Source organism: Arachis ipaensis, chromosome B3 (assembly GCF_059453495.1).
Source record: "Arachis ipaensis isolate K30076 ecotype BB chromosome B3, ASM5945349v1, whole genome shotgun sequence".
Lineage (NCBI taxonomy): Eukaryota > Viridiplantae > Streptophyta > Magnoliopsida > Fabales > Fabaceae > Arachis > Arachis ipaensis.
The window spans coordinates 123,913,769-124,053,075 of NC_142438.1; the positions used below are offsets into that span (position 1 = coordinate 123,913,769).

The 139,307-nt window shown below is 35.8% G+C and overlaps 7 protein-coding genes, 1 non-coding gene and 1 pseudogene across 17 annotated transcripts; 6 read left to right on the forward strand and 3 right to left on the reverse strand.

The window, feature by feature from the left end:
• Positions 1-9,449: 9,449 nt before the first annotated feature.
• Positions 9,450-13,914, reverse strand: LOC107634612 (fatty acid amide hydrolase-like). Of its 2 annotated transcripts, XM_021119276.2 has the most exons (21): positions 13,736-13,914; positions 13,469-13,578; positions 13,297-13,357; positions 12,919-13,115; positions 12,693-12,822; positions 12,538-12,615; positions 12,304-12,451; positions 12,077-12,189; positions 11,890-11,965; positions 11,732-11,803; positions 11,606-11,657; positions 11,418-11,483; positions 11,241-11,321; positions 11,020-11,120; positions 10,834-10,926; positions 10,422-10,490; positions 10,258-10,322; positions 10,109-10,170; positions 9,915-10,010; positions 9,739-9,820; positions 9,450-9,635 (listed from the first exon to the last, which is right to left on the reverse strand). In XM_021119276.2, exons 1-20 carry the CDS (start codon positions 13,833-13,835, stop codon positions 9,752-9,754), a joined length of 1,839 nt encoding a protein of 612 aa, XP_020974935.1. In that variant the 5' UTR covers positions 13,836-13,914; the 3' UTR covers positions 9,450-9,635; positions 9,739-9,751. The 2 variants fall into 2 exon arrangements, with proteins under 2 accessions (XP_020974935.1, XP_016193519.1); XM_016338033.3 differs by lacking the exon at positions 9,450-9,635 and having other exon boundaries at positions 9,690-9,820.
• TRNAQ-UUG (transfer RNA glutamine (anticodon UUG)) lies at positions 9,548-9,619 on the forward strand. Its single transcript has one exon. It is a non-coding gene; the product is annotated as a tRNA-Gln (tRNA).
• Positions 13,915-21,018: 7,104 nt separating the features above from the next.
• NDC1 (NAD(P)H dehydrogenase C1) lies at positions 21,019-24,561 on the reverse strand. Of its 3 annotated transcripts, none has more exons than XM_016334210.3 (11): positions 24,126-24,561; positions 23,948-24,043; positions 23,774-23,840; positions 23,486-23,669; positions 23,037-23,130; positions 22,704-22,916; positions 21,870-22,271; positions 21,668-21,744; positions 21,469-21,572; positions 21,264-21,385; positions 21,019-21,171 (listed from the first exon to the last, which is right to left on the reverse strand). In XM_016334210.3, exons 1-11 carry the CDS (start codon positions 24,372-24,374, stop codon positions 21,115-21,117), a joined length of 1,665 nt encoding a protein of 554 aa, XP_016189696.1. In that variant the 5' UTR covers positions 24,375-24,561; the 3' UTR covers positions 21,019-21,114. The 3 variants fall into 3 exon arrangements, with proteins under 3 accessions (XP_016189696.1, XP_088365867.1, XP_016189697.1); XM_088509741.1 differs by having other exon boundaries at positions 21,254-21,385; XM_016334211.3 differs by having other exon boundaries at positions 21,019-21,385.
• Positions 24,562-45,831: 21,270 nt separating this feature from the next.
• LOC110266341 (uncharacterized) lies at positions 45,832-83,574 on the forward strand (annotated as a pseudogene).
• A 2,299-nt stretch (positions 83,575-85,873) lies between these two features.
• LOC148572341 (protein DOG1-like 4) lies at positions 85,874-87,292 on the forward strand. Its single transcript, XM_088509431.1, has one exon. The coding sequence runs from the start codon at positions 86,144-86,146 to the stop codon at positions 87,029-87,031; it is 888 nt and encodes a 295-aa protein (XP_088365557.1). The 5' UTR covers positions 85,874-86,143; the 3' UTR covers positions 87,032-87,292.
• A 7,944-nt stretch (positions 87,293-95,236) lies between these two features.
• On the forward strand, positions 95,237-98,638 carry LOC107630923 (RING/FYVE/PHD zinc finger superfamily protein). Of its 2 annotated transcripts, none has more exons than XM_016334218.3 (4): positions 95,237-95,568; positions 95,781-96,868; positions 98,106-98,180; positions 98,281-98,638. In XM_016334218.3, exons 2-4 carry the CDS (start codon positions 95,963-95,965, stop codon positions 98,395-98,397), a joined length of 1,098 nt encoding a protein of 365 aa, XP_016189704.1. In that variant the 5' UTR covers positions 95,237-95,568; positions 95,781-95,962; the 3' UTR covers positions 98,398-98,638. The 2 variants fall into 2 exon arrangements, with proteins under 2 accessions (XP_016189704.1, XP_016189701.1); XM_016334215.3 differs by having other exon boundaries at positions 95,287-95,573.
• Positions 98,639-99,271: 633 nt separating this feature from the next.
• Positions 99,272-102,484, forward strand: LOC107630921 (aldehyde dehydrogenase family 3 member H1). Of its 6 annotated transcripts, none has more exons than XM_016334213.3 (11): positions 99,272-99,487; positions 99,602-99,703; positions 99,815-100,058; positions 100,274-100,342; positions 100,426-100,522; positions 100,817-101,139; positions 101,257-101,361; positions 101,440-101,612; positions 101,711-101,801; positions 101,903-102,052; positions 102,147-102,484. In XM_016334213.3, the coding sequence occupies exons 1-11, from the start codon at positions 99,450-99,452 to the stop codon at positions 102,378-102,380; spliced, it is 1,626 nt and encodes a 541-aa protein (XP_016189699.1). In that variant the 5' UTR covers positions 99,272-99,449; the 3' UTR covers positions 102,381-102,484. The 6 variants fall into 6 exon arrangements, with proteins under 6 accessions (XP_016189699.1, XP_088364638.1, XP_020974938.1 ...); XM_021119279.2 differs by having other exon boundaries at positions 99,313-99,487; positions 99,566-99,703; XM_088508513.1 differs by having other exon boundaries at positions 99,313-99,487; positions 99,599-99,703.
• Positions 102,485-102,531: 47 nt separating this feature from the next.
• On the forward strand, positions 102,532-106,464 carry LOC107630922 (aspartic proteinase Asp1). The gene is made up of 9 exons (XM_016334214.3): positions 102,532-102,640; positions 103,472-104,325; positions 104,644-104,761; positions 104,851-105,074; positions 105,147-105,368; positions 105,447-105,585; positions 105,673-105,873; positions 105,958-106,030; positions 106,118-106,464. The coding sequence occupies exons 2-9, from the start codon at positions 104,117-104,119 to the stop codon at positions 106,234-106,236; spliced, it is 1,305 nt and encodes a 434-aa protein (XP_016189700.1). The 5' UTR covers positions 102,532-102,640; positions 103,472-104,116; the 3' UTR covers positions 106,237-106,464.
• A 27,347-nt stretch (positions 106,465-133,811) lies between these two features.
• Positions 133,812-135,218, reverse strand: ATAF2 (NAC (No Apical Meristem) domain transcriptional regulator superfamily protein). The gene is made up of 3 exons (XM_016334221.2): positions 134,876-135,218; positions 134,510-134,787; positions 133,812-134,425 (listed from the first exon to the last, which is right to left on the reverse strand). The coding sequence occupies exons 1-3, from the start codon at positions 135,033-135,035 to the stop codon at positions 134,081-134,083; spliced, it is 783 nt and encodes a 260-aa protein (XP_016189707.1). The 5' UTR covers positions 135,036-135,218; the 3' UTR covers positions 133,812-134,080.
• Positions 135,219-139,307: the final 4,089 nt, after the last annotated feature.

Sequence of the window (139,307 nt, forward strand, 5' to 3'; positions counted from 1 at the left end):
GTTTTTAGTGGCAATTGATGCTCTACTAGTTCACGATTCAAGCCTAGAATCTCTACATAATTCCCATGCAAAACAGTCACAATATTCCTTCAACATCTATACCACTTCTTTTTTGAAATCATTAGGCAGCATCTTACTCACATATGTTAGTCTGGGATGATCACCGTTACCAATATCTACCTCTTCCAAAGGATCATGCACATCAATCTTTCTCACATTATTAGTATTTTTTTCAAAACCTAAAGGACCATTATCATATATACAATCATAAGATACACTATCAATGCACCCTTCTTTATCATGACATATAAGCTGACAGTCGAGCCAGTTGACTCGTCAAACTCATTATCTAAGTCTCTCCTGAGGCCGCATCCGCCCTCGCCTTAGGGACCAAAATAAAACCATTCATATCTATTTTGCACATCTCAATATTTTCAGGATCAAATACCTGGGTGTCAACAGTCAGCAACTTGACTCCAGGATTATACATCCTGAACTCTACATGCATCTCATCATAATAATAGGTACTGTTGTCAGCAAGAACTTTCACCACTCTCCCATCTTCATTCCAGAAAATCAACTTTTGATGTAGAACAGATAAAATAGCACCCATCCCATGAATCCAGTTACGTCCCAAAAGCAAATTAAAATCAGCCTTAGAAGGAACAACAACAAACAGAGTTAGTCTATTGACAGAACTAAGCTCAATTGATAGCAGAATCACACCTCTAACAAAAGAAGCCCTTCCATTAAAATCTATCACTCCAATGCCACTTTTGATCAAATATTTTTTATCTTCCCAAGCTTTTTCATCATTCTCTCAAGCATGAGATTGACAATAACTTTTCCGTGAACCAAAATCTAATTGACTATCCTTCCATCAACATGAGCCTTGATATGTAGTGGACGTAAATGCTCCTTGTCATTTTCAATAGGCTTCTCAAACAATCTCCCACAACACATATTATCATCTAACAATAAGCATTCATTTCGAGAAAAGACATCATAACAATCATCTTCTAATGATTCTACTTTCTGAACTTGACTATACTCTTTAGGCAGCAGTGACACTACAACTATAAATTGGTTGACTCCAAATATCGCATCCAAGCTATCATCAAAATCAGTGTCAAAATTGTCAGAAATTAAACCTTCATCTTTTTTTCCTTGTGCTCAACTGCTCTTTTTTTTTCATCCAAACCTTTTTTTACATTTTTATTTCCTTTAGGATGAGTAGAAAAATTACCTGTTTCTGTAGATTTGGCCATAGTTAACAAAGAAAGAAAATCTTCACCATACTCCTTGTATGGCTCTAAGAGAACATACTCAGGTATGTTTTCTTTTTACTTCAAAGTCATAGAATACTTTGGAATATCCTGACAATTCTTCCAATGAGAATAACTGAGAACCTTCTTCATGTTAGGATTATAATAAGAAAAAATTGGCTTTGAAAAAACAGGTATATTTTTTAGAACATATACACTACCTCCATCTTGTGCATGATTCAATTCCATAATTGAAACTCTTAATATCTAGACTTAAAAGGTCTAGGCCTCGCCCATTTATTTTTTTTCTCTTGAAAAAATAGTAGGTTGATTCTGCATATTGAGATAATAGTATGCCCAAGATCCAATCATGATAGATTGGATTTTGGGCATACTATTATCTCAATAATCTCCCACTTGCACTAGAGCCAATCAATCATGTGTATACTTTTCAATGCACATTTGTGTTTATCAAAACTCTTTTGACCTTAAACACCTTAACTCTTGAGCATATGTGCTTAACCTTTTGCAAAATACGCCCAGTGCACAATAAATATCACGTTTTCTCAAAACATAAAATCTTCCACTATAATAGTGTATAATTTTATTTTAAGGATAATCCTTATTGAATATGATTAAAAATCTAAGTAACCATTAGATCTATCTTTATCAAATTGTATCATTATACAAATAGGTTACTTTTCAAAAATTAGTTTGACGATCAAACATTTTATACTTTTAGGAGGAAGTATATCCTCTATTGAGTGGTATACAATTCTAATAAAAGTAATTGTACTCCCACTCTTTCTTTAAGATTGAATCCCTTTTCTAAAAAGAAGTTTAACCTTTTATCACAGACACTTTGTCATAAGAAGAGTGATAAAAATAATCTTATTATTTCTTTAGGGTAATCAATAAATCTCATTTATTGGACCTAATATCAATTTTATTGTTGTACAATCTCTTAACACATATAAGACATCTCCAAACTCCAATATTCTTGAGTTTCATCTTATGCCTTTTCCATATCTCATATAGGTAAAAAATTGATTTAGTGAGAAATTTGTTAATTTAGCCACATTTCTAAAATGTAGTCTAAATATTTAACAAATAGTGATATTCAACTAAATCAAATTTCATATTTCTTAAACATGATGGAGTACATAGAGTACTAGTATTTATGCACGGAGAGAATCTCATTCTCTATTTAATAGAATATCAATTAGATATTAGAGATTTTACTTTACAACTCTTATAATAAAAATACTCAATATTTTTATTATTGGTCAAACCAACCCTTAAGAGCAATTTTGATTCGCATCCTCAATACTCATGTTGAATTTTTCTAAAAAGATCACAAACCTTAATCATATTAAGGAAAATTTTGTTTGTAACAAAATAAATCTCCAAAAATGCTTGTAAGAACAATTCTCGCTAAAACCATTTGCCTAATGGCATTCCAACTTCTAAAGTTGTTTAATTCAAAATATATCGCCCAATACTCCCACTAGTTTAAATAAAATCTTTGATAGTCATACTATCTTACTTTGGGCACCATACATCTTCTCAAGATGTTTAGTAATAGATAGTGGGGAGATGTCTTTGAAATTAGAACTTATGGTTGTCAAAACAACCAGGTAAAAATAATATTACAAATACTTCAAAAGTTCTGACCATTCCAAAACCAATTTTATTGGAGGATATTATTTTAATAGAATTATCATCTCCATGATAACCCTTTCATATATGAGAACAATTCTTAGATGTTAGCCATTATATTACTTTCAAGTATGCCACACAAAAGGTAGACATATTTAAAAATTTAAAATATGAAAGTAAATTAAGAAATCTATATTTCTATTAAAATTATTTAGAATCATGAATGAGTACCTTGGTTGTCAAGTTGTTACTCATACCTATTCTAAATAAACATGATTAAATTATATCACATATAATTATAATCCCAAATAATTATCTGGTTGTTAGACAATTATTTAACTGAATTATATTTTATACCCCCTAGGTTGTCTAGGTTCAAGTATAAAATTAATTCTCCTTATGCATCATCATATACATCAATAAATTATATCCGTGATTACAAGTCTCCTGGTTATCAGGTCGTTCCTTGTAAACAAGAGATAAATTTATTTTTGACAATATCCTAACTTTTAGGACTTATCTCTATTGTTAGAGAATTTCTACCAGTATTCTTGGATTAAATTTTTATACTCCCAAGTTATCTAGAAAAAATATAAAATTTAATCATTAATACATTAAATGTATACACTGATTATTATCTTGAAATAAAACTCCTGGTTGTCAGGCCGCTCTTTATAATCAAGAACATTAGAAAACTAATTTCTAAAATTATAGTGTTCAAAACACATCAATCAAATCAAAATTTGATTTTTCATGTACTAACATTTAGCTTTAAAAAAATTATCAAATCAAATTTGACCTTTATATATATACTTATATATATAAGAAACAAACAAAAGATATTTTGCATCTTATTCCTTTTATTGTGATCAAAATCACAATAAAATTTAATAAATAAATTGAACCAAATAAAATATTTGATTATAAATATAACTATTATATTTAAAGAATGATAAATTAATCACAATTAAATAATTAAAATAAATTAACTATTAATTTATTAGAAAACCATCTCAATGGAAATAAATACATCACATGCTTAAAAATAATTTGAATTAATCCTATTAAGGAGTATGACCACAATCCAATCAATCATGTATCAAATAATTTGTTATTGGTATTATATTAAAATGTTAATATAATAAGGTCCTTGATTAAATTTAGAGATTTATCATTGTGATAGTGATCATAATATTGAGAGATAAATCTTTTATAATTTAATCTAAATTGTTCTTGGTCATAGGATTATTAAAAAAAAGGACATTAATAATCCGGAAAGATCAATATATATATAATGGTCTTCATTGGATGAATATTAATAGTTCTCATTTATTAAATTATATATATAGATGGTGCATATAGAGATATGACCATTGAACTGACTCATTCTGAAAATTCCTAATGGTTATAATTACCATATATTTGTCAATAGGATATTCTCAAGATGAACATAGTAATAGAGTTTCCTTTGACCTGCGACTGTCATAGTAATTAACAATGTATTTATTATACTTTGATTCCGGACACCTAATACCCTAGGGTGCTAGTTGAATGGATATTGGGTATAATTTAAATACTTGTAGAATTAATGATTAGTCAATAAGGAATCCGTCAACTCTCGGTAAAGAGTTTGAGCTCTATGATTATAATGACTGAGATGAATAAAACCTTGGCCAAGGAGATTGAATGAATGAAGAAATGAGTTTCTTAGGTCATTCACAGTTCATTATAATAATGGTAACAAGTTAGAGTTTGACAATTAAACCATACTCTAAGGGTTAACCAAGAGCTGGAAAGATGGAAGGAATTATACTTTGTTCTTCTGAGGTTCTTAGTAAAAATATATTACTTCATACTATCGGGTCGTTGAGGAGTGTTGTTAGACGCCAATCTTGATTAGTAAATTTAGTATGACTAATTTACTACCCGCTTAGTATTGAACCTATGGGGTCACACACTAACGAGTGTTCTAACCTTTGCTGTAGAATTATTTAATTATTATTTTGATTTGATCAAATAAATAATTATATTAATTCAAATGAAATATTATTATATTCTTTGCTAACACCAAGAATATAATAATAGTATGATAATTGAGAATATTATATGAGATTTGAGAATAATTAGTTATTCTATTTCTAAACTTGAATTCTAAATTTGGATGAGATCCTAACTGATTTTGTTTCAAATTGAGTTATGATATGATTCATAAATTTAAAAGATTCAAGTTTAAAATAACAAGATATGATTTAAATTTGAATTGAGAATCAAATTTAAAATCAGTAACAAATCTCATACTATATATATGTATGCCAAGAGTAGAGAAATGATGAGAAACAGAAGAGAATAACAAGAGTTTTATTCCTTTGCCTCTACACACATAAATGTATGTGAGCGTAATTCTTGGAGAAGAATTTTATGGCGTGCAAAGAGTTGCAAGAGGTTTCTCAATTTAGATCAGATGTCCATTGGTCAAGGAGCTGACAGCAAATGTTAGTCTCGGTGTGGATACGCATAGTGCCTTCGTACCATCGAAGGAGAAAGTGATTTTTTACTAGCGTACATAGGTATGTAGATCTGATCTATATATTATTATTGGAATAAAGTTTAAGCACAAAATAGGTCTTTAGGATTACTTTCTTGTCTTCCGCTGCGTGTTATGAACACATAGTAATCCTTCACTGCACATTCTTAAGATTCTAGACCCATTTGTTATTTGAAATTTTGGCGATAGAAACTCTTGTCTTTTGAGAAAAGCCATTAAATTTTCTGTCAATCATTACCACAGTCTTCATCTTCTGGTTGACAGGTCGTATCACAGCATTGTTGACATACTTATTCAAAGAACCCTGATGGTCTAACTTTTGTTTCCCTTTAGCAATTTTTCACTTCAGTTAATTAGTTTTATTCTCCTTTTCAGCAATTTTCTTTTTTAAATCGGCATTTTCCTTTTCTTTAACTTTGTATTTTTTAAACTCTTTTGTAGCTTCCTTATCAAAAACAGAATTGTACTTTGTGTAATAGTGATGGTGCTATCAGATTCTTTAATTCTCGGCGAAAATTCTAACAGATCTTCACCAGGACAAGGATAAACCGGCTTCTTGTCTCACTCAAAAGCCCTCAAGTCTTTATTTTCACCTTGAACACTAGCCATTGTGGTGTCAATTTCTACCATGTTGACCGACAAGTTAAATGACAAAACATAATTTGAATCAATAGCAAATAGTTTAGTGTCCACCTTCATAGTAGTTTTATCTTCAAACTTCAATCTTCCCTTCTCAATTGGTTTTTGTATCAAATCCCTGAAAAGGACGCAATTATTAATGGTGTGCGAAAATACTTTATGAAACTTATAAAAGTTCTTATTTTTTATTTTTTTAGCCGAAGGCATCTTTTTTCCTTCTGGTAAAATAAACTGCTTATCCTTTAATAAAATCTTAAATATTTGGTCTACCTTGGAAATATCAAAAGATAAGTCTTATTTTCAGTTTTGGAATAAGAAATTTTTTTTTCTTTTCTTTTAACAGACTTCAAAGATTTAAAGACATAATGAGGACTCTCACGTAATTCAGCAATATAAATCTCTTTTTCATCTGAATCACTACTATCGGAAAAATAATCAACATATGCAATCCTTTTAGAATATTTTTTGAAATTCTCTTTTTCTTTTTTAATTTGTTGTGTTACCTCTCAGCCAGTTAAGAAAGATCTAAAGTATGTTGATTAACAAATTTTTTTTCTAACTCCAAATTCTAGCCTATTAGCAGCTATTTTGACAACATCGGTTTCTGAAATCAGAGTAAAACACTTATTTTTTATGTTTTTAAACTGTGCCAAATAAGTGTCCATGGATTCTCCCTCTGCACGTTTGATAGAGAATAAATCCGTAAGACTAACTTTCAATTCACTTCAAAAAAATTGATCACAAAAATCTTCTTCGAACTGCGCCCAAGAATGAATAGAATTTGGTCTCAAGTTGGAGAACCAGTTGAATGCATTTTTGTTAAAAAAGAAGAAAAATATCTCATATTGAGATATTCATTAGAAGTTGCTTCCCCAAGTTCAATAGTATATTGAGCAATATGCTCTATTGTAGACCTATTTTCTTCTCTAGAAACTTAGGATTTTGGAATTTTTCAACCTCTTGGAAGCTCTGTATGTTGGACACATTTAAGAAAAGCTAACACGAAATATAACATATTTAAACAGCTAACATTAAATTCTAAACGTTTTAAAATTTGTTCGACGTTCTTAGTTAGATTATAATGCCCCCTAAGTTGTTTTGCTTAAGTCTTTCCAATATATCATCAACATTTTGACCATGTCTAGACATATAAACATCATAATTAGGAATTATTCCACCATTTTAGTTGACATTATCAAATCTTAAACCATGGTTGTCATTTTCTTCTAAATTTACCACAGTAGCAGTCCTATTAACTTGCATATTTAATTGTTTAGTATTTGTGTTTTCCAAAAAAGGATTTAAAACTGTCACCGTTTGATGAGTTAACATGTTTACTAAATCATGGTGGTTTTCATCCATCTATTGCCTAATGTTTGCTAAAGATCCAATAGTTTGACCAGGTTGATTAACAGACAATGCTCTTGATATGTAAGGAAACACAGGTCTGAAATTTTCTATCCTAGTGGTAGTAGGTGTAGCAGAATTAGATGCATTTTTATTTTCTACATTAGCAGCATGTGGCAAGTTTTGTTGTAATATATGCGAATCTGACACTCCAGAAATAGGTACATTTGACATGACATACGAATTTTGGTAAAGATGATTTTAAAATGTTGAGTAGAGAGGCACATGCAATTCTTGTGTCACCATGGGGGACATACCCAGATGACAAGCCATAAGGCAGCCACCCCACAGTATTTATGTGAGTTGCACTTAACCCTGGATGGACATGGCCAACGCTATCATGCCTCATTAACGAAAAGGTAGGCTCTGTATTTGAAATCACAGAAATATTTTCAAACTTATTTTCTCTAGTCTCATCACTGAAAGTAAAAGAAGAAGCTGTAGATGTATTTGTCATGTCAACTAACGCTGATTTTTTAGTATCTGAAAATACGATTTTACCACTATGTAACCACATGCAAGTTCGAGAACTCCTGATTTTTTCTTTTTGACAAACTACAATCTATTGACAATGTCCCACTGGGCATACCAATTTGTTTAATTCGAATTTGTTATATGTTTAAAGAAAATATGGGTATCTCAATGTTGCAATTGTAACGTTAATAGAAATTAAAAGGAATGAAATAAGTAAATAAACAAAAAAAATATAAGGTGTCAGAGGCAAAATAAATTGCAACAATTAAAACATACAGGAAACTAAAAAAAAGATAAACTTAAAAGAGAAGAACACGTAAAAATAGAGATATTTTTTAATAAAAAATAGAAAAAATAAATTACAGGTGTTTAAATTTAGAGAAATTACTTAAAATTCTAAGTGTTTGGTGATGTCAAGGGTTGAGAACGTTTTGAATTTCTAAATATTTTTCAAACAAGAACTGAACTTCTTTATAATGTTAGCCTAATACTTATTTATAAATTTTCTATGTCAACTGACAATTACACTTTATATACCATTTTCAACCAATTAAATCGTCTATGTAACTATTCTCGCATTCTTTGTCTAGTGTTAATTAAAAACCTTAAAAGTAACTAAAAATAACTAAACTGTCAAATAATAAATATCGTATTATAAATATACGGAGATATCAATATATAATTATTTTTTTATATAATAATATTTTTATCTAACAAAAGAAAATTAATTAATAAATAAATAAATAGTAAAGTTGAATATCATTATAACAACTATTCTCTTATAATAATATCTTGAAAACATAAGAGATATTAGTAAATGACACGTAATAATACGAAAGAATGATGTTATTTGAAAATCAAAATATCTTGTGTTCTTTATTATTACAGGACGAATTTTATGATGCTTATGAATTATTGTTTAAATATTGTCTAATTTATTTTTATAATAAATTTTGATTTTTAAAAATAATTTATTTTTATATTTTTTAAATTAAATATTAATTTTTAATTTTTTTTTTAATAAATAGACATTATATTTTAGACACTATAGCATTTACCTTTTTACAAAATACTAGTTGTAGCAGGGTTAGCCGATTAGGCAAACGCCTATCATTTGATCTATACACGCTGGAATAAGATAGAAACTATAATCGCAATCAAATTAATCATTATTGTTACTCTCTTGCCAAGCATTTTACAGTATATTTGTAACGTAAACAGTTGTAGGAAGTTACTCTAGCGGACGAAAATCGCTCACCATAGTATCTAATAATTTTTCTGAAATATTCGTTCATACCTTTTGGCTTTTGATGTTTAATTATTGAGATTCCATTGAGGATGTAGACAAATTATACGTTTGGTTACTATTTTAAGTTTCGTGTACATCTCACCTTTCAAATCCCAATATACATTTTGAATGGCTACAGCAGGTAAAACGAAACAGTTCAAACTTCCAAATGTAGTAAGCAAATCGAGTTTGATTGAGAAGTGTATGCTATTTATAGTAAGAATGGAACACAACTTATTAAAGTACAATTACGTGATAAACAACAACAAAGGTTCTATGGTGTAGTGGTTAGCACTCTGGACTTTGAATCCAGCGACCTGGGTTCAACTCCCGGTAGGACCTGTTTTAACTTTTCCCCCTTTTTCAAGAATAGAAATAAAATTTAAGATTAAAAAAGGATCACCATAGAGCAGACAGGACAACTAATCAAGTTTTGATTTTGTTAATAAATCATAGAAAACCTCTGGTCTGGATTTAACTTTCATTTTCTCTTAGCAAGTCATAGAAAACTGCTGGCTTTCTGTATTCCGGCATGCAGATGGCCTAGGATCACAACATGCATACAGCACCATATATATATGTATGTTAGTTCTTGATCTCAGAAAATAATGATTAGAAAGCAAGGAACTAACTTTACCTGCATTGCAAATGCCAAGTGAATGAGTGTTGCTTCAGCCCAAGGCTTTCCTATAAATTGAAGACCAATAGGCAAACCCAATTCACTGTATCCAACCTGTGAAATGAAGTTTTTTCTATTACATATAATGATATAAAATGATTTGGACTTGGAGTAGCACTATGTAAAAGGAGAAAGTAATCAATCATTCATACTGGAATAGTCACCGCAGGAAGTCCCAAAAAGTTTCCTGATATGGAATACCGAACAAGTGCAGCTGAAACAAACGGAGCAAATTAATAATATTTACAAATTATATAGTAGTTATTAGCAAATTAAAGCTTAATGTCACGTGTTAATGTACCTGCATTTGGGTAGTCAAAGTCACCAGTCTTTATAGCATCCTCTTGAATTGGGTTTGCAGTGACACTGTATGCATAATAATGCATGCATATCGTTTTAGTTATTGAAAGAAAGCGATTGTGTTTCAATTTTGAAGAAATTAAAGTGCGTGGTTGAGTAACTAACCCTGTTGTTGGTGACACAATGACATCTGCCTCGGCCAATATTTTCTTGTGAAACTGTAACTGCCGATTCCTGTCCATGATTTAGAAATTGTGTGTTTGGTTTTAGTTTGTAATAACCACTTAGTATTACGGGATGATTTAAATTTATTGTTCTTATATATATGACTTATTTATTGTGTTTTTTATTTTTAAAATATATGTCAAATATGTAATGTTGTTGTTATTATTATTATTTTGGTGTTACAACTTATTACATCTTAATAGAAAGTTCATAATTGAATGAACAATTAAATAATTTATTACAGTAGAGATATTACTCATAGAATAAAAAAAAAATATTGACACAAGAAAATAGTACTAATTGTTGAAGCTTGACCAATCTAAAATAGTAGAAAGCACAGACCAAGACTCACCTAATTTTTTGAGCTTTGATATACTCCATGCTGCTGAAAGCACTATAGAAATTAAGTGCTACCCTTGTATCCCATCCTAATTCTGCAAAATTCCTTTAGTAATAATTTTGTGATATCAATAAATTTTCTCTCTGAATCTAGAGGGGACAACAAGGAGAATTCAGGGGATTAAGATTTCATACATACTTTTCTCGAAAGGAATCAAGCGAAGTGGAGCACTCTGATCCGATTGTTAGATAATGTGCTCGGAACATTACTTCTATGTCTGGTATAGTAACATCTACAGTCTAGTATGTTTAAGATAAATATCACTTTGTTTTGTTGTTTCTCATTGAAGGGCTCAGTAATTTTAAAAAAAAAGGGGGTTAAAAGCTATTTTTTCAAAACAAAAAATTTGCATGCAGCACCTCCCAACCATAAAGATCCTGAAGTTTGTTCAAAGCATGAGAGCAGCATCTTCTGATATCATCACTGCAATCATTGAACCACTAATTGAAGGAATTAGTGGTTAAAAAACCAAGCTGATGTTAGAGGAATCCATAGTTTCATTTGTCTAGTTGAATAATCAATCAATATATGCTTACCGTTCCATATTTTGCCAACTTGATGTCAGATATAGACTTTGTCATTGGCAGCAGTGGGAGATTGATCTTGGTGAAAGGTTTGCACAGTAATGTTATATTCATAAAGTTAAAAGAGATTAGGAAGAGGCTAAATTAAATATATACCACATAATCAAACTAAGATGTAAGTTTAAGAAAATAGTTGTTACAGGTATTTTGGATGGCTGATTGGAGGGAATTTCACCAGAGATAGCTGCATAACTGTAAAAGTGAAGCATTAGAAACTGCAAAAGTGATCTTAAAACTTGTTTAAGAAAGAATAACAAACTACTAACGTGATCAATGCATCCTCAACTGTGCCTGCTAGTATTCCCACCATCCCAACTGTCCAGTTTAGAGGAAGAACTCTGAATGCAGTATATCATCATTCTACTAATTCTTTACAATTCTTGCACTATTGCTTAGACATAATCAAACAAAAAACAATACCCACCCGGAATGAGGTACACGACCAAAAGTTGGTTTCAGACCAACAACACCACAAAGAGCTGCAGGAATTCTCACAGATCCTGAAAACAAATGCAAACAATATGGACAGACTTTCTATTTACGGTTATAAGCAATTACCATGCAGAATTTGTTAATCTTTGATGTACAGTCAGTGCAGATATGCAACATACCTGCCCCATCCACACCAAGGGCAACAGGGCATAGCCCTGCAGACACCACAGCAGCAGATCCACTCGAAGAACCTCCAGCGATCTTATTCGAATCGTATGGGTTCCTAGTAGCCCTAATGGAAACAGATAGCATATGCTTTTGTCACCACTCTAATGCAAAGTTCAAAAGACACAAAAGATATGATTATGTAACATAATAATGTTAAAGTAAAACATTGTCCTGTTACCCATAATGCGGATTGATTCCATTAGTTCCAGCCCCTAGTTCTTGCATATTAGTCTTCCCAGAAAGTATGGCGCCACATAACCTTAGCCGCCCGACACAGCAAGCATCATCTGCACAAGGCCTTTCTTTGTGCAACCACTTTGTACCTCCTAAGGAAACCAATTTTCAATGATTCAGGGAATTTCATCCAATATCTATCAGTAGCTAACATTTGTAATGTTGAATACACCATCACCTGTGGTTGGATAGGGCAAGCAATCTATTTCATCCTTGATAGCGACTAGGACTCCATCTAAGACAGAGATAGGTTCCCCTGCAAAAGAAACATACATCTAATGAGTATCAGAGCTCAATTATGCCATTGATCAGATTCTGAATTGTTATAAATACCTCTCTGATATCTAAGAGTTGATTCATCTGCTTGCCTCAGTATATCTTCAGTGTTGTAGTTAATAAAGAATCCCATTTGGAGTTGAGCTTTTGAAGATTCAGCAACAGCAGCTATAAAGCGTTCTGCGACCTTTGCAATGGCAAAGTAAACCATAGATATCTTAAGATCAAAATCAGAAATTTTGAACTTCAGAAAGAATATCTAATATTTCAAATAAAATAATACCATGCGTGGTGTTATATCTCCTGAGCTATAGGCTCTAGAATAATCCATTATTGTCCACCGACAGAATGAAGAATTTTTTCCATTAAGTGCATCATCATCTTCTGATGAAGATGTAGGCAAGCAATCTATTGAAAGCTGAACTTGCTCTTGTGGAGTTAAAGCATGATCTATGCATTTGACTTCTTGTTCTCTGTGGTCTGCAAAAATAAACTGAAATTAACAATATTGTTCTATGGGACTAATTTAATTATGAAAACTTCAACAGAACTCAACAATCCAAATGACATCCATGTCCACCACCACAAAATCGATCATGTAGCAAATCACTTATTATTGTACAAGTGATGGATAGAAAGAAACTTGTGAAAGATATCAAACCTTCAAAGTGATGTAAGGGAACATAGAGGGGTGAATCTTCCAAATCTGCATTTGTAATAAGCTGCAGAAACGGATGATGTTGCTAAGAATTAAATTCATCCTTAATTAATTGGAACAAATTTAAACAAGACGGAACCCAAGCTAATTAAGTGAACGTGGTCTAAACACAAACCTTGTGAAAAAGATTATTCCTCTTGAGTAGATACAATATGGAGGTTCTAAATACTCGAGTTTCCAACAAGAGAGTGAAAATCTTGACTACAATGCCAGTCATGCGTGGTGCTGTAACAGTAATTGAAATTTTGATGATTGTGATTCTGAATTATTAAACGCATTTGCATCACATATTAATTACTGTTAAGAAAGTGAAAAAGGGGTGATGGCACGATAGTAACAAAAAGGAAGAAGAAAGCATAGGAGAAAATGGGCTATGGTGAACCTTTAACATTGTCATGGAAATAGAATTCAGTGCTATGAGGGCCTAAGTTAACATCCTTCACAGGCTTGTAAACCACACGCTTATCTTGGAACAAACCCATATCATCACCTAATTAGTAAAGAAATGGAGATTGTTGGTGTTTGGACACTGGACAGTAACATACAAGAATGGTGACGTGAGAGATGAAAGGAGAGCATCAAGGTGTTATCATATATATATATATATATATATATCAAAAATGATATTAATACACTAAAATTAGTTATCAATATATTTATATATAAATACATGTAGTTTAATTTATTTTTAATATATATTTTATATTAATAACTAATTTTAATATATAAATAATATAATTATTTAAAAAATATTGTTAAAATTAAAATAATATTTTTTGTTGTTAAACAATATTTTTTAAAAACTATTACTTACTCACTTAAAAAAATATTATCAAAATATAAAATAAATATAATTTTAATTTTAAAGAGAGAGAATATTAGAAGTCATTAATTAGGAGCGTCGAACTTGTACGGACGGCCAAAACGGTCAACCTTATAATCCTCGTGCTTTTTTTCCGAAAAGGGGAGAAGTCTCCCGTCTCTCATGAGTCATTACATCCATCTGCATGCTTTATGCTTGCCTGCTTGGCCACTCCATCCGTACGATAGAGATAGATGCAGTTTGAACGTGCGTTCTTCTTTGCCCTTTTCTTTTCTTTTAAAACTATAAATAAATTTAAACAATAAATACTAAACATGTTATTTACATTAAACACACAAAACACAACGAAAATGATAATACTGATTTAATTATCGAAAAACTCTAATGAAATTTAATGAGTTTATATTATACATTTCTTATTATTTTATGCTTCAAGATATTTTATTGTAATTTATTAACTAAATTTTATTCTTTTTTGTTAATTTAGCATAAAATATATAAATTATTTTAGAACGATTATTTTTCTTGTGGTATGACTTGTCTATAGGAATGACAACATGTACTTTATCCGAGGGTACTCAACCTAATCCCACTCGATCGGGTAGGGTTGTCAATCCGATCTGCAATGGGTAGGATAAGGTGCAGTTAGGGTTTTTATGCGGGTTGAATAGGGTGCGGGTTGAATCTCAACCCTACCCGATTAACCTGCACCCTATATATGTATATGTTATATATTTATATAAAGGAGACCACTTTAATAAAGACACTAAAAATGTCTTTTTTTAAAAATGTTTATAAAAGTCAATTCTATTTTAAATTATCATAAAGTTATATAATAATTTTGTATCTCTTTTGTAACGTGCGGGTAAGATTGAATACTTACGGACTAAAAATGAGTAGGATTAGGATTGGGTTATTCTCAACACACGAATAGAGTAGGATTCAATTTATATAAAAATCTCAACTGCCGAATAAAATTAAAGTTGGCTCCAAACTCTACCCAATCTTACCCATTACCACCTCTACTTGTCTAGTCATAATTGAATTTGCTCTCTTTTGCGAGATGAGGTATACGTTGGCGGATAAAAAATATAATGTGTAAATATTTGCAATACACTCAAGTCAATAAAAATAAATATATTAAAATAGTAAAATAATTCAGAACTTAGACTTTGAGATGTAAAAAATATTTATATATAATTTAAGAAGTCTTAAGAATCAACAGTTTTTAATAATTTTGGCCAACAATTAGTTAACATAAATATTAAATTATTTTTAATAAATAAATTTTATTGATTTATATGTATAAATTAATTTATAATAAATATAAGTATAAATGGTATTAATTATGTATGCAAATTTTAGTAAATATATGTACAAATACACAAAATTTTTTAACTTTAATATTAAAATTTTTTAATTTTGACATCGAAATTTTTTAATTTTAGTACCATAAATTTCTTAATTTTAATATTAAAATTTCTTAACTTTGATATCAAAATTTTTTAACTGAAATTTTTCAAAATTCTGGATTTAATATATAGATCGACAATTGATAAAAATATTAACCTTTAATAAAAATATTTATCACAAATCATACAAATTAAATAAGAAGCATCCACCACAAACATCATAGTTATCATAGTAATTTATTCTGGCTTTTTAATCGATCAGGTTTCTAAATTTTATTTACACAAATATTCACATATTATCTAATAATTATACTTACAAGTGTCTACTAAGAAATCAACTTCAAACAGAGTCAAATAATCAAATAAAAATGTGAACCATAAATAATTTTTTCAAACTGCTAACAATTACATGATTTATTAGTTATAACACTGAAAGTTTGTAATAAGATAACCAAGGAATAGAAAAATTTATATACATGAATTATATAAGCTAGTAGCAATAATATTCAAAAGATAAAAAATGCATAAACTATATAATTGTAATAGCTCAATGCAAATCTGTAGACAATAGTAGCATCACGAATCGGCACAAATCAAATGTGCAAAGCAGCAAGGTCAGAAGTGCAAAAGCAACATGGTCTAAAATACACAAGCAGACACAGTCACGACATGAACTAGCAACAACACTGGGACTGGGTCATCATTGGTCAAGATTCACGAGCCCCTGACAAATGCAGAAGCAGAGAACCAGAAGTTCAGAACTACTAAACAGAGAGAAAGAATAACACCAATAACCAGGAAGCACCGGATCACGACGGAAGAGAAGAGGAGAGAGGAGATTGAATTCATATATTTAAGCCCATAAATTATACTATAATTTAAGCCACAACGTACTTAAGTAGTCATGACCTTTGTAGAATCAAGTCTTTGAGCCAACTAATTGAGTAATTTGAAAGCTATTTTAGAGACTAATATAGTCATTTAACAACTCACTATAAGACAAAAGTAAAACTTGAAATCTATTCGTATATAGAATTTAGAAACTCCAATTAAGGACAAATGCATACCTGAAACGTTTTCATTATTATGATTCCGATATCATAAAACTCTCCTTGTCACCTCCAATATACCAAGTCACTTCTTCCTTACAAAATGTTGAAACAGGGACCGAACTTTGTTGCCAGTTGTAGGGTGGTAAGCGAGAAAGTTTGTCCCGTCTCGCCAAAAGTTTGTCTTTTGGCTGTGTTTGTTTACAGAGATAGAACACTGAGACATGGACATTGAGACATAAAATCATGATAGAGAAGACATGGACAGAGACAGTGTGTCCAGAGATACTAAATTAGTGTATTTTGTGTCTATCCTGACAGAAAGGACACGGGAACACTAACAAGGACACAATTTATTTTTTATTTTTTTCGTTATTTTTATTAATTTTTTATAATTATATTTTTTTATTATTATATTTTTTATCTCAAATTTTTTTAATAAAAAAATGAGAATAAATTAGATTTTCATAATTTGTTCTAGTTTATCACCAAACAGAATACAAGAATACAAAATTTTGTGACTTTGTTCGTCAGTATCTTGTCATGTCCTGTTCTCAGTGTCTTGTCTTGTCTTAGTGAAGCGGTTCTAAAATTCCACTCTATCGACGAGTTGGCGGGTTAAAATTTTTTTTTACTATTAACTATTAAATAATATATATAATTTCACAACTATTTTAATAAATTTATAATTTCTAAAGGTATAAAAAAATTATAATTTTTACATTCACAACTATTAAAGTTTTTGTAATTATAAATATTGTCTTCAAAGCAAAATAAACATAATCCAAAACACTCAATTCTCATATTCATTCTCTTGTAAATCAATAACATCATTGGAAACAACTCCTAAAGAATAAAGTATTGCAAAAAAAATTGGGGAGAAGTTGGGTTTTGACCAAAAAAATTACAAAAAATACCCCCTAACAAAAAAAATACTAAACCCGCCTGGAAAGCCCGCCATGCCCCGCCAAAATTCGCTAAAGCCCGCGGTTTAAGCGGTGCGGATTATGTGGGTTTTTGCTATGTAGCGATTCCAAATTTTCAACCCGACCCACCTTTTCTAGGAGGTTACGCAGGTCGACCCAACGGGTTTAGGCCTGTTTGCCACTCCTTATAAATGCTCTAACACTAAAAAAAAACAGAAAAAATACTAGAAGATCATTAGAATTTATTATTTTTATTTATCAATTAATTATCAATATTTAAAAATATGAAATAAAGTATATTGTTAGATTATTAAATTTAAAAAATCAGACTAAAAAAATTAAATTAATAATTAAAAATAATAAATTTTGATAATTTTTAATATTTTTTAAAAAAATGAATAAATTATCAACCTTTTTATTAGAATTGATTACGCTGAATTTTTTTTATTTTCAATCTGATAAATTAAAGTTTAATTTATTATAAATTAAAATTTAATTTAAAAGTTTGTTACTGCTAAATTTCTACTTATATAAAATAAAATTTAAATTTTTTAATATTTATTTAAATAAATAAATGAATTAACGGTTAAACCTACCAAGTTAGTTCATTTGTTGGATTCTATTTATACAGGACTGTCGGTATCTCTAAGGTCTACTGCATGAGGCTTCTAATAATCTAGTGGATACGGATAACATATGGACCAGTAACAATAAGTTCTTCAGCCACTTATAATGGCCGCCATAAATAGTGTACAGCCGAGAAGCTTCTAGTTAACTGTATGCTTCGTAGGACCAATCCTAATCGGGCTTTCTAGAAAGAATTAGGAAATATTTGTTGTCAGATATTTATTAGGGTTAACGAAGTAGTTCAATGCTTCTTTCATATTTATTTATTAAATGAATAATAACATATTTATGTCTTTTTATTAATAGATTTAATTAAATTGATATAATATAATAAAAATTAATTATAATTAATATTATTTTAAATTTTATTATTTAATTTAATTAGATTTAGTTTATAAAAAAATTTAGATATATAATATTTATTATTTTTTATTATTTATTATTAATTTTACAACTAAAATATATCATATATCACCTCCTCATTATAATTAAAATCAATTTTTTTTTTAATTTAAAAATTTTCTCCTTTTTTCTTTCTTTTTATTTATCTTATTTCATTCTATTTCTCTTATATATTATTATCAATGACCAATTACAAATTTAACAATTAAAATATACACCATGATATTCTCTAATTACATTTAAATAAAATTAAAATTAAAATATTAAAATTGAAATATAACTATATTATATATTATATATTACTAATTAATTTAATAACCAAAATATCTCACATGCTTTTTTATTAAAATTGAGAAAAAATAATTTTCTTCAAAATTAATAAACTCTCTTCCTACATTCTCTTATCTATTTCTCTTTTTTCTCTACCATTTTCACTCTATATATAATTTATATTTTATATTAATAATTTAATAAATCAAAATATGTCACCAGATATTTTTTCATTACAATTAAAATAAATTTTTTCTTTTAAAATTAACAAACTTCCTCTGTCATTCTTCTTTTTTATCTTTCTCTCTCTTTTCTTTCATTTTCTATTTTTCTCTACCTTTTTATTTTACAAAAAATAAAATTAACAAAATAATATAATTTAAATAAAAAATATTATTATTATATACATATTTTTTAGTTTTTTTATTTAATTTTAAATTTTTACTGCTTGTCTTTTCAATTTATATTTTTACTTTTTTTTTAAATATTTATTATATATAATTTGGAGATAATATTAATGTTGTGATTAAAATTTAGAATCAAGATTAAGTTATTTAAAAAAAAATTGGGTTAATCTTATAACTTTTAATATAAAATTTTGTATACTAATATCTAATTATATTTTTATATACCTAGAGAAAAAAATTATTTTTAAATAACAAGTATAAAAATTAATTATTTTATTTTGTATAACAGACTTAATACCTAATTAAATGTAAAAGTATACACGTTAAATTCTTTTAAATTTTAGATAAAGAATGTTAAAATTAATTATTAGTAAAAAAATTAAACTCTTTCACATGAAAATAATAACTAAAAATCGTATTATTTGACTTTTTTATCTACGGAGATCCAATCTTCTTAATTGATGGGCACTTTTGTTTCCTACTATATTTTTATAAAAATAGTTTAATTCTATAAATATTTGTGCCAAAATCTATAATATCAAAATAAAATAAACTTAATTTTAAAAGATATATATTTTCGTAGTATTATTACAGATAAAAAATACTAATTACTCTTACTAAATTTGAGCGACATGTTGTCATCCAATCATGCTTACAAGGATCGCAATTCGTAAACAAGTTCCTAAACTTGGCTAAAATAATTTATTTTCTAAACACTTTAGGAATTTGTGTAGATTCTTAAAACAAAAAATTAATTAATAGATAAAAGAAGGGGCACTCACCATAAAAGAATTATCTTTCAAATTTTGAAATACTAAAAATATTTATATTTTACTTTATTTAATATTCAAAAAGATATCTGAACATATTTTTATTTTTTAAGATGATATATTGTAATTCATATTTGAATAATAGATATTTTAGAGTAATTTTTTATAGGCTAAACTATTATTTTAGCCCTCAATGTTTAGTCCAAATTTTAATTTGGTCTCTAACACTTTAGACATTTTATTTTAGTCCCAAAAATTTTCAAATATCTTCTTTCAATCTTAAAAAATTTTTAAACGGGTACAATGTTGTTTTACCATTAAATTTGACACAAACAATTCACATATTGAAAAAACTAATAGCATTTGATTTGAGTAAGTAAAATCAATGAACCAATGATTATTAATATAAAAGTTTTTCTTTAATTTTGAATCATTGATGATTGATTGTTAGAATTTAGAGTTTTATACGATAAGAAAATTGAGAAAAAAAATATTACAAGAAAATTTTAATTATATTTTTTTAACACATGAAAAAAGATATGATTTAGTTAATAACATTATTAATGGCCATGTCACTCAACCGTAAGACCATATTAAACTTGTTTAAAACTTTTTGAGACTGAAATAAAACATTTAAAACGTTAAAAGACCAAATTAAAATTCGGTCCAAACGTTGAAAACAAAAATAATACCTTACCCAATTTTTATAAGAGTTTAATAGGATGAGTTTCAATTATTTAAATTGATAAATTTAGAAGAGTTTAATTGTTATAAAAAATAATAATAATGACATCTTATCAGATTAGGGTAGATCAACTTAATTGGATATCAGTATTTTTTTAAAAAAATGTATACTTAATACTTCAAAAATTTAAATCATATAGGAACCCTGTTCCACTTTTTACATAGCAAAACTTGATAACTAGTTAACTACAGATCAGGAATATCATCCAAGGACACAAGTCCTTCCAATTCTTAGTTTCCATAATCGGTGTGGTTTATCTTTGTATTGGTGAATAAAATTAATACCCATCTTACTTACAGACAGAAGTGTAAAGTGTTAAAGTGTTACAATTTAAAGAGGACGACGACAACAACAACAACAAAGACTTATCCCAGTAGGTAGCATCAGCTGTTACAATTTAAAGAAATATACACAAAAGCTCAGTCATGCTATAAAGTATAAACACCAATTGAATGAGTAAGCTACGAGCTCGATAAAACCTTTGTTAAGGTACTTTGTAGCAATGATACTGAATCAATAGCTGATTTTGTAAGCCAGCTTATGCCCACTTTTAGCCTATGTTGATCTGTTGGTAGCCTCATTAAATATGCTATCTTCCTCGCTGCAAAAACATACAAACACTTAATTTTTATATCTCCGCATGGTAATAAGCATAATGAAGAATGGCAGTGGCGTCAAACTTACCAGTATGGCCAACAGGTCCTTCTAAGGTTAGCCCCTCAACAAAACTTGGAGAGATGGCAGCATCATTTCTTCCCAGCGTCATCATCTCACCTAAATTCTGAAACCTAGCCCACCAAATTAGCAAGAAATGGTGTTAGAAATGTGCAAAGTACTTAATACTTTGCAAACATCAGAAGCAAATTTCTGAATGCAATAAAACCTAAATGGCAGAAGCGGGCGGCCGTTGATTGCAGCCCACAGATTCCAACCAGTAAAGTCCGCTTGCTGAAATGCAACCTGCAAGGTAGAGGGGGGAAAATAATTAAACACGATGATATATGATATGTCCTCAAAACTTAGATATCTGTCTATTATCATTGTGCTTTACTGCCAATACATAGGATATGCAGCAACCGTAATACCTGTGCAGTGGCTGGAAGGATCCTTCCCTTTGAATCCCTTAATGCAGAAGAGTCCCCAAGAGCAAATATCCGTGGATGACCCTTTACACGAAGAGTTTCATCTGTTTCCGCTTGACCCCGGGCATTAAGTGGAAGTACATATGGTGCATCTGAAGGCTCAAGCTGATCAAGAGGAGGCTTAGATCCAACAGTCCAAAGGACCAGATCGGCTTCAATGATTTTACTTTCCATTCCTCTTTCAGCAGGCTGCAGCTCCAATATATATCTCTCAAAACCATTTGCTGCTTCAATGCTACTTTCATCTAGCCCTGTTGGCGGATCTTTAGACCCCAATTCACTCACCCTCCGAATACAGCGGACAAAATAACCCAACAAAAGTTCAACGCTCCGGGAGGAAAGAACCTAGCATCCATAGCATAAAGCATCATTTCAAAAACTATAAGCAATGCTTGCAATAACATTGGTCATGGAACTAGAAGAGTAAAAGAGAATGGTTGTTAACAGACGTAGCTTCCATAGTTGAAGAAATAGGTTAATTGCATGCTGCAATTAAACTCACTAGACAATTAACATTGTATTTAACTTACAAAGTTATAAATAAGATTATAAATGATTTAATATGACCCATTTAACCCATTCAACCAATAAAAGAACCATTGAAATAGGGCTGTAGATATCATATTCTCACTGCCTAACAACAGAAGGTAATACAACGTCAACATCTTAGTATCTTACTGGACCAGCACCAAATTGCATGGCATTCTGAGTCATAAAAAATAGATATTCATATTCCAACTTCCGATAAAAATGCAAATTTTCAGCTTAACAACTTACTTTCAGTGCAGCTTCCCGATTGCCAGGTGGGGCATTTGGACAGATAATTGTGTCGACATTAATTGCGCTCACAATTCCTTTATTCTGTAACCGTTCTGCTATTGTCGCAGCTAATTCAACTCCAGAATAACCACAACCAACAACAGCCACACTAATTTGAAAGTCCTTACCGAAGGTCTTTCTCTCTAATGTTGTCAATTTATTGTTAACTTTCTGCACAAGAACACCAGCATGTAATAGTAAAATCAATATTGTGAAAAAAAATTGCAACAAATAGATGGAGTCTATTAGTGATGGGATCTTAAATAATTGATCCACCATGTATGTACTCACACGAGCATCCTCCAGTGTTGAGAATGGAAAGGCATATTCTGCTGCTCCTGGTACAACATCCAGTTTAGTTTCAGCTCCCAATGAGAGAACCAGCCTGGCTGTCCAGTGAGAAGAAATGGAAAAGTTCAAATCAACAAAAAGAATTTAGTTCATAGCAAGTGCAAGCAATACCTAAATCGGTGCATTTTCTTTTTACGGATGATATAGATACACAAGAAAACATTTCAGGACCTTGATTATGAAACCTACTCAGCAAAGGGGCAACAAAAGCATGTCCGCTTGGAGAGAATGGATGAAATATAAAAATAGAAGGCTGCCAATAATTTACTCATTGAGGAAACTAGGATATTGCGCATAACAAAGAGCCAGGAATACATATCAGCATAAGCATTGACCATACAGAATAGTTGCCAGGATGTATTGAAGTTCTTAAACAGTTTAGATCGTACCAATCATACTCAATAAGAAGCCCACTTTCAAGATGAACAGTTCCTCCACAACTAGATGCTTTGGATTCATTCGTTCTCCAATTGTCGGAGGGATGCAAACATTTCACTCTGTCTTTTAAGAACACTACACTGGTGTTTACCAGCAAATCTGTGAAGCGAGGAGCTATTTCCCATTCGTCCACTTCTGTATTTCATAATGCAATAATGTAATTCTGCCAAATCATCTTAGAAATAATAAAAGAAAAAGAAAAAAGGAGTACAATTTGGCTCAGACAGAATACAGCATACCTCCGGATAGAAGCTCATACAACAATGGTTTAAAAACAAAACGTTCAGACTGGTCGACAAGAACTATCTGTTTCACATCCAATAAAGACAACGTTTGAATCAAAACTTGTACAAGCAAACAATATGTAGGGTGGAATCAGTGTACAGTTGCGTAAGAATTTGTTAGTTGTTAACCTGAGGTGTTTTATCGTCAGGCCATTCAAGCGATTCAAGCCTGAGAGCAGTATACAAACCACCAAATCCACCGCCTAATATGCAAACCCTAGGTCTCTGCATGCAAGCAAGCAATTTGAACATGTAATAGTAATGATGATAGCTGCATGTATATCAGAATGAAAGGAGGAAAACTGACCTTGGAATCGGACCACACGAAATTGGCGGGGGATTGTTCGGATTCGGAAACGGTGTCGGCAACGCCACCAGCGTTGGCAGCAGAAGAGGAGCATCGTAAGCGGAAAGGGTTGGGGGGAGAATTGGCGAATATCTTGGAAGTGGTTGTTGCCCTGAATCTTGGGAATCGATTGGTCCATTGGCGTGTGGCAGCGCGGTTAAGAGCGACGAGTGTGGAGGTAGCAGATGCAGTTAAAGCAATGCGTGACATTATCTCTTGTTTTCTCAAGTTAGTAGCAAGCGATTATGATTTTGGAGAAGAAGAGCGAAGCTTATGCGTAATGCGTATATGGTTGTTCTGCTTCCACGCTCGTTAGCTGTTACTACTTACTATAGCCTCTGATAGTACCACCAACCACTACTCCCCACTTCCCCCTACTTCTTCCTAATCTGTTTTTGGTCTATTTTGGTGGTCGTCGTAAAAATGGGCTAAAGCCCAAAAGTAAAGCCAATGCCCTTATTAAGTGTCCCTTTTAATGGGCTCCTGCCCCGTTAGTATACCAAAAACAAATATCCTTTTTAATTCATCTTTTTATAAATTTAAAATAAATAATAATAAATTTGAGATTAATAAATATATTAAGGATTGAGATTCAGTTATTTTTATGTGAAGTTAATAGTTGAAAACTATTATATAATTTGATAAATTTAACAAAATTATAATTTAACTATTCTCGATTATCAATTTCACAAGACAATTGTACATAAAATTTCACCATATATTATACTAAAATTAAGGATTCAACTCTTATAGTTAATAAAATAAATTTTTATAGATTATATATGATAAAGAACATTTAAAAAAATTATAATCAACTCTCTCTTCTCTCTTGTATATATATATTATATATAGTATAATTAAAAAAATCATAAAAAACATAAATACACGAAAATAAACGATCTTTCTATTATTTTTGTATATTTTTGATAAAAAAATTTTTTATATTTTTTTATTTTTAAATTAATTTCTTTTATTATTAAAAGTAAAAAAATATACAACAACGATACGATATTTTTTAAAATAAATAAAATAAAGGATAATTTATATAAATAAAATAAATAAGGCTCAAAATTACACAGGTATCTTAAATATAATTTGAATATATACTTTATTTTAAACATATTTATATAAATCGAATAAAATTAAATTAATTTACATTAAATACATATAAATCGAATCAAACAGCAACAACAAAACCTTGTCCCATTAAGTGGGGTCGGCTACATGAATCAAACGATGTCATTGTGCTCTGTCATGTATCATGTCTACAGAGAGACCATTTACATGTAGATCTCATTTGACCACCTCATGGATGGTCTTCTTAAGTCTTTATCTACCTTTCACCCTTTGTCCATCTTCCATCTCATCCACCCTCCTGACTGAATGTTCTATCGGTTTTCTTCTCACATGTCCAAACCACCTGAGACACGATTCAACCATCTTTTTCACAATGGGTGCTACTCCAACTCTCTCCCTTATTTATTCATTCCTTATTTTATCCACTCATCCATCTCAACATCTTCATATATAAATCAAATCAACTTAATTTAATTTATTACTGATAACATATATATAAATTAAATTAATCTAATTCGATTTACTAAGAAAATATAAAATGGTACATGGAATGAACTGATTTCCTATTCAATTTGGAACTTTAAGGACGACCTATTCTAAGTCAGCTGGCATCTATTTTTAAACCTGGTTCATCCTAAAAAGACCAAAATGACATTGACCAAGAAGCAGCTATCTATGTTAGTATACCAATATGATAAAAATAGTTTGAAGTCACAGAAAAAAATAAAAAATAAAAGATTTAATTACTTTATTAGTTTTTATAATTTTATGAAATTTTTAATTAGGTTCTTATACTTTTTTTTTAATTGAGTTTTTGTATCGATTTTTTTTAATTGAGTCCTACACTTTTTTTTTTCTTTTATTTGGATTTCTGCACCAATTTTTTTTTAGTTAAGTCCTTATAAAATTAAGCCAATTACTACTAAGAGGGACCTAATTAAAAAAAATTTAGTGCAGAGACCTAATGATACGAATTTGTATCAAGCACTAGAGAGAATTAGAGATAATCAGAGAGAATAGAAGAGAAATCCCTAGAATTAGGGCCAAAGAGAGAAAGTAGAGTTTCCAATTACACCATGTCTCCCTCCATTATTACATCATATTCCTATTTATAGTATAATTCTCTAATTGGACTAGCCCAATACTAATTGTATCATTACCCTACCCTTCAAAATAACCTTGTCCTCAAGGTTGCGGAAAAAAAATTATAAATCCTAGTAAAAATTATAAAAACTAATTACAAGTAATACAAAAATATTTCTAATCCTGAAATAAAATTGTCTATGCTACTGCTAACAAAAAAAAAAAAAAATTTAACCACCAGGATCCCATTGAAAAAAATTTTGTTCAGTCCACAACCAACAAAATAGAACTGCTGTAGAAATCTGAAAATAGACCAAAAAAATTGAAATCCTTAGAATTGGGCTTGAAGTCATTATACCATCCATCACATGCTGATTTTGGGCTTCAGAAATTAAAATTTGGCCTGGCCCACAATAGAAGCCCAACTCATTGATAGGCTTCAGCATCTCTTCCTCATTCTCATGGAAGAAGAGAAGCGCGTTGTTGTTTCTTTGTCTCGGAGGTGCACCCGCCGCCGCCCCCGCGTCCCACCCGCCGCCACCGACCGTCGCGAGCTCGCGTGGAGAAGCCGGCACTGCCTTCCAGCTCCCGTTTCTTTGCTGTCCGCTGTTCTCTGTTTGCATGGAGGAACCGGCACTGCCTTCCATGTCCCTTCGCCACTGCCCGCCATCGCAATTGCTTCCTCCCCCGCGATCCCAAGGGAAGACAGCCACCAGGAGTGTTGGTGGATTAGCCCCGATTGGAGAGACTCGACGGAACCCCGGAACTTTGCGATCTCTGCCACTCCGTCCCGACTCTCTGGAACCAGTCGCCGACGCCGCGTCGTGAGAGACCGTCGACAAATTCGGCGCAGCCTGCGCTCCTCGCGTCTCCGTTGTAGAGGTGCCGCAACGGTTGTTCAGATTGGTAACGTCATCGTCATCCATCGTCGCTGCTCCGTCAATCCCTGCTTTCGCGAGTGTCCGCTCTCCTTTTGCGATGGCACCGTCCTCGGCGCCGCTGCCTCGGAGTAGAACTGCAGCCTCGCCGGTGCTGGTGGTTGGTGCCAGGCCAACCGCTGCATCTGGAAATGCGTAAAGTGGCTTTGGCTGTGGTCGATTCACCCCCTCTGCCTCTGTGTGCTCTAGAATTAGAGGTATTGGAATTGAATTTGGAAATCTTGCTTGATCTGAAATTGCTGTTGATTCCTGTTGTTGTTCTGGTTGGAAATCAAATTTGAAATCTGATTGTTCTTCATTGGCCAAATCGCTTGCTTCTGCTTCCTTTTCTGCATCGATGATATTTGAATTTAGGAAAGAATTTCGCTGCTGTTGCTGAAATTGTGTTATTGCTTTGTAATTACAAATTGACAATGAGGACTGCTGAATTATTGCTTGATCTGGATTTTCTGTTGATTTTGCTTGTTGTTGCTGTGGTTGGACTAGGAAACAGAAATCTGATTCTTCTGCTTCTTCTTCCACTTTTGTGTGAACTGGAGTCATGGTGAATTCTGGAAAATTGGTTGCTGCATTCTCCAATGCTGCCTTCTCATAATCTGATGCTAAATTCTGAAATTGCAGAGCCGTAAGTGTAGAATTGTTTGCTTCTAGAGCTGTTGAATCATTGTTGAGTGGTGGAAAAGCTGAGGTTGATTTGGCTTGAATCTGGCATATTGGAGACTGTTGGAATCGTTGATGATTTCGCAAGGTTGCACAAATTTTGGTGCAAGTTGCCTGAATATGTGCAAGTATCTTGGATCCATTTTCATAATTTGAATTCAAGCGATCTAAGTTAGTTTGAATCTGCTCCCAAATTGCATCCTCCGAGGAATTTGGCATGGTGTTCAATGAAAGCACCATTTGATACGAATTTGTATCAAGCACTAGAGAGAATTAGAGATAATCAGAGAGAATAGAAGAGAAATCCCTAGAATTAGGGCCAAAGAGAGAAAGTAGAGTTTCCAATTACACCATGCCTCCCTCCATTATTACATCATATTCCTATTTATAGTATAATTCTCTAATTGGGCTAGCCCAATACTAATTGTATCACCTAATTAAAAGAAAAAAAATATAGGGATCTAATTGAAAATTTCGCGAAACTATAGGGACTAACAGAATAATTAAACCAAAATAAAATAAAATAATTTTTTTTTATACATAAAAAAATTGAATTAAATAAAAAATTCTTAATAATCATTTTAAAACTTTTTTGTGTAAGAAAAAAATTTAATTTTTCAACACCAAAAAATTTAAAAGTTATTATTAAGAATTTTTTTGGCATATAATTATCAAGTAAAATAACTAAATTTGCATAAAATTTATGAAATTGGCATAAAAATATCTAATAATTTTATTTTATTTGCTAACTTTTTTGTGTGCATATTATATTATTGAGCCCACTTATTTGAAAACCGATGAAAAATAATAAATAATAAAAAATAAATCAACCTCAATTTGTTGATTATGGGTGCTTATGTACATGATAATAAAAAGAACCATTAACAAACAAACTATAAGGTGTATATATATATATAAATAAATCAACCTCAATTTGTTGATTATGGGTGCTTATGTACATGATAATAAAAAGAACCATTAACAAACAAACTATAAGGTATATATATATATATATATGGTGAATTATATCTATTTTTTTTAAATTAATATGTAATTTATTTTTTTATAATGTGTTATTTTTTAATTGAATGATATTTTAATTTAATTATTAATTATAATAGTAATTTAGGTTACTTTAATTTAATTAAAATTAATATTTTAACTATAATAAAATTATTTTGTAATTGAATTGTTATTTAAAATAGGTGATTGTATAATTTTAAAAATACTAAAAGAAAATTTCTCTTCCTAATCATTCTTCCCCTAACAAAAAAAAATCTTTTCTCAAATCTTGAAGAATCTCTTGCCAACTCAATTCATTGTGTTGGTCGCAGATGGTACCATTGAGAGAAATATGGCTACTGGCATTGTGATTCAATAATATCAGATTGTTCCATCCAATGTTTGACCCTCTCAAGTACCAAATGAAGATTTATTTGGGTCTCTTTTTAACAAAATCTCCTTCTTTTCTTTCAAGAACTTGTTATTATACCAAAATAATCAATCCAATTAACACTACAAGAGAAATGCTGAGTATCGTCGGAAAAAAGAGCAAAATCTGACAGTAATTAAGTTATCGTCAGATTTACTATCGGAATGAATCAGACAGTATAAACCTCACTGGAAATATAATACTGTTGGATTTCTTGTGTCCAACGATAATTTCTATCGAATTTAGTGACAGAATATAGTTAGTACGAAACCGACGAAAAATTTTTCGATGATAACATGACGCCATGTCGTACGTCTCCCAGCCAACTTACCATTGGATTAAACCGAAGGTAATTTTGACAGAAAAGCATTTAACAATTTTTTTAAAAATAAATTGGTTGGCCTGTTACCGTCGGAATATTCCGACAGTAATTCTGACGGTAGTCTTTTTTATTTTTTTAAATAATTTTTTCCTTCCATCAATAATGTACACCTAATAATTAATAATTTAAATAGTGCTTTAAATTTGATGTCAAATATCAAAAATATAAATTAAAAATACATAATGACTTGGAATTGAAATATCTAAAACAATGCTAATTATATTACAGTCTTCACAAATTTTCTTAATGAAATGCATATCACAGAACCATATTTACATTAATTATATTCAGATTCATCATCTTCTTCCTCTAGTTTACTATCCTCCTCTTCTGAAGTAGTTTCATGATTATCATCGAACTCGTCTTCCTATTCTTCGTTGCCATCGACCCTGTCTTCTTCTTGAAGATCGTTGTCCTTTGGTGGAAGTGCGTCTATATCTATACCAAGGCCAATGATGTCATCATCCATAACAGCAGACCTAAAAGTGATTGGCTCATCAGTACCAACCACCATTTTTGAAGGAGTTGGGTCGTCAATCTGGTAAGGTTCCTGACCTTCTATCCTATCATCAAACTCGATGCGGCCTCTTGGCTTAGTCTTAACCACAACCACCCAACTAGACTTGCATGAACCTGGATAAGACAAATAGTATACCTGTTGTGTATTTTTAGATAGAATAAAAGGATCATAGTGCCTATATTTACTAGTTATATTAACTTTAGTGATGTCGTAGTCCTTGTGCTTTCGTGTTCCTTATCGCGAACTTGGATCATCCCATTCACATTTAAACATGCACACCTTGTATGTAGTGTGACAGAAATACTCTAATTCAATTATATTGTGCAACATACCAAACCAATCAGAATGACCCCTGCTTGAATCCCATGAACCTAAACTCCGGTGTTATCTTTTTTTTTCAATCGATCACTGTAAGGTATGGAACCGATATCCATTAACATTGTATATCGAGTATCTAGTGCCCTTATTCATTGGGTCCTAACTAAGTGCAACTAGTTCCGAGTCTGTTGCGTCAGTTAGCTGTACGATGACATATTCTCTGAACCTACATGAAAAATTGTTCAATGAGGTATTAAGATTTGCTTCTTGGAATAACCTATATGATTCATCATAGGATAAAGAAGTTCTCATTAGATTAAGAAGTTAATATCTTACTGATTGCAGTATTTACGAAGACTTAAAAAAACTCTCATGAGGTAAGGTGAAATTTGGTCACAGTTAAGCAATACATACAGATGTGCGGCATCGATTTGCTTCTTCTCTAACTAGTAGTCAGTGCCTGCACTCATTACAGCTTCTTTCGGTAAAAAAATTAGGTATGTTATTCCGCTTGACGAAAATTCTCCCCTCTCATCGTTCCTTGCAACCCTTGTTCTACATGACTCAACATGAGACTGAAAATAGAATGAATAAAATGCGGATGTTTTCTTAGCTAGAAATGCTTTTTAGATGCTGTCATCAATTCGAGCCCTGTTCTTCATGGTGCACTTGAATGAACCAATCATCCTCTCAAATAGGTACATTCACCGAAATTGAACCGGCCCACATAGTATTGCTTTGTATGGTAGATGGACTGTTAAGTGTTCCATAACGGGAAAAAAGGATGGAGGTAATATCCTCTCTAATGTACAAAGTATGATGGGAATGTTCTTTGTCCATGACTGCGAGAGCATGGATGCTAAGTTTCGTAGCATATAACTCCCTTAAAAACTTATTTTTGTGATAGGTTTTCAGATGTTGGTCGGAAATTCTCTGAACAGAACAGGAAGGAAAGACTCCATGAATACGTGGCAATCATGACTCTATAACCCAGCAACCCTACCCTTTGACACGTTTGCACACCTACTCAAGTTAGAGGTGTAATAATCAGAAAACCTTAATCATCTAATCCACTTACAAATATTTTATCTTTACTCCTTCGTTAGAGCAAACACCGCCTTTGGTTTAACCCACTACCCATTATCAACTCTTTTTAAGTTCAGATCGGCTACCTGCAAATGTCCACCAAGTCTAACCTAGCCTTATCGTTTTTCTTTGTTCGCTTATCGTCTATTACTATGTGCATGATATTATCAAACACATTTTTTTCAATGTGCATCACATCAAGACAATGTTGAACCAACTTGTCTTTTCAATAAGACAACTCCCAAAATATATTCTGTTTAGTCCAATTATGCTCCTGCCTCTTAGCCATATCCCGGAGGTCTCAGACCTGCCCCATTGTCGACGATCTCTAGGATTCTATGGACACATTGCCAAGCTTGCCTACAACCCAACCTCGTAGCTACCTCTTCTTGTTCAGTTTTATTATTTTTGAACGAGTTTCTGTTGTACCAAAAATGATGATCAATGTTGAGAAATATTCAATGAGAATTAGACCATGAATTTTTACCACCATTCGGCAACCAAAATGCCTTCGTATCTTCCATACAAATGGGACATGCCATTCTGCCCTAAGTGGACCAATATGGCAACATGCCGTATGCAGAAAAGTCGTTCATGGTCCACATCAATGCATCCCTCAATTGGAAGTTTGTCTTTGTCGAAATATTATACGTTTCTACACCATTAATCCATGGGCTACAAGACGACATCTATTTTGGCCTTCGGATTGTTGGGACCAGGTATGATGCAAGTTAGGAACATGTATGAGTCCTTCATGCACATTTCGGGACTCAAGTTATAAGGTGTCACGAATACAGGCCAACAAGAATATGCGTTACCAAATTGGAGTTCAGTGCGAATCCATCAGAGCATAAAACTAGTCTAATATTTCTGCCCTCATTCGCAAATGTAGAATGGACCCAATCAAAGTACTTCCAAGCTTCTCCGTGTGATGGATGTGTCATGATTCCATAATTTCTCTTGTTGTTATTATGTCAGGTCATGTGAGGGGCTGAACTCATCGATGTATACAATCGTTTTAGCCTAGGGATTAAGAGAAAGTAGTGCATCCGTTTCATTGGGATTCTCTTTAACCGGCATTTACCAATATGTTCTCTCTCGACTTGGAACCTCGATGATCTACAAAATCTGCATTCAATTAGGTCTACATCTGTCTTGTAGTACAGCATACAGTGATTCAAATAACAATCAATTTTCACCGCATTTAGACCCAATTTCGAAACTAGCTTCTTTGCTTCGTAGTGGTTTCAGGGGATGCCAGTGGACCCGACAGGTACCAGTTCGTTAAAAAGAGTGGCCCACTTATCAAAGGACTCTTGTGTATGATTAGACTCCGACTTAATACTCAAAATTCTAACACATGCAGACAAATCAAAATGAACGCACCTCTTGTATAAAGGTTTCGTAGCATATTCTAACAGATGATAAAATGTCTTCGCCTCTAACTTAGGCTCTTTTTCAGCCTCTTCTAATTCTATAACACATATTGTATCACACACCATCTCGTTATATCTATCTTAGTTAGCCTTCAAAGTCATTTCATCCAAGTTTAGGTCACTTACCACCCGAATCCTCGTTGGTTAACAATAGGGCCTATTCAAATTAGAGGCAAACCGGTTAATTCCCTGCTCGTCTACTTCTCCGTGTTCCGTTCAAATTCAATACCCATCCTTGAACCCGTTATGGTAGAGGTGAAGTGTTATGTCTGTAGGTCCTAACCACTTAGTTAGCCAACACTTTAGACACGGATATCTAGATACCCCTTCAGACCCAAATGGTTTCATGCTGAAGACATGCACGACAAACGCGTCAACCCTCTCAAAGAATTTAGGTTTTAAACCCCTCCAGCCACCGTTATCTCTATCATACATCCATAGACGATAACTTGAAATCATATTGAAATACACACCCTAGAATTCAACAAACAACACAAATTATTCATTTTTTTAAAAAATTTGGCAAAGTGTACCCTGTAATTAGAACCTTCCGCCAAATACAATTATCGTTTTCTCACAAATCAAACGTGTTTTAAATAATTTAAACGATATTTTGACAGAACATCTCCATAATTCAGAGACATCTATCAAATAAGTATAACCGTTTTCACAGAGAAAATAGTTGTAGGCATAAATTATGACATACAAGCATTCAATAAAACATCAAATCCTAACAGTTCTAGTGCTCAGCCCCTTATAACTCCACAATTTTCCAACAAACAAGGGGTTTCGAGAAGGCGTCACTACACAACCTTCTCCCACTTCCATCCTAAAACTCTATCTTAAGAAAAATAAGTCCAATATAAAATTTAAACAATTCATTATATTCAGAGAGAGAAAACCAACATGGAATATTACTACGCAGACAACGAAAGAAGAAAACTCTAATTGTGCTCAGAGAAAATAACACTGTCCTAGTAAAAATGATAACTTATTAAATTCACAAGTTGAAACTAATTTGAAAATCCTTTTTGAAAGAATATGTACAACTCATTATTCCAATTAATTAAAACCTAATTCGTTTAATTCAACCAAACTAACAAGAGACATGACAAAAATGTGCGATATAAGTTCAATGCAATTGAATGAATCTCATTCACTAAACTCAACTAAAATCTTCTGATAGCTCAAGCACTCTTAATCTCACCTTACTTAATATATCCTAACATTTTAATTTTTGCTTACATTAAATTAATACAACTCCTAATAACAAACTTCATTAAACAAATTCAATCACTACTTTAACAAAAACCATAACAAAATGTTAAACTCACAAAATAATTTGAAAAATATAATAACCATACCAACAAATCAATCTGATGATAGTGGCTACAGTCTCTCTTTAATGTAGTGGTGACAGAAGCGGCAACGACAGCGATGTAAACATCAACTGTGGCAGAGGATACGATGGGGACAGCAGCAGCAACAGAATCAACAACCACGTGCAGCTGCAATGACATTGGGTACTCCAGGCGCGATGGTGATGACAACGGCTTGTTCGGGCAGTAGCGACGGTGAGAGTTGTACGGCGAGGGAGAGAGTGGACGAGAAGAGAGAGAGAGAGAGACAATAGAGAGACAAAGACTTCACACAAGTGAAGAGAAAGAGATTCGCGTTTGAATTTAGCCCCAATTTTACCGTGAGATTAATTCGACGGTAAATCACCAAAACAAGGTGTTTCATTAAATCGTGATACTGTCAGAATTTTCCGTCATTAAATCTGACGGTAATGTTGGCATGCATGACTTCTGCTTTTGCGCTAATAATTACCATTGGATTTAGCAATGAAAAATTTATTCCGATGGTAACCTTTTACGGCGACAAAATTCTTCTCATTTCCATAAAAAAATCTTATGCTAAATCCGTCGGTACAAGTCGACGCTAATTCTGATGGTAAAATCGATGACACTCAGCGTTTTTTTTGTAGTGCAATACTAAAACTCTCCAACAAAAATCTTTTTTCGCCATTCTCTGTAAACCCTTTCGCTACCTTATCATCTTTTACAGAAGACAAAGAAAAATAACAACTAAATGGCCATTAGAGAGACAGAATCAGAGTCAGTGTACCTAATTTAGAGAAAGAAAAATTTTCTCTCTATGTTAGAGAAAGAATGATTTGGAGAAAGAATTTTTTTTTATTATTTTTAAAAATTATACCATCACCTATTTTAAATAACAACTCAATTATAAAATGATTCTATTATGATTAAAATATTAATTTTAATTAAATTTAAGTAACCTAAATTAGTAAATTACTATTATAGTTAATAATTAGATTAAAATATTATTCAATTAGAAGATGATACATTATAGATGATAAATTACATGTTAATTTAGAGAAGATTTGATAAAATTTACCTATATATATATATTTATCAAATATCTTTTCATTATGCTATGCAATTTAAACAAGTAGTGAATAAACTAAAATTATTAGAATTTTTCATGCCAATTTCATAAATTTTATGCAAATTTAGTTATTTTAATAGATAATTATATGCCAAAAAAATTAAAATTATTATTAAAAATTTTCTATTTAATTCAAATTTTTTATGTATAAAAAAAGTTTTTATTTTTTTATTTTTTCCTAACTAATGTGACTTCAAACTGTTTTCATTATATTTTTATATTAACAGAAATAATTTCTTTTTAGTCACTATCCTTTGATCTTTTTAGCCATCATTTCAAAGATGAATCACGTGCTAGCTGACAAAAATTTAAGGGTTAAATACGATTTTGGTCTCTAACATAGAGGTCAAAATTTTTTTTCATCCTTTGCCTTTTTTTGCCTACAAAATGGTCCCGAAGGTTTAACTTAGTTTTAAAATCGTCCTTTTTTTCCAAATTTTTTATTTTTATTACCAAATTATCCCTAATTAAAAAATATAAAATAAAAAAAAAAGAAAAAAAACGGAGAAAGGGGGAAAGGAAGGTCACGCTTTGGGGGGTGTTTCCAGCGAAGAAGAGGGGGAAGGGGGAAGGGAAGGTGGGGAATCTTCTCGCCACCGCCGCTGCTACTCACCGCCACCACTGCTCCTTGCCGCTACCGCTGCTTCCTCGCCGCTGCTCTTCACTGCCAGATCTCGTCATTTCCTTTCTTCCTCATCACGCACTCCCACTAACGGCAAGAGAGGAGAGAGCAAAGGGAGAGAGTAAGAGAAGAGAGGAATAGAGGCGCTGAGGGAGATCGCGTCCAGATCGCCACACCCTTGCTCTCGCCACGATTCGCAACGCTGCCAACCACCACAGTGCACTCCTCGTCACGATTTGCATCCTGCCACCGCCGCATCGCCGTTCTCGTTGCAATTCGCTTCGTCGCCACCACTGCCGCAGCCCTTTCCACACGATCCGCCACCACCATCGCAACCCCTTTCAATTTTTTATTCCTTTTTTCTTTATTTTTCAGATTTAAAGGAAGGTGTTTTGCTTCTGTTTTTTCTATTGTTGTTGTTGTTGTTGTTGATGCTTCTGCCTGCTTCTGTTTTTGCTTCTACTTCTGGTTCTGAAGTTGTTGTTACTTTGATTCCATTATCTATTGTTATTGTTGTTGTTGTTTGATTGTTGTTGATTTTGCTTCTGCTTTCTGCTTCTGTTTCTGCTTTTGCTTGTGCATCTGCGCCCCTGCTTCTGGTTGATTTTGGAGAAGAAGGGAGAAGGGTATTTTCATCCGAAGGACGATTTTAAAACTAAGTTAAACCTTCGGGACCATTTTGTAGGCAAAAAAGGCCAGGGACAAAAAAAATTTTTGACCTTTACGTTAAGGACCAAAATCATACTTAACCCTAATTAACTTGCAATAGGTTCGTACTTAAAGTTCCAAATTAAATAGTAAATCAAAACATATTCCTTCGATTTACCACTTTGTATCTTTCAGTAAATCGAATCATATTACTTCGATTCACATGTATATATTGTACTAATAATAAATCGAATCAGGTTGATTCGATTTACATGTATTTAGTATAAATGACTTAATTTGATTCGATTTATATAGATATGTTCAGGACAGAGCGTGTAATCGAATTGTATTTAGGACATCTATGTAATTTTAAGCTTCATTTATTTTATAGGGTAATTTACACTAATAAACTAAATGGGGTTTAAAATTACGCATATGTCCTAAATTAATTTTCGTTACACGTTTGTCCTAGAATATCTCTATGTAAATCGAATCAATTTTAGCTATAATTGTAGTAAATCAAATAAACTAGATTTGATTTACTATATATATGCTGCAGAAGTAATAAATCGAATTAACCAGATTTGATTTACCTAGTTAATTGATTTACTACTTCTGCAGAATATATATAGTAAATTGAAGGGTTAAATATGATTTTGGTCCTTAAGGTATAGGTCAAAATTTTTTTTATCCCCAACCTTTTTTGCATACAAAATCGTCTCTAAGGTTTAACTTGATTTTAAAATCATCCTTCGGAGCAAAATACCATCGTCTGTACCTCTTCCTCTTCATCACTCATCAGTACGTTCTTTTCCATTCATCTCATTTCTCCCTTTTCTCTCATAACCCACCTCCTCCACCAGACCGTCGTCGTCCTCGGTCTCCTTGTCGCCTTCTTCATTGTCACCACTCTCGCCCACTCGTCGTCTCTTTCGACTTTTCCTCTACCTCACTTTCACTCTCACCCTCACTCTCAATCCGCTGCTGCTGCCATCCTGCTTCCGGCCTCGAGCCCTCGTACCTCTTTCAGGCTGACACTCTCGCTGCTCGTTACTCTCGCTCCCTCGCAGCCCTGTCGTATCGCGTCCAGCCACTCACCGAGTCGCTCTCTCTCTCTCTCTCTCTCTCTCTCTCTCTCTCTCTCTCTCTCTCTCCACACCCCGTCAGTCTGTCAATGAGCCTTTACATCACCTCACCTCTCCTTCGTTTGTCTTACTGTCCATCTTCCCTCTCATCATCTGCATTGTCGACAGCCTTCTCAAATCTTTTCTGAGTGGTGGTAGCGGCAATTTTGGATTCTCCTTGTCTTCTTAGATCTCTTTCCGCATGGTGTGTTGTTATTTTTGTTAAAGTTGAAAGATTTTTTTTCTTTCTTTGTTTTAAAAAAGAAAATATGAATGTTGTGTTGTTGTTATTGAATTTGAAAGATCAGAGGAAGATGTTGTTGTTATTCTTGAATTTGAATGCTGTGTTGTTGTTGGTAATGGATGTAATGGATATTTCTACAATTTGGACGACAAGACGTAAGTGGCGGCAGAAGAGGAAGCAGAGGTGAATTGTGGATAGTTTCTTCTTCTTCTTTCCTTCCCCCTTCACAGGAGTAGAAATACTTTTTTCTCTTATTTTTCCTTTTTTTAATTTTATAATTTTTTTGTTAGGAGTAATTTGGTCCAAAATTTTAATATTTAAGTAAATAAGACGATTTTAAAACCAAGTTAAACTTTTGGGACAATTTTGTATGCAAAAAAAGGTTGGAAATGAAGAAATTTTTCGGCCTATACCTAAGGGGCCAAAATTGTACTTAATCCTAAATCGAATTTAGTTTATTCGATTTACTACTATTATAACTAAATTGAATCCAATTGATTCGATTTATTTAGGACATGCGTGTAAGATAAGACATGTGTGTAACGAAATTTATTTAGAATATCTGTGTAATTTATTAGTGTAAATTATCCTATTTTATTCATGTAAATTACCCTACAATAAATATAAAAAATACATATAGGATGATTTGATTATAAATGTATCTCGTCTTTGGGGAAGACAAGATAAGTAAGTAACAATAAAAACATATTTAATTTACAAATAAGATAAGACATTACGATCATTTTAAACATATCTCGTCTATAGTGAAGACGATATACATGTATAACTATCTCGTCTAAGTGAAGATGAAATACTTGTTTAAAAGAATTTTTATATCTGCAATCATTATACATATACACAGGATAAGAATTTTCAGCTATATATGAAGTTCATTCATGTCATTGTAATATCAATTTCATTTCTTCAATTCTCTTCACATGTTCTCTGAAAATACCTAGTAGTGAGTATGTTGTTGTGAGTGCTTATGTAAATGGTTGTTTTAGAGACAACGATGAAGGCATTGTGTTTGATTGTTCAGACCCGGTGTTGTTTCAAACTCTTCGGCTCGACACTCTATAAAATTTGAAGAATCTGATATTGATAAAGATGGGGGGGTTCAAGGTTGGAGCGATGTTACCAAAATTGAGTACAAGTTCCTCACTACTTTGATATACCATGACTTCAAGTTCAAGATTTTTCGAGTTGTAAGTGATAAACATGTGTATGTGATGTTTAAGACTCAAGATGAAATATCCTCAACTGTAAATATATGATTGAACTTTATTTTTATAACAAAAAATTGATATTAAGAAAAAACCAAGACTAACGAAACTAATGAACTAATTAGGATTTTTTAGAATAAATAAAATAAGTATGAAATTAAATATTATAAAAATATCCTAATTAACTATTTTAATTTCTTTAAAAACATAAAATAAATATAAAAAATATTAAAAAATCTTGACTAATGATTCTGATTTTTTTAAATAAATAAAATAAGTTAAATATTTATTTTCTAATGTTATTCTATCATGCCACAAAAAAACCTAACTAATTCAAACCAATTACAATAAAATTATTTAGTAAGATATAACTAACTACGTAACAAATAATCCAAACAAAGTACTTATAACGATTTGTATTTCATAAAATATTCGTATCTAACTTGATCTAACAAAATCAGTCTAATTACAAACAAAAATATCTAACTTAAACTATAATTATTATTATCTAATTAAAACTAACAAAATCAATTTAATAATAATAATATTAAAATTTTTAACGAATTCGGTTACCAACACGGTCAAACACTCTAACAATGTGTGTAGTCGTATTTAATTGATTGATGTCAACGAGACGTTCTTGCATCTTCGTGAATGATTCGAAACCTAACTAGAAGAGTAGAAGAAAGAGAATTTCTTTAGAAAATTGAAAACAATGAGATTTTTGAAAATGTAACAAATGAACACATCGATATATATGTGCTCATGTTTAAACGTATTTTGTCCTCACTATAAATGAGATAGTTATGAATGTATCTCATTCTCACTAGTGATGAGATACGTTTAAAATGACCGCAATGTCTTACACTACAAGAAAAACGTAGATTGATAAACGTCGGTTGTTAAAGAAAATTATACTTAAATGGATGCATTACTTGCCCTTAATCCCTAGGATGAAACCATTATATGCATTGATGAGTTCATCCCCTCACATGACCTAGCATAGTAGCAACAAGGGAGACTATGGAATCATGACACATCCGTCACACGGAAAAGTTTGGAAGCATTTTGATCGGGTATATTCTACATTTGCGAGCAAGCTCAGGAACGTTAGACTAGCTTTGTGCTCTAATGGGTTCGTATCGAATTTTAATTTCGGTAACGCATACTCTTGTTGGTCCGTAATCATGACTCCTTAAAACCTGAGTCCCAAATATGCATGAAGGACCCTTACATGTTCCTAACTTTCATCATACTTGATCCTAGCAATCCAAAGGCCAAAATAAATGTCTTCTTGCAGCCCTTGGTGGGCGAGTTATAAGAGTTGTGGATACATGGTGTACAAACATATGATATTTCGACGAAGACAAACTTCTAACTGCGGGCTATGTTAATGTAGACCATTAATGACTTTTTTGCATACGGCATGTTGTCAAGTCAGTACACTTAGGGTAGAATGGAATGTCCCATTCGTATGGAGGATATGAAGACATTTTGGTTGACAAATGGTGGTAAAAATTCATGGCCTGATTGCCGTCGAAGATTCCTCGACATGGATCATCCATTTCGGCACAATAAGGACTCGTTCAAAAAAACTAAAACTTAACAAGAAGAGGCACCTGTGAAGTTGTATTGCTGGCAAGTTTGGTAGTGTGTCAGAAGAATCCCACAGATCGTCGATAACGGAGCAGGTCTGAGACCTTTGGAATATGGTAGGGAGCATAACTGGACTAAACAGAGCATATTTTGAGAGTTTTTCCATTGGAAAGACAACTTGGTTCGACATTGTCTTGATGTGATACACATTGAAAAAAATGTGTTTGATAACATCATGTACACAGTAATGGACGATGGACGAACAATGGACAACGATTAAGCTAGGTTAGACTTTATAGACATTTGCAGGCAGTCATATTTGAACTTAAAAGGACTTGATAATGGACAGTGGGCTAAATTAAACCAAAAATAGTGTTCTCTTTAACGAAGGAGCAGAAGCAAAATATTTGTAGGTGAATTAGAGGATTAAGATTTTCTGATGGTTACTCCTCTAACTTGGACAGCTGTGCAATCGTGTCATAGGGTAGGCTTGCTAGGTTGAAAAGTCATAATTGTCATGTATTCTTGGAGTTTTTGCTTCCGATCTCATTCAGAGATCTTTCAATCAATATTTAAAAACCCTTCACAAAAATAAGTGAGTTCTTTAGGGAGTTATGTGTTACAAAACTTAGCATTAATGGCCTCACAGTCATGGATAAGATCATTCTCATCATACTTTATAAGTTAGAGAGGATATTCCCTCTATCCTTTTTTGACGTTATAGAATCTTTAGCAGTCCACCTACTATACGAAGCAATACTCTGTAGGCCGATCTAATTTCGATGGATGTTCCCATTTGAGAGTATGATTGGTTTATTCAAGCGCACCGTGAAGAACAAAGCTCGGATTGAGGGCAGCATTTGTAAAGCATTCTTGGCTAAGGAAACTTCTGCATTTTGCTCCTGCTATTTTTAGTCTCATGTTGAGTCACGTAGAACAAGGATTGCAAGGAACGATTAGAGGGGGAGAATCCTCATCAAGTGGAACAATATACCCAATCTTTTTGTCGGAAGGATTTGCAATGGGTGCAAGTAGTGATTAGTAGTTAGAGCAGAAGGATATCGACGCTGCACATCTGCATGTGTTGCTTAACTATGACCAAATTTTACCTTATCTCAGGTGAGTTTTATAGGTCTTCGTAAATATTGCAATCAGTGATATACTAGCTTCTTAATCTAAATAAAACTTCGTTATCCTATTCTATCATATAGGTTATTCCAAGAGGCAAATCCGGATACCTCATTGAACAATTTTTTACGTTGGTTTTGAGAATACATCAGCATGTAGCTAATTGACACAACAGATTCAAACCTAGTTACACTTAGTTGAGGCCCAATGAATAAAACACTAGCTACCCGATTTACAATGTTAACGGATATTGGTTTCATACCTTACAATAATTGATTGGAAAGAAAATAGATAACACCGGAGTTTAGATTCATGGGGATTCAGGCGGGGTCCATTCTGATTGGTTTGTTGTGTTGTACAATATAATTGAATTACAGTATTTCTATCGCACTACGCACAAGGTGTGTGTGTTTAAATGTGAATGGTATGATCCAAGTTTGCGACAAGGAATACAAAAGCACAAGGACTACGATATTACTGAAGTTAATGTAACCAAGAAATATAGGCGCTACGATCCTTTTATACTACCTCAAAATACACGACAGGTATACTATTTGCCTTATTCGGGTTCATGTAAGTCTAGTTGGGTGGTTATGGTTAAGTCTAAGCTAAGAAACTGCATCGAGTCTGATGATACGATAGAGGATCAAGAACCTTACGAGATTGACGACCCAACTCCTTTGAAGATGGTGCTTGTGAACCAGTCTTCCTTAGGTCTGTTGTTATAGATGATGACATTATTGACCTTGGATTAGATGCCGAAGTAGTTCCACCAGAGAACGAAGATCTTCAAGAAGAAGACGGGGTCAATGGTGACGAAGAAGAGGAAGATGAGTTCGATGATAATTATAAAACTACATTAGAATAGGAGGATGATAAATCAGAGGAAGAAGATGATGAATTTGATTAGGGTTAATGTAAACATAGTTCTGTGAATATAAAATAGTTAGCATTGTTTCAGATATTTCAGTTAATATCATTCGGTATTTGTAATTTATATTTTTGGTACTTCACATCAGGTTTGAAGCACTATTTCAATTGTTAATTATCAGGGTACACTAGAGATGGATGAGAAAAGATAATTTAAAAAAAAAAGGTGAAAACGCTACCATCAGAATTATCGTCGAAAATTTTTTACGGTAACATTATTTTTAAAAAAGTTAAAAAAATATTTTCATCAGCATTACCGTCGGATGAATCCGTTGGTAATATAGCGGAAAAACGAACGATGTGACGGCAATGTTACTGTCAGAAATTTCCGACGGTAATGTCCAACACAATGCATTTTCATACTAACTATATTCCATTGCAGAATCTGATGGTAATTACCGTTGGACGAAGAAAATCCAATGGTAAATATTTACCGGTGGGGTTTATACCATCCGATTGTTTTTTATGGTAAATCTAACGGTAATTAATTTACCGTCGGATTTTTTCTATTTTTTGACGATAAATTCGATGGTACTCAACATTTTTCTTGTAGTGTTATTTCGTCTAAATGTATTCTTATTGTTCCTTACTTATCTCTTCTTCTCTAAAGACGATATATGTTTATAAAAAATTCGTCTTATATGACGGTAAGATAAGTAGTAAAGTGTAAAAAGTAAGGTAGTCAAAATCGCGTTTCAACTCGTAGAAACGCACGATTTCACGTTTCAACATCCTCCCTCATTCTCGGCTTTGCTTCTCGTCCAGGACCAAGCTTCTTTGTGTGGAATCGCCGTGCAAAAATGCAGAGCCGCTGGAATCGTGTTTCTGTCCCGATGTTGCGTTCAAGATTGAAAAGGCTCTTTTCTTGATCCTGATTGCAGCCCAGTCCAACCCAATGGCCCAATCTGAATAGAAGACCATAGAAGATGGAGGAGCCCTAGCAGACTAGCAGTAAATTCCCTAATCTCTTTACCTTCCTCACTTTACAGTTTATCACCATGGCCAAAATTTCAAAATTTCACCTTTCTCAAGCCTTTCAATCTCTGACTCTCTCTGACTCTATCTCTCTATCCCTCTGAAGTTTGAATTTCGCGCGACCAAAATCCTCAATTTGGTGTGTCACAGCCTCGCCGTAAGGTTTGCTGCCGTTGTTGTGGAATTAGACTGGTGGTGGCTGGACTGTGTGAGCGTCAATTTGCGATTGTCATTTGCGAGACTCTCTGGCTCTGCCTCTTTGTCTCTGGTTCTCTGGCTCTCCCTCTCTATTTCAGGAATCTGGATTGCTGCTGCTCTTCTCCTCCCCTTCACTGGTAGTTCAGGTATGTTAAAACTTTTTTAATTTTTATCCTCTTCAATGTCAGTTCAATCTGTTGTTGTACTTGTTTATTATGGATTATATTGCAAGTTGAATTGCTATTGTCTATCTTTACTGGTTTACTGATTATATTGCAGATTAAATATATTGTTCAATTTAGATTATAATTTTATACGAATTATAGTAGGTTTTCAAATTGAGGTTAACTTATCTGTTCATGTTTATTACAAACATGTATTTCATATCACCATACAAAAGACCTTTCATTCTTTACTTGAATTTTTTGTAAAGCATTACAGATGTGAATTACGAATTGGTTAATTTTATGTCACCGTATTGATGAAGTGTTGTTCTGGACCAAATTGGTGATGGCGAAATTTTTAAAGATAAACTTTTTTCAGTTTCTATGAAAACAATTTAGTTAACAAGGGAATCATATTATTCTTCACAGCCTCTTATATATATGTTAGTAACTATCCGATTCTGAATTAAAGTATCCTAATCTTAATAGTGCCATATATGAAAGATTCAACTAAAATCTATGAGATCAGAATTTTTTAGATCCACTAAATACAGTGTCCTTTACTTCCAATTCAATAACCTAGATGCTATATATGTTGAAGTTGCACTGTTGAACAATTCAAATTACTTGACAAGAAGCTTTTGACTTTAACTTTGATTTTGATCAACGAAAACAGGACTAATAATAAGATATCATGTTAATTCAAAGCCAGGTTCTTCGAGAAAACTAGACAATAATTTCTAGAAACCATTAATCTTCTTTAGCAAACCTTATAAGCTGCAATTGGCTAGTACAACATGGACTTCTCTGTTCATAGAAAAAGAAGCTGCAATTGGCAGCGTGTACACTAATATATTATCCCTTTATCTGAAACCATTAATTTTCTTTAGCAAACTTTATAAGCTTTTCTAAAAGGTAGATATAACAAATATGATATATAAAAGAAGCAAACCTTATAAGTTATAACCGTTAATTAATCTTGTTTATTGTCCTGTACTTTTGAATTTCTTATCTCTCTTATAAGGGACATTAGATTATATGTGTCTTGGAACATGTGCATGTTGTAATGTAATGTCACTAATGTGTTCGATCTTTAATTCTTCAGCATAAGCAACTATGACGGTACTAATAGTTGTGCAGTAATAAGCACTACTACACTAATGTCTTCATTATTTGTCACCTATATCCCAATAATTTTATAAATATCTATATCTCTGAATTGTTGTTGTGGCATTGAATATAATTCTTGAATTTTGTTATGCTGGTATTTTTTGTTCAAATTGGATTGTTAAATTTTTGTTGTTGAACTTGGATGGTTGTACTTGAAATTGAACACAATTCTGTAATTTTTGTTAAATTGTTGAATTTTTTCTATGATATTGAATTTACTGTTTTCATTTTTTTCTGAACAGGAATGGCATCGACTCAAGCTAATGCAAGTGAAAATCCGACTAACATTCCAGCTTCTCAGTTAGGAAGTGCAACTGGAATCGCTTGTAAAAGGAAAGTTGCTAAGAATGCTCTTGGAAGTAGAACTAATGTAGGATGGGAGCACAGAATATCTGTTGGAGAAGATGAAAAGAAGATACAATGTAAATAGTGTCATAAGACTTTTTTAGGAGGAGTTTATAGATTGAAACACCACCTAGCAGGAACTCAAAAAGATGTTGGGGCTTGTACAACTGTTAGTGATGAAGTTAAGAAGCTAATGTGGGATGTTGTGAGTGGGTTGCAAGTGAATTTGATGAAGAAAACAAACATGGGTGGGGCAAGCCCAGGAGAAGCTACTAAAGAAGTTGACACTACCGGTGAAAAAAGAAAGGGAAAAGAACTAAATGGCAACATATTTAAGAAAACATGCATTAGTACTCAAACAACAATCAACAATATATTTAAGAAGAATTTGAGAGAGGAAGTATGTTTAGAGATTAGTACTCTTTTCCACAATAATGGCATCCCCTTTAATGTTTCAAGGAGCAAGGAATACAGTAGAATATTTGAGAAAGCTATAAGATACGGACAAGAATTCAAGCCACCATCCTACCATGAATTAAGGGTGCCTCTTTTGAAGAAACACGTGGAGCTTGTTCAACAATCACTAGAGGAACATAGAGAATATTGGAAGCAGGTTGGTTGCACAATAATGATTGATGGTTGGACAGATAAGAGAAGATGAACCATCCTAAATTTTTTTGTTAATAGTCCTAAATGGACTATTTTTTTGAAATCCATTGATGCCTCTCACATTACTAAGACAGATGATAAAATCTTTAAAATGATAGATGATGTGGTTGAAGAGGTTGGTGAAGAAAATGTCATCCAAGTTGTCACCGACAATGCGGCTAACTACAAAGCTGCAGGAGAAATGCTAATGAAAAAGAGGAAAAAGTTGTTTTGGACGCCTTGTGCAGCACATTGCATTGATTTAATGTTAGAAGACTTGGAAAAAAAAGTAACACTTCACAAGGACACAATTTATAAAGGTAGAAAGATTACTACTTACATATATCCTAGAACTGCTCTTATTGCACTACTACACATCCACACTAAGGGAAAAGATTTGGTGAGGCCGGGTATGACCCATTTTGTAACTTCTTACCTTACTTTGGGATGTCTCAATGACAACAAAGGTTCCTTAATAAGAATGTTTCTTTCTGATCAATGGACTTCTAGTAAATTTGCAAAGACAAAAGATGGAAATATAATTGCAAGTGTGGTGTTAGATAAGGTATTTTGGAAGGAAGTCGTAATTTGCTTGAGGGCTGCCTACCCTCTTCTTCATGTGCTTCGTATGGTGGATTCAGAAGAAAAGCCGGCAATGGAATTTATTTATGATGAGTTTGGAAAACTCCAATTTAATTTTGATGATGAACAAATGTTATTGAAATATTTAATTACAAAATTATTAATTTGATTTTCATTAAACATGTGTTAATTAATAATTTTGTGATGCAGTTTTTGATTGGGCCGAAAATGAGATTCTGGTGCAAGCCCAATTCAGCCTTGGTATTAAATTATTGTGATCATAGTAGCTGAAACCATTGGGCCGAAAATAAAAAATTCTGGTGCAAGCCCAAATCAAAATTGCATTCAGCCTTGATTAATGTTTCTTTAGTTATGAGGCAGAATTGATTGTTATGTGGGCCAGAATAAGTTTCAATGCTCCAAGCCCAAAATTGTTTCTCATGCTTGATCCGAAAACAATTCATCAGGAAAGCAAATGTTATCATTTGCCATATGTCTTCTAACGGATCTCAAAGCTTGCCACATGATGGATTTCAAATTCACTCAATTATCATTAATAGCATGGGAACTATGAGAGAGATTATGAGTGACATGATTGATTTACTTTGTGCAGCACGCCACTCAAGCTAGGGAAGTAAAAGTTACTTTTTCTACCTAATGGTTTAACTTCATTTAATTACTTCTCTCTCATTTGTTTCTTCTCTCTCATTCATTCTTTCTTCTCTTTTCGGACAATACCTAGCAAACCATGAAAGCAAAAATGAGCTACCGAAATGAAAGAAGAACACTCTACAAGACCATCACAATGATGGCAAGAAAACATAACAAAATAAAAGTATGCTGTGGCTAAGATTTTCACCAAAAATGGTAAGATTTGGTGAGGTAATCTCGAGTTCTTCATACTCAAAAAGAAAGAAGAAGATTCGGCCAGCAAGGTAGAGATTCTTGGAGGCATGGCTTGTCTTTGATTCTGCTCAACCACCACAGGAAGTAGCTAGAGTGGCAAAGTGATGGAAGAGGCAGAGATTGGAGCAGAAGAAGCCATCATCATCATGAAGCATCAAGGGCCAGAAATCCATCTTGGAGAGCAAGCCAAGGATGGAGCACTCAGATTGATGAAGGGTGCTGACCAAGGAAGGACTAGAGGTAATTACATGTTGGGTTTTGCATGGTTATCTCTTCTCTCTCTGTGTGGCCGAACCGAATATGTTTCTTGGAGAAGAAGAAGTTGGCTTGGTTTTTTTTTTTTTGGCTTCAAAAGAGGAGGCTTCCCTCTTCTATAAAAAGAGAGAACAGCCATTGTTTGGAGCAAGGAGAAAGTTTGAGAGTGCAAGACACAGAATTCTCAGAGCTACCTAAGCTAACATTTTTCTCTTCTCCTTCAATGTATTATGTTTTGTAATTTTTCTGTTTAATTTTGTCATGTCTTGAGTCTCATGGAAAAAGGCAAACAGTGAGGTTTGTATGAAAAAGTCATAGAGCGGAAAAAGGCAGAGAGTGCAAAATTAAAAGAAAAAGCCATAGATGTCTGATGAGCGGATAATTTATACGCGTTTTGGCATTATTTTTAGTATGTTTTAGTATATTTTAATTAGTTTTTATTATATTTTTATTAGTTTTTAAATAAAAATCATATTTCTGGACTTTACTATGAGTTTGTGTGTTTTTCTGTGATTTCAGGTATTTTCTGGCTGAAATTGAGGGACCTGAGCAAAAATCTGATTAAGAGGCAGAAAAAGGACTGCAGATGCTATTGGATTCTGACCTCCTTGCACTCAAAGTGGATTTTCTGGAGCTACAGAAGCCCAATTGGTGCGCTCTCAATTGCGTTGGAAAGTAGACATCCTGGGCTTTCCAGTAATATATAATAGTCTATACTTTGCCCGAGATTTGATGGCCCAAATAGGTGTTCTAAGTCAGCTCAAGAATTCTGGCGTTTAACTCCAGAACTGGCACAAAAGCTGGAGTTAAACGCCCAAACTGGCACAAAAGCTGGCGTTTAACTCCAAGAAAAGTCTCTACACATGGAAGCTTCATTGCTCAGCCCAAGCACACACCAAGTGGGCCCGGAAGAAGATTTCTGCATTAATTACTGATTTCTGTAAACCCTAGGCTACTAGTTCTCTATAAATAGGACCTTATACTATTGTATTTTCATCTTTGATAAGTCTTATGCTATCTTAGACACGTTTAGAGGCTGGCCATTCGGCCATGTCTAGACCTTGTTCTTATGTATTTTCAACGGTGGAGTTTCTACACACCATAGATTAAGGTGTGGAGCTCTGCTGTTCTTCATGAATTAATACAAAGTACTATTATTTTTCTATTCAACTCAAGTCTGTTTCTTCTCCAAGATATTCATTCGTTCTTCAACTTGATGAATGTGATGATCCGTGACACTTATCATCATTCTCACCTATGAACATGTGCCTGACAACCACCTCTGTTCTACTAGCAATGGCTTGAATGCGTATCTCTTGGGTTTCTAATCTAAGATTGGAACCTTCGTGGTATAGGCTAGAATTATGGCGGCCATTCCTGAGATCCGGAACGTCTAAACCTTGTCTGTGGTATTCTGAGTAGGATCTGGGAAGGGATGACTGTGACGAGCTTCAAACTCGCGATTGTGGGGCGTGTGACAGACCCAAAAGGATCAATGGATCCTATTCCGACATGATCGAGAATCGATAGATGATTAGCCGTGTGGTGACAGCGCATTTGGAACGTTTTCACTGAGAGGACGGGAAGTAGCCATTGACAACGGTGATGCCCAACATAAAGCTTGCCATGGAAAGGAGTATGAATGATTGGAAGAAGGCAATAGGAAAGCAGAGGTTCAGGAGGAACAAAGCATCTTCATACGCTTATCTGAAATTCCAACCAAAGAATTACATAAGTATCTCTATCTTTATTTTATGTTTTATTTATCTTTTAATTACCAATTCTCCATCACCATCTGAATTCACCTGACTGAGATTTACAAGGTGACCATAGCTTGCTTCAAGCCGACAGTCTCCGTGGGATCGACCCTTACTCACGTAAGGTATTACTTGGATGACCCAGTGCACTTGCTGGTTAGTTGTGTGGAATTGTGACAAAGTGTGATTCATGTTTAAGAGCTTCAAGTCCTTTGGTGCCATTGTTGATGATCACAATTTCGCATACCAAGTTTTTGGCGCCGTTGCCGGGGATTGTTCGAGTTTGGACAACTGACGGTTCATCTTGTTGCTTAGATTAGGTACTTTTCAGAATTTTTAGGAATGAATTCTAGAGTTTCAAGATGATGTTCTTATCATCACAAAAGCTGATTGATTCTCATCAATTTAGCTGTTGAATGTAATGTCCTGCTGAAGCTTGGCCAAACATGTCTAATCTTTTTAGACTGAAGCTTTAGACTAACATTGCATGATTCCTGGAATTCTTATTAAAAGTTTTGATTCTCTTTATTTTCTTTTCCATATAAGTTTCGAAAATCACAAAAAAATTTATAAAATCATAAAAAAAATTTATGTTTCTTGTTTGAGTCTAGTATCAATTTTTAAGTTTGGTGTCAATTGCATTCTTCTTGCATTTTTCGAAAACATGCAATATGTTCTTCATTAATCTTCAAGTTGTTCTTGATGATTTCATTGCTCTGATCTTTAAATTCGCTTGTTTTGTGTGTTTTGTTATTTCTCATGTGCATTCTCAATTTGTTAGTGTCTCCTATATGAAAATTTTTAAGTTTGGTGTCCTGCATGCATTGTTCATTTGATCTTAGTTGCATTTTTTGTTATTTCTCATCATTAAAAATTCAAAAATATTTTCAAAACTATGTATTTTCAAGTCAATAATACAGAGAATTGAAGATTCAGAATATTCAGCAGAGGAATCAAATAGAAAAAGCTGGGCATTCAAAACGCCCAGTGAAGAAGGAAAACTGGCGTTTAAACGCCAGCCAGGGTACCTGACTGGGCGTTTAACGCCCAAAAAGGTAGCATTCTGGGCGTTAAACGCCATAATGGATGCCATTCTAGACGTTTAACGCCAGGATGACACAAGAGGGAAGATTTTGTTTTTAATTCAAATTTTTTTCAAATCTTCATATTTTTTTTCAAAATCAAATCTTTTTCAAATCATATCTTTTCAATCATATCTCTTCAAAATCAATTTATTTCCATTTTTTATTTTATTATTATTTTCGAAAATCCTTGATATAATTAAAGATTTACTTCAAAATTTTCAAGTTGTTACTTGCCTATTAAGAAAGGATCAAACTTTAAATTTTAGAATCATATCTTTTAATTTCTTGTTAGTCAAGTAATCAACTTTAATTTAAAAAAAAAACTTTCTTTTTCTAAATTGATTTTCAGTCATATCTTTTCAATCATATCTTTTCAATTACATCTTTTTCAAAATTAATTTTCAATCATATCTTTTTAATTTCTAATTTCAAAATCTTTTTCAAAAATCACTTTATTTCTTTTCCAATCTAAATTTTCGAAAATATCAATCAAATTTTCAAATTTCTTTTAATTATTTCAAAATCTTTTTAATTTATTTTTGAAAATTCTTCCCCTCTTCTCACATCCTTCTATTTAAAGGACTAACACTCCTCCTCAAGGTACAATTCGAACTCCCTCCTTCTTTATATGTTCGAATTTTATTCTATCTACCTCCTCCTTCTATTCTTTTCCTCTGACACCTCAAGGAATCTCTATACTGTGACATAGAGGATTCTCTACTTTCTTATTCTCTTCTCTTTCATATGAGCAGGAACAAAGATAAAGGCATACTTGTTCAAGCTGATCCTGAACCTGAAAGGACCTTGAAGAGAAAGCTAAGAGAAGCTAAAGAACAATTCTCTTTAGAGGGCCTAACAGAGCTTTTCAAGGAAGAAGAAACCATGGCAGCCGAAAACAACAATGCCAACAATGCAAGGAAGGTGCTTGGTGACTTTACTGCACCTACTCCCGACTTCTATGAGAGAAGCATCTCAATCCCTGCCATTGGAGCAAACAACTTTGAGCTTAAGCCTCAATTAGTTTCTCTAATGCAACAGAATTGCAAGTTTCATGGACTTCCATTGGAAGATCCTCATCAGTTCTTAGCTGAATTCTTGCAAATCTGTGACACTGTCAAGACCAATGGGGTTGACCCTGAAGTCTACAGACTCATGCTTTTTCCTTTTGCTGTAAGAGACAGAGCTAGGACATGGTTGGATTCACAACCTAAAGAAAGCCTGAACTCTTGGGAAAAGCTAGTTAATGACTTCTTGGCAAAGTTCTTTCCACCTCAAAAATTGAGCAAGCTTAGAGTGGAAGTCCAAACCTTCAGACAGAAGGAAGGTGAATCCCTCTATGAAACTTGGGAAAGATACAAGCAACTGATCAGAAGATACCCTTCTGACATGCTTTCAGAATGGAGCATCATAGGTATTTTCTATGATGGTCTGTCTAAACTATCCAAGATGTCATTGGATAGCTCTGCTGGAGGATCTCTTCATCTGAAGAAGACGCCTGCAGAAGCTTAGGAACTCATTGAAATGGTTGCAAATAACCAATTCATGTACACTTCTGAAAGGAATCCTGTGAATAATGGGACAAATCAGAAGAAAGGAGTTCTTGAAATTGATACTCTGAATGCCATATTGGCTCAGAATAAAATATTGACCCAACAAGTCAATATGATTTCTCAGAGTCTGTCTGGAATGCAAGCAGCAACAGGCAGTGCTAAGGAAGCTTCCTCTGAAGAAGAAGCTTATGATCCTGAGAACCCAGGAATGGAAGAGGTGAATTATATGGGAGAACCCTATGGAAATACCTATAATCCTTCATGGAAAAATCATCTAAATATCTCATGGAAGGATCAACAGAGACCTCAACAAGGTTTCAATAACAATAATGATGGAAGAAACAGGTTTAGCAATAGCAAGCCTTTTCCATCATCTTCTCAGCAACAGACAGAGAATTCTAAGCAGAGCCACTCTGGCTTAGCAATCATTGTCTCTGATCTAATTAAAACCACTCAAAGTTTCATGACTGAAACAAGGTCCTCCATTAGAAATTTGAAGGCACAAGTGGGTCAGCTGAGTAAGAAAATTACTGAACTCCCTCCTAGTACTCTCCCAAGCAATACAGAAGAGAATCCAAAAAGAGAGTGCAAGGCCATAACCACAACCCACATGGCCGAACCTGGAGAGGAGGAAGAGGCAGTGATCTCTACTGAGGAAGACCTCAATGGACGTCCACTGACCTCCATGGAGTTCCGTAAAGAGGAACCATGGGAATCTGAGGCTCACACTGAGACCATAGAGATTCTAGTAAATTTACTTTTGCCATTAATGAGCTCTGATGAGTATTCCTCCTCTGAAGAGGATGAAGATATTACTGAAGAGCAAGTTGCTAAGTACCTTGGAGCAATCATGAAGCTAAATGCCAAGTTGTTTGGTAATGAGACTTGGGAGGATGAACCTCCATTGCTCATCAAAGAACTGGATGACTTGACTAGGCAGAGATTACCTCTGAAGAGACAAGATCCTGGAAAGTTCTCAATCCCTTGTACCATAGGCACCATGACCTTTGAGAAGGCTCTGTGTGACCTGGGGTCAAGTATAAACCTTATGCCTCTCTCTGTAATGAAGAAGCTAAGGATCATTGAGGTACAAGCTGCAAGAATCTCACTGGAGATGGCAGACAATTCAAAGAAATAGGCTTATGGACTTGTAGAGGATGTCTTGGTAAAGGTTGAAGGCCACTACATCCCTGCTGACTTCATAATCCTAGAGACTGGGAAGTGTATGGAGTAATCTATCATCCTTGGCAGACCCTTCCTAGCCACAGCAAAAGCTGTGATTGATGTTGACAGAGGAGAATTGATCATTCAAGTGAATGGAGACTCCCTTGTGTTTAAAGCTCAAGGATATCCCTCTGTCACCATGGAGAGGAAGCATGAAGAGCTTCTCTCAATACAGAGTCAAACAGAGCCCCCACAGTCAAACTCTAAGTTTGGTGTTGTGAGGCCACAACCAAAATTTAAGTTTGGTGTTGAACCCCCACATTCAAACTCTAAGTTTGGTGTTGGGAGGTTCCAACATTGCTCTGAATATCTGTAAAGCTCCATGAGAGCCACTGTCAAGCTATTGACATTAAAGAAACGCTTGTTGGGAGGCAACCCAATTTTTACTTATCTATATTTTCTTTTGTTATTTTATGTTTTTTATAGGTTGATGATCATGTGAAGTCACAAAAATAATTGAAAAAGCAAAAACAGAAGAAAAAACAGAATGAAAAATAGAACACCCTGGAGGAGAAACTTACTGGTGTTTAAACGCCAGTAAGGGTAGCAGAATGGGCGTTAAACGCCCAGTCTGGCACCATTCTGGGCGTTTAACGCCAGAAATGGGCACCAGACTAGCGTTTAACGCCAAGAATGGGCAAGAAGCTGGCGTTAAACGCCAGAAATGGGCAGCAGCCTGGCGTTTAACGCCAGGATTGGCAGCAAGGGGCGTTTTGCACGCCACATGGTGCAAGGATGAGAAATCCTTGACACCTCAGGATATGTGGACCCCACAGGATCCCCACCTACCCCACCTCTCTCTCTTCTTCACCCATTCACCAATCACCTCAATACCTCTTCCCCAAAAACCCCTCACCTATCAAACCCCACCATTCTCTTCACTACTCACATCCATCCTTCATAAAACCCCACCTACCTCACCATTCAAATTCAAACCACTTTTCCACCCAAACTCATCCATAATGGCCGAACCATACCCCCCCTCTCCACTTCTATATAAACCCATCTTCACTCCTTCATTTTCACACAACCTAACCACTACTTCTCCCCCTTGGCCGAAACACAAAGCCCCATCCATCTCCTCTATTTCTTCTTCTACTCTCTTCTTTCTTCTTTTGCTCGAAGACAAGCAACCTTCTAAGTTTGGTATGATAAAAGCTAAAGCTTTTTTGTTTTTCCATAACCATTAATGGCACCAAAGGCTGGAGAAACCTCTAGAAAGAGGAAAGGGAAGGCAAAAGCTTCCACCTTCGAGTCATGGGAGATGGAGAGATTCCTCTCAAGGGTGCATCAAGACCACTTCTATGAAGTTGTGGCCAAGAAGAAGGTGATCCCCGAGGTCCCTTTTAAGCTCAAAAAGGGCGAATATCTAGAGATCCGACATGAGATCTGAAGAAGAGATTGGGAAGTTCTTACCAATCCCATTCAACAAGTCGGAATCTTAATGGTTCAAGAGTTTTATGCCAATGCATGGATCACCAAGAACCATGATCAAAGTGTGAACCTGGACCCCAAGAATTGGCTTACAATGGTCTGAGGGAAATACTTAGACTTTAGTCCGGAAAATGTAAGGTTGGCATTCAACTTGCCCATGATGCAAGGAGATGCAGACCCATACACTAGAAGGGTCAACTTTGATCAAAGGTTGGACCAAGTCCTCATGGACATCTGTGAAGAGGGCGCTCAATGGAAGAGAGATTCAAGAGGGAAGCCGGTTCAACTAAGAAGGCATGACCTCAAGCCCGTGGCTAGGGGATGGTTGGAGTTCATCCAACGCTCAATCATTCCTACTAGCAACCGATCTGAAGTTATATCCCAAGAACTCTACAAGGTGGCGGACAAGTCCTCCACTGTGGCAAGGTTAGCCTTCCCTCATCTTATTTGTCACCTCTGCAATTCAGCTGGAATTGACAAAGAGAAAGATATCATCATTGATGAGGACAAGCCCATCACTAAGAAAAGGATGGAGCAAACAAGAGATCCCACTCATGGACAAGAGCATGAGGAATTTCTTCATTATGAAATCCCTGAGATGCCTCAAGGGATGCATTTTCCTTCACAAAACTATTGGGAGCAAATCAACACCTCCCTAGGAGAATTAAGTTCCAATATGGGACAACTAAGGGTGGAGCACCAAGAGCATTCCATCCTCCTCCATGAAATTAGAGAAGACCAAAGAACCATGAGAGACGAGCAACAAAGGCAAGGAAGAGACATTGAGGAGCTCAAGCACTCCATAAGATCTTCAAGAGGAAGAACAAGCCGCCATCACTAAGGTGGACCCGCTCTTTAATTTTCTTGTTCTTTATTTTCCTGTTTTTCGAATTTTTATGCTTATGTTTATCTATGTTTGTGTCTTTATTACATGATCATTAGTGTCTATACCATGAAGCTATGAAAATGAATCCATCACCTTTCTTAAAAGAAAATTTTTTTAATTGAAAAAGAAAAAGAAGTGCATGAATTTCAAATTTTAAAACAGTTTAATTATTTTGATGTGGTGGCAATGCTATTGTTTTTCTGAATGAATGCGTGAACAGTGCATATTTTTGAATTTGTTGATTCATGAATGTTAAAATTGTTGGCTCTTGAAAGAATGATGAGAAAAGGAGAAATGTTATCTGATGATCTGAAAAATCATAAAAGTGATTCTTGAAGCAAGAAAAAGCAGTGAAAAGCTTCCAGAAAAAAAAGGATATATGCGAAAAAAAAAAGAAAGAGAAAAGAAAAAGAAAAGCAAGCAGAAAAAGGCAATACCCCTTTAAACCAAAAGGCAAGGGTGATAAAAAGGATCCAAGGCTTTCAGCATCAGTGGATAGGAAGGCCCACAGGAATAAAATTCTGGCCTAAGCGGCTCAACCAAGCTGTCCCTAACCATGTGCTTGTGGCGTGAAGGTGTCAAGTGAAAACTTGAGACTGAGCGGTTAAAGTCGTGGTCCAAAGCAAAAAGAAGAGTGTGCTTAAGAACCCTGGATACCTCTAATTGGGGACTCTAGCAAAGCTGAGTCACAATCTGAAAAGGTTCACCCAGTTATGTGTCTGTGGCATTTATGTATCCGGTGGTAATACTAGAAAACAAAGTGCTTAGGGCCACGGCCAAGACTCATAAAGTAGCTGTGTTCAAGAATCAACATACTTAACTAGGAGAATCAATAACACTATCTGGATTCTGAGTTCCTATAGATGCCAATCATTCTGAACTTCAAGGAATAAAGTGAGATGCCAAAACTATTCAGAAGCAAAAAGCTAAAAGCCCCGCTCATCTAATTAATACTGATTGATGTGCATAAACTTGATATGCTACGATTTAGGAAATTGCACGATCGGCAAAATTCCTTCCGGCAAGTGCACCGGTTATCGTCAAGTAAAAACTCACAATAGAGTGAGGTCGAATCCCACAAGGATTGGTTGAGTGAGCAATTCGGATTAGAAGTATGTTCTAGTTGAGCGGAATCAAGATTTAGATGAGAATTGCGGAATGTAAAATTGCATGAATTAAAGAGCGAGAAGCTAAATTGCTGAAATTAAAAGGGATGGGGGTGATTGCATGAATTTAATTGCAGAATGTAAAGAGAAAGTGGTAAATCAGAAATGGGGAGTTCATTGGGTGTTAGGAGATATTGAGATCTCCGAATCAAAACAACTTTTATCCCTTCCTCAACCAATGCATTCATTGAATTTTTCTTGGCAATCTTATATGATTGGATCCCAATCCCTTGGCTCACCAATTCTCTCTAAAAACAAACAAATTCCCAATCCCTTGGTTTAAATGTTCATAAGAAGAGATGATGCTCGATCACTGATTATACCACACAGTTTCTTGAACCACAATTTGGTAGGATTACATGTCACAATATCCATCCAAACCCCAATCCAATTCACTGTGAGAAAGCTTCTCTAGCATGAATCCTCCATTCGTTTCCCAAGGTTCCGAAGGATTCCAATTATAGGTAGTTTCTTTCCCAAGACAACTACCCAATGGAATTAGATCGAGAAGCTTTCTAACAAAATTCAAGAGAAAAGATTGAAGAAGAAGATAAAACTATTATTGATTCATTGAATTACAATAGAGCTCCCTAACCCAATGAAAGGGGTTTAGTGAGTCATAGCTCTGAATTCAATTACAAAACTAAAAGAAAATGATCCAAAGTTCTCCGTGTAAAAAAAAGTTCTAACTAACTTAAATTCTATCCTATTTATACACTTTCTAAATTGAGCTTCTGTTGTGTTTCTTGGGCTTTGAGGCCTTTCCCTGATTTCCTTTTGCTTTGGGTTTATGGTCCATAATCCTGATGAGGCTGTGATCCAATTCTGTAACATTCATTGAGCAAACTTAGTGATAAACAAGTAATGACACAAGACTCAACAAATTGAAGCTCCAGACTCATCAATCCTTCAGGCCCAATCCCATAAACATGATATTCAATTGGGTTTCATACCATAATACGTTTAAGTTAATGTTTGTGCTCAAATGCTAACTTAAACTTCAATATATTTGGCCCAGAAACCCCTTTCAAAAAGTGGCGTTTAAGTTGAAGTTTAAGTTTCAGTTTAAGGTTAAACTGAAACTTAAACGTGGAAATGGAAGAAAGCAACCCAGGAGTGTGAAATGTCGAACACGTTTAAGCTTCAGTTTAAGGTTAAACTGAAGCTTAAACGTGGAAATGAAGAAAGCAACCCTGGAGGAGCAATTGGGTCGAACACGTTTAAGCTTCAGTTTAAGGTTAAACTGAAGCTTAAACGTGGAAATGGGAAAGCAACCCTGGAGGAGAGAAATAGTCGAACACGTTTAAGCTCCAGTTTAAGGTTAAACTGGAGCTTAAACGTGGAAATGCTCCTGGTGCCTTTCTTACTTCTGGCGTTTAACCTCCAGTTTAAGGTTAAACTGGAGGTTAAACATGGAAATGCTTCCTGGTGAGAAATTGTGTCGAACACGTTTAAGCTCCAGTTTAAGGTTAAACTGGAGCTTAAACGTGGAAATGCTCCCTTGGTGAAATTCTCATTCTGGCGTTTAACTTCCAGTTTAAGGTTAAACTGGAGGTTAAACGCCAGTTCCAGCATTTCTTAGCCTTCATGATTCTGGCGTTTAAGCTCCAGTTTAGGCTTAAACTGGAACTTAAACGCCATTTCCAGCATTATATGGCTTGGTAGTTTAAGTTCCAGTTTAAGCTTAAACTGGAACTTAAACTCCACATGTGATATTCAAGCTTCCTTTATTGATTTTGTTGCTTCCTTGCCTAGCCTCTTCTTCCCTAAAATCATCCAAACAATTGCATCAAAGTCTTGCAAAATTTCATGAGAAATCTTCCATTTATAGCATTCAAGTAATATAACTAAAAACTCATGGAATTTGCATCAAAATCATACTGTTTGGATGGTTCATTGCTTTGTTATTCATTTAACCATTCTTGGTTACTTTAAGCTCAAGAAAATGCATAAAACAACTAAAACTAACAGAAAAATGCTAGTAAAACTAGCCTAAGATGCCTTGGCATCACTGATCTTAATAGATGTTTTTGGAATTCATTGTATATTCTCTTCTTTTTATCTTATTTGATTTTCAGTTGCTTGGGGACAAGCAATAATTTAAGTTTGGTGTTGTGATGAGCGAATAATTTATACGCTTTTTGGCATTGTTTTTAGTATGTTTTTAGTATATTTTAATTAGTTTTTATTATATTTTTATTAGATTTTAAATAAAAATCATATTTCTGGACTTTACTATGAGTTTGTGTGTTTTTCTGTGATTTCAGGTATTTTCTGGCTGAAATTGAGGGACCTGAGCAAAAATCTGATTCAGAGGCTGAAAAAGGATTGCAGATGCTGTTGAATTCTGACCTCCCTGCACTCAAAGTAGATTTTCTGGAGCTACAGAAGCCTAATAGGTACGCTTTCAATTGCGTTAGAAAGTAGACATCCTGGGCTTTCCAGCAATATATAATAGTTCATACTTTGCCTGATATTTGATGGCCCAAACAGGCGTTCTAAGTCAGCTCAAGAATTTTGGCGTTTAACTCCAGAACTGGCACAAAAGCTGGAGTTAAACGCCCAAACTGGCACAAAAGCTGGCGTTTAACTCCAAGAAAAGTCTCTACACATGGAAGCTTTAATGCTCAGCCCAAGCACACACCAAGTGGGCCCGGAAGAAGATTTCTGCATTAATTACTGATTTCTGTAAACCCTAGGCTACTAGTTCTCTATAAATAGGACCTTATACTATTGTATTTTCATCTTTGATAAGTCTTATGCTATCTTAGACACGTTTGGAGGCTGGCCATTCGGCCATGCCTAGACCTTATTCTTATGTATTTTCAACGGTGGAGTTTCTACACACCATAGATTAAGGTGTGGAGCTCTGCTGTTCTTCATGAATTAATACAAAGTACTATTGTTTTTCTATTCAACTCAAGTCTATTTCTTCTCCAAGATATTCATTCGTTCTTCAACTTGATGAATGTGATGATCTGTGACACTCATCATCATTCTCACCTATGAACATGTGCCTGACAACCACCTCTGTTCTACTAGCAATGGCTTGAATGCGTATCTCTTGGGTTTCTAATCTAAGATTGGAACCTTCGTGGTATAGGCTAGAATTATGGCGGCCATTCCTGAGATCCGGAACGTCTAAACCATGTCTGTGGTATTCTGAGTAGGATCTAGGAAGGGATGACTGTGACGAGCTTCAAACTCGCGATTGTGGGGTGTGTGACAGATGCAAAAGGATCAATGGATCCTATTCCGACATGATCGAGAACCGACAGATGATTAGCCGTGCGGTGACAGCGTATTTGGAACGTTTTCACTGAGAGGACGGGAAGTAGCCATTGACAACGGTGATGCCCAACATAATGCTTACCATGGAAAGGAGTATGAATGATTGGAAGAAGGCAATAGGAAAGCAGAGGTTCAGGAGGAACAAAGCATCTTCATACGCTTATCTGAAATTCCAACCAAAGAATTATATAAGTATCTCTATCTTTATTTTATGTTTTATTTATCTTTTAATTATCAATTCTCCATCACCATCTGAATTCGCCTGACTGAGATTTACAAGGTGACCATAGCTTGCTTCAAACCGACAGTCTCCGTGGGATTGACCCTTACTCACGTAAGGTATTACTTGGACGACCCAGTGCACTTGCTGGTTAGTTGTGTGGAATTGTGACAAAGTGTGATTCACGTTTAAGAGCTCCAAGTCCTTTGGCGCCATTGTTGATGATCACAATTTCTCATACCAATGTCCTTAGAGTTCATTTGTTCATCTATGTTATGTTTCATGATTCTGTGGGAATCCCCTTGTAAGTTGGGTTAGCACTTTACAGATTGTAATCAGGAAGATTATAGTGAAATTCCATCATGTTTGTGATGGAGACTGGATGTAGGCTGCACTGCACTTAGCAGCTGAACCAGGATATATCTGGGTGTAACTTTCTCTCTTCTCTTCTCCATTTTTGTTCTGACTGCACAGGAGCTAAAACCGAAAAATATCTCGTGTCAAGTGACGAGACAAAAAGAAAAGTCTCGTGGCTGGGGACGAGACAAAAGAAAAAGTCTCGTGGCTAGTCACGAGATAAAAAGACAAAAAGTTTCCAAAGTTGGTTTCAAAGGTCAGCAAGTATTATCAAGCAAAAGGGGGGCTAAGATTCAACCCCCCCTTCTCTTAGCCACTGATAACCATCAATTGGTATCAGAGCTTGGTCTCAAAGAGATCAAGCTTTGCAGCTTGGAGTAAAGATCCTCATGGCAGAAAATAGTGGCTCAAGTTTGGTGTCCTACAATCTGACCGAAGGACAATCAAGCAACAGACCCCCTCTTTTCAATGGAAAAAACTATACCTATTGGAAGGAGAGGATGAAGATATTTGTACAAGCAGTGGATTACAGACTTTGGAAGATCATCCTGGAAGGGCCTCAATATCCAACTGTTACAAGTGCCGAAGGAGTTGTTTCTCTTAAACCAGAAGCAAGTTGGACGGATGAAGATAGAAAAAAGGTGGAGCTTAACGCCAAAGCTATCAATCTGCTCAACTGTGCTATCAGCTTTGAGGAGTACCGATGGGTATCACGTTGCACAACAGCAAAGGAAATCTGGGATAAACTCCTAGTTACTCATGAAGGAACAACCATTGTGAAAAAGACCAGGATTGATATGTTAAACAGAGAGTATGAAATGTTTGCAATGAAGGAAGGAGAATCCATTGATGAGATGTTTGAACGCTTCAACACCATTATTGTTGGCTTGGATGCTATGGGAATCAAGTATCCTGAATCTGTGCTAGTGAGAAGAGTGTTGAGATGTCTCACAAAAGAGTGGGAAACAAAAGCTTTAATTATCTCTGAGAGTAGTGGTCTTGATTCTATGACTTATGATGATTTGAGAGGAAATTTACTTGCTTTTGAAAACACCTACTTAAAAAAAGATTCAAAAAAGAAAGGAATAGCTTGTTCTTCTGTCACTAACCCTCTGGATGATGAATCCAGTGATAACTCATCTGAAAATGAATTTGTGTTGTTTGCAAAAAATTCAGGAAAATGATGAAGCTCAAAGGCAAAGGCAGCAGCTCAAGGAAAATGAAGAAAGACCTTAGCAAAGTAACTTGTTACAATTGCAAGGAAATGGGGCATTTCAAATCTGATTATCCCAAGTTAAAGAAGGAAGATAAGCCAAAAAGAGGAAAGAAGAAGGGACTGATGGCTTCATGGGAAGATTTGGAAAATGACTCGGATGATGATGATGAAGAATCTGAGACCAAGTCACAACCTTGTCTCATGGCAGATCACATAGATCAGGTAGTCTTTCATAACCCTAACACTGAAGATCTTCATCTTATGATAGACCACCTTTCTGAAAAAATAAGATGTTTTCTGCTGGAAAATCAAGAACTTTAACAACAAATCACCATTCTTAAAGCTGAAAACAGTTTTCTTAAAGAAAAAGTGAGGGAGGCCGAAACTGCTTGTGATCTTGTTGAAGAAAATAAGCAGTTAAAAGCCCAAATTAAGAGCTGTGAAAGTGATCATTCCGTCCTTGCATATGTAGACTGTTTTAAAAGAAATGAAGAGTTGCTTAACGAAGTTAAGAGGCTTAAGGAAGACTTAGCCAAGTTCACTCAAAGTTATGAAAATCTGAATCAAATCTTGGCTAGTCAAAAACCTCTTTATGATAAGGCTGGGTTAGGGTTTTATAAATCTGCTGAAAAATCTCATTTTGAAAACTTTGCTTCATCCTCTAATGATACAAGGTTTCAAGATCCCACCTACTTTAACAAAACAGCAACTCCAAGATTTTGTAGACTATGTAATCGAAATGGACACTTTCCTATTCAATGTTTTTTTGGTGAAAGAATGATTGGTGATAAAGTTTGTAAAGTTATTTTTTTATTACAATGGCTTAGGACATAGGAGATGGTTTAACGTGAAAGGATCCAAGAAAATTTGGATACCTAAGGTCACTTGAGCTTGTTTTGTAGGTGTGCCTAGCATCTAAACGGAAAGAAAATATGTGGTATATGGATAGCGGATGCTCTAGGCACATGACCGGAAAGACAACCTTCTTCATAAAGCTTGATGAATATGATGGAGGACTTGTCACTTTCGGTGATAATGCAAAAGAAAAAATAGTGGCTGTTGGGAAAGTTGGTAAAAATTTTTCATCTTGTATAAATGATGTTCTTCTTCTACATGGTTTGAAACATAATTTACTTAGTGTTAGTCAATTATGTGATTTAGGCTTTGAGGTTATTTTTAGGAAGTTTGTTTGTTTAGTTGTTTGTGAGAAAACTGGGGATATTTTATTTGAAGCTAAAAGATGCAATAATGTGTATGGATTGACTCTTGAGGACCTAAAAGAACAAAATGTGACATGCTTTACATCTCTTGAATCTGAAAAATGGCTATGGCATAGAAAGTTGGGTCATGCAAGCATGTACCAAATTTCTAAGCTTGTTAAGAAAAATCTGGTTAGAGGAATTCCAAACATCAAATTTGATAAGGATCTTACTTGTGATGCTTGCCAATTGGGCAAACAAGTAAAATCCTCCTTTAAACCTAAAGATGGAATCTCAACCAAAAGGCCATTAGAGATGCTATATATTGATCTTTTTGGACCAACAAGAACTCAAAGTTTAGGAGGTAAACACTATGGTCTTGTAGTGGTAGATGATTACTCTAGATTTGGTTGGGTACTGTTCCTTGCTCATAAAAATGATGCTTTTCATGCCTTCTCCACTCTTTGCAAGAAAATTCAAAATGAAAAGGATTTAAAAATTGCCCATTTAAGAAGTGATCACGGAAGAGAATTTGAAAACCAAGACTTTGAAAAATTCTGTGATGACTTAGGAATTTCTCATAACTTTTCATGCCCTAGAACCCCCCAACAAAATGGGGTGGTTAAAAGAAGGAATAGGAGCCTTCAAGAGATGACTAGGGCTATGCTTTGTGGGAATGAGGTCCCTAAATTTTTATGGGCAGAAGCTGTGAATACAGCTTGTTACATTTTGAATAGGACAATTATTAGAAAAGGGTTGAAGAAAACCCCTTATGAGCTATGGAAAGGAACCCCTCCAAATCTTAAGCACTTTCATGTTTTTGGATGCAAATGCTTTGTACTTAACAATAAAGAAAACCTTGGAAAGTTTGATCCAAAATCCTATGAAGGAGTGTTTGTTGGATATTCCACCACAAGCAAGGCTTATAGAATTTATCTCAAAGAGCATAGAACCATAGAGGAATCCATACCCGTTACTTTTTGTGATTCTAACTTAATTCCCAGTGCTGTGATAGATAATGATTCAGATGGTGAAGAGGCTGGAACAAGTGAAGAAAATCCCAAATCTGCTCAAAACGAAGAATCTGCCAGTCCAGTTTTGTCTCGTCAGATTGGAGGAGATATTTCCGTTTTATCTCCTGAGCAGACACGAGAAACTGAAACAGTGAGACCACCAGAAACTCATCAAAGCTCAACACCACTTCGGAAGCCTAGAGAATGGAAGTCTATGAGGGGTTATCCTCATGACTTCATAATTGGTGATTGGTGCACGAATTGTGAATCACACTTTTCACAACTCGTACCACTGACCGGCAAGTGCACTGGGTCGTCCAAGTAATACCTCACGTGAGTAAGGGTCGAATCCCACGGAGATTGTTGGTTTGAAGCAATCTATGGTTATCTTGTAAATCTTAGTCAGGAAGTCAATTATGTTTATCAGTTGAGTTGCGAATAAACAAGAGAGCATGGATTAAAGGTTACTTGTTATGCAGTAATGGAGAATATGTTGGAGTTTTGGAGATGCTTTGTCTTCTGAATCTCTGCTTTCCTCTGTCTTCTTGTTCACGCACGCACGTCCTCCTATGGCAAGCTGTATGTAGGGGTTCACCGTCGTCAATGGCTACATCCCATCCTCTCAGTGAAGAATATGCTCACATGCTCTGTCACAGCACGGCTAATCATCTGCAGGTTCTCAGTCATACCGGAATAGGATCTGCTATCCTTTTGCGTCTGTCACTACACCCAGCACTCGTGAGTTTGAAGTTCGTCACAGCCATCCAATCCCAGAATCCTACTCGGAATACCACAGACAAGGTTTAGACTTTCTGGATTCTCATGAATGCCGCCATCAGTTCTAGCTTATACCACGAAGATTCTGATTAAGGAATCTAAGAGATATTCATTCAATCAGATATAGAACGGAGGTGGTTGTCAGGCACACGTTCATGGTTTGAGGAAGGTGATGATTGTCACGGATTATCACCTTCATCACAGTTAAGCGCGAATGAACATCTTAGATAGGAACAAGCGTGTTTGAGTGGAAAACAGAAATACTTGCATTAATTCATCGAGACACAGCAGAGCTCCTCACCCCCAACAATGGAGTTTAGAGACTCATGCCGTCAAAGAGTACAAAGTTCAGATCTAAAATGTCATGAGATGCAAAATAAGTCTCTAAAAGTTGTTTAAATACTAAACTAGTAGCCTAGGTTTACAAAAAATGAGTAAACTATGATGGATGATGCAGAGATCCACTTCTGGGGCCCACTTGGTGTGTGCTGGGGCTGAGATTTAAGCAATTCACGTGCAGAGGCCATTTGTGGAGTTGAACGCCAGTTTTTGTGCCAGTTTGGGCGTTCAACTCCAGCTTTTGATCCTTTTCTGGCGCTGGACGCTAGAATTGGGCAGAGAACTGGCGTTGAACGCCAGTTTACGTCATCTATCCTTGTGCAAAGTATGGATTATTATATATTGCTGGAAAGCCCTGGATGTCTACTTTCCAACGCAATTGAAAGCACGCCATTTCGAGTTCTGTAGCTCCAGAAAATCCACTTTGAGTGCAGGGAGGTCAGAATCCAACAGCATCAGCAGTCCTTTTTCAGCCTGAATCAGATTTTTGCTCAGCCTGAAATTACAGAAAAACACACAACTCATAGTAAAGTCCAGAAATATGAATTTTTCCTAAAAACTAATGAAAATAAACTAAAAACTAACTAAAACATACTAAAAGCTATATGAAATTAACCCCAAAAAGCGTATAAAATATCCGCTCATCACAACACCAAATTTAAACTGTTGCTTGTCCTCAAGCAACTAGACAAATAAAATAGGAGACTAATAGGTTGAGAATAAATAATATTTCAGAGTTTTTGAGTGAAGCTCAGATTCTAATTAGATGAGCGAGACTAGTAGCTTTTTGCTTCTGAACAGTTTTGGCATCTCACTTTATCCATTGAAGCTCAGAGTGATTGGCATCTATAGGAACTTAGAATTCAAATAGTGTTATTGATTCTCCTATTTCAGTGTGATGATTCTTGAACACAGCTATTTTATGATTCTTGGCCGTGGCCCTAAGCACTTTGTTTTCCAGTATTACCACCGGATACATAAATGCCACAGACACATAATTGGGTGAACCTTTTCAGATTGTGGCTCAGCTTTGCTAAAGCCCCCAATTAGAGGTGTCCAGGGTTCTTAAGCACACTCTTCTTTTTGCTTTGGACCTTGACTTTAACCGCTCAGTCTCAAGTTCTCACTTGACACCTACACGCCACAAGCACATGGTTAGGGACAGCTTGGTTTAGCCGCTTAGACCAGGATTTTATTCCTTTAGGCCCTCCTATCCACTGATGCTCAAAGCCTTGGGATCCTTTTTATTTGCCCTTACCTTTTGGTTTTAAGGGTTATTGGCTTTTTGCTCTTGCCTCTTGGTTTTAAGAGCTTTTGGCTTTTTCTGCTTGCCTTTTCTTTTTCTTTCTATTATTTTTTTTCGCCTATTTTATTATATATAAATATATTTTTTTTTTCTGCAAGCTTTGTTCTTTGCTGCTTTTTCTTGCTTCAAGAATCATTTTTATGATTTTTCAGATTATCAATAACATGTCTCATGTTCATCATTCTTTCAAGAGCCAACATATTTAACAGTCTTAAACAACAAATTCAAAAGACATATGCACTGTTCAAGCATTCATTTAGAAGACAGAAAGCATTGCCACCACATGTTACTAATTAGAATTTTTCTTATTAAAAACTCGAAATTTTATTGCCTCTTATTCAAAAGATCTACTATTTTATTCATGTTTGCTGATGATGAGAAAAATAGACTATAACTTAATTGGGGATAAAATCAAAATAGACACTAATTACGACTAATGATCATGTAATGAAGACACAAACATAGATAAGCACTTAACATAGAGAAAACGAAAAACAGAGAAAGTAAGAACAAGGAACGAGTCCACCTTAGTGATGATGGCATTTTCTTCTTGAGGAACCAATGATGTTCTTGAGCTCTTTTATGTCTCTTCCTTGCCTTTGTGGCTTGATTCCTAGTGATTTTTGGTATTTCTATCCTCAGTTGCTTCCAATAATTATGTGGAGGGAAGTGCATCCCCTGAGGTATCTCAGGGATCTCTTGATTTGCAGCCACATGTTCTACCACTGAGCTATAGATCCTTCACATATTTGTTTTACCACACCAAACTTAGAATGTTTCTCGCCCTCGAGCAAAAGAAGAAGGAATAGATAAAGAAGAAGATGTGAAAAAAAACTAGGATTATAAGGAGGGAAGGTGGGGATCCTGTGGGGTCCACAGATCTTGAAATGATCCTGTGAGGTCCACAGATCTTGAGGTGTCAAGGCATTTACATCCCTGCACCAATTTAGGCATGCAAAATGCCCTTGCACACAACTCTGGGCGTTCAGCGCCAGGTTGGTGCCCATTTTGGGCGTTCAACACCCATTTACTAGCCATTTCTGGCGTTGAACGCCAAAACCATGCTTGTTCTGGGCGTTCAGTGCCAGGATGTTGCCCATTTTGGGCATTCAGCGCCAGAACAATGCTCTGTTCTGGCGTTGAACGCCAGACAGGTGCTTCCTCCAGGGTGTGATTTTTCTTCTGCTGTTTTTGATTCCGTTTTCAATTTTTAATATTTATTTTGTGACTCCACATGATCATGAACCTAATAAAACATGAAAAACCATGAAAGTAAATAAAAGTTGGGTTGCCTCCCAACAAGCGCTTCTTTAATGTCCTTAGCTGGACCTTGCTGAGCTTTTAATCTAGCTTCAACCTTGAGCACTCTTGCTCAACATTGCCTTCAAGATAGTGCTTGATTCTCTGTCCATTAACAATGAACTTCTTGTCAGAGTCAATATCTTGAAGCTCTACATAACCATATGGTGATACGCTTGTAATCACGTATGGTCCCCTCCACCGGGATTTCAATTTTTCGGGGAATAGCCTGAGTCTAGAGTTGAACAGCAGAACCTTCTGTCCTGGTTCAAAGATTCTAGATGACAGCTTTCTGTCATGCCACTTGTTTTATTTCTCTTTATAAAGCTTGGCATTTTCGAAAGCTGTGAATCTGAACTCCTCTAGCTCATTTAGCCGGAGCAATCTTTTTTCTCCTGCTAATTTGGCATCAAAGTTTAGGAATCTGGTTGCCCAGTAGGCCTTATGTTCCAGTTCCATGGGCAGGTGACATGCCTTACCATACACAAGTTGGTATGGAGAGGTCCCTATAGGGGTCTTGAATGCTGTTCTGTAAGCCCACAGAGCATCATCCAAGCTCCGTGCTCAATCCTTTCTACGGGTATTTACTGTCCGTTCCAGGATTCTCTTTAATTCTCTGTTAGAGACTTCAGCTTGCCCATTAGTTTGTGGATGATATGGAGTAGCCACCTTGTGATGAATCCCATACCGAACCATGGCAGAGTAAAGCTGTTTATTGTAGAAGTGAGTGCCCCCATCATTGATTAGTATTCTAGGGACACCGAACCTGCTAAAGATATGTTTCTGGAGGAACTTCAGCACCGTTTTAGTATCATTGGTGGGTGTGGCAATGGCCTCAACCCATTTTGATACATAATCAACTGCCACCAGAATATAAGTGTTTGAGTATGATGGTGGGAAAGGTCCCATGAAGTCAATTCCCCATACGTCAAACAACTCAATCTCCAAGATTCCTTGTTGAGGCATGGCGTAACCATGAGGCAGATTGCCAGCTCTTTGGCAACTGTCACAGTTACGTACAAACTCTCGGGAATCTTTATAGAGTGTGGGCCAATAGAAGCCACATTGGAGGACCTTGGTGGCTGTTCGCTCACCTCCGAAATAGCCTCCGTATTGTGATCCATGGCAATGCCATAGGATCCTCTATGCTTCTTCTCTAGGCACACACCTACGGATTATTCCGTCTGCACATCTCTTAAAGAGATAGGGTTCATCCCACAAGTAGTACTTTGCATCAGTAATTAATTTCTTCTTTTGTATCCTGTTGTACTCCTTGGGTATGAACCTTGCAGCTTTATAGTTTGTAATATCGGCAAACCATGGTGTTTCCTGAATGGCAAATAAATGCTCATCCGGAAAAGTCTCAGAGATCTCAAGAGAGGGGAGGGGCGTCCCTTCTACTGGCTCTATTCGGGACAGATGATCAGCCACTTGGTTCTCTGTCCCTTTTCTGTCTCTTATTTCTATATCAAACTCTTGCAGAAGCAACACCCATCTGATGAGCCTGGGTTTTGAATCCTACTTTGTGAGTAGATATTTAAGAGCAGCATGATCAGTATACACAATCACTTTTGATCCTACTAAGTATGATCTGAACTTGTCAATGGCATAAACCACTGCAAGTAATTCCTTTTCTGTGGTTGTGTAATTTTTCTGAGCATCATTTAAAACGCGACTAGCATAATAAATGACGTGCAGAAGCTTGTCATGCCTCTGTCCCAGTACTGCACCAATGGCGTGATCACTGGCATCACACATTAGCTCAAATGGTAATGTCCAGTCTGGTGCAGAAATGACTGGTGCTGTGACCAGCTTAGCTTTCAGCATTTCAAACGCCTGCAGACACCCTGTGTCAAACACAAATGGTGTGTCAGCAGCTAGCAGATTGCTTAGAGGTTTTGCGATTTTTGAAAAATTCTTTATAAACCTCCTATAGAATCCTGCATGCCCCAGAAAGCTTATGATTGCCTTAACATTGGCAGGTGGTGGTAATTTTTCAATTACCTCTATTTTTGCTTGATCTACCTCTATTCCCTTGTTTGAGATTTTATGCCCGAGGACAATCCCCTCAGTCACCATGAAGTGACATTTTTCCCAGTTTAAAACTAGGTTGGTCTCTTGGCATCTTTTCAGAACAAGTTTTAGGTGATCAAGACAGGAGCTGAATGAGTCTCCATATACTGAGAAGTCATCCATGAAGACTTCCAGAAATTTTTCCACCATATCAGAGAAAATAGAGAGCATGCATCTCTGGAAGGTTGCAGGCGCATTACATAGCCCAAATGGCATCCTTCTATAAGCAAACACTCCAGATGGACATGTGAATGCTGTTTTCTCTTGATCCTGGGGATCTACTGTAATCTGGTTATAGCCTGAGTAGCCATTCAAAAAGCAGTAATAATCATGACTTGCTAGTCTTTCTAGCATCTGGTCTATGAATGGTAAAGGAAAATGATCATTTCTGGTGGCTGTATTGAGTCTTCTGTAGTCAATACACATGCGCCACCCTGTAACTGTTCTTGTAGGAACCAGTTCATTTTTTTCATTATGAATCACTGTCATGCCTCCCTTTTTTGGGACGACTTGGACAGGACTCACCCAGGGGCTATCAGAAATAGGATAAATAATCCCAGCCTCTAGTAATTTGGTGACCTCTTTCTGCACCACTTCTTTCATGGCTGGATTTAGCCGCCTCTGTGGTTGAACCACTGGTTTGGCATTATCCTCCAATAAGATTTTGTGCATGCATCTAGCTAGGCTTATGCCCTTAAGGTCACCTATGGACCACCCAAGAGCTGTCTTGTGTGTCCTTAGCACTTGAATAAGTGCTTCTTCTTCCTGTGATTTAAAGCAGAGCTTATGATCACTGGAAAAGTATCACCTTCTCCCAGAAATGCATATTTCAAGGATGGTGGTAATGGCTTGAGCTCGGGTTTAGGAGATTTTTCCTCTTCCAGAAGAAATTTCAGAGGCTCTTTCATGTCCTCTGAGTCCTCCAAATCAGGCTGAACATCTTTAAAGATATGTTCCAACTCTGATTCGAGACTCTCAGCCATGTTGATCTCTTCTACCAAAGAGTCAATAAGATCAACTTTCATGCAGTCTTTTGATGTGTCTGGATGCTGCATGGCTTTGACAGCGTTCAACTTGAACTCATCATCATTGACTCTCATGGTTATTTCCCCCTGTTGGACGTCAATGAGGGATCGTCCAGTTGCTAGGAAGGGTCTTCCTAGAATGAGAGTAGCACTCTTGTGCTCCTCCATTTCCAGCACAACAAAGTCAGTGGGAAAGGCGAATGGCCCAACTTTGACAATCATGTCTTCAATCACGCCTGATGGGTATTTAGTGGAACCATCAGCAAGTTGGAGACATATCCGGGTTGGTTTAACTTCTTCAGTTAAGCCAAGCTTTCTGATAGTGGATGCAGGTATTAGGTTGATGCTTGCCCCAAGATCACATAAAGCTGTCTTGGTGCAATTACCTTCTAATATGCATGGTATCAGAAAACTCCCAGGGTCTTTGAGCTTCTCAGGAAAGCTTTTCAGAATGACTGCACTGCATTCTTCAGTGAGGAGAACTCTTTCTGTTTCTCTCCAATCCTTTTTATGACTCAAGATCTCTTTCATGAACTTGGCATAAGAAGGTATTTGCTCAAGTGCTTCTGCAAATGGAATCTTTATTTCAAGAGTCCTGAGGTAATCTGCGAAGCGAGCAAATTGCTTATCTTGTTCCTCTTTCCGGAGTTTTTGAGGATAAGGTATCTTGGCTTTATATTCCTCAACCGTAGTTGCTGCAGGTTTATTGCCTACAGAAGTGGTTGAAGAAGCCTTTTTAGAGGGGTTGTTATCAGCATTTGTGTGTGTCTGATCCCTCACTGGCAATTGAGTGCCAGAGTTAGAAACTGGAGTGACGTTAGACGCCAACTCCTTGTCTGTTCCTGGCGTCTGAACGCCAGAATTGTGCCCATTTTGGGCGTTCAGCGCCAGATCTTGCCTAGTTTGGGCGTTCAACGCCAGATCCTTGCCCATTTCTGGCGTTGAACGCCAGTTTTGCCTTGTTTCTGGCGTTGAACGCCAGTTTTGGGCATGGTCTGGGCGTTCAGCGCCAGCCTTCCACCAATTTTTTGGCGTTTTAGTGCCAGAATTATTTTTCCCTGGGCTCTTACTGTCCTCAGGTGAATTTTGGGTGGTTTGCTCATTCCTTAGCTTTTTGCTGCCTTGAGGTGGGGTATTTAATGTTTTCCCACTTCTTAATTGAACTGCTTGGCATTTTTCTGTTATTTGTCTTGACAGCTGCTGCTTTGTTTGCTTAAACTGTTCTTCCATATGTATATTAGCCATCCTTGTCTCTTGTAGTCTATCTTTGAATTTGGCTAATTGCTTTGTTAGGAAGTCCAATTGCTGATTGAATTCAGCAGCTTATTTCACAGGACTGAGTTCAGCAGTTGCTGTTTTAACCTCTTCTTTCATGGAAGGGTTACTGCTTAGGTACAGATGCTGATTCCTGGCAACTGTATCAATGAGCTCTTGAGCCTCTTCAATTGTCTTTCTTATGTGGATAGATCCACCAGCTGAGTAATCTAGAGACATCTGAGCTCCTTCTGCAAGCCCATAGTAGAAGATGTCTAACTGAACCCACTCTGAAAACATTTCAGAGGGGCATTTTCTTAGCATCTCTCTGTATCTCTCCCAGGCATCATAAAGAGATTCATTATCTCCTTGTTTAAAGCCTTGGATGTTCAGCCTTAGCTGTGTCATCCGTTTTGGGGGAAAGTATTGATTCAGGAATTTTTTCTGTTAGCTGCTTCCATGTCCTTATGCTGGCCTTAGGTTGGTTATTCAACCACCTCTTAGCTTGATCTTTTACAGAAAATAGAAACAGTAACAGTCTGTAGACATCCTGATCTATTTTTTTATCATGTACTGTGTCAGCAATCTGTAGAAACTGTGCCAGAAACTCTGTAGGTTCTTCCTGTGGAAGACCGGAATACTGGCAACTTTGCTGCACCATGATAATGAGCTGAGGATTCAACTTAAAGCTACTGACTCCAATGGAGGGTATGCAGATGCTACTCCCAAATGAAGCAGTAGAGGGGTTAGAATATGACCCCAGAGTCCTCCTGGACTGTTCATTTCCACTTAGATCCATGATGGAGAAAGGGAGATGATGTAAAATAAAAAATTTATTTTTATTTATTTATTTATTTATTTCGAAAATAAAATAAATTAAAATAAAATAAATAAAAATGGTTAAAAATTTTCGAAAAAATGAGGAGAAAGAGAAGGTGGTTAGGAAGTTTTGAAAAGGATATGATGATTTTTGAAAAAGGTTTTAAATTTTGAAGTAAAAATCTGAATTTTAAAGGTAATTTTCGAAAATTAGATTTAAAATAGAGAGAAAATATATTTTTGAATTTAAAGAGGAGAGAGAAAAACAATAAGATAGCACAAGATTTAAAATTTTTTAGATCTAATGCTCCTTGTTTTTGAAAATTTTAGAGGGAAAACACCAAGGAACACCAAACTTAAAAATTTTAAGATCAAGTCACAAGGAAAACTCAAGAACACTTTGAAGACTCACAAGAACACAAGAACATGAAGAAAGAACACCAAACTTAAAATTTTTAGAAAACCAAACCAAAATTTTCGAAAACCAAAGGGAAATCAACAAAAAAACACCAAACTTAAAGTTTGGCACAAAATTTAATAGAGAAATTATTATTTATGAAAAAGAAGGTTTTGGAAAGAATATAAAAGATTCTAACCCAATTACCAAGAACACAGACTAACGCTCTAGCCAAATGAGTTATGAATGGAACACTTGTTTTGAAGAAGTATTTTTTTTTGAAAACTAATGTTTTGAAACGACACAAGAAAAACAAGAAAAATCACAAAACAAGAAAAACTAAAGATCAAACAAGAAAAATTCAATAAAAATTACTTTTCGAAAAAAAAAAATTTTTTTTTAAAGAGAAAATAAGGATTCTAAAATTTTAACCAAAAACAATGATAAGAGACTCTAAACCAAGAAAAATTTTTCCTAATCTAAGCAACAAAATAAACCGTCAGTTGTCCAAACACGAACAATCCCCGGCAACGGCGCCAAAAACTTGGTGCACGAATTGTGAATCACACTTTTCACAACTTGTACCACTGACCAGCAAGTGCACTGGGTCGTCCAAGTAATACCTCACGTGAGTAAGGGTCGAATCCCACGGAGATTGTTGGTTTGAAGCAATCTATGGTTATCTTGTAAATCTTAGTCAGGAAGTCAATTATGTTTATCAGTTGAGTTGCGAATAAACAAGAGAGCATGGATTAAAGGTTACTTGTTATGCAGTAATGGAGAATATGTTGGAGTTTTGGAGATGCTTTGTCTTCTGAATCTCTGCTTTCCTCTGTCTTCTTGTTCACGCACGCACGTCCTCCTATGGCAAGCTGTATGTAGGGGTTCACCGTCGTCAATGGCTACATCCCATCCTCTCAGTGAAGAATATGCTCACATGCTCTGTCACAGCACGGCTAATCATCTGCAGGTTCTCAGTCATACCGGAATAGGATCTGCTATCCTTTTGCGTCTGTCACTACGCCCAGCACTCGTGAGTTTGAAGTTCGTCACAGCCATCCAATCCCAGAATCCTACTCGGAATACCACAGACAAGGTTTAGACTTTCCGGATTCTCATGAATGCCGCCATCAGTTCTAGCTTATACCACGAAGATTCTGATTAAGGAATCTAAGAGATATTCATTCAATCGGATATAGAACGGAGGTGGTTGTCAGGCACACGTTCATGGTTTGAGGAAGGTGATGATTGTCACGGATCATCACCTTCATCACAGTTAAGCGCAAATGAACATCTTAGATAGGAACAAGCGTGTTTGAGTGGAAAAAAGAAATACTTGCATTAATTCATCGAGACACAGCAGAGCTCCTCACCCCCAACAATGGAGTTTTCATTCCGTCAAAGAGTACAAAGTTTATATCTAAAATGTCATGAGATGCAAAATAAGTCTCTAAAAGTTGTTTAAATACTAAACTAGTAGCCTAGGTTTACAAAAAATGAGTAAACTATGATGGATGATGCAGAGATCCACTTCTGGGGCCCACTTGGTGTGTGTTGGGGCTGAGATTTAAGCAGTTTACATGCAGAGGCCATTTGTGGAGTTGAACGCCAGTTTTTGTGCCAGTTTGGGCGTTCAACTCCAGCTTTTGATCCTTTTCTGGCGCTGGACGCTAGAATTGGGCAGAAAACTGGCGTTGAACGCCAGTTTACGTCATCTATCCTTGTGCAAAGTATGGACTATTATATATTTCTGGAAAGCCCTGGATGTCTACTTTCCAACGCAATTGGAAGCACGCCATTTTGAGTTCTGTATCTCCAGAAAATCCACTTTGAGTGCAGGGAGGTCAGAATCCAACAGCATCAGCAGTCCTTTTTCAGCCTGAATCAGATTTTTGCTCAGCTCCCTCAATTTCAGCCAGAAAAATACCTGAAATTACATAAAAATACACAACTCATAGTAAAGTCCAGAAATATGAATTTTTCCTAAAAACTAATGAAAATAAACTAAAAACTAACTAAAACATACTAAAAGCTATATGAAATTAACCCCAAAAAGCGTATAAAATATCCGCTCGTCAGTGATCCCTCTCAAGGAGTAACAACAAGATCCTCCACCAAAAGGCAATCCGAACCAAGCAATTTTGCCCTCTTGTGTCAAATGGAGCCCAACAATGTCAAACAAGCTCTTGAAGATCCATCTTGGGTCAAAGCAATGCAAGAAGAGCTTGCTCAATTCGACAAGAATGAGGTTTGGACACTAGTACCTCATCCGGATGGTAAGAAAGTTACGGGTACTAAGTGGGTGTTTAAAAATAAACTTGGTGAGGATGGACAAGTTGTTCATAACAAGGCTAGATTAGTGGCCCAAGGTTATGATCAAGAAGAGGATATAGATTTTGATGAGTCTTTTGCTCCGGTAGCTAGAATGGAAGCAATTAGGTTGCTTCTTGCCTATGCTGCCCATAAAGGTTTCAAAATGTTTCAAATGGATGTTAAATGTGCTTTTCTTAATGGCTTTATTGATAGAGAAGTGTATGTGGCTCAACCCCCCAGTTTTGAACATAAAGATTTTCCAAATCATGTTTTCAAACTATCTAAGGCTCTTTATGGTCTTAGACAAGCTCCAAGAGCTTGGTATGAAAGGCTTAGTGCCTTCTTGTTGGAAAATCAATTTCAAAGGGGTACTACCGACACTACTTTATTTATTAAAGCATCTAATGATGATATACTCCTTGTTCAAGTTTATGTTGATGACATTGTATTTGGATCGGCCAATGTATCTTTGTGTGAAGAGTTTGGAAAACTCATGACTAGTGAGTTTGAAATGAGTTTAATGGGAGAGCTAACTTTCTTTCTTGGCCTCCAAATCAAACAAACTCCTAGTGGTACTTTTATTCACCAAGAAAAGTATGCAAAAGAACTTATCAAAAAGTTTGGCCTAGAAAATTCCAAACCAATGGGTACACCAATGCATCCTAACACAAAACTTGAAAAGGATGATGATGGCCAAGATGTGGATGAAACAAGGTATAGAGGAATGATAGGTTCACTTATGTATCTTACCTCCTCTAGACCAGATATTGTCCAAAGTGTGGGTGTTTGCTCAAGGTTTCAATCTCACCCAAAAGAATCTCATCTTACGGCTGTTAAACGCATCATTAGATACATTAAGGGGACTTGTAATTTTGGATTATGGTATCCTAAATCTGATGATTTTTGTGCAGTAGGGTTTTGTGATGCAGATTATGCGGGAGATAGAGTGGATAGACGGAGCACATCCGGCATGTGTTGCTTCCTTGGAAGCTCACTCAACATGTGGTCAAGCAAGAAGCAAGTCATAGTGGCTTTATCCACGGCTGAAGCAGAATACATTTCCGCATCTGCTTGTTGCTCTCAATTAATTTGGTTAAGAACACAATTGGAAGATTACAAATTAAAAATCAATAGTATACCCTTATTTTGTGATAATATGAGTGCTATAAATATTTCAAAAAAAACCTATTCTGCACTCAAGAACCAAGCACATTGAGATAAAATATCATTTTATTAGAGAACATGTGCAAAAGGGTACTATTGATATTCAATTTGTAAAATCTGAAGACCAAATTACTGATATTTTTACAAAACCCCTCTGTGAAGACAGATTCTGCACCTTGAGAAAAAGTTTGGGAATGTTTGATTTAAGTTCTATTGATAACCTGTGAATATTTGACTCTGTTCAGTTTTGTCTCGTAGGTTTGGACGAGATAAAAATGAGGGCATGATGGAAGAAGCTATAATCAAGGGGGAGGGAACGCATAATTCAATTTTAATGGGCCCTACCAAATATCTTTGATCCCACCATGGCAGTTTTGTTAGTTCCTCATCTTTTTGAAAATAAAATCACAAAATCTCTTGGTTGTCTTATCAAATCTTGTTGGAAGAAGCATGTTGTCAAATCAAATCTTTCCTTCCAACTAATTCCTTGATTCAAGGAAACTCCTTTTCAATTTTTTTTTGAAACCTCTTTGGTTAATAACCGCGCCCTTAATGGTTAATAACTCCCTCCATTATCTCTTTCCAATCAAGCATTTAATACCCCTTTAACCTCCCTCCACTCACCACACCATTTGGCCACCTCTCTCTCTCCAACTTCCATCACCATTCATCTTCCTCATTATGAAAAAGAAAACAGCACCAAGGAAGAGTGAAAGAATTCGTCTCTCTCAAAAGCTTTCCACTCCTCAAACACATACACACATACACATTCACTCCACTTCTTCATCTTCTCCTTCACCTCCTACCAAGAGAACCGAATGCATGAGGCGCAAAGTTATAGCCCAGAAATCTTCTGGAAGGAGAAAAAGTGACAAGAACAAGGAACCAAGCATGGAGGAAGAAGAAGAGGAATCTCATACATCACCTCCTCCATCACCACCGAAGAAGCCCACCCCTCACGCGTCTGGAAAAAGCTCTCAGAAAACCAAAGGTTTCGTGCTTCATGAGACCCGGGAACCCGCAAACCTTGGATCAATGGATTTCAAGAACAAATTTCATAAGCCACATTCTCATTTTGATCCTTCAATGTTTTCTACATGTGCATTCTATGAATTCCACAAAGAGGTTTTGGAAAAGCGGCATTTGTGCCCCCTCCTACTTGGTGAATCTCGAGTCTCTGGCCTCTAAAGGAATCAATCTACAACCCCTGTTTGATAGTCTCAAATGGTCACCATTGCTCCTTATTCACAAAATGGTTTACCCAGGGTTGGTGAGACAGTTTTATGCGAATCTGAGATTTATTGATGGCAGCCTTCGCTCCTACGTGAAACATGTGCATATCACTCTGAATGCTGAGACCATTGCTTCTGCCCTTGGTTACATTGATGAAGGGCTGAAGGTTTACATGAGTGATAAATGGGATTCACACGTTGGGGTTGCATACAAGCAAGTTCTTCATCAAATTTGTGAAAATCTGTCTGGACTGGACGGAACCATTCCTACTCACAAGGCTTTGGGTCCAACCAACTCCCTACTGCACCGCATCATAACTCACATTCTCACCCCATAAAGTGGCTCTCATAACAGGGTAATCGTATCTGGTTGTCTCATAATATTTTCTCTTGTTACTTCATCTTCCATTTCATTTAGTTATCTCATGATTAGACATATGTGGGAGTCTGTAAAGAGTACAAAAAGGCTAATTTACCTTATGGAATATTTCTCACATGCATCTTTGAGTACTTTAAGGTAGATTTAACAAATGAGGATGTAGAGAACAAAGTCTCTATGATCAAAGGAGGCGGGGCTGTTAAAAAGGGAAAGAAATCTATGGCTTCTGATGATGACTTTGAGAGCCGGCCAGAATCCTCAAAAGCGACCGATTCCCTAAGAGACATTCTCACAGAATTCTCAAACATATCCGATCTCATGGTTCAATTTCATAAATCTGCTCGCAAACTTGCATATGAAAATGAGACGGCCTGGAAGAAATGCCAAGAAAGGGTCGGTTTAATGCTTGAAAGCCTTGATGATGAAGTTGGTAGTGAAGTAGGGGCTGAGGGATCTGACTTTAATCTTTCTGATGATTAAACTTATGTTTACTGTTTGATATTGGCACACTTAGGCTCAATTTGGTACTTTGTTTTGGCTTGTTTCTGTTGGAATAATAACTCTGTGATACTTTGTAGACACTTTTGGGTTATATTTTGCATATTATACTTCCATGTTATATCTTCTTGCAGGTGCCCCTTTGATGACAAAAGGGGGAGAAAAGCTGAAAATTGAAATCTGAAAAACAGAGATGGAAAACAGGGGATGAAATTTTCGTTTGAAAATTCATGATCACCCTTGTTAAAAGAATGCATGTTGTTATTGCATTTGTTTCAAAGTGATTACTGCTGCTGGAAATGCATTTGGCATTTGGTTTATGATGATATTTGACAATGCATTTGTTTTGATTATATGAATGCCTGGTTGTTGATTTATCTTGATGAACATGCCTTTATTGAAATAGGAATATTCTTATTCATCTTGGTAAACATGCTGGCTTGATAATTTATTTTTGGCAGTTCCTTTAAACTGTGATATCTAACAGCTGCCATGCTTTTGATATGATCATGTATGATTCAAAAATATTTTCCTTACTTGAATAATATTGCTCTGATATCTTGACTGGGAAATATTTGAAATTTTTGAACAACATTGTTTTGTACTCAATTGATGTGTGTAATGTTTGAGCAGAAAATCAGTTTATGATATCAAATGAGTTTTGAATATCATCCAAATATGCTCATAAATCAAGCATTTAGCATCATGTAATGAATATGCTAAATAACATTGTTACTTGAAGTTTGATTAAAGTGTTACAGGTTAGTGCTTCCCTTGGTAAAAATGACATATATTAAGGGGGAGCCATGTGACAACTTGAAAGAGGGAGAAATTCAAATCTTCAAAAGGAGTACTCTTACTCTAATTCTTAAATTTCTTTCCATTTCAATTTTAATAATGTTTGTCATCAAGGGGGAGATTGATGAGTTTGGAAAACTCCAATTTAATTTTGATGATGAACAAACGTTATTGAAATATTTAATTACAAAATTATTAATTTGATTTTCATTAAACATGTGTTAATTAATAATTTTGTGATGCAGTTTTTGATTGGGCCGAAAATGAGATTCTGGTGCAAGCCCAATTCAGCCTTGGTATTAAATTATTGTGATCATAGTAGCTGAAACCATTGGGCCGAAAATAAAAAATTTTGGTGCAAGCCCAAATCAAAATTGCATTCAGCCTTGATTAATGTTTCTTTAGTTATGAGGCAGAATTGATTGTTATGTGGGCCAGAATAAGTTTCAATGCTCCAAGCCCAAAATTGTTTCTCATGCTTGATCCGAAAACAATTCATCAGGAAAGCAAATGTTATCATTTGCCATATGTCTTCTAACGGATCTCAAAGCTTGCCACATGATGGATTTCAAATTCACTCAATTATCATTAATAGCATGGGAACTATGAGAGAGATTATGAGTGACATGATTGATTTACTTTGTGCAGCACGCCACTCAAGCTAGGGAAGTAAAAGTTACTTTTTCTACCTAATGGTTTAACTTCATTTAATTACTTCTCTCTCATTTGTTTCTTCTCTCTCATTCATTCTTTCTTCTCTTTTCGGACAATACCCAACAAACCATGAAAGCAAAAATGAGCTACCGAAGTGAAGAAAGAACACTCTACAAGACCATCACAATGATGGCAAGAAAATATAACAAAATAAAAGTATGCTGTGGCTAAGATTTTCACCAAAAATGGTAAGATTTGGTGAGGTAATCTCGAGCTCTTCATACTCAAAAAGAAAGAAGAAGATTCGGCCAGCAAGGTAGAGATTCTTGGAGGCATGGCTTGTCTTTGATTCTGCTCAACCACCACAGGAAGTAGCTAAAGTGGCGAAGTGATGGAAGAGGCAGAGATTGGAGCAGAAGAAGCCATCATCATCATCATGAAGTATCAAGGGCCAGAAATCTATCTTGGAGAGCAAGCCAAGGATGGAGCACTCAGATTGATGAAGGGTGATGACCAAGGAAGGACTAGAGGTAATTGCATGTTGGGTTTTACATGGTTATCTCTTCTCTCTCTGTGTGGCCGAACCGGATCTGTTTCTTAGAGAAGAAGAAGTTGGCTTGGTTTTTTTTTTTTTTTTGGCTTCAAAAGTGGAGGCTTCCCTCTTCTATAAAAAGAGAGAACAACCATTGTTTGGAGCAAGGAGAAATTTTGAGAGTGTAAGGCACAGAATTCTCAGAGCTACCTAAGCTAACAGTTTTCTCTTCTCCTTCAATGTATTATGTTTTGTAATTTTTCTGTTTAATTTTGTCATGTCTTGAGTCTCATGGAAAAAGGCAAACAGTGAGGTTTGTATGAAAAAGCCACAGAGCGAAAAAAGGCAGAGAGTGCAAAATTAAAAGAAAAAGCCATAGATGTCCTTAGAGTTCCTTTGTTCATCTATGTTGTGTTTCATGATTCTGTGGGAATCCCCTTGTAAGTTGGGTTAGCACTTTATAGATTGTAATCAGGAAGATTATAGTGAAATTCTATCATGTTTGTGATGGAGGCTGGATGTAGGCTGCACTGCACTTAGCAGCTGAACCAGGATATATCTGGGTGTAACTTTCTCTCTTCTCTACTCCATTTCTGTTCTGACTGCACAGGAGCTAAAACCGAAAATATCTCGTGTCAAGTGACGAGACAAAAAGAAAAGTCTCGTGGCTGGGGACGAGACAAAAGAAAAAGTCTCGTGGCTAGTCACGAGATAAAAAGACAAAAAGTTTCCAAAGTTGGTTTCAAAGGTCAGCAAGTATTATCAAGCAAAAAGGGGGCTAAGATTCAACTCCCCCTTCTCTTAGCCACTGATAACCATCAATTTATGAAGAAATGACAAGTGCAAAGGAGAAAATACGAGATGCATTTCAAGGAGTTGAGACAAGGTAAAGTGTCTAATTATTTTATTTTTTAATTAATGCATAAGAGTTGTACATAATGTTGAATAATACGTGTAAAGTGTAATTGTAAAATGTAATAACGGCAGAGGTAGAAAAGTAAAAGCCAGAGAGAGTTGAAAAATTTGAATTATGAAAATATTCTTTATTTTGTAACTAATTTATTAATTTTTTTTATGTTTTAGTTATATACCTATTTGGGATATTATTGATGCAAGATGGGGCAACCAACTTCATAGGCCATTGCATGCTGCAGGCTATTATTTGAATCCTCAAATTCATTATAGCTCTAGTTTTAAAATTGCTTATGAGCTTAAGAAGCAGTTTTATGCTTGTATGGAAAGGATGACAGGAAATCCAGATTTAATCACTAAGATGGATGTTCAACTTGAAGATTTTAAGACTCGAAAAGAGTTTTTTGGTAGTAAAATAGCTCAAAATGCAATTTATACTAAAACTCCAGCTCAATGGTGGGATTCTTATGGAGATCAGCATTCAGAGCTCCAATAATTTGCAATTCGTGTCTTGAATTTGACATGTAGTTCATCTGGATGTGAACGTAATTGGAGCGCTTTTGAGATGGTTAGTAATTAAATATAAGTTGCATTTTACTTTTATAAATTTGGTTATTAATTCTTCAATTCTATCTTGTTGTTTGACTAATGTCTAATATTTTTTATCTACTTTTGAAAGGTTCACACGAAAAGGAGAAAACCGTTTGAAAGCTAAAACCATGAATGATGTTGTGTTTGTGATGACAAACTCAAGATTAGCAAAGAAAAAACAAACTAGAAGAAGTCTTGATTATGACTATAGTCTTGATGAGTTGGACTCTGATGAAGAGTGGATTGTTGCCGACGAAAATGGAGAAGAAGAAGAATTAGATGCTCTAATTTCAGATCCTAATTTAAATGATAGAGCAAGTGGTAATAGAGTTGTTGGTGCCTCTAAGGATCCTTTGGCAATTCCTTATCTTGATGATGATGAGTTTGAAGAACTTTTCCAAAGACCTCTTCCTCCTGCTCCTGATAATGATAAAGATGGTAATGCAGAAGTTTGTGAAACTCGTGAAGATTTTATGACTGATGAAGAATAGAATGATTATTAAATAACTTGTTTAGATTTTAGTTAATTAGTTGTTCATTCTAATAGTTTGGTTGGTTTATTTGCTACTTGAATTTATTTTAGTGTCGTATGAACTTGTGAGTTGTGAATTTGTGTTTTGATTTATGAATTTGTGTTGAATTGTGACTTTTAACTTGTTATGGTATATATATTAGTTATAATTCTATGGGTAATTTAGTTTATTTGAGATTTATTTTATTCTCTATAAAATTAGTTTTTGCTATTAAATTTTTTTAAATTTTTATAATTTACGAGTCATATTTACGTTCCGTTTTACGATTCAACGAATTACGATTTTGAGTTAGCACTACCTTGTACATAAATTTTTATATTTATATTTGTAATTTTTATATTTATTTTATTTATTTAAAAAAAATTCAATGATACGTGTAATATTTTTCCCATGAAAATAGTAAAGAAAATATGCTTTTATCTTGTTTTGGTTAAAATCCCGTTACCCTTCAAAATAATATAAAAATTAAAAAAAAAAAAAAAAAAAGAAGTGTTTGCTTGAAACGAAATTCAGCAAGCCGGACGTTAGGGTTTGCATCAAGCTAAGAAAGATAATAAAAGAGTAAACAGCAAAGCATGATGAATATTGAGCACTTGGCTTGAAAATTATAAAATAGTAGATTGTAGATTGCCTAATATAAATATTTTCCCCCTTTATTTTGTTGATGCAATTACTAGTAAAAAGCCAAAAGCATAGTTGCTTTTCTCAGGAAAAAAAAGAAAGAAGAAAAGCCCAAATTAGCGGTGACGAACATGATATTCTTTCCCATTCCCAAAACCAAAATCCATATAAATAATATTGAGTCGCATTAATAAGATAGATCACCTATCCATGTTGCAGCATGCATGTTTTTCTATGTGCGCCATATTAATACATATTTGGTTGTTTTGCAACTATACCACTCATATTTTTTAATTACGAAACAAATCATAAGGCCGTGAAATAGAAATATAATCTCAGGTTACGTATTCCCTTTGAAAGAAAATTGAATGACACTGGACCATAATATTTTAGGTATTGCGTTGCATGAGATAGTTTGGCTTGTGGCGATTTTCGTGTTTAGATTTGGTTTTTCTTCCTTCATAAAAAAAAGATGGTTTTCTTCTATTTCTATATACGGATTTATCTGCGTATGCAATATGCATCTACTGTTTGGCAACTACATGCAATATTACGTATGATCAGTGGCATAAAGAAAAAAAAAAAAAAGGTTGTATGATCATCAATTAATTAAGTATTAGTTTGGATTAACTTTTTTTTAAGTGATTTTTTTTAAAAGTAAAATATTTTTATTTATTTTAAAATTTATTTAAATATGTCTTTTAAAAAAATATTTTTATTAAAAAATAAATTATTTACTTTTTTTAAAGCTAACAATACATTATTTTTTAAAAAAATAAAAATAAAAGACATTTTTAATAATTATTTTTTTTAAAAAGTCTTTTTAAATGTAATATAACTTTTGTCTATTAAAAAATAAAAAGTAAATATTTTTTTAAAAGTCAATTCAATCTGGCCCTAAATATTTATATATACTCTACTATATTATTGAAGAATTTTAATTATATTATTGGAGTTAATATTCAATTTAGTTTTTAAAATTAAACTTAAATCAACCTTTAAAATTTTAATCGATTAAAATTGAATTCTAAATTTACAATCTCCAAACACATTTTTGTTAATGATGTGCTGATGATTTGATATATTAGTTTGTCACGCTGATTAAAATAAATGATGTAATTTTATATTGATATCCAATTTTTAACAAAATAATATCATTTCACACACTACTCTCTTTTTCACCAGTGATAGTTGTAAAAGGAGACGTGATTTACCCCCTTCTGGGAAGCAAGGCACATGATCCATTTGCATTAAGGGAGCTCCAGCATCTTCCATTTATAGTATTTAAATATCATCTCGTAATTATTATTATACTAGTATATTATAAAACACATTGATTATGTCACCTTTCTTCAAATGGCATTCAAAGAAATATTCAGTATGCGCGGTTGGAGGAAATTAAAACCATTTTCCAATCTTCTTTCCTACTCCTACACGGATAATGGGTTATATCTCACCCTCAAATTAAAACCACGTGACTGACATATATAACATAACTACTAAAATACAAATCCATATGAACGGTGGATATGCTCTTATGGATGAAGATAATTCTTTTTCCCTGTGCACACAGATCCCACCCTGACATTAAATTAAACTAAATTTATACCAGCCACCTTCAATTTATTTTTGTATTTTGCAACCCCTTGTTTTGTTTTGCAGTTTTGCAGTTTTGCAGTTTTGCTTCCTTCCACTTGATCACATTAGATGTATTGAATCCAATTGCCAACCCTTCATCCAATGGCATAGCCCCCTTAACTGAAAGCCGCAATTTAGTACAGCCCCACTTGCCCATTAATTTCTCCCACTTCCATATATATATATATATATACACAGAATATATTATTATCCCAAACAACAAATTGTTAAACTAGAGGCAGAGGGTTGCATATTCTGCTTGGCAAAAATGTCAGAGCTTCCATGTCCAAGCTATGACATGTACCATTCACAACCCTCTGAATATGGCACCTCAGAGAGTGGAAGTGGAACTGACAGCTTTCACAAGTTCTTTGAGGGATGGGTGGTTGAGCAAAACCAACACCTGAAGGAGCTGGTGGCATCTGCAACAACAGAGCTCACAGATGAGAAGCTTCAGGCTCTGATTGATGGAGTTGTCAAGCATTATGAGTACTATTACGAGGCCAAGTCAAAGTGGGCAAAGCATGATGTTCTGGCCATGCTGTCTCCAACATGGAGAAGCTCCTTGGAAGATGCTTTTCTTTGGATTGGTGGTTGGAGACCAAGCATGGCTTTTCACCTTCTATATTCCAAGGCTGGGTTGCAATTTGAGGCCAAGTTGGATGAACTCCTTCAGGGTCTAAGAACATCTGATTTGGGTGATCTATCAGCAACTCAACTAGCTCAAATTGATGAGATTCAGAAGAGGACAATCGCAGAGGAGAGGGAAATCACAGATATGATGGCAACACATCAAGAAACAGTGGCAGATGCATCAATGGTGGAACTTTCTCATGCTGTTTCTGAGATGTTAAGGGCCAATGAAACTGACAAGGGTGGAAAGAAAGAGGTAGAGGAGAGGGTTGATTCAGCTCTGATGCCAAAGGAGGAAGGATTGGAGGAGATTTTGCAAAGAGCTGATGGTTTAAGGCTTAGAACACTTCAAGGTATTGTCAATATTCTGAGGCCAAAACAGTGCATTCACTTCTTGATTGCAGCTGCAGAACTACACCTCAGGCTGCATGAGTGGGGCAAGAAGAGGGATACAAGCAGAAGGCTCAATGAAGGCACTTCTAGTGATGAGGGTACAACCCATGATTTGTCAACTTCAAGATAACATTAACAATTGCAACTTTGGAACCATTCAGAATCAAGAATTCGACCTTGGATTTTTATCTTATTTTATTTAAGAGACATTTAATTAGGATAGCATGAAAGCAAACTAATTTTTTTTCTATTGTTGTTGTCTGCAATAAACCCAGCAAAGGGGTCTTATTGATTTATGCATCAATTTGAGTTAGACTTCTGCTTAAATATCATGTGATCAATTGCAATATTTCACATTGGCAAAATGTTAAATGAATTCAGGTTTCTGAAACAGACCAAGGCATACTTATGATTGTATTTGCAGACTAATATCTTCTTGTCTTGCAAGAATGCAAAATGAACTGTTACATTGATCTGTATTCGGTAAAAATCAAGACAAATGACATGCTGAAATTCTTGAAATGAAAATGTTTAAACAAATGATATTCAAATATAAAAACCTGATGACTCCTTTCTACATATGGATGCAGCAACATCAGCCTAGACCTGCAATCCTTGATTTTGAAGTATCTTTAATGCCAAATCGCCAACTACTACAAATTATAATAAAATTAGAACTTCGTGAATTTTGGGGGTTTTTTTGGGGTTGTGGGTTAATTAATTAATTAATGGATTTGGTCATTAGTAGTAAAATGACATTGTTTTTTTTTATCGGATGTCCCCGAAGGGACGTAAAATGACATTGTTTGTGTTTTACAAAATCCGATTTTTGGTTTTTGGTTGAAGGAAGATATGATAAAGAGAGGAAAACGGGAGAATTGGGCCCAACATGGAAGGCACAACGATCCAAATAGTTTGACATTTGTTAACAATTTTATTTGTTTATAGTTCTATGTTGAAATTTCAGTCCAAAACAAAAATCTATATAGATATCCTCCAAAAATATTTTCTTTTAGAAATAAAGGTTTTGATTGATAAAAAAAAGATAAACTACACAAAATGCACTCGAATTTTATTATCGACAAAAATATTTTTAAATAATTTAAAAATGTGAAAAAAATTCAAAAAGAATATTATTTTTTTGTAAGTGGCAAATAACTTTTGTATTTAACAAATCGCTTATGCATTTGTTCCAAAATTTTATAGAAATGTTTAGATACATATTTAAAAAAACACATACACAAAATAGGATACAAGTTTGATCTCTATATTTTTAGTTTATTCTTTAAAAATATTATTGGTTATTGACAAAGAAATCACAAAAAATATATCCTTAGCGAAAAATCATTAAATTTTAAGGATAAAAATATCTCATTTTTTAATTATGCTTATAAAAAATCGTATCAAAATTTAATTTTTAAAATATTTTTTGAGAACATATATTTAATATTAGGCATTTTGATCACGTTTTTAAATTATTTGAGAGTGTAAGAATCAGAATTTTTTCACGTAACCGTTTTAATAAAATAATAACTTAATTGCCCGAAATAGGTTTGAGAATATAGAAATGATATTTTGAAAATAAAAAGGTGAAATTTGATTTTAATAAATTTTTTTGAGTTGGAAAATGTATCTTTTGCGAAAGATTTTTGTAAAAATGCGTACCGTTCTTAAGCCGGCAGTACCGGCTCTAGTCTGTTCGGTACTGCGTATTTTTGGAAAATAAGATTTTGAAAATTTGATTTATTGTTTTAAAAAGACAAAAATAATTTAGAATTTAAAACCAAGCACTAATCTTAAAGGTTTTTGTCCAAAGTGGACCAAACGAATCTAAAATGCTAACGGATTTGACTGGGTCCAAACCGAGCCTAAGGTCCAGCATATAAATACATATTTAATGAGCTTTTAGCTCATTTAAGCACACCCAAAGAGTGAGAGGCGCTATTTTGAGAGAAGGAAGAAGAGAGGAGAAGTTACTATTCATCTCCTCCTTCTTTTAGCCATATCTTGAGCTATAGAGCTCCATGACGAGCCGTTTGCGACCACGCGTCACTCTCGCCGAGTCCGTATTTCTAACTAAGTTTTGTAGGTAAGAACTCTAAACTCACACTCCAATTTTCTGACCTAGCATTTTCATATTTTTTTGTTATGATTTTTTAGTAGATTTTGTGATTTTGTTTGTTTAGAGGTGATCTAGTATTGAATATTGTTGGGTTTTTTCCCTGACCTCGTTGGGTAAGGTAAGGTCTCACTAAACCCTTGTGTTTAGTTATTTTTGTGAACCCTAGGTTTGATGCTGGTATGTTATATGATGTTTATTGAGGTTTGATGTTTGTTGGAGTGAGCTTGATGGTTTTGGAGATTTGAGCTTGAGTTTGGTGTTTTGAGTTGCGTGGAAATCAGCCAATGTATAGTTTTGGTTTTCTTTATGTAATATGTAATGTTTCGTGACACTTAGGCTAGTGGACCTTAGGATAGGATTGAATGGATGATGATTGATGATGATTATTGATGTTGATTGTTGGTATTTAATGACTATGGAGGTGGATGATGAATGTTGTGATTGATTGTTGTTAATGAGGAGTGTTGATATTGTTGATAAATTATGTGGATTATGAATTTTGATGATGATAAATTGATGCCTGGATTGATAAGTGTTGAAGGAGTTGATAATTTGGGATATTAATATTTGGATGTTGTATAGTTGAATAATGATGGAATTTAGGAGTTTGATGTGATTTAGGTTGAATTTAGATGTTGATGAATAATGATTTTGATGGTGTGGAATAGTGTAATTGGAAAGGTTATTGATGGTTGAGTTTGAGGATTGAATGGTATAGACTTTTGTGTTGTTTTGGCATTGTTTGGGTTGTGAGTAGTTTGGTTTTGAATTGAGAGTTTTGGTAAAGTTAAGTTTTTAGTATTTTTGGTAAAAATGGGTTTTAGGCCACCTTTGGCGGATTATATCTTGAGTTACAGTTTTTGAAATTGATTGAATTTTATATCAAATCATAGATAATTCAAAGAGCTTTAAAACGGTATAAATTTTGTAGAAATCTAAAATTTGTAGAGACAGATATGATCGTTGGAAGTTGGTGTCAAAAATCTGATTTCTATGATATTGTAGAAATTTTAAGTTCTGGTTTGTGTGCGCACGCACACTGTTGTGCGTGTGTTCTAAACAGGGGCCACATTCTTACTTGTGCGTACGCACACAGTTGTGCGCACGCACACCCTGTGATTTTCAGAAAACGTGCGTATGCAGACACTGGTATGCTCGCACACTCTGGTGTGCACACCCACCCTACGAAATTTGCAAGTTGTGTGTACGCACAACATCGTGCGCACGCACACGCTGGAAAATACCTTCTCTTGAGGGCGTTCGCATGTATCTATGCGTGCACTCAAAACGAAAACTTTTACCTTCTGTGTCTACGCACAATTTGTGAAAACTCTCCTGGGAGTGCGTATGCACACTGTCCTATTTTTGAATGAAAACCTTGTTTTTAACCGTTTTATCTTCCCGGCGAACTTGCAAACTTCTGTAACACTTGTTTAAAACCATTTTGCCAGTTTTAGGGTCTTGAATCAAGGGAGAAAATAATAAATGAATAAAAGGGATATTATTTTAGTTATGAGTTTAGAAGATGGTAATTTAGGTTTGGAAAGTTCTGTGGATGGAATAGCTGGAGTATTTGGGCAGAGTGTTAAGGTGATCATGACTTGAGGAACATGAATGATTATGGTTAATGGAAAGAGTATGAATAGAAGTGTGCTATGAGCAGTGGCCTCTGAGATGGGTTATGTAATTGTGATATGCTTTGTTCTCCGTCGTAGGGGCTGTGGCAATCTCCCGCCTACGTTCGGATGTGAGGGTTGAAGCTAGACTTCCCACTCACATTTCTCGCTCATGGAGAAGGTGGTAGGGCACTCATCCCTCGGAATTATTCCTCCTGAGTATGCGTTTTCTCTCTGGTTGCAAGGTGGTAGGGCACTAACCAACGGAATCATGCAGCATCCAGAGGAAGGTGGTAGGGCACTCTCCCTCGAAACGTTTCCCTTTGAAAGGAGAAGGTGGTAGGGCACTCATTCCTCGGAATTATTTCTCCTGAGTATGCGCAACCGAGAGACTAATCCAGGAGTTGCCGACCGGATTTGGTGTCGGGTTTGGCACTATAACCGACATGTGATATCACAGCCAATAGAATAGGCATTCATCATATGCATCTCTTATGGGCTTGTTTGCTTTGATTACTTGCAGTTTTCCTAAATGTATAATATACCTACTTGCTTCTTGAATTACTTACTATATATGAATATTACCTGTGTATTACTTGCTTGTATTATCTGTGATTGTCTGGTACTGAGGAGATCAGGTAGGCGGTGGCGATGAGATCATACGAAGGTTAGGTTGGCGAAGGCTATGGGATACAGCGGTGTGACTAGTTTTAGTTAGAAATCCCCTAAGTTTAGATAACCCTGTTTATGGTTTATCGTTTAATTTATTTATTTTGTTAAGCTTAAACAAGTGTATTGATGTGAAGTTCTAGTATTGCCTTTGGCATCCCGTTACCTTACATCTTATATACTGGGTACTGTTACCATACTAAGAACCTCTGGTTCTCATACCATATGTTGTTGTTTTTATTTTTTTAAATGCAGGTCGTAACCCACCTCCGTAAGTTGCGAGATGGTGACAAAGCAGAGTATGGTTTCATCTTTGTTTTATTATGCTTCATTTTGATATAGTCACTCTCTCATCTTTTGTATTTATATGACCTTGTTGCCTTAGAGGCTTTATTTCTAAAAACTTTGAGAGATAGGTTGTTGCTGTTTTAAACTTCAAAACTCTGTTGTATCCAGTTTGACTAGCCGGTCTAAACTTTGCAGGCTGTGACTAGTCCTCTTTTTATATATCATACTTATATATATGTCTTGTTTAATTTAAGTACTACCTTGTGTATCCCGGAGCTATCTACAAGGTTATATATATATATATATATATATCAAGGTTGCGAGAACTGGACCGGTCAAAGAACCGGTGAGGTCACTGGTTCACTGGTTCGACCGAGGTTCAACCGGTTTAATTAATATTAAATAAAATTATTAAAAAATCTAAAAATAATTTTAAATAATAAATTATTATAAATATATAAATTTAATAATTTTTAACTTAATAAAATTTAAAATTTCACATAATAAAGAGCAAAACTTCAAGAAAAAAGCTATGTAGAGTCAGCACCTAAGCATAAATATGCAGCATATACATATAGTATTCTTCCATATATTTTTTGAAACAGAGGAAATTTCATTCAGGATAAAAGAAAGACATCTAACATAGCCAAGTTCTGAACATGACTTGGGGCATCTTCCATCCACATGCAATTTGGAGTGGTAAGAGCTAAGGTTGCTAATTCATGAGCTACTCTATTCCCTTTCCTCTTAACATGACTAAATTCCACAAATCTAAAATTTCTAATAAGTGAAATGGCATCAGTAATAAAAGTTCCAAAACAAGAATTAAAACACCTTCTCTGTTTGAGGGCACCCATTACTTCTATATTGTCACTTTCAAGAATCACCTTTGAAAAACAACAATCTTTTGCAAAATTCAACCCCCAAAATGCTGCATATGCTTCTGCTTCATGTGCTTCAAGGGGATAAGGTATTGCCTGGGTTGCTGATGCCTCCATTATGATTCTCATCTCATTCCTAATTACAACACCAACTCCTCCATCAATATCGTGTGACTCATTATGTATTCTTCCATACACTAGTCTTTGAAACAAGACTAAAAATGCACAAGCACAAGCATAAAAATCAAAACCATGTAAATAACATGACACTTATGTCTAAATTGTTAATAACCACAACACCAGCAGCAGTTTAAATACAACACCAAGAACAACACAACAAGATTATTAACAACAAAATACAGATTATTGTGTAATATAAATTATTAACAATTAATCAATAACACAGCAAAAAGAACAATTATTAACACCATAACAAGAACACAATAACAGTCAAAAACACAGCAAAGAGGATTGCAACAGCACACCATTCCATACCATAACAAAGCAAGAACGACTTTCCAATACACAACACAGCAAGAACACGGCAAAGAGGAGAGGACTCACCTACTAGAATCTTCAGCGAGCACGAAAGAGCAGAGGGAGGCGACCACGGCAGAGCAGAGGGGGCTGGAGAAATTGCGACGAGAAAGGTAGAGCAGAGGGAGGGGACCACGGCAGAGCAGAGGGGGCTGGAGAAATTGCGGCGAGCACAGCAGAGAAGAGGGATACCTGCGACGAAGGAGAAGGAGGAGTGACCGACCACTAATGGACGACGCACACGAACGGCAGCTGCGGGACACGGTGGAGGCTGCGGTGGTCAAACCCGTCGCTGCTGTGGCTGTGGAACGCAGAGGCTGCTGGACGCGGAGGCTGTTGGACGTTGTGGCTGCTGGACGTGGAGGCTGCTGGACGCGGTGGCTGCGGGACGCGGTGGCGGTGGGCTGCTCGACTGGTGGTGGTGGGCTGCTCGACTGGTGGTGGTGGGCTGGTGGCTGCAATGGTTCTCAGCTTCTCACTTCTCAGAGAAGAGAGGAGAGATGAGTGGCTGTGGCTTCAATTGACAATTGGGATTTAGGGTTTTCACTTCAGCACTTGCCCTTTTTTTTTAATTTTTATACAAAATAGCGACATTTAGAGGATGCATTTCCAAATCGGAAACCCTTTAAAAAACCGGCCAGTTTGACTGATTTTTTACCAATTTTTTGCCAGGCGATTTTTAGGCTTACCCGGACCGACTAGCTGACCGGTTCTCGGTTATTCCGATTGAACCGGCCGATCCAGTTCGATTTTTAGAACCATGATATATATATATATAATGTCTTGTTCTATCCGTACCTATGCGTTTAGTTATCGTGTGTGAACGCTTCGCGTTTCGTAATTTCGCTTTGCGGAAATTTGAGTGTTATTCCTTCATCGGACTTCTAGTTATGCAAATTCTTGGACAAATATTATATATTATAAGCTATAGAACTGTTGTGGCACTTTGTTATCCTTTATTTTACGGCTAGAGATAAAGTTTAGGGTAACGGGGTGTTACAGAGAGCATTTTTGTTGATAACAAAATTCGAGTATATTTTTATTAGTGACAAAATTATTCGAATACATTTTTAGTAATTTACCCAATAAAAAAAGAATTAGTTTATTAAAACTTTTTTTAGAAAAATGTTTATAATTTTCAAGAATTACAACACCTGGCTTTATCTATGGTAAATTAAAAGGATTATACACTTGTTATGTTAGTTTTGCAAAATTTAAGAATTTTTAAAAAGTATTTAAAAATTTTATTAATATGATTTTATATATTAATAAATATCTATTTTTATTTTTGTATTTTATATATATATATATATATATATATATATATATATATATATATATATATATATATTATAGTCATTTATTCTAAAACTTAAAAAATTTTTTAGTACATTAAAATTTACCTTTTTTAATAATGAATTTAATTTTAAAATACCGACCTATATCATTTAATTATATATGATTTTTTAGATAATTATTTATGAATTAATATAAAAATAATTATTTTAGCTAAAGTAAATTATATAATTAGAATTTAATTTTGATGGATTATAAGTGTAAAATAATTTTATATTAATTACATCAATAATTATTTAAAAAAATAAAAAAATTATATATTTTTAAAACATATGTTAAGATTATAAAATAAAAAATTTTTTATAAAAAATTTAAATTTTTAATATATTTATTAAATAAAAATATTTAAATTTTTTTTATTAGTGATAAGTTTAAGGGCACATGTTAACTAAACTAAGAAGAAAAAAAAAAAATTATCCTATAGATGAACCCTGTGTCTCTGTTATAGTGTTACTTATCTCTTAGTTCTTACACTTAAAATTGAATTCTGTGCCTTTACCTTATTAGTGCGTATGTGGGGTGCACACCTAAGCGTCGGCATCATTTCCGGAAACTATCTTCATTGTGGGAATCAAATCTTTGTCTCCGTTTATTCCTCAATAATGAATGTTGCAAGTTGCAACACCTCTGTTTTTATTTTTTACAAAAGGGGAAAATAAATTTCCCAAAGCAAGGCTTGACTGTTCGTGAAAATAGTAATTAATATAAAATCTGTATATTATCATTCAATTTGATTATAGGTAGAGTCAAATTCTTTATCTACAAATGGTTAAAAATTAAAAGCTTATTGAAACTTATAAATTGAATTGAATTGATTGCCAGTGCGAGTGCAAATAAATCAGGAGTAATTGGAATAGTGAAACGTATGATTTGAAGGGTATGGGTTTTTAATAGGGTGTTTATTATTCTGATTTTAGAAGATGGAAGGAGTAAGTAAAAGGTGAAATGTAATAAAAAGGAGGAAAGAGAGTGGATCGGATGCGACTGTGAAAGTGAGAAGACAATAGAAGAGTGGAGTAAAGTGTGGGAGAGTTTGGTGGGTAATAATAATTAACCTTCCACACAGGGTCCTCTGGGTCTGAGCGAGAGTGAGTATGAATATGAAGCCAAAGAAAACGTGTTAAGCACAAAAAGCCAATTCCTACAAACAAATTCCAAATCTCAATTCTCCTCTGCTCAACAGTCGCGGTAGCACCAAGTAAAGTAATCACCTCATTCCCTTTTTCTTTCCAATTCGTTGCCTGATTTTCATCCTGATCAAATTTTGGGGATTTAATTTACTTTTTATCTTCTGAGATGATAAAGAAAAAAGAAGCTGTTTTTGATTTGCTCATATTCCATTGGCGTGCAATTATACTATTGTGCTTCAGGTTATTCACATAGATATAGATAATATTTTATACGTTGCAGCTTCCACTTGCTCCTTTGCATCTGTTCGAATGGTGGTGTTGGGTTTCTTCTTGAGGTAATTCTTAGTGCAGGAGATAGTGTTTTGAGGTAAATTAAGTGAATTTTGTTCAACTAGAATGGGGAAATAAGCTGATAGCTCAAATTCTGTGCTTGAATCTGAATACACCGCCGACAATTCATCAATGGGCAAAGAAAATGGGTCAGCAACGCCAAAGGAAGAAGGCAGTGATGACGGTTACTCAAGTCTTGAGACTGTTGAATTAGAATCTCAGTCACGACCTAGCCTAGAGAAGGACACAGGTTTGCCAAGTTGTCGCGTGTGCCAATGTGCCGAATCTGATAAAAGGGGAGATGCTGCCCTAGAATTTTTGGGCATCACTCCGGTGATCAAAGCTTGTAAATGGAATGGGGAAGATGGGGAGGTAAGGTCAGAAGGCCAGGGAATTCAGAAAAATATGTCTTTTAACAAAAATGTTGGAAGCAAATCTGGGATGGTGGAATTTGTAGGCCCTAATGGGGAGGTTTTCATGTGTAGAAGTGATGTGGAGATTGGTTTGTCTCACCAAGATGCATTGATTGAACTTGGTTGCTGTTGTAAGAATGACCTTGCTTTAGTACACTATGCTTGTGCACTCAAGTGGTTTATTAATCATGGATCAACAATTTGTGAAATATGTGGACACATAGCCAATAATATCAGAATCTCTGACTTTAACAAGGTTGTTGGTTCTCTGAAGGAATATGAAGCCTTGAGGGAGAGAACTGTCAGTGGGGATCCTGGTCCTCATGTCCATGCGAATAATAATACTGGCGTTGATCCTGACGCTGTGGCTGCTATCCGGAGGCAACGGCTAAGTGAGATTGCATTATGGTTTTGTCCTCATAATACCAGTAGTATAAACAACAATAGCAATGCCGACACAGTTTCACAGGTTGCTTCTGAGCAGCCTTCAAATTTTGTTACTGAAGATGCTGGCCCTGCACAGAGTCCTGCAACCAAGTGGGCCGTGGAAGGCACAGGGATCCTGCTTGCTACTGGCCTGCTTACAATCACCCTTGCGTGGCTGATAGCTCCTCGAGTTGGAAAGGTACGTAAGATTTAAAGCCAGTCACAATAAGTGGTGAAACATACCAAATTCTTTATATGGTAATTTCTTGCCTAGATGTCTTTTTCCTGAATGTGCCTGCATATTTTGGAACTGCCCTAAATATGGGGCCTCAAAACCTATGCATTTACATTGATTATTATAGGGTTGAACTTCAGAATGTCATGATAATAATGCATGCATTGGGGTCATGCAAGCATGGTATTTCACTAAAACATGGAGCAAAGACACTAGTCTGTCATTGCTTCCATATAATTTGTAGAGCTTGCCTTTATTTCTCATGTCTCTCTATCTGAGATTAATACGAAATTGGAAACTTTAGCTAGCAATTTTATTCAAGGAATTTGTTATCATTCTTATAAAGGACATGAGATTAATAATGGACTCACGTTGATGTTATGGACTGGTATTCTCATACTGATCACTTATAAGGTCTTCTTCCCTTTGGCCATATGCATATTTAGGGCTTGTTTGGGTATGCTTCTAACTAGAAAGCCTCACAGAATTAAACTAACAAACAATTAACAATCAAATGGATCTAACTACTCATAGTGTAATAAATCATCGTTCGTTTATAGATCAAAGCCTAGCCTAGAGTTTAGATAACTTACTCAGTTCCAATGTTTAGAGCCACATCAATTGATCAATCAATATGAATTATGTGGACTCTGGCTTATATTCATCTGTAGGCTTCATTTTTTGTTGTCTTTCTTTTGATATGTTTGCTCTGTGAACATCTATCTTAAGAAGAATAATGTCACTAGCGTTTGTGTTGTAAGGTGGTCACTTTTCTCGGTAAAGTCATTTTTTAACTCTCTGGAGCACTGGCTGCACCACTTTACCCTAGAACAATTTTTGCTGGCTAACTATGAAATGGCTCTAACGAAAAAATTGAGGCTTAAATCCTATAGCAGGTTGTATTTTATGCTATCATTCTGTGCTTCTGGCCCCAAACCTGACTAATTGCTCCATTCATGGCAACTTCGAGAGTTACTGATTTGGATGGGCAAAGGAAGGGACTGGACAGCCTTAATCACATCATAGCTTTTTTAGTCTTAGTTGAATATAGTTTTTTCCATGTTCGGGTTCATTCCAAAATACAGTGGTGTTGGTTGTGTTTGGAAGTTGATTATACAACTTGTTTGCTTCTTCCATGTTGATTTTGGTTAGAAGCCTGCATAATTCAACCTAACCTATAGTTGATCGTATTGTTGTACAGAAAACAGCCAAAAGTGGTCTTCACATCCTACTTGGAGGTGTTTGTGCTTTAACAGTGGTTGTTTTTTTCCGCTTTGTAAGTACTTCACGCACCTTTCTATTGTATTTTGTTTGAGAAATTTGATCGAGTTTTGATTCTTGGATCCTGATAGTTTTGTATACTTGAGTTATTGCAGTTTGTGCTTACCAGAATCAAGTACGGACCTGCACGTTATTGGGCAATCTTATTCGTTTTCTGGTTTCTTGTGTTTGCCATATGGGCTTCACGGACACATGGTGCCCATACAACGTGATTCCTTAGTAGTTAGTAGTTAGTACAGCGCTATAGAGTCTTGTTTTGTTTTTCATTTCTCTTGAGCCTTTCAATTGAAATTCATTTATGACCGGGTCTATTTCATAGTAGATTATTATCATTATCATTATTACTATTAAATGTAAAATAGCTATAACGTTGTTTGTAAAGCTATTTCTTTCTATGAGATCGTGTTTAGTTACTTTGAAGAACTAATACAAATAAATTTGAAGAAAAATAAATTTTCGTTGTCTTGTAATTAACTTATAGCTTTACTTTCTTTGATTGATTGAAATTACAAGCCATGGAAATTTAATGGAATCAGTTGAGAGAGCATAAACGGGAGGATTCGAAATCCAAATCAAAGGGTGGCCTGCCGTACCTATATTTGGCGCATAGCATTGGGCCGGATACTCTGTTTTCGGCTGTAATTGTAATACATCATCATTAGTCATTATGATGATGGATTATAGAGAATTAAATATCTCCCCAACCGAAACACTCCTAGCATTTATGGTAATGGAGCGAATAATCATATCGGACAAAGTTTGACATAGACATATAGTGGAGTTATCAATTATCATAGTTAACGAATGAGCATTGTTGGTTTCCACAATAGATCCTTTGAATCTTGTTTGGTAGTGTGATTCATTACTTAATTGTGATGTGTGAAGTGAAGGTGAACCAAACCAAAATGAAATATCACTTTCCATTTCGTCTTATTTTGATTGATTGGGTTGTCGTGGTTTGTGAGTGTATGAGGGGTCCCTCTTCATCTTCCTCATAACCACATAATCAAGAGTGAACCAAACAGTAACGAGGTAAATTACACGTGCGTGATCCACATAAAAACAATTTTCATATTTGAACTGTTCGGAGATACCTCACATAAGAGTTTCCATTCATTTTGGCTCTGTGCTTCTGTTGTTGTTCTACACTGCCGTTGCCTTGTCATCACGATTTCTCTAACGTTATCTTTCTGTTTTTAATGGCTCAGAACTCACTCCACTTGTACATTTTTATGTAGCTCTTTCTCCTTCTCCCTCTCCTACCATGAAAAGCCTCTTCCTTGTATCGTTCCTTGCACCAAGGTACACCCTTTTCTTTCTTTCTTTCTTTATTTATGACCTTATTTACTTAGCAAGTTCAAACCTGTTCTTGTAACCAAGATATGTTGCTGAAAGTTCCTCGTGTTGGGTTAGCAGTGCCCCAGTTGGAAGCAGACCCTTCTCTCAACATTTAACCACCAAGTGCTTTGGCAAGCAACTTCACTTCCACTCTCGATGTGTTCTTTTCTCTTCATACACGTAAACACCTCTGTCTCTCTCTCTCTAGTCATATTCTCATGCTGCTTTGGTTTGTATTGCTCAACTCTGACGTGTCTTTCTTGCATGGATTATGTGGTTTGTGTTGTGAAGATGTTCTGCAACGCTATCTGTTGTGCCGGACCTACAAGAAAAGGAAACATTTGATGGAGAGAAGGCTTCTTTGCTTCTCAAAGATCTCAGAAAGACCTTTAATTCGGGGAAGACAAAGAGCTATGAGTGGCGAATTTCACAGTTGGAAGGCATAGCCAAGATGCTAGAAGAGAAGGAGAAGGAAATTCTTGATGCTCTTAATAAAGACCTTTCTAAACCAGGATTGGAAGGATATATATCTGAGGTCTACAATTCCTACTTTCATTTTCTGCTTCATGATTTTCTCTTTTTAACCAGTGCTTTAAAGAAAAATATCTCCATACAACTGTATTGTTTTTCCCCTGCTTCCTTTTGTCATGATGGCATTGAGTTTTTCCATTTGTCTGAAGATTCACCTCAGGCTCAGACTTACATTCATCGCGGCCACTTCGAATTATATCGTGGTGCTTATTAATGCAGGTTTCCCAGGCAAAATCATCATGTAGTGAAGCACTTCAAGAACTGAAACACTGGATGAAGCCGGAAAAGGTAATAATTACTTACTTAACAGAAGAGGATTGTGCCACATTATATACATTGACACTAATAGCACAATCTTTTTTCCCATTCAGGTCAAAACTTCATTCACCACATTACCATCATCAGCAGAGATTGTGTCAGAACCATTGGGAGCTGTGTTGGTCATCTCCACATGGAACTTCCCTTTCTGTATGTAAAGTTGTCTTCCTTTTCAGATATTTGCCATATCTAAACAGCATTTGTTTCTATCAGATACAACTTTTCCGTACTTGTGTTGTTATCAATGTTGTTGAAGGTTTGCACATATAGAGAAGTCTATCATACATTTGCATATTTATAATGCTTAAAGTTTTATTATCCAATGAGTTCTCAATTTTCTCATAAATTTGTTGGAATCCTTACACTATCTAGTGCAGTGACTTTGCAACTTCTACTTACCGTTCCCTTCACAATGATGAGTTCTTAATTACCTCCTGTGTTCAGTGTTATCAATGGATCCTGTCATTGGAGCCATATCAGCGGGTAACGCAGTGGTCTTGAAACCATCAGAAATTGCTCCGGCAACTTCATCACTACTTGCAAATTTGATTGAAGGTTATCTAGATAACTCTGCAATAAGAGTAGTTGAAGGGGCTATTCCTGAAACAACTGCACTCTTGGAACAGAAGTGGGATAAGATACTTTACACAGGTAGTGCTAGGGTCGGTCGCATTGTCATGGCTGCTGCTGCAAAGCACCTTACACCTGTGATTCTGGAACTCGGCGGAAAGTGTCCAGCTGTTGTTGATTCAGATGTCAATCTACAAGTTAAGGACATCACCATCCTAAGCTCATTATTTACACATCCAAGTAACTTGTTTTTTTTTTTTTTTTTTTTTTTTTTTTTTTTTTTTGATGTAATAATCATTGAATTAAAATCTCAGGTTACTGCTAGGAGGATAATAGGTGGAAAGTGGGCATGCAATAGTGGACAAGCATGCATTTCTGTTGATTATATCATCACAAGAAAAGAATTTGCTCCAAAACTGGTTAGATTTTAAGAACTTTTGTGAGCAGTTAAATCATATATATTTACATTATTCTTGATAAGTTTGTGCACACAACAGATAAATGCTTTGAAAGAAGAGTTGAAGCAATTCTTTGGCGAAGATCTGATGGAATCAAAAGACATGTCTCGTATTGTGTCCCCGACCCAGTTTTCGCGGCTGGTGAAGCTCTTGGATGAAGATAAAGTATCTGACAAAATTGTTTTTGGAGGTCAGAGGGATGAGATGAAACTGTGAGTGGCATTCTCATATTCTTTATTATTAAGATTCACATATATAGTATGATATTGTATCTTATTATTAATTCTCCTTCTTTGACTCTTGGATACAGAAAGATTGCACCAACTATCATATTGGATGTTCCAGATGATGCAATGGTGATGCAAGAAGAGATATTTGGGCCAATAATGCCAATCATCACTGTGAGTACTTGTTGGCAAGGATAGTATACAAGGCCATATTACCATATTATATATATTCCTTGACAATTGCTTCAACTTTAGGCCATATTCCATTTGTGCAGGTAGAAAACATAGAAGATAGCTTTGGCATAATCAAATCTAAGCCAAAACCTCTTGCTGCTTATCTCTTTACAAACAATGAGCAGTTAAAGAAGGCATATGTGGAAAATATATCTTCTGGAGGGATGCTCATCAATGACACTGTCATACATGTAGTGATTCTCTTATATCCCTTAATTATTTTACACATGAAAACTATAATCATATCACAACTACTTGACGTTTATGTGTGCATCGCCGATGCAGGTTGCGACTCGTGGTTTGCCTTTTGGAGGAGTTGAAGAAAGTGGAATGGGATGTTACCACGGGAAGTTCTCTTTTGATAGTTTCAGCCATAAGAAGTCTGTCCTCTATAGAAGTTTTGATGCAGATTCATCCTTAAGGTTCCCTCCATATACACCCGAGAAGGAAAAATTGTTGAAGGCCATTTTCAGTGGCAACATTATTCGCATAATTCTTACTTTGCTTGGATGGTCTTAGATTAGAATAAACGCATATACAAGGAACATCCAAAGAATCTGTTTTTAATGACGCTAATTTTGAAGATGTCGAGAGAAGAATTGGATAAATGGTAAATTCGAAAATAATGGTCTAGGCTAGTGATTACCACGGCTTCCACTATTGTCAAGATGAAAATGACATAAAATGATGCTAAATCATGCAAGTGTGGTAACTCTATTTTAGCATGTTTAAATATGTTTGACTATTAAGATTCTAGAGGGAGAAGTTGGGGCTTTAGAGCCTCTACAATGGTGAGTTCCTCTTTCACTTTTTTCTGACACACAGAACTCTAACCATTGGAGGAGAGAATGAATGAGTTCTCGCACGGGTCTCAAGGTGAGGGAGTCCCTCTAAACAGGGACTCAAGTTAACCAATAATAACTTGCTATTTGGCAAATTATTTTAAAAAAATAATAATATAAAATCTGAAATAATTAAATAATTATATTAAATAATAAAATAATAATTAAATTAGTAATAATTATAATAAAAATTATATTAAATAATTATATTTTTATTTAATTAATAATTTATATTAATTATTTAACAAATAATTAATATTGAATATTATTTATATTATTATATTAAATTATAATTAATTAAATTTACTTACATTAAAAAATAAATTTAATTTCTACACCTTACAAAATAATTCTTAGTTGAGTTAGTTATTTTTATTTTTAAAATTTAAAATGCTAACGACATTATTAAAATTAGCAATTGTAAACACAAAACTATAAATTAGTGTAATCCCGAATTATATACTGTGTATTATTATTATATATGAATTTATTTAATATTAATATCTTTTAATAGTGAATTATTTTTAAATTTATAAATTTAAATAATATTATTGAAAAAATCAATTACATTAATTTTAAGTATTTTAATTAATTAATTAAGTGGGACCACAACAGGGACTAAAGTTAGTTCCTCCTAATGGAGAAGAGAGAGATGCTTTGAGTTCTTATTTACCGTTTATGACGCAAAAGCTGATGTGGAGTTACTTTTTATGACATGTGGGCCATAAATAGGGATTGAGATGAGTTCTCTATTGGAGATGGTCTTAGAAATTAGAATCAAATACAAATATTAACAAAAATGAGAGAGAAAATAATAAAAAGCCAATGGCAAATAATAATGCCACATGTCACTCTTTGTGTTGTTCTTGCTATAAGTATTTGAACCATTCACCATTTTTTGGGAGACAAATTGAAATAAACACATACACCCTTATTAACCAATGAAAAATAAGGGATGCAAAATAAATCATATATAAAGGGAAACAAGTGATGCTGTGTAATTGTGTATGATAGTATCTGTCTTTTTAATTTACTGGTCAAATTCTTTCAATCCTTTGCCTTTTAATTTTGAAGTTTGAAAGAAAGAAGACAAATAAAATAAGATTGGTAGGAGCATGGCAGAAGTTTCGACGAAGCTGGGGAACAAGAAGAGTTAAGACAAATTAGTTATTTGATTTGATTGTAGCAAGAAAAGAAAAGAATAAGAACCATCTCATTCCCTCCTTAAACCCAAAACCCATCCAAAAGGGAACTGAACTCTATTCTATTCCTTTCAACTAACTCCAAGTAAAGAACCAATTCATTCATGCACGTATCAGAGTCCTTCAAGAATCAAGTCAAGTCAACCCCCCACCACTCTTGTGAATTCTCTCGTCATAGCTTTCTCCACAGAACATTGAAAGAAAGAAGGATATGAAGATGAAGATGGGACGGTTGGTTGTGTTGGTTGTGACAGTTATGGTTTTGAACCTGTCAAGTCCTTGCTCAGCATGGTTTGGTTTTGGCAACAAACAAAAGACTTCAAAGAACTCTATCCTGCCAGCTCAGCCCTCCATCATCAACCGTGCTGCCCATGGTTCCTCCATTATCATCCCACTTTACGGCAATGTTTATCCTGTTGGGTACGTACCTACATAGAATCTTCTTTCTTGAACACACAAAAAGGCAATACCTTTTATGAATCTTGAAAGTGTGCAATTTTGTATGGAAATGTATATGTAAAAAGAAAAAAAAAAGATTTGCATATCAAGATTCGCAATAGGAATATTTCATTTATTTAGTGATTGGGCCCTCTCTCTCTGCCTTTTGAAATTTATTTATTTGATTACCATTTGAAGAACAAAAAGAAAGGTGCACCGACACTAACACGATTGGTTGCTGTTTATCCTTTAAAAGATGAAATTATTGTGTCTCATCCTTCCTTGAAACAATTATTGCAGGTTCTATAATGTTACTCTCAGCATTGGGCAGCCACCAAGGTCCTATTTTCTGGATGTTGACACCGGTAGTGACCTCACATGGCTTCAATGTGATGCCCCTTGTTCCCATTGCTCTGAGGTATTACATGGAAACTGATTTCTTCTACACAAAGAATGTGAACAAATGCTAACAAAATCTTATCCTTGAATACTTGTTTTGTTTGTCAGACTCCCCATCCACTGTACAAGCCCAGCAATGATTTTGTGCCGTGTCAAGATCCCCTATGCGCGTCGTTGCAGCCGAGTGATGACTACGAATGTGAAAGCCCTGATCAGTGTGACTATCAGATTGATTATGCGGATCAGTACTCAACACTTGGTGCACTTGTCAATGATGTCTATCTTCTCAACTTCACCAATGATGTCCAACTTAAAGTTCGGATGGCACTTGGGTTAGTCTTACTCACTCTTTGATTTGTTACCACCCCCTCCATGCATGTTCATGCTCTGATTCCTTTGTGCAGATGTGGATATGATCAGACTTTTTCGCCTTCTTACCACCCGTTAGACGGAATACTTGGGATTGGCAGGGGAAAAACCAGCTTGGTGTCACAGCTGAATGGTCAGGGCTTGGTGCAAAATGTTGTTGGACACTGCTTAAGTTCCCAAGGAGGAGGATATGTTTTCTTCGGAAATGTCTATGGTTCTTTTCGAGTGAGCTGGACTCCAATGTCATCCACAGATTCGTAAGCAGACCATTATCAGAACTCAGATGATTCATATAATTGATTGTATCATGTTCTGATTTGAATCCTGTGTCTCAGAAAACATTACTCAGCAGGGCCAGCTGAACTTGCTTTTGGAGGAAAGAAGAGTCGTTCTGGAAGCCTAACTGTGCTTTTCGACACTGGCAGTTCTTACACTTACTTCAACTCCAAGGCTTACAAAGCTCTCATTTCTTGGGTAATTTCTAAAGCATTCATCACTAGTATCATACCAATTTGGAAATGTTAGTTAAGAAGGGTCATTTTGTTCAACTTGGAAATGCAGTTGAAGAAGGAATTGCACAAAGTACCCATAAGTGTAGCAGCTGATGATCAAACCTTACCAATATGCTGGCGTGGTAAAAAACCTTTCCAGAGCATACGTGAAGTGAAGAGATACTTTAAGCCGCTGGCGCTTACTTTTAGCAATGCTGGAAAAGTTAAAACTCTGTTTGAGATCCCTCTTGAAGGTTATCTGATACTATCAGTGAGTTCTAACCTGTAACCTTAAGCAACCTAGATGAATATATCATAGTAAAGGCAATGGACTAACGAATTGTTATGGTGGCAGAGCATGGGAAATGTTTGCCTGGGAATTCTGAATGGCTCTGAAGTAGGGTTGGGAGATCTCAACATAATTGGAGGTAGGAAATAATTAATTTCGTGTTAACGTTTTTGGGATTTGATGTTATATCATTAATTATAAAGATGTTGTTTGTTTATATATGCAGACATATCCATGCAAGACAAAGTGATGGTATTCGACAATGAGAAGCACTTAATTGGTTGGGCACCTGCAGATTGTACTCGTCTTCCAAGATCAAGAGCTTTCGGTATTTCATCATACTGAAAAAAGAAAAGAAAAATTCCTAGGGGGAGGTTGTTGTGCCATATATAGAGCAGGTTAATTCATGCTATTTTCATAATGTGTAGTGTTTGTGAATATAGTCATTGATCATCATCATGTATTAGTATATTACATTCTGATCGAGTAATGAATGTAATCGATGGAAATATGTGAATATTTCGCATCGCGTTTATTTTTAGAACTATGCTACACATACAAGTTTTTTTGGCTTATAAGTCTTATAAGTTGGGTCAAGTCTAACAAAAATAGAAAAACTACATTCACTCACTGGAGTGTGATAACACGCGTGTCACTCAACCGTTTCCAAAACACGCTCTCATTCACCATTATGGAAGACGCTTCTTCTTCACGTTCCTCTTTCTCCTCCTCCTCTTCCTTCTTCTTCTCCTTCTTCTTTACGTTTCTCCTTCTTTTTCTTCGCCTGTTTCATCTTCATCGTTGTTTTTTTATTACTGTTGTTGTTGCATTTTTTTCCTCCTCCTCCTCTTTTTTCTTCTTTGTTTGATTTTTTCTCCCAAGAAGAATTATAAGAAAACGAAATAAGAAGATGAGGAAGAAGAAGCAGTAGAAGATGAGGAGGAGGAAGAGGAAGAGTTTTTAATTATGCAGAACTTATCAGAATAAAAATACACCAAAAAATTCTTAAAATACACCCAAATATCTTTGTGTTACACCCAAATTTGCTACAAATACAGAAAAATATTTTCTCTATTGCTGCATTTTTTTTCTTATTTCTTTCTTTCTTTTAGTTAAATGAATGTAAGTTCATGCTCTTCCAAGTAATTTTGCAGCATTATATGTGTTTTTTTCTTCTTTGTTTGATTTTTTTATTTTTATTCTTATTAAGAGATTAAAACAAGAAGAAACTTAAGAAGGTAAAACAAAAAGGAAAAGATGAATAAGAAAAAAAGAAGAAGAAGATGGTGATGATGATGAAAAAAAAAGAAGCAGTAGAAGATGAGGAGGAGGAAGCAGAAAAGTTTTGAATTATGCAGAATTTATCAGGATAAAATTACACCCAAAAATTCTTAAAATATACCCAAATATTTTCGTGTTACACCGAAATATCTTTGTATTACACTCAAATTTACTGCAAATACAGAAAAATATTTCTTCTAATGCTATATTTTTTCTTCTGAATTGATCCACACCTCAACCACTTGATTGGATTCAAAACAATAATCAATTTCGTTCTGGTTCAATTGACAATTTGAACCTAAATTATTTATTATCTTCAACAACGAGATAACTGATGATAGAGGAAAAAGAGAAAAAGAAAAGAGGAGAAGAAATTCCAATGAAAAAAGAAGGAGGAAGAGGAGGAGGAGGAGGAAGAGGTAGTGTTGATGACGACAATAACGAGAGAGAAAAATTACGAAGAAGAAGAAGAGACATGGAGAAAAACGTGAAAGCGCGTGAATATAAATGACTTGTATGAGAAAACGCTTGTGTGGAGAATAATTCTTATTTTTATTTAATATATAGATATCTTATCTACTATTATCAGTACAACAACTTTGTCTAGATTTGACAAAGGGTGGTTTGATAAATTTGTGTGCATGAAAAATATCGAGACTTAACATTATTAGAGACTTAACATTATTATTAGGGATTAAAGGAAAAGCTATCAAAATAGCCAAATAGGTATCGGTGGAGAGTCAGGAGAGATTTTTTTCTAGTTAAACACCAAAGTAGTCCCTAAGATTCACAAAATGCACCGATTTGGTCCCTGACTTTCCAATTGCACTATTTAGGTCCTCGACTTTGGAAAAAATGCACCTAGTTAGTCCCCTCCCCCTTTTCCGTCGAAACTCCTCTCCAGCGGCAGTGATGTGGCAATTTTTTTGCCATGCTGGAGTATGAAAAACGGCGTCGTGTTAGGATTTGGTGCTAAAAAAATGAAAACGACGCCGCTTGAAGAAGGAAGGAGTTACGAAAAGACAAAACCCCCATATTCAAAGAGTTTACCTCGCCACTTCATCTTCTTCATCCCGTTCAAACTGAAAACTCCATACCCTGGGGTTCGCTTGTCCTGCTGAGATTTTTTGTGGTAACGCAAATTGGAGAGGGTCAAAAGCTGCTCATCGGTCATTCAAAATCGGAGAAGGAAAGAGCAAAGCTTCCTCGTGGAGCCACACAGAGGTAGGCATACAGTGAATAAAATATTTTATATATTTTTTTTATAGTGTTAAGGTATCTATTGTTGTGAGTTTGAGTTGAAAATTTTGTGTTGGTTGATCAAAAATCATTGAATGCTATATGACGATTGGATTTTTGACGGTTTAGAATTTCACAAATGAATTCTCGTTGCAAGTATAGTTTCTAAACCAAGCAATAATCCTTTCATACAAAAATTTGTTTGTCACAAGTACAAACCCCTAAAATCTATAAACCGAAGTATTTAAACCTCGGGTCGTCTCTCAAAGGACTTGCAGGGTAGTGTTCTTGTTATTGGTTATGGAGTATGTTTGGGGTTTTGAGATTTTAGACAAGAAATATAAATGGCAAAGAAAATAAACTAACAACTAACAAAGCTCTCGGCTAGATATGAGAACTAGAAGTCCCATCCTAGTTATCTTCCTCAATTGTGATCTCAAATTATTCATTGCTACCACTATAGTGGAGGAAAGTCAAGTGGATGAATCAATTTGATTTCTCAAGTCCTAATCAACTCCTAAAGGAATGACTAGCTTTAGAGGCATTCAAATCAATTAGCAACTTCTAATTATCAATCAACAAAGGAATTAGATAACTCAAGAGTCACTAATTACTCTACCTAGGCCAAGAGGAACAAAACCTACTCTAAAATCCAAACAAGCATTTTATCAAACACTTGGTAAGCATAAAAGAAGAACATAGTAAATCAACAACAAGAATGAAATCTAACAACAATTATTGAAAGAAATTAACAACAACAATCAAGGAAATCACAATTATCATGAATTACCTCAAATTGCATTATTGAAAGAAAGTAGAGAGAACAAAAGTATCTCAATTACAAAACCTAGAAACAAAATAAGAGAAATTACAACAAGAGAATAGGGATAGAGAGAAGAACTAAAGTGTAGCAATCATCAATTGAAGGTAGAAGTAGAAGGAGACTTGAATTAAACCTAGAACTATGAGATCCTAATCTAACCCTAATTCCTAATCCTAATTCTAGAGAGAAGGGAGAGCTTCTCTCTCTAAAAACCTAAACTAAAGTGATTAGTTAGTTGGAAGTTATGTTATAGTAATGAATGATGTCTTCCCCTTAATCCTTCATCCTTTTATCCCTTTCCCTTAGCAATTTGGCGCCAAAAATGGGTTCAGAAACCCTCTCAAATCGCCAGGCATGTGCTGCATTAATGAGGTCATGTGTTATCATCGGCGCGTGCGCGCATGGTACGCGTGCACGTCCCTGGTCGATTCTGCAATGTTCGCGCGAGCGCCTTGTGCGCGTGCGCGTGCATGGCTGACTTTGCTTCTTTGACTTTTTATGCTTCTCTCCACTTGTATGCTTCCTTCCTTGCTTCCTTTGATCCATGCTTAGCCTATTTCAACCTGAGGTTACTAGCAAACACATCAAGGCATCTTATGGAATCAAACAGAAACTAGAATTCATCAAAATAAGGTTTAAAAAGCATGTTTTTACACTTAAGCACAATTATGGAAGAGATAACAAAACCATGCTAATTCTTAGGCTAAATGTGACAAAAGGTTATCAAAATGTTCTAAATTCAATGCAAAACAAACCGTCAAATTGGGGTTTGTCAACCTCCCCACACTTAAGCCTTAGCATGTCCTCATGCTAAAATAAGAAGGAACTAAGGGGCATGACATTTATTGAATGCAACTAAACTATATGAGTCCTATCTAAATGCAACTATCTAAAGCGATTGGAAATGCTTAGTTCAAACAAATCAATTCCCAAGAGAGCATGTGTAAGTACAAGAGCTAAGTAATAAGGACCAAGTCCAAACCACAATTGTATTGAATTGTTAAAAAGAGTTCAAACTTGCAAGAATATAGATAATGTGGGTGAACACATGTGATTGAACTTTTGAACCCTCACCGGATGTGTATCCGCTCTATTCACTCAAGTGTTTAAGGGTTAATTCACTCAATTCTCTTCTAGTCATGTTTTCCAAAATTTGATTTTCTTCTAACAATCAACATTTATTCAATGCATGCATACATTCATCATGAGGTCTTTCATTTAGGTTGTAATGGGGTTAGGGTCAAGGTAGGATCATTTATGGTCAAGTGGGCTAGGATTTGAATCTTTGATTAGCATAGACTTTCCCACCCAACCTATCTAATGACCTATACAAATGCGAGCTATTCTAACTACCCATTCTTCACTTTTTCTTACACACTCATGCATTTTCTTTTCATTTCTCAATACTTATGCATTGATTCTTAGTGAGCTTCACTTTGGGGCATTTTGTCCCCTTTATTGCTTTTCTCTTTTTTTTTTCTATACACATTTTTTTTTCTTTTCTTTTCATCATCATTTTTTTTTCTTTATATATATGATTTTTTTTTCTTTTTCTTCTTTCAAACTAAATACGAGAACATCAATGCATAAGGTCTCTACATTTAATCAATACATGAACATGTGCCCAATTCCTAAACATAAAAGCGTATTGCCCCTTTTTATCCCATCCAATGTTCCCAAGCCTCACCAACTTGAATAATACACACTCTCACTAGCCTAGGCTAATCAAAGATCCAAACAAGGACTTTTCATTGGTTTTCCGCCTTGGGCTTGTAATGAGCTAAAATAAGAATGAGTTGGTTAAGCATATGCTCAAAATTGGCTAACAATGGAGAGTAAAAGGTTGGCTATTTGGGTAAGTGGCAAATGAAATAATGGCCTCAATCATATAAATGCACAAACACAAGAAATAAACGGATATATAGAATCAAGCAAATTAAGGATCACAATCATGGAAAGAGAACAATTTCACACAAGAATGGAAAATAAGTGGTTATAAAATGTAACCACATCAATAGGCTCAAGTCTCACAAGCTTGTGTTCTCAATTCAATACATGCTTCACAAGGTATGACATTCAAGCAAGTTTCAAAAATTTTCTTCCAATCAATTGGGTTAATGCCCTATATTTAAACTTCTTGAAAAACCTCAATGTTTGACTAAGCATTGTTGTGATTGAAAAATTCAAAAATTTTCCTTAGTTTACCCTTTTCTTTTTCACTCAAAACCAATTTCTTATGCAAAAAGGGTGACTAAGTTTCACTTAAAACATGATTTCTAATCACAACCACAAACTAAAAGGAGAATATTCAAAAGGAGATATGCAAAAATGTATAAAGAAAAATCAAACTAAAATATGGAATCTATCATCCAAAATATCTAAAAATATCCAAAAGCATCAAAATATCTAAAATCCAAAATAAGCAATAAAAGTATCCAAAGCAAACTAGAAATGCATCAAAATATATACAAAAATATGCAAAATGAGATAACTAGGCCGAAAAAAGTTCACCGGTTCCCAGATAACGCTACCGGTGCCCTCCCCACACTTAAAATCAAGCATCGTCCTCGATGCTAAACCGGAGGATCAGTGGGAGGTACAACGATAGGCTCTGGCTCTGACTGTGGCTGTGGGACTGGCTGAGGGACGGGCTCCTCCTGAGTCTGAGGTGGCTCTGTAGTGTCAGGGGCATCCTGCTGAACCGGTGCCTCCGCGTCCTCCTCCTGATGATCCTGCTCATCGGAGGCCGGAGAATCGGGAAGCGGAGGTAGCTCAGCGCCCAGAGAGATAAGGGCCTGGTCCATCCGATCCAAACGGCGTCTGACATGGTGTCGCTCTCGCTCTAAGAACCGGAAGAGACGCTGGACCAGGAGATAGGTAGGCTCAGGTGCTGCTGGAGGGTCTGTAGATGGTGAAGGAGCTGCGGCTGTAGAAGAGGATGGGCCAGCTGCAGGGGCTGGTGGTGAAGGTGTCCCTATGACAGCCCTAGCCCGAGAGCGGCGGCTAGCAGGTGGCTTCTCGTGCACCCAAACTCCCCAGGGGATAGTAATCTCCCTGTCATCTGCATCAGCTGGTGGTGGTCGCACATCATCAGCTGACCACGGGACATCAGCCAAGGCTGCCATACTCGTGACCAATGTAGGAAATGGAAGTAGGCCACGAATATGCGCCCGCCACATGCACTGTCGGATAAGTCTAGGGAAGGAGACATCCTTCCCTTCCATAACACACCCGATCAGCAGAAGCATCTCCGTGGGGACCTCAGAAAAGTGGGTGGTAGGCAGGACGTAGTGGGCGAAGATCATCTGCCAAGTCCTGGCCTCCCTAGTCAAATGAGTGAATAACATCCCCTTTGGCTTGGTGTTGCCCGCATCCATAACCCATGAAGCCTCCGGTATCCCAATCACGCGCCGAAGCGCCTCATAATCAAAAGTCATGGTATGGATGGCTATCTCAGCCTGATGATGGGCACACTGGTCATGCGGAATGTGTCGGCAATGTAATGCCTCCCCAATGGCGGCCTCGGTGAGCATAATCTCTCTACCCCTCAGCTGAACTGAATCCAAGGTCGGACGGAAGAAGTTGCAGTAGAATTCCTTCACCCAAGATATATTAATGTCACCCAAATCCCGGTCAACAAAGTCAATACCTAACTCAAGGATCTGACCATTAATGCGCCGTCTCACATCATTAGGTAGGAGCAACTTCTTCTCAATATTTAGCTTCGTGGTTCGATATCTAGAGAACCGAAGCTCACAGTAGAGATTGGGGAATTTGCCAGGATTGGTAGAAGGCAACTGCTGATTCTCTTTATCCTCGTCCTGCAATGGATTCCTAGCATAGTTCTTGTAGATGGAAGGAATGGAGGGGGTAGAGTGTTTTCTCTTCTTGGAGGCGGTGGCTATGGCTTTGCCTTTATTCGACATCCTGAAAAAAATGTGATAGAATATATAAAACATTTAGCATGTAACAAAGAAGACATTTTCAGGATACCATTATCAAAGAGCAATCATGATGTTGCACTGAATATGTAAAAGTGAACAAGTAAGCATAAGTGACTGAACCAAAACCGTAATCCTCATTAAAGGTAACACCTCATATGCAAAAGGCACTAATATCATCATATTCATGAAAGAATTGTTAAAGAGGGTTAAAAGTGAGTGTAAGTAAAATGGTGAAAGAAATCAGTGAGTTAGAAAAGTGGATTAGTGATATGATGATATATAGGCTCAATTGAACGAGAAATTGCGGTTTATGTTCACGATGATTGTGCAAATCCGGGAAGTCAAAAAGGAAACGGAAATTTGCCCAAAGCTGAAATAAAGATCAAAATGAAACTAATTTCCTTGAAAATCGGGCAGCATTCCGGCTTAAAATTGGACGTTCCCGGATAGCAGAATAGCACAAACAGTAAGAAAGCAGCATCAATTAAGCACAGCAGCAGTAGTACAGCATTCAGGCAACAAGAAGTGCATAAAAAGCAGTCCAAAAGCAGCATACAACAGTCAAACAGACAAACAGCAAGTAAGCACATACGGAGCACTTATCAGGCCTAGAATCCTCTATCCAGTCCTAGCTACCTAACCGCAAGTATTTCTAACTAATCCTAACATACAACATTCCAATTCTAACTAACTAACAGGAAATTAACAAAAATGACGGATTGATAGAAAGCAGAATTAGGGCAGGAACCTGGGAGCTGGGCCGAATAAAAAAAAATGAGAAAGGGAATTCGGGTCGGAACGGAAGCAGCAGAATCAGTGAGGCTTGCCGCCGTGGGTGGTGGCGGTAACGGCAGGGCGGTGAAGGCGAGTCGCCGGCGGCGTTTGGAGGCGTGCGAGACTGAGCCTAATGGGCGAGTGAGAGAGAGAGAGATGGAGTGATGAGGGAAGGCGAGTCGCCGGCGGTGAAGATGGCGCGGCGTCGAGGATGGTGGCGCGGTGGAAGTTTGGCCGGGAGGGGGAAGAGAGGAGTGAGAAAGAGAGAGAGAACGGGTGGTGGTGAGAGAAGAGGGGGAGAAGGACGAGGCTACGGCAGCGGTGGCGACGGGGGCGGAGTGCTCGCCGGAGGACGGCCGGTCGGGAGAAGAAGAAGGTGAAGAATGGTGGGGAAAATGGAACGTTAGAGGAAGAGAGAGTTGGGGGTGAGCGACTGCGCAGTGTGCCTCGCGATCTAGGGTTATCCTTATTTTGAATTGGCGCGCACGTGCACCTTGCGCGTCCGCGCCCATTGAGAGAATGTGGACCCTACGCGTGCGCGTACAACGCGCTTAAGCGGGGATGAGCAGAAAGAGGAAGGGACGCGTGCGCGTACCGTGCGCGCACGCGTGCATGGGGTTGGGCCAGGGGCTTAGAGTTGGCCCAACTCAGGCCTAACTCTCTGGAGAATGGCCTGGGAGTCGCGCCACGAGGTGTGCGCGCACGCGGCATATACGCGTCCGCGTGAATTGAGGGGGATGGAGATCCACGCGTGAGCGTACAGTGCGCGCTAACATGGGGTGGCAAATGAGGCAGGGGCGCATGCGCGTACCTTGCGCGCACGCGTACATGAGATTGGGCTTTAGGCTTAGAATGGGCTTGAGGCACGCCCAACTCTCTGGTCCATGGCCTAGTTTGGTGGCACCACGCAAGGACGCGCGCGCGGCAAGTGCGCGTCCGCGTACATTGACGAATTTGTGAAATGGCGCGCTGGCGCGATGCGTGCGCTCGCGCAGATGGGGTTGGGCCTGGGGCCTAGAGCTAGCCCAGAAATGGCTTAACTCTCTGGGGTTTGGCCCAATCATTTGCAGCAGCAAATCGGCGCGGACGCGGCAGGTGCGCGTCCGCGCGAACTTCCAGGATCTAACAGTCGGCGCGCCCGCACGTAGTGCGCATCTGCGCCCCCCCCCCTTTTTTTTTTTGGAAAAAAAAAAAACTTGCTGGGTGCTCCCCTTAGTGTTCACAACTCTTATTCACTCAACCATCATAGAATTCACAAAAATGCAATTTTTTGATATTATTCATCTACTACTAAACACAACATGCATGTGACTAAGCTAACAATTAAATTGTACAAACAAATTTGTATGAAACATCTACCTACAATGGTAACTCAAATCACTTATTAGGCAAATTTAAAAGGGAATGGAAAGAGTTTACCATGGTGGGGTGTCTCCCACCTAGCACTTTTAGTTTAAGTCCTTAAGTTGGACATCTTGAGATGCTTATTGTCATGGTGGCTTATGTTTGTACTCATCCTTGAATCTCCAAGGATCTTTGCTCCTCAATTGGTTGACAGAATTTCCAACCATATTCATCAAACTTGGGCAAAGTTCTACCCAAGATATGAGTCCCCATAGTTGGTCTTTACATAGCGAACCGGGATCCCATATCTTATCTTCACACCCATCTTCGATTCGATCTTCATACATTTTCTTTCCGGGTGGTTGACATAAGTGTGGTTGACATGTAGAATTCTCAAAGAAGCTTCCAAACAACTTCCTAGACCCATGCAATTTGGTTCTACACCAACCATTGTTCTTGAATGTTGAGCTTACAACCATCATGAGCTTAGAATGATGTTTCCAACCACTGCACAACTCTCTTATACTTTTAACTCCACAAAGAGCTCTAAGTTGACCATCATTTTCAATTAAACCATATTCAAGTGAGAAAGTGAAGCTTATGGATAAGAATTTTACCCACTTGAATGTTGTGTTGGATGATGACTCGGGAGGGTAGACCTCCCCACACTTAGACAATGCAAGGTCTACTTCCTTGTGCTCTTCTTTGTGTATTTCCACCTCTTTGCGAGCTTCCTTGATTTCAACCTTTCCCCTTTTATCACATAGCATGGTGTTGTCTTCAAGAATTTTGATTTCTTGCCTAATGGGAGGTGGTTCAATTTTGGATAGAAATTCATTGATGAATAAATCCATTTCTTGATCAACCTCTTCATATTCTTCAATTTCGATATACACCATGCCAACGTTTTCCTCTTGGTAGCTCTCTTTCTCATTGCTCACCAAGGGTATGAGAGGTTGTGCACACTCTTCTATAATTTCAACTCCATGTCCAATGGGAGAGGATTCCATTGTAGAGAGAAATTCATCCATGATTGAATCCATCTCTTGATAAACCTCTTCCAAGTCTCCAACGACGGTATGCCTTAGAGGTTGCGCACCTTCTTCAACTTCAATATCGAGCTCCTTGGAAGAGTGCTCCATGAGACTACATTCCCTTGGACTTTCAACATCTCCTAAATCTTCAACCACTTCTTCCTTTTCTTCAATGATTATAGGTTCCTCTAGTTGCTCCAATACAAAATTTGACTCCTCTTTCTCCACCGAATTTTCCAATTTCACCTTCATGCTTTGCTCTTCTTTTGACTTTTCCCATGTGGTCACGGAAGTACCTTGAGTATTCAAGCATTGGTGGGCTAAAGTGTGCACCACCTTGGTCAAATTGGTCACAAACTCAAGTGTATCCCGCTTCATGGCTTCTTGTCCTTGGAGTAACAAAGTGAGAGGCTCGTCTATTAGGGCTTGGGGTGAATAGGAAGGTTTATTATTTTAGAGAGAGGGTTCATAGTAGGAAGGTGGTTCTTCTTGATAAGGGTATGGAGATGGTGAGGGTTGAGGTGGTTCATGGTAGTAATCTTGATAAGGTTGTGGTGGTTCTAAAGGTTCTTGCTCATAATGATCACAAGGATGTGGTATGGGTGATTGGTTATATGATGGGTAAGGGTCACATAAAGGTACTTGGTAGAAAGGGGCTTGTGAGTATGGTTGAGCATCATGTTGAGGATAAGATTCATAGGCATATGGTGGTGGTTGATTGTCATAAAAGGAGTCACCATAACCATTGAATTGACATGCATTAGGATGAGAATTATACCTATAAGTGTCCGGAGTTTGATGTCAATAGGAGTGATCAATTCCTTGAGGCTCCTCCCATCTTGGAGTGTTCCATCCTTGGTACATGTTAGCATTGAAGTTCACATTCCCTACAACACAATTAGAGCCAAACTCATAGCCAAAGTGAGAATTCATTATGGAAAAACAAAATAAAACTAACAAAATCTAGTAAACAAGCAAAAGACAAACTATTTATACTATTCACATATGTACAATAACCAATAACATAACACCATTGCAAATCCCCGGCAACGGCGCCATTTTGACGATTGGATTTTTGACGGTTTAGAATTTCACAAATGAATTCTCGTTGCAAGTATAGTTTCTAAACCAAGCAATAATCCTTTCATACAAAAATTTGTTTGTCACAAGTACAAACCCCTAAAATCTATAAACCGAAGTATTTAAACCTCGGGTCGTCTCTCAAAGGAATTGCAGGGTAGTGTTCTTGTTATTGGTTATGGAGTATGTTTGGGGTTTTGAGATTTTAGACAAGAAATATAAATGGCAAAGAAAATAAACTAACAACTAACAAAGCTCTCGGCTAGATATGAGAACTAGAAGTCTCATCCTAGTTATCTTCCTCAATTGTGATCTCAAATTATTCATTGCTACCACTTAGTTAACCACTATAGTGGAGGAAAGTCAAGTGGATGAATCAATTTGATTTCTCAAGTCCTAATCAACTCCTAAAGGAATGACTAGCTTTAGAGGCATTCAAATCAATTAGCAACTTCTAATTATCAATCAACAAAGGAATTAGATAACTCAAGAGTCACTAATTACTCTACCTAGGCCAAGAGGAACAAAACCTACTCTAAAATCCAAACAAGCATTTTATCAAACACCTGGTAAGCATAAAAGAAGAACATAGTAAATCAACAACAAGAATGAAATCTAACAACAATTATTGAAAGAAATTAACAACAACAATCAAGGAAATCACAATTATCATGAATTACCTCAAATTGCATTATTGAAAGAAAGTAGAGAGAACAAAAGTATCTCAATTACAAAACCTAGAAACAAAATAAGAGAAATTACAACAAGAGAATAGGGATAGAGAGAAGAACTAAAGTGTAGCAATCATTAATTGAAGGTAGAAGTAGAAGGAGACTTGAATTAAACCTAGAACTATGAGATCCTAATCTAACCCTAATTCCTAATCCTAATTCTAGAGAGAAGGGAGAGCTTCTCTCTCTAAAAACCTAAACTAAAGTGATTAGTTAGTTGGAAGTTATGTTATAGTAATGAATGATGTCTTCCCCTTAATCCTTTATCCTTTTATCCCTTTCCCTTAGCAATTTGGCGCCAAAAATGGGTTCAGAAACCTTCTCAAATCGCCAGGCACGTGCTGCATTAATGAGGTCATGTGTTATCATCGGCGCGTGCGCGCATGGTACGCGTGCGCGTCCCTGGTCGATTCTGCAATGTTCGCGCGAGCGCCTTGTGCGCGTGCGCGTGCATGGCTGACTTTGCTTCTTTGACTTTTTATGCTTCTCTCCACTTGTATGCTTCCTTCCTTGCTTCCTTTGATCCATGCTTAGCCTATTTCAACCTGAGGTTACTAGCAAACACATCAAGGCATCTTATGGAATCAAACAGAAACTAGAATTCATCAAAATAAGGTTTAAAAAGCATGTTTTTACACTTAAGCACAATTATGGAAGAGATAACAAAACCATGCTAATTCTTAGGCTAAATGTGACAAAAGGTTATCAAAATGTTCTAAATTCAATGCAAAACAAACCGTCAAATTGGGGTTTGTCACTATATTATTAGGTAGGGTTTCTTGCACTGTGGGTTTGGATTTTGTGAATGCTCTGTTTTTACACAAGGAATGAGGGTGTTTCTATAATGGTAATGTGATAAAGTATCTGTTTTTAAACAATATTTGATTATTTTCTACTGTGGTTTGTTGATTATGTTATCAATACCATACCTTAGATAAATTGTTCTACCTGATTTTCACTGTAGATGAAAAAATTGCTGGATATCATGTTCCACCATGGTGGGATGTTTAAGAAGAATGATGATGGAAAATTGGTTTATTCACCTAAAAACCGAAGTTGCTTAGGAGATTTAGATGAAGATACCCTTGATGTTTTTTTTGTGAGAAACTATTTCAAGGAGATGGGGTATGACAAGGTAGTAGAGTGCTGGTGGCTGGTTCCCGACAGGAGCTTGGAGGTGGGACTGAGAGCTCTGACCAGTGATGATGAAATAAGGGAGATGTGCTTCCATGCAGAGAGGAATGACGGAGTAGTTGATGTTTACTTTGAACATGAAGTTTTCACACCTGAACTAATGGAGGGAAAAGGGAAAGTGATGTTACTTGATTATGAAGCACAAGAGGTTTGCCATGGTGACTTACAGACTAACAAGAAAACACCTGTGGATAGTTCAATTCAAACCCCAGATGACAAATCAACTACCTACCCAATTCTAAACCAATCAACTGCAAACCCAATTCCTTCTACTACAACTCCTATCCCAAACTATCCTGTTGTTGACCCCCTCACTACAAATCCTACCAATGAAGAGCCCAACCCCATGGATGAACTTTATAACCCCAACCCAAAATCCAGTAGAAAACCCAACCCAAAATCCAGTAGAAAACCCAACCTATCTCCCATTGTGAAACATAATTAGAAGCCAACTGCAAAGCCCAAGCACCATCTGAAGCCCAACAAAATTCAATCAAAGCCCAAGTCTAAATTCACTTCTAAACCCAAACCCAAATTTAACCCACCTAAAAGAATTACAAGATCCCAGGGAAAGGGATGGAGTACTAGCAAAGACAAGCAACCTCTTCATATGGATTTAACTATAAATGAATCAACAAGTGATGATGGCAGCTCAGAGGATACATCTTATGTCCCAGTGCAAGAGGGCAGCTCTAGTATTGATGAAGAATTGGTTGAAAGAAATTCGAAACCAAATAGGAAAGAGGCCAAAAGGTTCAAAAGAATTCAGGCATGGCTAAAGGGAAGGAGAAGATAGGAAAAGATAATATTATGCAAGCTAATGATGCAATTGTTGAGGATCTATCAGATATAGAGGTGGACCTAGGTTTTGTAGAAACTCTAGGGGAAGAAATTTGGTATGAAGCTCTGGACCCTGGTGCAGAATCTGATGGAGCCAACTCGTGGCACTCGGAAGAGATGAAAACTCCTCCTAACTCTGAGGATCAGCTAGAATCTGATGGAGATTCAGATGAATTTCCTATTTTTCAAGGGGGCCAGAGGTTTGGTGAGTTGAGACTTCAAGTGGGCATGAAGTTCAATACCAAACAAGAATTCAGGGATGCTGTGCGAGAGTTTACCATACAGGAGGATAGGGGGATTAAGTTTGTAAAGAATGATAATATCAGGTGTAGGGCAGTTTGCCAAGTGGAAGAGTGCTCATGGGTTGTGTATGCTTCAAGAGATCATGAGGATTGTTGCTGGCAAATCAAGACATTTTATGATGATCATACATGTCCAAGGAAAAATTCTAATAGGGCTGCAAACAGAGCATGGTTGGCTGGTAAGTTGGTTAAAAAGGTTAGAAAGTATCTTAATTTCAAGCAATGTGAAGCTGCAGTGTATTTTAGGTCAAAATATGATCTGATTCTGCATAGAAACTCAATAGCTAGAGCCTTGACTAATGCAAGGAATGTTGTTTACGGCGATGAGAAAGCACAGTATGCCTTGTTAAGGGATTATGCTGAAACGCTTCTGAAAAACCAATCCCGGATCCACTGTGAAGATTGGGGTGATTCCATTGCCTGATGGACAAGTCATGTTCGAGAAAATGTATGTTTGCTTGAGTGGTTGCAAGAACGGGTTCAGATCAGGTTGCCGGCCATTAATTGGACTCGATGGTGCATTTCTGAAGACACAGATTGGAGGCCAGATATTATCAGCTGTAGCCCAAGATGCAAACCATCACATATATGTGATTGCTTGGGCTATAGTCAATGTTGAAAACAAGGAGAATTGGAAGTGATTTCTTGAGCTACTCCACGATGATTTAGGAGACTATAAGGCTAACAGATGGTGTTTCATTTCTGACATGCAGAAGGTAACCAACTCCTACCTATAACATTGTTGTGTTATTCAAGTAGTTACACAAATGTTAAAGTTGGTTCATTTTCTGGACTATATGATATTGTCTGAGCTTGGTTCATTCTGTTATAAGTAGTTGGTTGATTTATGGATAACGTGTCATTGTGTGAATATTTCATACTGGTTGATCCTATTTGGACTTTATAAACTATATGATTCTCTATTTAACATAGATTGCTTGAAATTTGGTTAAATATGCTTCAATAATTTATGCTGGTTGATCCTATTTGGTTTCTGCTACATGTGTTTGTCATAAGCAGGGATTGATTTCTGCTGTAGAAGAGGTCATGCCACAGGTCCATCATCATTTCTGTGTATGGCACCTGTGGCAAAATTTCAACAAACAGTAGAAGGAGGAGACTCCTCTGGGATGCTGCTAGGTCAACCACATTTCAAGACTTTATTGATAACATGGACAAAATAAAGAGGGTGAGTGAGGAGGCATGTACATACCTGAACAAGTGGCCAAGGCATTCATGGACAAAGTCTCAATTTAGCCATCGGCCAAAGCTAGATAATATCTGCAACAATGTATGTGAGGTCTTCAATGCACGCATCAAAGAGGCTATGAGCAAGACAATCATCACATTGCTTGAAGAGGTAAGAATGTTTGTTATGCGATCGATTGCAAAGAATAAAGTAAAGTTGAACAATCGTGTGGGGAAACTACCTCCTATTATTCAGAGCCGATTGGAAAAGGTTCGTAAAGAATCAAAGAATTGGGTTCCTATATGGACTGGAGATGAAGAATATGAAAAATTTGAGGTCCATGGACACCTAACTAACATGGTTGTTGACTTAGGCAAGAGAATTTGCACCTGCCAGTTCTGGATGTTAACAGGTGATATTATTAGCCTTTACATCAAATGTATTCTCTTCTTCATTGTAAATGGCTTTACTTCATTAATTATATTGGCTGCTGTGGAGTTGAATATCTCCTGGTTTATTTGTCATAGGCATTCCTTGTGTTCATGCTTGTGCTGCTCTTGCACGGGTGTACAAGAGACCCGAGGATTTCTGTCATTCCTTGGTCACCATGGACTCATACAAGAAGACATATGAACATCACATCAATCCTCTCCCAGGCCAATCCCTATGGGAAAAGTCAGTCTACAATCAGCTCCAAGCTCCTAACATTAAACGTAAACCTAGAAAACTGACAACCAAAAGACGAAAGGATTCTGATGAGGGTACACTAAAGAGACAGCTGATGTCGTTCATATGCAACTACTATGGAGTAAAGGGCCACACCAAGAGAGGATGTAAAAAGAAAAGAGCTGATGAGCTTGCTGCCGCGCTTGCAGCTGCAGCAGCTACTGTGGCAGCGGCCAAGTCCAAATCTACTCCAACTGGGAGTACACCTGCAGCCGAAGCAAGCAACACCACCAATGTGGCACCACAAGTAGTTGAAGCTCCTCCTGGTGTAGCTGTCCAGAATCATGCTCAACTGGAGGTTACAGACAACCTTCCACCAGCAGTTGCTACCGAGATTGACTTATCCCAACCAAATTATGGTGGAACACAAGATGAGGTAAATATTTGGTATATAATATTTTTTGACATTTTTTTAGTTGTTCCTTTTTCACACTAGTTTCCTAACTTTTCTCAGGCCCCACTACCACCACCACCAACAAAAAGACCAGATAAGTTACCAACCAAAAGGAGGAACTCACCACCACCAGTAACTGCTTCTGTTGATCCCATGCAAGGAGCAAGTACAGCAACATCTTCTAGATTGGCCAACTTTTTGAAGTTTGTTCCAACTCCAGGGTTCAAACCACTAAGGAAGAAAAACACTAAGTAATTGGATGTTCTGGCTGCTGAAGTCTGATTGATTACATATGGAATTTGGGCACCAGTTGTTTCTTTATTTTTGTTAATTTCATTCAGGAGTAGCACATAACCAGACTGTATGGTTAACTTTTACTTTTGATAGTTATAAACCTTTAAACTTGGAGCTCTTATTGTATTCCTTTTTGGTGCTGTATTATGGTGTTTATCAGGAGCTACTCCATTGATAGTGTTTGACAATATGTTAATTATAATCAAAATATGGTTTTTATCAACTTACTTGTTCTGTTCTATTTATTCAGTTTGGTTAACCTCTTTGTAAACTATATACACAACATAGACCACACCAATAATCCAAAGAGTGCCAATTCATTCATAAACATAACACAGTTGTTACATTTTTACAACCACAACTAGTACAACAACTAACAAGAAAAAAACCAACAATCCTAACATTTGTATCACATAATTCTGGCTCCTTAATTCAGCCTCCAAATTGCCAATTCTCAATGCAAGACTCACGCTCATTTTTTCATTCTTATATGCTGCAGCTTCTTCAAAATTGCCATTGTCATCTTCTACAACGTCTGTCCATCGGAAAAACCCACACCACCGTTTTTCACTACACTATGAGCAGTAAATTTAGGGATTTAGGGGTTGACATTAAAAAACAGAAACAACATCTCTTACACACAAACTCACGTAATTTGGACATCCGAAGAACGGCTTGTTTGGGTGGGTGTCTGTTCCAGACCATCGGAGTACAGGGCGTTTCCCACACCCGCAGTGCTCTGGCACTCGTGAGGCTCTACTGCGACTAGGCGTCCTTGTCGTCGATCGAATAGAACTCCCATCTCCCTCATTTGCACGTCCAACCATCGTTCTACCCAGCACAGAACAGGGAAGAAGTGGTATGCTACTCCGTCAGCAGTTAGGGTTAAAAAGAGGCTCAAGGACCACATTGGGTTTCAAACTTTCCATGGCCACGTCATGTAACCGTTTGACAGTCCAGCATGGCAAAAAATTGCCACATCACTGCCGCCGGGAAGGAGTTTCGATGAAAAAGAGGGAAGGGACTAACTAGGTGCATTTTTTCCAAAGTCGAGGACCTAAATAGTGCAATTGGGAAGTCAGGGACCAAATCGGTGCATTTTGTGAATCTCAGGGACTACTTTGGTATTTAACTCAATTTTTTTCTGAAATAAAAAAAAAATTATTTCCAAAAATAACTCCATAATATTAATAGAGTTTGTCTCACCCTGACAATTATGAAGTTCACCGCATTCTCAGCGGACTTCACTTCGAATTCTCATAAATAATTGGCTGATTCAAATTCTTAAACTTCGTCATGGTAATGGCAACCATTATTATCATTTACAGAGTAAATAAGAACTAGAATGAGACAGCGCGGGACGAAACGGTAAATTAATGATAGTATATAAAAAATATTAAAAATTATTATATTTTGTAGAATTAAATTAAATATTTATAAACTAAAGTTAAATTTGAAAGGTGTTTTATTTAAAATAATTTGTAGTACAAAAGATTTGGATGTTGGAGTTATACAAAGTGATATTTTTATTTGGTGGTTTAATTTTTGCATTTGTTTTAGTTGATGGACTTAATCTTCTTATGTGACACTCGTCCTCTTTTTTTTTTTTATTAGTTGTTGTTAGAGTTGTTGCTTTTTTCTTTCTATCGTAAGTTCTTGGAAAGACATGTTCTTAATGAATTGTTGAGTTGTATGCACTTTCTATTATGTTATTTGTTACATCTTTGCATGTATGTTATTCTTCCGAAGATGTGTCTTGAATGATTTCTTTCTCCTTAATCTCTTGATGGGTATGTGATCTTCGTCTGAAGATATTAGTATTGGCGAAGTTGGTTCCTATAATCAATGAATAATTTAAATTAGAAATAAAAATGATGTCTTGAATAAGTGATTTTTTTGGAGTATTACCTATTTTATTTGTTGTAATGGGTGTTGTATATTGTTGACAACCTTTTTTGAGATTAAAATCATTTACTTTGACTTCAAATATAAGTGTAAGGTTGCACAAATTTTTCAATTGGGGTGGTGCTTCAATGTCATTACTTTTCTGAAGTGTTATTAGATTTGAAACAGTTGTACCCGGTAATTTTTTTCTTCGCCATCAAATAGCACTTTGATTTGTAATAAGTATTGAGTTAGTAACTAATAATTTGATAGATGGGATTATGAAAAGTATATAGAGTTACCTTATTGTTGGATATTGTGGTGTTTGATTACATGTGCCACAAATGTAGTTGTCTCATTTTAATCTAATATAATCATTTCTAAGCAAAGAGATTCCTCTTCATTTATGGTTGTTAATGTTTTTCATAGACGAATCACGCAAACTTTGATAAACCAATTGTCTGTTTATTTGGTAATATTGTCCAAAGAATGATGCTCCATCGAGTAAGTTTGAGATGTTGTATAGTTCGGAAATAAATTTCTTGTGCTAAACTTGATGTTCTTTGAAGGAATAGTGATAAGAGACTTATATAAGTAGGTCAAATAGTATAGAATTTGAATATTTATAACGTAAAATTTATTATGATTAATAATATTATTATAATATTTGTAATATGGATATTTATTACATTTAATGAGTTTTTTATAGAAATTAATTATTGGGGGTTATAAACTTATTGTATTGTTTATAACGGTAAGATATAATAAATATAGAGATATAGATTCAATATTTTGTAGGTTACAAATTTGATTAGACACTATTAATTTTTAATTATCAGTATTTTTTTTTGTATTTTTTTTTTTTTGCTGATTTGGAAATAATAGGTGATTTGGCAAAAATTGAATAGTTGATTCTAAAATTTTCTCAAGTAAGCGACGTTGTTGACATGACATTAGTAGAAAGAGAACGTTTTAAAAGTAATGTGGAAAAACTTATCTATCTACTTTTATATATTAAGAATAGATACACAAGAGTATACAGGAATGAGTCGTTATTTTTTAGGAAAATAATTATTTTTTAATTTATAATAAAAAAAATTCTTGTTAAATATGGAATATGTATCTGTGTATTTCTAGAGACGATGATAATGGTTGTCATTGCCGCCAACAATGTTGAAAAAACCATGCTAGCTAGTTGTCTGTGTATTTTTGTGTACACGTACTCTTTAGAGACAATCATAATAGTTTAAAAATTTGAGTTTCATTCTCAATTAGGTTTTAGAGAGAATTTGGGTTATAAAATTATAGAAATTCGTCAGGGTACGGCTAGGAGTGGCAATATGTACCCTACCCGCAGGTACCCAACCCGACCCCACCCGGTTGGGTAGGGTTGCCAACCCGATCCACAGCGGATAGGATAGGGTGCGGGTAGGGTTCTCGTACGGGTTGGGTAGGGTGCGGGTTGAGTCTCAAGCCTACCCGACCAACCCGCACTCTATATATGTATATATTATATACTTATATAAAAATACGTTTTAAGTAGATGTTGAATTAAAGACCTCTCACTAAATGCAAAAGATTCTTGGCCACCAAAAGAAAATCATTAATTGATAATTTAGTATTTTTTTACATAAAAATCAGTTCTATTTTAAATTATCATCAAGTTATATATATCTTTTTTGTAACCCACGAGTAGGATCGAATACCCGCGGGTTAAGAGCGGATAGGGTTAGGGTTGGAATATTCTCCACCCGCAGATAGGGTAGAGTTGAATTTATATAAAATTCTCAATTCGCAGGTAGGGTTAGGGTCAGATCCAAACCCTACCCATTGCTACTCCTAAGTACGGCGAACTCATTCTAAACAAAAATAAAATTCCAAAAATTAAGTTAAAATAATTTATTTTTTAAAAAAATCCATTAGTAGAGATTATCCGAAAGAGAAACAAAGACAGCCAAGTACTCACATTTAAATGGCATGGAAGTGAGAAAAGAGGTTCCAACTCCTAGAGAATCCCAAACTTCTTGATTTTATTAATAGAAACATCTAAATTTTGAAATAGTTTAGTGTTAAAATGAGATAGATGTATTTTTATATTATTTTTAATTTCATATTATATTTTTTATAAATAAATTATAAATTTTTATCTTTTAAATTTATAAATATTAGGGGATTAATTTTTGAGTAAATATCTATTTCAGTCTCTAATCATTTGGACGAGGGATTAAGCGCTTTTTAACAATTGAAAATTATTTAAGCGGTCTACCTCCAATGACTACCTCCGCCTCTGAGAGGTTTGCAAATCCTCCGTCAAAGTCCTCTCCCTCTTCAACAACAGTAAAACTAGCAAAAATATGCAATTAAGGTGTTTATAAAAATGTCTCAACTAAATTTAGTGGATCACACGCCATTCACGCTGAAAAAACAAAAACCAAAACAATTGTCATACATTAAATAGAGAAATCGGCGACAACTCTTTCAATTCCTCTAGCACCTTTTGGGGTGACTCCGACTAGGAGAAGCACGTGAGCAGGTCGGCGCGTCACGCCTCCCCCTTTTGGTCTCGTCGTCCTCGTCACCGGTGACGTGGGATTTGTTGGAACGCACGTTTATACACGTCGTCGATTTGTGAACCTTCTAGAAGCATGCAAGACAGTAAACAACCCGTTGTCGTTTGGGCCTTGTCGATTTTTGTGTACGGGATCAACTCCAAGGTCCCTTTCTTCGAGAAGGACCATACGGACTAACCCACGAGCCTTTGCTCGGCAAGACAAGCGAGTTCTACGCCCCTCTCATCGCCTTCAATTAGAACGACATCGATCCTAAACACATTGGAACTTCAAGTATCGACACCACTTGCAATCTGAGACACCGAAAAGGGATAAGGAGCACTCCATGATCATCTACGAGAGCCCCCGGCCCGATATGCCATTGCTGCATTTGGTGTCGAACAAGCAGGATTTGTGGTACATGGCCATGATCTGTGTATTTTCCTGGGATTTTGGGTTCTCTGCAGGAGTCGATTTGTCCCAATTTTAGAGGAACAAAATTCTTCCACTAACACGTCAACACTCCACCATTTTTCAACCAATTACAAGGGGTGCAAAGACCATTTTCTTAGGTGGATGATGACTGCTTGAGTAATTTTCAATTGTTGGGAGGCGCTTAGTCCCTTATCCAAATGGTTAGAGACCGGAATGAAAATTTACTCTTAATTTTTTTTAATTTTTGTCTTATATTTAAATTAACATTAGTCAGTACTTTATATCTTTTCACTAAAAGTGTCTTGTAGGTTGAATTATATTATAGGGTTAAGTATGATTTTGGTCCTTAAGATTTAGGCCGAAAATTTTATTCGTTTTCAACCCTTTTTTTTTGTATTCGAATTCGACCCTAAAGTTCAACTTAGTTTTAAAATCATTCTTCAGATTAAAATACCCTTCTCTAACAACCCTTCTCCAACAATCTTCACCAAAATACCCAGTTTCTCTTCTTTTTCTTTATCATCCAAAATTTATGCTTTTGCTTTTATAGACACTATAATAAATTTAAATAAAATTTTCATTAAGAAAATAAAGCATCACATGCACCAAAAGTTTTCACAGCATCAGCAACAATAATGAAAGTTTTAAAATAAAAGTAAGGAATAAACAAGAAACACCAACTACAGCAGCAACAAGACACAACAACAAGCCAACAAGAAAAAAATGTAATAAACAAGAAACAGAAATAGAAACCAATACCAAGATGAGAGACCAACGATAGAAACAATTCTTCATTTCAAATATAAAAAAATTAACAAAATAAAAAAATAGAATTACAATCCTAATTTAGAAGTGAAATGAAGCAGAAGTGAAACGAGCAGAAGCACAAGCAGAAAGAAAAAAAATCGTAAAACGACGAGGATGTGAGCGACAAGTGGCGAATGGTGAGGAGCAGATGCGAGTAGCATGAAACAATGGCGAGCACGCGAGTTGTAGTGGTGAGCGGCAAGGAGCAATGGTGAGTGAGTGAGGAGCAGCGAGGCAAAGCTCGCTGCAAACAACAAACTAGATAAGTGGCCTACATGACTTTGACTCTACTGTCCGATCTGTTTGTGTCGACGCCGTCTCCACCATGCCCGCTCGTAGATGTGCTGGCACAGAGCAAAAACGGCGATGGTCGCACGTGACATCTCCCTCTTCCCTTGTATCTCTCATCATGCTTCTCTCTCTCTCTATATATATCTCTCTCTCTTTTCTTTTTTTTTTTTCTAAATTTTATAATTTCTTGTTAGGGGTATGTTGATCGAAAAAATATTTTTTCGATTAAGGTAAGTTGGTTTGAAGTAGTGAAGAGGTCGAAGGCATGAGTAGTTCTCAAAAAGATGCACGTGCAAGCATTAGCTGGAGATATTCGATGCGGATTCGATTTCGAAATATTTTATCGAATCGAACAGGTCAAGTTGGTCAGGTATTCGAAAGAAGTAATCGAATAAGTTATTTCGAAAAGAAGATCGAGCGGTTATGTGAAGTTGAAGACATTCACCATGTGGAGAATTTATGAGTAAGCGTTTAATTAGCCAAAGGGTGGGAACGGTTACTGAGGAGTGCGCATTCAAGGTTGTGTTTTTGTAATTAATTGTCAGTTACGAAAGTGGATTATAAATACTAGAAAGTTTTAGGGAATAAGGGTTGGAACTTTAACTCAGAAAACACTCAAGCACACTCACATCCCCAGAGAATTCCTGAGTCTGCGATCGAGTTACTTTTCTGTAGGGTTCCTTCCATGTTTTACTCTTTCAATTTATTTTCTTGTAAACTTTATTTTTCAAGCAAGTTTATCTTCCAAGTATCATTTAATTTCAATGTCCAAGTTACATTTCTGCACTTTTAATTTTCATGTCAAAGTCCTTTGACTCACTCGGAGGCACTTTACTGCTTTCTTTTGTTTTCAACGCAAATCTTTCAATTTCAGTCAATTTACCTTTCTAAATTATTTGTTTTAAACTTCTTTATCCTTTTACAAACCTTTATTTATTTGTCATATTGATACACATCTAATTGAGGACGATTTGATACACTTTTACAAAACGGGTACCTGCACAGAGGAATAGGTTTCACTCCCAGACCACTAGATATCGAACCACCATTGATTTGCTAAAAAATCGATAAAATAGGGTAATTTCGTCTAAAATTTTAAAAATTAGGTAAAAAGGATGATTTTAAAACCAAGTTGAATCTTAGGGACGATTTCAAATACAAAAAAATTGGAGACGAACAAAATTTTTGACCTAAACTATAGAGACCAAAATCGTACTTATATTGTTTTATACTTTTAATTTTTTTATGAAAATTTTCTAAAATTCTTTTCTATTAATATAAGAGATATTTCTAAAAAAAATGAATACATATGGGATAAATGGAATGAAAAATATGCTTCTAAAATATGGACCAAACTAGCCGCTAGATCAGTCTAATTGAGAGTAAAAACTACTTGTCAGTGCATTGATAAAAAATTAAAAGAATTGATAAAAAAAAAAAAGCAAACTAATCGTACAGGTTTTAGTATTTATTGGTTTAAAATAATAAAATAATAAAATTATAAAATTATCATTTTTGTCAAATTTTGACTGACGCTAAATTTTAAATTCTAATAGTATAAAAATGTAAAAAATTTACGTAATATTGTTTTTATATGAAGTTAATAGTTCATAATTATTAAATAATTTTTTGACTAAATTATCATTAAATATCAACGTCACAAAAACTGTATGTAAATTTTTGAGGTATAAAAATAAAGTATTGATCTAAAATATTAACTAATTGATTAAAAAAACCTCTACTATTACTCAATATTATATTTTTTTTTTGTGACTTAAAAGAAAAATAAACAAAAACTAAGAAAGAAAAAAAAAACAAGAAACTGCTTAAGAAAGGCAGTCCCGCTGAATACTACTCTCAAACTCCTTCCAAGGCAATGGAAGCTCCACTTGGGGAGAAATAGTCCTCATTGCAGTCTTTGCCATGATGTCTGCTACTGTATTTGCATCTCTCAAGATCAACCGAAGATCAGCACGCCATTTCCAAGACATGATATCTCGGATTTTTAACACCAAAGGATCAGTAAACCCAGAGCAATCTTGTAAATTATTGACAATAGTAAAAGCCTCCACACAGTCTGTCTCACATATAATGTCTCTTTGTCCCGAGTCCCATGCTAAAAGAAAGCCTCTCCAAATAGCAAACAATTCTCCTTGCAAAATGCTACGACTCTCAATTGTTCCCAGACAGCCTCGTTGCCACCTTCCCTTCCAATCTCTGCTAACACAAGCAAAACCAACTCGAGCACCACTGCCAGGATAGCTAGCATCACAATTAATCTTAAAGGTACCCACTGAGGGGGGAATCCAAGAGCCACTAATAGTTGAGGGGATAGATAGTCGTTGCAACTCAAAAATATTTCGGAGCTCCTTTTCTAAGGACAAAGCCATACCAATCACCTTATCTGTGGTCCAATGCTCGTGAGGATGAAAGATCTCGTTGTTTCTCGAACACCAAATCCACCAGAGACCAGAAAAGAATCTAAAGGGGCGCTGTTTGCTATTATGTAAGAACCAACTCATCAAATCCACTGGTTGATCGGAGATCCCTAAAGCTTGCCAAACAAGTTGGGCTTTTGAACAATCCCGAATACAATGTAAAACCGACTCCTGACTTGAGAAACATCGTGGACAACTATCCGTGTGCGAAATGCCCCTTCTAAAACGAAATGCAGCAGTAGGAAGAGCCTCCCGAAGACATAGCCAGACCAAAAATTTGTGCTTTTCCGGAACATGTTGACGCCAAAGTCAAAGCCAATTACCCATATCCTCCCAACTAAACATCTTCTTACTGAGCCATAAATAACCACTATGAGCATCATAAACCTTTGAGGCCGCACCAGTCCAACACCAACCGACCTCTGAACCAGCTTGAACATCTGGGTTGTAAGAATTAATGTTGCTCTGCAGAGACTGATTCAGAGGAGAATAGATATTCTCAAGGTTCCACTGTCCAGATGACTAAAGGTCCAAGATCCTGAGATCCGAATCAGAAATGTGAACATAATCCATCTCCTGACACAGTCGCCCCTCTCTTCTCCATTTAGAAAACCAAAAGTTCTGTTCCAAATCCCCAATGCACCAACTAAAACCTTCCTTTAGGATATCCCAAGCTCGACATATACTCTTCCAAACATAAGATCCACTTCCTCGAGACCGACTAAAACAATCATCCTTAGAAGAATGGTATTTCTCCGTCAACAGTTGAACCCATAGCTTGTTGGGATGGTGAAAAAGTTGCCAAACTAGTTTTCCAAGAAGAGCAATATTGGCACAAAAGGGATCTCTAATTCCCAGACCTCCAAACTTTTTAGGAGTGACCAACACTTTCCAGTTAACTAGATTCAGGCCTCTACCATCAGCTTGACCCTTCCATAGAAAGTTTTGCATCATGGATTCTATCTTATTAGTTACCCCTTTAGGGAAGAGAGATACTTGCATGCGATAAGTAGGAATCGCAGTCACTATCGAGTTGAGCAAACAGAGTCTGCCTGCCTTATTAAGCAATCTTCCTTTCCAGCTGGCTAGCCTTCCCCGAATCTTGTCCAAAACATCGTTGAAAGTTGCGCGTGTCACCCGAGAGTGATTAAGGTTCACCCCTAAATACTTGCCCAAGTTCTGAACGAATCTGATGGAGGAGACTCCAGTGAAAATCTCTTTTCTTGTCGCTGAAACATTCTTGGAGCATAGCGCTTTAGATTTTTCCACATTAACCTTCATCCCAGAGGCTCTGCAGAAATTTTCCAAAGCTACCATTACAGTTTGAACTTGCTGTTTTTCAGCTTTACAGAAAAGAAGCAAATCATCGGCAAACATCAAATGAGAAATTCTTGGACCCCCTCTAGAAACCGCAACTGGCTTCCACACGCCCTTATCAACTTGCTGATTAATAGAACAGGACAATCTCTCCATACACAACACAAACAGATACGGTGATATAGGATCTCCTTGCCTAAGACCCCTGCTCGGAGTAAAGCTATTTAATCTATCCCCATTCCAGAGGATAGACAGTGAGGAAGCAGTGACACAACGCATAATCAGATTGACTGTCGGAGGAGGAAAGCCAAAACTCACCAGGGTTTGTTTCAGAAATCCCCAATCCACTCTATCGTACGCTTTCTCCAAATCAATCTTAAAGGCCAGGGTGCCTTTCTTTGACTTTGTCTTCTTCATGAAATGGAGAACCTCTTGTGCTACAATGATGTTGTCAGGGGTTCCTCTCCCCGGGATAAACCCTCCTTGAAGGGGCCCAATAATCTCTTTGAGATGGGGACGAAGTCTATTGACCAGGACCTTCGTTATAACTTTGTAAACCACATTACAGAGACTAATTGGTCGGAAATCCTTCATGGAAACCGGGTTTTCTACCTTCGGAATAAGAACCATACTCAATATTATATTTGGTTTAACTTCAATTGAACTTTTGCATTTTTAGCTTCTAAACGTAGTGGTTCGATGAGTTGGACAACTGGGTTTTTAGAACCTGAATAAGAAGGAATGGAATTGAAAGGTACTTAATAGGATGGACTGGACAAGGGTTATTGCTCATAGGAATGGGAGGTGCATTTCTTGCACATTGTTTCATACGTTGCATGTTTGCTAAATCAAAATCTTTCTTCAACGTTAGAAACTTTTCCTTGTGTGCGTGTGTGCTCGTGCTCGCTTTGCCACCATTTCCTTTTACATCAATAATCTAGTACTGAGTTATAGAATCTATTAACCAAAGTTGCTTTTATTTTTAAAAATAAAAGAAAAACAGACATGAATAAACGAAATCATTCCTTGAATATGTTGAATTAAATAATAAAATATATTTTAAAAAATGGTAGGAAGAATTTTCTACAGGAGTAGATGCTTAACACTCCAACAATGGTAACATGAAAACTAACTAGGTGGCATTGGTGAGATTATTTTTCTTCTTATTTATTTTTACATATATGATCTCATCGTCCTTGGTTCCCGAGTTAAATCCAAATGAGTCATGGTGGCTAAACTAAACAATCTTAGTTTTTCTTGTTGTGTTGGAAAGAATGAATTAAAATGTGATGAACGTGTCCTGGTGCCAAGGAGAGAGCTGGGGGGCAAAAGGGTCATCTCCAGCCGATGAGAAATCAACGAAACTGCCTAACTGGAAATCAAAGACCTGGTCAAGCAGGTCATTCCACTTTGGCTCGCTCTGCACCTCCCTACTCTCCCACGTCACATCCGCCGATACCACCGAATCCGACGACGTATCCATATGCAATCGCTCCTTCACCTCCGGCTTCCTCTCATTCTCCTCCTCCGACGATGCTGATTTGTGATCCGCCGCTCCAAGATGGTTGTATTTCTCAATCTTTCCTTTCTTGTTGTAAATTCGGCATAGCACCCAATCATCAAGCTGCAATAATTCCCAATCATTATATTTTTTACCAAATCTAAAATGTTGTGAGATTGAAATTAAGGTGCATAGAGCACGACATACCCTTAAGTTATTTTTCTTGTTGCCTGCGGATCTGTCAACATTAGCGAGTCTATATTCATGCATAATCCAATTGGTTTTCACTCCCTTGGGGGCTTTCCCCGCGTAAAACACCAGTGCCTTCTTGATGGCCAGGGCCTTGGGCTTTCCAATGGGCTTATCAGCACCTGTGGCCTTCCAGTACCCTGAACCCGCAGCCCGGTTTGGGCGTGATCCGTTCGGATATTTGCGGTCCCTAGGAGAGAAGAAATACCACTCTTTCTCGCCGTATAGAGCCATCTCTGTACATTCATTTAGATAGAAAAAGAATAATCAGTACTTAGTTTTTGTTTTTGCCTTTGTTTCCCCTTGAGAAATAAAGTAGTGTACCTGGAAGGTGCCATGGATCAAACTTGTACAAATCGATCTCCTTGATGATAGGAACAGCAATTGACTGTGAAGCACATTTCTTGCACAAGTAGTGATTCACAAGCTCCTCATCAGTGGGGTGGAACCTGAATCCAGGTGGTAATTCCAATTCACTCTTCATTCCGGCCTCTTCCTTTCTTTTTTCTTCTTGTTTGCGACTTAGAACTTAGAAGTTGGAACGTGAGAGAGAGGCTTGGAGAAGCTGAGGTCTATATAGGGAGGGTTAATTAAATTGACACGTGTGCATTTGGCACTTGGAACTTGCAACTTGGAAGCAGGGATAGTGATTCTGTCACTGCTTAGATCAGCAAAAGAAAAGGGTTAAGTCAAGTTGACTGTAAATCATGTGGATTCTGGGTGCTCTCCAACCTGCACCCTTCTCCTAACCAGTCATGTCACGCCGCCTGTACTATAACATTTGACTCTTCAAAATACACAAAATTGAAATGGAGATTGAAGATTGAACTCATTACTTGTATTGTAGTGTAGTGTAGCGGCAGCGCTCACTTATTACAGGTGGTTAGCCATGTCACCTTGTTGAATTTCCTTCTATATTGCCCAAAATGATTCAATCCTTTTCCCTCCATGTCTCCACCTAATTTCTTTTTGTTTTTGTCCCTCCCTCAAAGAAATAATATTTCTCCTCTTATGATTATTTATTTATATTGCCGAAGTCCCTCTTCTTCAACCTTCACTATTATTAATGGTTTGACCATTGTCCATTACTTATGTATGTGGTGGTGTCTTCAACTAGCCAATACCGCTATACTTTTAATTAGGTAATATGATATACAATAAAATATTAAACTAAGGAATTGATATTAAGGGCATTTTTAAGTTTTTAAGAATTAATATTAATTTTTACAACAATGTTAGGAAACCAAGAGGGTACCAGCAAAAAATTAGTCAAATGTCTTTGAGTAAATCCAAAACCTCTACGTAGATAGTGTTTATGCTATACATTAGAATGTTTTTTTTACTAAGTATCAAAATATTTCTTTTTCATATTAAATAAATGTTCTTTTATATATTTTATAAATTTTTTATATACTAAGAATTTGGATTATTAGAAGCACCGCTCCTAATTCTCCAACGTATTCCATATACTTTTCCTAATTTTTAACTCTTCCTATAAATTTCCTCTGTATTAAAAGCTTTTAATAGCATAGGAATTACTTGGTCAAAGACATTGGACATATTAAAGCTCACACTAATAAAAGGTTAAGCGTGCATGCCATATCTTTGGTATATTCTTAGCCGCGAACTTTATGACGCGAGAACATTCTTAACCTCTATACTAGTGCGTGGGATTAGAAATAGAAAATTGATCCACAAACAGTAGTAACATCAACATGCATGATGCATGGATCTGCAAAACCTAAGTTCATGTGGTGTGACGTGATGTGTGACTTAGCAGTATGGACAAGGACATTGTTCTTGGGAGGAAGCTGCCTGGATGTTACCTTAAGGATTGTTTCTCTAAGGCCTAAGCTAGGCCTTTGGGCAAACATTTTGGGTGGGTCCAACAACGGTTGAGGTAAGACATGACATTTCTTCCCCTTGGTTTGAATTCAATTAACAAATCCTTTATTTTATCCATCTATGGTCAAGGATGCTGTCATTATTTTCCTTTTTCAATTGGCCCACCTTGTATCAAATTATCTCTGAAACTCCTTTGACTTGCACGAATTGAAAGTTTTTTTACTAGAATAATTTATTATTTTGAAATAATTTTGTCAAGCAATATTACCTTAAAATATATAATTAGTCTCCGTAAGTACGTGCGTTAGTGATCAAGATTCAAGAGTGAAGTATGAACACTCATTACATATAGGAATTTTAGGTAACAAACTATTTATATTGACTTAAAAATAGATAACAAACGCTCATGCTAGAAATCTGTCTGCTTATTATGAATGAGCTTGAAAGGATTCCATATCCATCTCCCTCGGTCTTTGAATTTTGTGTTTCTTGATACTAGTAGTATAATATGGCAACTACCTCTATGCTTGGCCACCAAGTTAACTACTACTAGCTAGTACCATTGAGTTCTGTTCCATATATATTATTATAATTACTAGCCGCCGTATTAGTAAATGGCCTAATACATAAATTATTGTTTTATTTTAGAAAGAAATATAGTTTAATGAACGTGGTTAAGAAATGTCATGTCAAGTGTGAATCTTTTTGAACTAGAAGAGAGAGCCAATAGGTCGGAGAGAAATGAACATTTTGTTGCTTAGTTAAAATGGCACCTTCGGCGAAAGTTCTCCACCAATCGCACTAGCTGCCATCATTGACTTCGGTTCCCTGTGTCAAGTTGGGGACCCACTATGACAAGTTTCGCCCCTTGTTTATGGGTCTCATCTTTTCTTTTCTTTGATCTTCTAAATGGGTCAGGGTCCTAACAGCCACTAGACTTTTGAGTTGGTCCATATGTTTACATATTTCATCAAATGCTTGTTTATTGATATTTCTAACCCAATAGATGTTTTATTTAAGGTTTAGGGCTCACTTCTGTCCAAAAAGCACTGATAAGGATTCATATAGGCCCAACCAAAACTAAAAGATTCACTTGGAACCCAAGAAAAGGGGAGATTTTATTTATGAAGTGAAAAATAGGATTATTGACTATATGCTGACTGAAAAATCTAGACACCATTTTATTCTTTAAATTTGCAACGCATCTCTGCAATCTCATTTGTTATGGGAATTTTTGTGTGTTCGAAGACCAATAGAGACTGTTCCGAAGGTTACTTGAAATTGAGTTGTTTTTGGACTTAAATGCGAAGTCCATACAAATTTGGGGCAGTGACCGACATCTATTGGTGTCACGATGCCGCCGTCCAAGTTTCTTGTGAGGAAGTAGAGGTGGTACTTGCAAGTGACTTCAATGCTTAAGTTAGCAAGAGTTTTAGATAGATGTTTAGTAGATTGGATACGAAGTATACCTGAGGGTGTCAGAGTATTTATAATTGTAGATGTAGAGTCAATAACCACCTTTTGAATAGTCCCACTTTTGGTGGTGGGTTGGTTACTCCCTTTTAGTGTTGAGATTGTTGAGATCTCCTTTCTAGATAAATATGAGAGATTGTAGGAGTTAGTTACTGATTTGGACAAGTAGGGCTGGGATAACATCGTCGCATCCGACTTTTATGAAGTCGGGTAGGTGTCGATCTAGCCAATATCTATTGATTGGGCCTTACTTATTTTGGGCCTAACTAAGTTGTGGGTCAGGGTATGAACAGTGCCCTTACTTGAGTCCGAGTTTCGTCGGTTCATGTTCAAGCATTCTTAAGTTGATCATGATCTCCGTCGGCCTTCATCCTATCACGTCGGGTATACCGCCTTTCTTGGAGCTAGGTCGAATACTCAACGTATTTTTGAATCTAAACGTTGCGTCTTTTCATAACCGCTCCCGTATCTTTTCGGTTACCTTGGTAACTGTGCATATCATTAAATTAGGGATAGATGTACCGTTTTTCCCCTAGTGGGTATATATAAACATAATTACTTCCCCTTTTTTCGTTTTTGCTTTGTCTTTTGAACTTTTACTTGGTCTTCCTCAATACTTTTCTTCTCCCTCGCGATTACTCTATTTCTTTAGAAGTTTCCCTTTCTTAGTGAATTTTTCTTCAAGATTTTGATCGGGTTTCAAGGGACATTTGGGATCGTTTGTTTAGTTTGCTATCACATGCGTTCCTTACTGTCTCCCGTTCTTTGTTAAGGTGTGACTTTTGATTATTGTTTTGAATCCAATCAAGTGGTTGAGATGTGATTCGATTCTATTAATATTTTTGTTAGTAGTTTATGATTTTGTAGGTGAATAATATTTTTATTTGTGAAAATTGTTGTTCATCGTTGATGGTTTGAATTAAATGTAATATAAAAGTTCTGCATTAGAGGAAACAATTTTCTGTATTTGCAGCAAATTTGAGTGTAACACGAAGATATTTGGGTATAACACGAAGATATTTGAGTGTATTGTTTAAGAATTCTTGGTGTATGTGTGCTGATAAGTTCTGCATAATTCAAAACTCTTCTTCTCCCTCTTCCTTATCTTCTGTTGCTTTTTTTTTTCTTTTTCATCATCATCATCTTCTTCTTCTTCTTTTCTTATTCATCTTTTTTTTTTTTTTCTTGTTTTATCTTCTCAAGTTTTTTCTTGTTTTACTCTCTTAACAAGAATAAAAACAAAAAAAATCAAACAAAGAAGAAGAAAAAACACATAATGGTACAAAATTACTTGGAAGAGGATGAACTTACATTTATTCAACTAAAAGAAAGAAAGAAATAAAAAAAAGAAGAAAAAATGCAGCATTGGAGGAAATATTTTTCTGTATTTGCAGCAAATTTAGGTATAACACGAAGATATTTAGGTGTAACACGAAGA

What these genes read in the sequence shown, in the direction of transcription:
- LOC148572341 (XM_088509431.1), top strand. Translation starts at nt 86,144, where the DNA reads ATGTCAGAGCTTCCATGTCCAAGCTATGACATGTACCATTCACAACCC.
- LOC107634612 (XM_021119276.2), bottom strand. Translation starts at nt 13,835, where the DNA reads ATGGGTTTGTTCCAAGATAAGCGTGTGGTTTACAAGCCTGTGAAGGAT. An exon ending in GGAATCAATCCGCATTATGG is followed by an intron (nt 12,190 to 12,303) that starts GTAACAGGACAA and finishes TGTTTCCATTAG; the next exon opens with GGCTACTAGGAACCCATACG. An exon ending in ACTTGGCATTTGCAATGCAG is followed by an intron (nt 9,821 to 9,914) that starts GTAAAGTTAGTT and finishes TTGTGATCCTAG; the next exon opens with GCCATCTGCATGCCGGAATA.
- LOC107630921 (XM_088508510.1), top strand. Translation starts at nt 99,450, where the DNA reads ATGAAAAGCCTCTTCCTTGTATCGTTCCTTGCACCAAG. An exon ending in GTATCGTTCCTTGCACCAAG is followed by an intron (nt 99,488 to 99,565) that starts GTACACCCTTTT and finishes CTTGTAACCAAG; the next exon opens with ATATGTTGCTGAAAGTTCCT. An exon ending in AAGAATTTGCTCCAAAACTG is followed by an intron (nt 101,362 to 101,439) that starts GTTAGATTTTAA and finishes TGCACACAACAG; the next exon opens with ATAAATGCTTTGAAAGAAGA.
- NDC1 (XM_088509741.1), bottom strand. Translation starts at nt 24,374, where the DNA reads ATGTCACGCATTGCTTTAACTGCATCTGCTACCTCCACACTCGTCGCT. An exon ending in GTATGAGCTTCTATCCGGAG is followed by an intron (nt 23,670 to 23,773) that starts GTATGCTGTATT and finishes TATGAAATACAG; the next exon opens with AAGTGGACGAATGGGAAATA. An exon ending in ATCGGGAAGCTGCACTGAAA is followed by an intron (nt 22,272 to 22,703) that starts GTAAGTTGTTAA and finishes TATGGATGCTAG; the next exon opens with GTTCTTTCCTCCCGGAGCGT.
- LOC107630923 (XM_016334218.3), top strand. Translation starts at nt 95,963, where the DNA reads ATGGGCAAAGAAAATGGGTCAGCAACGCCAAAGGAAGAAGGCAGTGAT. An exon ending in TAGCTCCTCGAGTTGGAAAG is followed by an intron (nt 96,869 to 98,105) that starts GTACGTAAGATT and finishes ATTGTTGTACAG; the next exon opens with AAAACAGCCAAAAGTGGTCT. An exon ending in TGGTTGTTTTTTTCCGCTTT is followed by an intron (nt 98,181 to 98,280) that starts GTAAGTACTTCA and finishes GAGTTATTGCAG; the next exon opens with TTTGTGCTTACCAGAATCAA.
- LOC107630922 (XM_016334214.3), top strand. Translation starts at nt 104,117, where the DNA reads ATGAAGATGAAGATGGGACGGTTGGTTGTGTTGGTTGTGACAGTTATG. An exon ending in AAAGTTCGGATGGCACTTGG is followed by an intron (nt 105,075 to 105,146) that starts GTTAGTCTTACT and finishes TCCTTTGTGCAG; the next exon opens with ATGTGGATATGATCAGACTT. An exon ending in CCAATGTCATCCACAGATTC is followed by an intron (nt 105,369 to 105,446) that starts GTAAGCAGACCA and finishes CCTGTGTCTCAG; the next exon opens with AAAACATTACTCAGCAGGGC.
- ATAF2 (XM_016334221.2), bottom strand. Translation starts at nt 135,035, where the DNA reads ATGAAGAGTGAATTGGAATTACCACCTGGATTCAGGTTCCACCCCACT. An exon ending in TGATCCATGGCACCTTCCAG is followed by an intron (nt 134,788 to 134,875) that starts GTACACTACTTT and finishes ATGAATGTACAG; the next exon opens with AGATGGCTCTATACGGCGAG. An exon ending in ACAAGAAAAATAACTTAAGG is followed by an intron (nt 134,426 to 134,509) that starts GTATGTCGTGCT and finishes GAATTATTGCAG; the next exon opens with CTTGATGATTGGGTGCTATG.